Raw genomic sequence first — 102,306 nt, forward strand, 5'->3', positions numbered from 1 at the left:
AGCACTGAGGAGCTTCTGGTGTCAGCTTCTAACCCAATAGTTCCCAAATCATCACCTAGTACTCCCCTGCAATGTTAAACAATGACCTAGTTTTCAGCAAGCTGCAGATGTTCAAAAGAAAAAAGGGTACTACTTTTTCTTCCTAAAGAGGTCAGCACCAAAGCACTGATAGTTATTGTCTCCCTGCTGGGTGAGATGCTTCTCTCCAGTGAGTCTGTTCAGGGACATTAATGGTGCAGGAGGATGCCCCGTGCTTGTCTCTTGATGGTCACACTGTAGACAAGGAGGAGAACTTCCGCCTGAAGCCATCTCTCACTTGTCAGCACAACTCTGGTATGCATGGAGGGAACAGGAGAAGAGCTGCAGAAGTTCAGATCAGAGTTTCATTACGGCTATTTAGAAGGCAGAGTGTCTTACAGTGTTTCCATACTATAACCTTTGCTTTAAAGATAAAACATACATGTAGCTCTATGTAGGTTCTCAGAAGGTATTTAAAATCCCTGGATATGTAAAAATGCCAGGGACAGGGCTTTGTGTGTCAGCACATGTTTGGAACCTGCTTCCTTCCCATGCTCACAGTGCTCAAGGGTGCCTTGTACTGGAAACAAACAGGGTATTGCTGGCTGCTTTCAAAGACCCAGCTTTTCAAAGCCTGGTAGTAATTCTGGGAGAAGAAGAATCAGACTTGGTTTAGTTTAGGATAGAGTTTATAGTATGGGTTCTGGTTGCTGGAGAAAGGGGACTGAAAATGTCAGTGCTGACCTTGTATGTTATAGTGTGTTTTATTGTTTTTCCATTCTGCCTGACTGTGATGAGTCTGCATCTTTATCTAGAGTGAGAGACTGCTGCTGTGCATACAAGAAATCTCCATTCATTGATGTTTAAACAATGGTCTTTCAGTGTGCTGTGTATTCTAATTTGCATGAGACTTTGAGCAGGTAAGTTTTTCTTTTCATGTAGCTAAATGAGCTTTTTCATTGCTGTATCTACCTTGACATTTCAATACAGATGCAAAGCAGTGATTATCAATAGTTTATTATAGATAAGTGACATGTGTGCCTGAAGAACAGTAGCAAAATAGCTAAGCAGTATCTGCAGCCATGAAAAATCACCATTTATTACTGTTCTCTGTGAATTTTTGGGATAAACCAGATTGGAACCATCCCCTGAAGACAATAAAACACCAGCACAAAAGCACTCTTTCCCTACTCTGCTCTCTTCTTTCCTGGAGAGCGTGAAAACCTTTGAGCTGCCTCTATCTCTCAGCTGTTACTGCTGGTAGAAGGAGGTGAGCAAGCTGAATGACAATTATTCCTACTATGCAGTTGACAGCTCAAAGCTTCTACACAACAGCTGAGCTCAGCCAGAATCCACACTCTAAATACTGATTACTCATCTCCTGCCAAGAGACAGGTTTCCTTAGAGCCTTATAGCTACCTTGGGAGTTTTCCAGCACCAGTGCTTTGCTGCCAGAGGCCAGATGTGTTGGCATAAACACAGGCTGTGCCAGAGTGTGAGCCTTCTACCAGTAAGGGGGGTGTGCTCCAAAGACGGTGTGGGCCTGAACTGAGACTACCTATGGGCAATGTGTTGGGGTGCATGGACCTGACATGCTTGTAATATGAAAGTTCAAAACGAGACCGAGTTTTAGGCTACACGAACTCCAGGTTGGTGTAATTTGCCGTCTTGTGACCTCTAGCCTTTGTCCTATGTCATGCTGAATATCAGAGCTCAAAAGCTCTTAATGTCTCCTAAGGTCAGTGAAGGCATCTTTTTGTCTTCTATTTAAAATGCTAATTTTGTAGATCACATACATTCATTATTGGATAATGAGAAGGTATTTGCCCGAGACATTTATATGGATAATTCTGCAGCCTCTGCTGGGCTTGGTCTGGGATGACATTGACTGAGTGTACTGAGTGGAAGTCTCTTGTGGAAAACAACTTCTGAAATGGTCTGTTATTGTGATTTCTAAGTTTGTAAGGTGGGCCGTTTGGGTATCTTTTACAAATGCTCCCCCAGTGTCACCTGACTTCACTGTCACTGCCTTCAGAGTGACAGAGAGGATCTATGTTTGAAAGAAAGTATCTTGCATTTCTAACTTGAACGTGACATGATCCCCCATGATGGCTTTGATGGGATTTTCCTTTCCATCATTTAATATTCCATCAGGAAAGTCCTTCAAACCAATGTTACATTCAGCAGGCATTTTGAGAGAGGCTGGCAACCATGTGTTCAGTTAGAATTACTGTAGAAAATGAAATTATCAAGAAATTATTAAATTCTTGGTCATGAGTCTCCTAACTACTGTGATGCAGCCCATGGACAACCTCAGAGAAAGCAGACATCTGGATTTCTTGTGGTTCCATTTGTCATGACCTTGGCTGGGACTTACAGACCATATATCATACATCATTTGGTCAGCAAAAATGTACTTACAACCTCTGTGAGGTTCTGCATGTCCCCCAGGGTACAGGCAATGCATGTGACAGACGTTCCCATCGCTTTCTGCAAGCTTTGCAAATTGCTGTTAAGGGAAAACACTGCCACTGAACTACCACCAGAATTTGGCTTGTGGAGCTTACTGGGTCTGACAGGATTTACCCAAGATATCGTGGGGTGTGTACTGGGGCGGGGGTGCTTCATTTTCTGCTATCAGGGAATTTGTTTTCAGCTGGGAAAGATTTAATGATTGTGGTGATTTGCTTGTAGGGATAGGATGGAGCCAGAAGAAATCTAGTGCAAAAGGTATTTTTCTTTGGGATGACTGTTGTGGGTTTTAATGCTTTCTTGTATCTGGATGTGTTGGGAATGTCTTGAGTGAGTTCATCGAATAACTGATTATGAGCTCCATCATTTCCAGATACTTACAAAGGACTTATTAGCACAGGAAATGGCCTTTTCACTTGCAGCCTACTTCCTGTTTATCCTCAGAGGATGTAAAGGCCTCTTTCTCCCAAATTTCAGCAGGAGCTTATCTGAAGCCAAAGTCATCTCCTGAGATTGAGGGCATCTGCCAAGGGTGTGGGTCTGCAGCACAAATGCACTGACTCAGCACAGCCTCTGGGGTCTGGAGGAGTGACAGGTCTCACCCAAGAGATACTGGTCCTGTGCAGCACAGGTGAGGAGCCCCACGTTGGCCAGCTGCTGGAGGTGGCCTTGGAGCCCAGCTTCTGCTTCCACCCTCTCTTCCTCCCCCAGACTGAAAACTTTGTCCCTGCTGCTCCCTGGGGTTTCCAGTGATTCAGGCTGTAGAAGGGTCCAGCCCTCTGACTTCAAGGTCTGAACAGCCTCTGCAGATGGTTGCAAGGCTTGGAGTGGTGAATCTATGCTATGGAGGTATTCCTCCACCCTTCTCTCCCCAGCGGCTGAGTTGACTTTGGCTCACTAGCATTGGTATTTAAAAGACTTTCAGATGTGTGTGGTCCCTGTAAAAATACATCTCCAAAGGAAACAAATGTTATGTGGTGAAAGTCTGCCAAGTCCCTGTTGCTTATTAGCTCATAGTATTATGTAGGAGACTTAACTCTATAGTCTGATATAGGATAATTCTTCGATGAACTGTCAGCCCTTTTGAACATTCAGGTTTAAAATTTGTTGCTCTATAGGATCAAGACTGAGCCATTGGCTTTATGGCCTTTCAGTTTTGAGTGCCTTGACACATTTGGCAGAGCCCTGAAATAGTGATTTGTCATTTCAGAGGGTTTTGGCGTGTAAGTTCACATCAGGCAAAGCTTTGAAAGCAGTCATCAGGGATGACATTTTCAAATCAGTCCAGAAGAACAGAGGTTAAAATAAGAAATGTAATTAAACATGTGCATCTAAATAGACTGACATGAAAATGTTGATCCAAGACTTCCTTCAAAAGCAGTGATCACTTGATTTAAATTTTTCCAGAATTCTCATCTGTGGTGCAGCCAGACCTTGGCTACTTATCACCCTAACTTACATCCTGATCAGAGTACATGCTGTGCTACCAGATGCAATTTTTTATAGAAGTCAGGATGATGTAGCAAAGTAATTGGGCATTGACATAGTTGGTACTTAAGACTGTAAATCCTAATGATGCTAGAAACTGGATTTTCTAGGTGCATGTGAAGAAGTTAGCACAAAGCAGTCACAAAATCCCTTTTACCTGCGGCCTCTTCTTTTTGAAAGTATCACAGTTGCTCAGCAATGTCAACAAACATGTCTTTATACAGATTTAGTTACACAGGCAGAAGTCTAAATGTTAGCTTCCTGGAGGAAAGATGATTCACCTGATTTAAAGCAGATAATTTAATCTGAAGAGCTAAATTTATCTTCCCTTTTTAGCTAGATGAAATTATTGATGGGAAGAATTCTCTTTCCAATTCTCAGTCACTCATGCTGCCTAAAATGTTTTAGATTATGGTGAGTCTCTTCTGATGTAAATAGGTTTTGACTAGCATTAACTCCTTAAGGCTAGTGAAGAAGCTCTTGAGCCTGACCAACAGAAATGAAGTCAGGAGCAGGCCCTTGCATTCATCAAGAAAGAGTTGTTTATTTCTATGTCTTATTGCACAGCCCAGCCAATGTCTGTAGTATGAGGTGATCCTGTTCTCATCTGAAGACAAGCAAATATGGTGCGATGCCACTGAGAACATACAAAATCAGTCTGGCTCCAGGGCTCTTCACCTCCGACGATGCTCTGGTTACTGAGATCCTTCTTGTCTTGTGGCAGGATTAAAGGAGAACAACTGTACCAAAGGTGATTTGGGCACCTTTTAGGAATAACTTGAGATTTTACCCAGGATTAACATTACCATCATTGGCTATAGAAACCTTATCCTTCTGTCAGGAACAAATACCAGGTCTCTTGCTGGAGTAATTCTGCTTTTAAAAGGAAGTACCCATGCTCCAAAAAGCTTCTGGCAGTGTCCTGAGCAGACATGTCCATCTAGACATGCTTCATCTTCTCACAAGTGGGTATGGTATCATATGTGGAAAGAAGTCAAGAGCCGTCTGTTAATGCTGTTTGAGACCCTTTGCTGCCCTCAGAACTCTCCATACAAGTCAAACTTGGGTGATGAATAAGTTGTTGTACAATTCCACTGACTGCGTGGGTTTACATCATCCTGCCAGGTTACCCTGAAGTAGTATCCAGATCCTTAGACATTGTCCCAAACAGTCTGCCTCTTCTCTGTCAAAGCTCTGTGCACCACTGAAGACTGAATTTGGTTTTCTTTTCTCTATTCTTGCTGTTACTGTACTTAGCACATGCATAATGATTTGTATCTTTGGCACATTTTCAAAGTATGAATAAATTTATATTTACAGCAGTATTGTCGTATAAGGAAAAACTGTTAATCCTGGACAGATTAAGCACATGGTGATGAATGGCCAGGTGTTATCTAATTTGGGATGGGATCTAATGGGAAGGTGAAGGCTTCAAGTCCCACCTACCTCTTGCATGTGCATCCAGAGACCTACTGAAATATGCCCTGAAGAGCACAGACCCTGCTCTTTCCTGTGGTCCTCTCAAATGCTAATTCCTGAGGTAGGAGAGCAGATCTGTGGTCTCCTCTGTAGTGATCCCACCAAGCACATAAGGGAGCAGCCAGTGGCTTTAGTGGAGGATGCACAGGAGCCTTTGAATAAAAGGATGGTTTCAGGGAATAAGAAGCTTTTTACAAATGTCATGTGTGAAAGTTGCTGGCAAACAACGATGAGCTCTCAGTAGGTTTGTGTCAGTGTTGCCTGGACTATCATGTACAGGGCAGACAAATCTGGAATAAATATGACTTTTTCTGTGTAAATGTGATACTGCTGTGATGTGCCAAAATAACAAAATCTGATGTTTTCATTTAAAACAGACACAGTGTTGTTAGGAAACATTTTCTTCTGCAGATGGGAAGACCCTCCCATTTCCAAATCCCGTTCTTTTCTAAAATAAAGATGGTACCAGCACCAGAGGGGTTAGGAGTGAGGTTAGTGGTGCTGCTCTTCTAACTGCAGGACAGAAATCTCCATCCAGACAGCAGGTGAAAGATTTTGCTGTCAAAGTGGAAGAGCCCAATACAATTTTCTAACAGCTGAGTCCTCCTGCAGTGGAATCAGAAAAACTTCTCTTAGTTTGGGATATGAGCCAGGCTGAATCTGTTGGGTTAAGCTTGTGTTGAATGACTCCATCCTCAACCCCTTGGGGATTTGAATGAACTGGGATTCAGAGCTCTGGCTTTGGCTTGTGTCCAATGTTAAGGGAGTAAAATTATTCAGGGGCACCGCATGCAGAACCACCAAGTGAATTCTCCCTTTCTGCTTGCCAGTGTAAACCATGAATACTGTATAAAACCAATACAGGAGCAGAACTGTGCCCAGTTCCACTGGTCAACTTTTTTCTTAGTTGCTTTCCTAACGTACAGGAGTCTTTTGCCAGCACTGTAGCACACTGTAGGATTGTAGCCATGACCTCCCTGTACTGGTAATCCTATAATATTGGTGCATCAGTCCGATTATGCTCTTTTTTTTAGCAGGGCCAGATGCTTTCTTGGTAAAGCTAGAGCCAAGGGGAAATTTGCATCCTTCAGAACATCACCCCAAAACTTGCCCCTTTAAACTTTTTGTTTACCCATCCGTTAACATGTCCAGAGCTGGAATGAACGCACCCTTTTTTTCTCAAATACAGAGAAGACTACAAGCAGACGACTGATGGTGAGAGTAAAAACCACTGAGGCAAAGTTACCGTGAAGGGATGGAACAAGGCACTAGGACCTAGGAGGCGTCTCATCCACCCTGGCAGGAATTTCTTGCTTGGAGCTCAGACAACAAAGGCAGAGTGAGCCTGGTTTTCTTTCTCTCAGCATCTCCACCCTGCGCGCTGAAAACCGGTGAGTAGAGCTTTTTTGAGTGACTTGCATGCAGAAAAGTAACAGATGTCAGATAGAAAGGAGAAATCTTTCTCTTAGTACCTTACAGCATCTGCAGTTCATTTTAAAATCAAAACCCCCTGCATCCTCTGATTCATTCCCGAAGTTGCTTGGATGTTTCATTGTTCACTGCATGACACCAGGCTGAATCTACCCCGGCATCGTGGGGAAAATGTTCCCAACTTGGGGTTTCTGTGCAGATCGTCTGCATTGCCATCTTCTGCTTTATTGCAGGCTGGGGACAATGATTTTTCTTGCACAGGTCACATTGACATTGTAAAATACAGGGAAGGAGCTTCGTCCTGGCAAACGTAAGGGGTGGGGGAGAGATAGCAACAGCTTTTTCTAGATTTACACCTGGCTGCCAAGTGCTGGTGTAAATCCCCTTTTCTGCCCTGGGTTAACATGCAAGCAACATACGTGAGTTGCATGTTCCTGGTTGTGCTGGGGGACTGGAAGGGTCTTTCTGTTGCAGGGTTGGGGGTTCCTCCTCCTTTTGTGTTGGGGTTTGGTGCAGGAGGAAGGTTGTTCTTGAACGTAAAGTCGAGACCATGCAGAAATTCCTGCTTGCTGGGTGTCAGCTCAAGTCTCAGCTTTTCTGTGCTAGTTGCTTGCGCTGGGAGCCCCCCGTGCTCAGAACAATGAAAGGTGAGCTAGCAGGGGCGGCGTGTCCCTTGGGCAGGGGCACTTCCAGCAATTAAATCACTTAAGGCTGGAAGGGGGGTGGAAATATCCCCTTTATTTTCTCCTCCTCATTAAACGGGAGCAGAAATGCAATTCAGAGGAGACTTGGGCTGAAAAGAGCTTATCGAAGCCTCAATTCAATGACAGATTTTTCTTTCCAGTCATTTCTTCTTAGAGATGTAGGCTGGTCCTGAGAATTGATTGATGGGCTAGGAGGGGGCTGCGGATAGGGGGAAGGGTGGGCTGGATCTCATTGCTAACCCTTATTGAACAGGCTGTCACAAAGAAACTGCTTATTCCCCTGTGACCATTCTTTCATAAATGCCAGTTTATTCTAATGTTAAACATTCAGATGCTCTGGTTCCTTCCGTGATTCGACAGATTGAAGGGCTGACTTACTGGGATCTCCTTGTTTTCTGTTGCCAAAGGAAACCTCACAGGGCTCAGAGGTTTAATTCATTGCCAACTGGTGTTTGGACGAGTTTTTGGGGGCTGAATTGTGATTGCCGTGTATCCCTTTGGCCCCAAGTCCCAATTTACTGCACTTTGAAAACTCCCAGGTGCAGGAGCAGACAGCTCTCTAGAAACGTGTTCCCTGCCCCCAGTAGTTGGATCCCTTTCAAAATGCGAGGACCCCTCCTACCCTCAGTCCCCAGAATCCATACAAATCTGGGTCAGGGGAGGGGGTGCTTCCCAAATGCATCTGTCCTGCTCCAGACACAGCTCTTGCATTAGTGTCGTTTTTCTCTCTGGATTGTGGCTCTGCTTGGCTCTAACCTGTCCCTTTGCACTCCTTCTCTCCCCATCTCCTTCCTGCTCAGCTTCAGATCTTTAGGGTTCACCAAACTATGGAACTTGATTTTGGACACTTTGACGAAAGAGACAAGGCGTCCAGAAACATGCGAGGCTCACGTATGAACGGGTTGCCCAGCCCCACTCACAGCGCTCACTGTAGCTTCTACAGAACCAGGACCTTACAGGCACTGAGTAACGAGAAGAAAGCCAAGAAGGTGCGTTTCTATCGCAACGGGGACCGCTACTTCAAGGGGATTGTATATGCCGTGTCCTCTGACCGCTTCCGAAGTTTTGATGCTCTCCTGGCTGACCTGACCCGGTCCCTGTCCGACAACATTAATCTGCCTCAGGGAGTCCGTTACATTTACACCATCGATGGGTCGCGGAAGATCGGGAGCATGGATGAGCTGGAGGAAGGTAATTAGCATCGCTGTCTGGTGCAGTGAGGAGGCGGGGTGGGAAGGGGGCTGCACCACTTGGGTCTGCCGTTAAGGTCACATTTCCTGGGGCGCACAGGGATGTTTCTGCCCCTCTGTGCTGAACCTGCCCGCTCGCCTTCCCCTCCGCAGAGGTGCGGGAGAGGGTGGTGGTGCAAGGGCTGACACGTCCCCCGGCACAATCACTCCGGTGCAGATGTGGAGCCGGAGGGGTGTGTCTTACTCTTAGCTAGATGTGGCTGTGTCCATCGCTCAGGGGGCTGTCTGAGGGCATCCCCACGTCCGTCCCAGCTGGGGGTCGGGGTGTCACAGATGGGTGCAGCGGGTGGCTGAGGGGTGATGTGGGTTTCCCGCTGGGGTCGATGGGTGTGAATGGACAAGTGAGGGGTGCTGAGGGATTCATGCAGTGCGTGTGTAATGGGGCTGAGGGGGATTTATGCACTCTGTGTATTGGGGGTGTTTTAAGGGGTTCATGCACAATGTGTGCGTATAGGGGTGTGGTCAGGGCTGTGCAGGGACTTGAATGTGTGTGGAGTGGGGTGTTGGAGGGGCATGCAGCGTGTGTGTGCTGGATGTGTGGAAGGTGGGGTGTTAGGGTTTTTTACGGTGTTTGGGGAGTGTGTGGAGGGGTGCGTTGGGAGTTCATGCAGTGTGTTTAGAGGGGGGAGTTCATGAACAAGGTGTATGTATGGAGAAGGGGGGGTTGCACTTGGTGGAATTTGGGGGGTTTATATATATATGTGTGTGTGTGGAAGAAGGTGTAGGGAGGGCTCATTGCAGAGGAGGTGTTGGGATTCCTCAAGGGGGTTTATGCACAGGGTGTGCTTTGGGGTTTGTGCTCAGGGAGTGTGTTGAGGTGTGTTGGGCTGTGTGTGTGCAAGGGGGAGTGCTGGGGGGGTCTTGCATAGCGATATGTGTGGAGAGGGCATTGGGAGTTCATGTGCTGCGTCTGAATATGGTTCATGCATGGTTTGTATGGAAGGGAGGCATATTGAGATGTTCAGATGGGGTGTGTGTGTAAGGGGGTGTATTCTGCAGGGACTGTGTGGGGTGGGGTGGGTTGCTGTGGTAGGTCTGGGGGGGAATGTGGGAAAGCATCCCCTGCGTGGCAGGTCTGAGTGTGCAGGGGATGCTCAGGGCAGGTCTGAGTGTATCCCTGTATCCAGAGAGGGTGTCGGTGTGCCTGTTCCTCTGAGTGTCACTTGAACTGTGGGATGAAGGATGAGTCAAAAATCAATCCTTCTGTCCGGAGGGGGTGGCCTGGGGGCTGGCTTGCTCCTCTGGAGCTCAGCTGCCAGCCTTGTCTGTGCCTGGGGAGCTCCCTCTGCAGCTGTGGGCTGCTGCTGTGGGTGCTGCCTTTCTTGGGGAGTGTCAGGAGGACCCCCAGGATGAAATTGCTACATGGCCAGTCCTGCCTCCTTGCCTAAGGCATGGCCGTGGGCAAGCTCTGCTGGCAGTGCAGCCGAAGTGGGGTGCACAGAGGACACCCACAGCCACCCTGCTTTTCTCTGTCTGGAGCAATTCAGATATTCCATTCTTTGTTTGGACCTGGAATATTCTGATTACTGTGTCGCAAGGGGTGGAGTTGCTCTTCCCTGTTCCTCGATGTTTTCCTCCAAGCAGATGACCTGGCTGATTTGGTAACTACAGAAAATCCACAAGGCTTCTGCCTTTAATAAAAGACAATGGATGTGAGTGTGTGAGCCACTGAACTGAAGGGGCAGCCTCAGCAGTGAGTCATTGTGTGACCTTGACTAAAGCATCTCTCCCTAGAATTCCTTATCTGTCAAGTGGGATATTCATTTACCCAAAATACTTTATGGGACAAGCACACAGAATAAATATTGGTTTCCATAGAGGAGTTTTACTGGAAAGAAATTGCTGCCTTTCAGAGAGATGATGCAGTCCTAGTGGAGTTATTCTCAGCCCAGTTACAGCTGTCAAATGGAGGTGTGGCCTCCCTTAATTTTAGAGATTCTGCCATGTTTCAGTCTGATCTCTTAATATGGCCACAGCCTTTCTCTAATGGCAACTCTCAGTCCTGCTTGTCCTAGGTTTTATGTAAATTTTCAGGAGTAACTCCGCAGGAGAAAATGTACTTCTTTATTCTCCTTTTATCTCCTCCTGCTTTTTGTCGGTGAAGTTAAGAAACCTTTAGTTGTTCTGGGTTTTGCTGCAGGTAAGAAGGTACCTAGTTCCTGAAAATATTTTTTACTGGTTCAGGTACAGGCAGGAGATGCTGGCATTTGGGTTCTGCCTTTGTTCTGCCAAAATGGTATCTGGAAACAGCACTGGAGAAGTGGCACTAAAACAAAAATAGGATTATCTGTGTGGCTGTGTCTTCAGCAGAGCATCAGCTAGGAAAATACAATCTGAGCAGAGTGAAAACAAAGGAATCCAGTGTTTGAAAATTCAAAAGTAGACCTGCATGTTGTTATTGACAGTTTAATGGTAACAATATTCCCATATTTCTAGGGATGACATACGCATCTGTTGTAGAAAAGCAATCTGGGAAAGACATTACTTTTCATTTATAATATCACGGCTGTAACCAACCTTGTGGTAAACTATGCTGTTAGCTTGGGTGTTTAAGTGTGTACTAGGTACATGCCTGGAAAAACAGAACTTCAGCATAATTGCGCTAGGACATACAAGAACAGTACATACACAAACAGTATATGTTTGCTGTATAAATTAGCTTTCTGGCTGGAGACTGAGGGTAACTAAACCAGTTCTAGTTGCTATAATGTGACCAATTTATTACTGTAATTTCCAATAAACAAGTAGAACCTAGGAAAACAAGTCATCAGAGAGGCTCATCTCAGTAGTTAGATGCAAAAGCTGGTGAATTACTGATAATATTTCACATCCCATTCTAAGTACTCGATTACTTCTGCATGATTTGAAAATGTGCTTATATGGTGTAGTCTGAATGTACTTCTGGAGGGTAGAGAATGATATTGCATGATACCAATATCCTTGAGACAGACATTTCAGGTGAACAAAAACCACTTGGTGTGCTGCTAATTAAATCGGACTTGAAAATAACCCTTTTGGTCTCCAGACCCAGACTTTGTAGTCTTTTCTTCCCTGGCATTCAGGGTTGTTCTCATAAGGTTCTGGATGGATGTTTTACTTCCCAGTCTGTCCAAGATGGAACAAGTGAAGTCTCTCTTACTCTTTGATCACATCCCTCCAAGCTGCCAGTCAGGATGTGCCCCTTGGTCCTTTCCTGTATTGAACCCTAAATCCTGACATTTTGGAAGCCCACCAGGACTCTGTCACATAGGTGCTTTTTGCTGCCTGCTGGGTTCTTCCTCACCTGTCACTGTCTGCTTTTCCATACTGCCTCCTGTACGAGAGAGCTGTCTATGTCCATGTCTCCCAATGACCTTTTCTCAAAATCCACCTGTCTGATCATTTTTTTCTCCCCCCATTCACTCATAATGGCCATCTTCCATCACTGTAGTCATTGTCTTAATCTTGACTCCCTATTTTCAGCATTCAGTTTTAATGTATTTATAAATAATGCACATGCTGCCATTGATTAGAACTGTATGCTGTTACTGCACTGTTACAGCTGATCCTAACCACAGGTAAATTGCTGACAGCATCTCCCACTTGCATACTTCTTGGCTGAGTCAGGAATGGATATTGGGCCCAAGTCCTATTATCTATCATGGCTGTTTTATTCAATAAGTGAATCTTTTGGAAAAGAGCACCAGGTGATCTTTATTCCCTTTCATATTATAATTGGTTCTAGTGACCAAGGCTTTATGAAGTCAATATATGAAGCTGCCTTTACAGATTATTGGTGAGCCACTGTTGTAACAGTTAATTTGGTGCCTTGTGCTGTGAGAAAACTTGACTGTGAAAGTCACTAAAAAAAAAAATCATGTGCCATCTTTTCCAGCCTTGCTCAAGCTGATAGTAGAGCAGCTTACATTGTCATCCAAGTTTCTACTAAAATCTAGTTGCCTTTGACATCTGGACAGGGTAGCTTGTTCTCTGGTTCATTTTGAGCCTCTGTGTTCTCATAGACCCATTGTGATGAGATGGCAAATTCTCCCTGCCTCATCTCTGATTGCTCTTTTTCTTTGAATGGAGGGCTGGATAAGGGTAGAAGCTGATGTTACTCATTGACTTCAGCAGCAAAGATGGTTTAAGAAATGCCGTTCTTGGCCACGTGTTCCAAAATCAGGTTGCAACTTGCTGTCCCCACTGTCCCACAAATGAGCTCTTTGTGGGACAGAAGATTTTTGTAGCCCACTCCATAATTTTGCTGCTTTCCCATGTAGCCCCGCTAGCAGTTTCTTGGCATAATGAAAGGGTTGGTGAGGTGCAACTTGAGAGTGAGGGAAAGGCACAAGGCAAACTCCTGGCTGCTGAAGCCACTGCAGCTCCAGTTTAACCTCAGTACTGGTGGAGACTGGTTTGTTTCCTTTGGAGGTAGGGACTGACACTTCTCCAGAAGCCCAGTTCCCCACTTGTAAAGATTAGATATTTGTCGCAATGTATTTAGAGGTGCTAACCAAATGGGGCGTCCTACTGTGCAAGGCATTATTTAAACGTGTAAGAAGAGAGAGCTCCTGCCCAGGGAGATTATTGTCTGAACGTGTCAAGGTAGAAGAAGGTGTTATTACTGATAATGTACTGAGATGCAGAAAAGCGGTCTGACTTGTTTGTCCAAAGTCCATAGGTGAGACAAAGATGGAAGTCAGAGCTCTGAGCTTTCTTGTTCAAGTGCTTTCATTGCCTTCCCCTTTTTCAGGGTCTGGTCAGTGGTTTGGAGGTACTTATATATTTCGTGGGTTTTTATTATAAGTGGACTTTGGATCTGCTTCTAGTCAGTGGCTGATTTCATGTGAATTAAGTGTCCTTTGCTGTGTATGGTCAGGGTCAGAAATACACATGGAAATAAACCCATCAAATACAAATATACCATGAATTAGACATGGTCAGTAAAGTCAGAAATGCAGACATATATTAAAACTAGAACTTAAGAGACTCAACATTTAGTTGAAACTGTAGAGCTTCTCCCTTCTGAGCTCCTGGTATGGTTAGGCTGGTAGGCAGGGCACAGCCCCCCTTGTGTTGTTTTTGGAGGGCCCATCCAAGGGTGGACTTATGTCCTTGTCCTATGCTGGGCTACTTGTCTGAAATTTGTTCTTGCCTCAGATTAAACACTAGAAAAAACTGAATAGGATTTTGTTTTGCTCGGTGGGGTTTCATTGCAAACATTCTTGGGTTGTGTGAGATATTCCAGAAAGTGTTTCCAAGCTTTTTGTATCCTGTCATGCCCTGGGGAATATTTTCCAAAATCTTGTCCAGGAGTGTTTAATCATAGGAGGGGCTCCACCCTTGAGCTGTACAGAGCCTGGTGTGTGCTGGGACTGAGGGGTTTATAGGAAGTATATTGAAACCTCCGCCCAATGTGTGTGTGTTCCAGTTTGCCTGGAAAATTGAAATTCATGTAGTCCAATACTGAAGTCTTGGTAACCTGTGGCATTGTTTTCTATGGCTATTGTCCTGACAGCTTGGCTAATTACATCCTATATAACAAAACTTATCCTTGTGGTTCTGTTTTATTTGCTTGCTCATTCTGGCTGTCACACTAGGACTGGTGTCATCCCATAAATTCTTTATGGACATCGTGTGGTTTTGAAGGCGATTTGGTAATCACACATTTCTTTCAGTTTTTCAGCAGAACAAGAGGTGCTTCTTTCTCATGGGAGAGCTCCCTGTGGAAAAGTCAGAGGAAGGAAGCTCTTCCAGAGTTCATTTTGCCATGGGGGAGTAGGTCTTGAGGCAGAGGAAGACCCTTTTTAATGCATAAAGTAGCAGGAAGTTCATGGATTTGAAACTAAAGGCCTACTTTAACACCATACATAATGAACTCTGCAAGGTATTAAGTCTCCTTAATTCCCATTGAAGTCATAGTAAATCCCATGAAACATGAAAGCTGGGCACAGTAGCATAATCTCAACTTTGCGACAGCAGAGCTAACAACCAAAATAATTGACTGCAGCCCCCAGAGACTGGTTTTGGAATAACTGTTAGCAGTTACACTTTCAAAATGGCCTCAATCCAGCTTTCCCAATTTTTCTTGCAAGACTTCTGCCCACAGTTCATTATACTTGAAAACTTGCTGGTGCATGCTGAGAAAGGATAACTTTTTCTGAAAGCGCAGCCTGTCATTTTTAGCATTGTCACAAGGAGCTGCTGTAAGAGGGTTGAAGGATTAGTGCTCATCTTGAGCTTAGATTTTCTCTAAGAATCCTTCTCTAAGGCAAACCTTATCTTTGCTGAGATCATCCCTTCTCTAGGAGCTGAGTAATCGCCTTGTGCTTCTATCACAGTCGTAGCACAGTAATGTGGGATGCACTTGTAGCCAGAGTAATTCAGTGTGATATAAGCCGTGGCTTCAAATGGCAAATATGCTGATCGTGACTTAAGGTCAAAGATCTACAGTCAGTCCATCTATTGCTAAGGGCAGGATAGAAGGAATAAATAAATGCCTTGGCTGGTTTGGTGGCACGATAGAAATTGTGACACCTCTGGAGCACACTGGCATGATGACAAGTGCACATCATCCTGCAGGGCTTTGGCTTCACAGTGCAGAAAGGACATCTTGCACTGACCTGGCACTGCACTAAAAAAATGTTGTCCTTAGCACCATTGGTGTCATGCCCATAGTGTGGTGTTCAGCAGCAGATTGGATCTTGTCGGGATGATGCTTCTCAGTCTTACAAAAGCTTCCCACCCCCAACGCATGAGAGTTTCTCTTTGGGCCTCTCATTTGGGGTTTTGTTTGGAAGTAATGACATACCTTCTCATGGCTTATAGTTGGATTTCTGCACATGTACACAGCTGCTTGCTGTCTAAAGACGTGTTCCTAAAAATATTTGTGCACAGATTTTTATGCTTAGGGCTGGGGAGCAATATACTTCTTGGAGTTGTTTCTTTTGCTTTTGACAAAAATCTCACATCCACTTCCTCCCTTTTCTTTCTGTTATGCTGCGCACATCTTCCGCAACCATGCTGTGTCTATCAGTTATATTTCTTTGACTGGCACAGTTGTACAGCTTGACTTCTCATTATAGGCTTAGCATAGATAGATGTAGCGGAGAAACCAAGAAACCACTCCTCTTTAGAGGTAGTGGTAGCACTATTCCCCATAAGATTTCTCTCTTTTGTGATCTTCTGGCCATAGTACGCATGTTCCAAGCTGCAAAGTTCACAGGTCTTTAGCCCATGCTTGTCCAATCCTGCTACCACCTCATGGTAAGGTTTGGGTAAAACTCAGCTGTGGGAAGTGAAATAGCACGTATCCCTGGCTGGCAAATGGTAAAAGGCACGTGCCTCACTGAGGAACTTGAATGATGATTTTGCTGCTATTTGAGGGCCATAAACTGAGTTTGAGAAGACATCAGCTGAAGTGATTTTTAAATTAAGTTAAAGCTTCAGGTTATATCTTTAGGTCAGGGAAGAAGGAAAGAAAAGCTCCTCTTCCCTGGAGCTGTACTGCTACAACTGCAGAAATGATGCTGAGAAGAGCTGCTATTCTGAGCTGCCATTCTAAAGTGTCACTCCAAGCAAATTTCTGTCCAGTTTTAGAATTCAATAAAATATTTGCTAGGGTGTGGGTTAAATGAAACAAAGTGAGGAAGGGCAGATTACATTTTCCACTTGTGACGGTGAGCATAATTTGAAAGGCCAGTGTATATATACGCACAACTCTCTAATACCACATTTGTGGAAACAAAGACTGGGAGAAGAGTATTGCCTTCATGCCACTATTGCCTTCAGTGTATGCTGTTGTAAATACACTAGACAGCTGTGGTGCAGTGAAGAATTTCAAATGATTCAGCTGGAACCAAGAGTAGTAGTACTCTACCAAACAGACCAATAATCTCTTCTGCTTACTTTAAGACATGGAATTTATTAATGGAAAATACATTCCAACACCTTACATGTTTATAGAACACAGCAGAAACACATACTTTCTTTCATTGTGGCATCTTATATTCCATAGTATTATGTAAACCCAGATGAAAGTCAAGCCTTGCAACACTTCAGTGGCAGATGTTGCTACTGTTGCTTTTCAGGTAGGGAAGCAGAGGTGCAGGTGAGGTCAGGAGCTTCCACAGGGAGGCATGGGGCAGTGGTGAGAATAGTATTCAAATCACTTATTCATAGTATTGCACTTAACCATAGAAATCCCTTTTCTCAAAGGATAATGCTACAGTTCTGTTGAGCACGCTTGTAAAGTCTCTGCCGCCCAGGGATTATGGGCTTGGGAGGGCTCAGGTTCTTTAGGAGGGCTAATTCCCTGCGAGCATTTCAAACTCCCCTTGCTGCACTTCACACTCGGTTGTGAAACTGGAGAGAAGCGTGGGCCCCCTCTGCACCAGGTGTTGCTTGGCTGAAGCAGATGAATAAACCACAACTTATCACTTATTAATCAGAAAGATTTAAAGTATTCAGTGCTTCTGGAAAACAATCATACCTCCAGTGGGAATTCTTTATCATGTATGGTACTCTGTGGGGTATCTTTATGGTCTATTGAGTCAGACTCAAGAAATGTAAGGAATTAAGGAGCTTCACCTATGGATACTACATAGTCAGTTTATTGAGGGGTTTTATTGTTTGTTCAAGCCAACAGAACCTCATGGTGGGACTATTGCATTAGTTTGGGCTACACTAGTTGACAAAAAGCCCAACTGACAGTGTTCATCATGAACCTTGTTAGCTCTCTTCTTCCTTCTGTATTTCTGTTCCATCTACAGAATATCTACTTCCTGTTGAGAAATTACTTTGGTAATTTTATGCAACTGGGGAGATGGAGAAAAGCTGCAGTTGGTGGTATAAGCACCACGAGTACACATCACTTTTTGGCAAACTGGGTATAAAGTCGGAGTTAAAAAAATAGTTAGCATCCTGCATCTTTTCTATGGCTGCTTGTGACATCAAACACTTAGCAGTAATAAGCACATAAATACTACACAGACCATTGTTTTAAGCCTATTAAAGCCTTCTGTTTATTATGTACCCGTCAGTGGTCTCAGCATAATTTCTATGAAGGGATCGTCTCAGTGCCTCCATCAAAAATGCAGTTTACTCAGTAGAATGTTCTGCGGAAATCAGTGGGCTGTTTGGAAATCCATATTTACATCTTTAACAATTGGATGTCAAATCCTGCCCTAGAGATCCTGTAATGGAAAGCCAGACTCAGATGTCAGGTAGGCTTTTCAAAGATGTCCAGGCCCTGGAGTTTGCAGTAGGGAACAGATAAGGAAATGCAGCCAGTCTGTTTATATGAAGAAGGATTTTTTCTTATTCAAAAAGTTAAATCTATATTTTGATTTCAAACCTATTGTAATATTTGAAGAACTTCATTCTGTAAGATCAGCCCAATAAAACACTGAAAGAAACTCCATAAGATCCTACAGGTACCCATGTTATGCCTTCAGTTCCTATTAAAATTTAATCTAATGGTGAGACAAAAGCTTCTTCCTCTAGCAATGACTGACTTTTTTTCAGTGCATCCTCAAGTGCTCAGCAGCCTGAGTCATTTCAGACTAGACAGCTACATTCCCTTAGGGATACTGTTTTACAGTCTCATTCTAGTAATAACTCTTCTAGCATCCATTAGATTTGCAGGCCCAAAAGAAGATCCTACAAATCCTTTAAAGTGCTCTTAAAACCTTAGATAGGTAGGATCCTGTAAATTACAGACAAAGCTTGAAACTAGTTTTGGATGGGGTAGGGAAGGGCTTTTTTGTGAATTACTAACAAGACTGTAACCCTTCTCCACCATGTCTAAATTTGGATTTAATGTATTTTTGGTTGGTACCAGTCATATAAAAGCAAGCAGTGGTATTTGGTGTAGTGTTTTATCTCAGCTGCCACTAGGTCTGTCCTCTAATAAACCACTGACACTATTACAAAGCATATTTGTTATGCCTGCTAGATTTATCAAAGCTACTTTTGGTAGAGACTGTTCAGTACCAGATTTTCATTATTTTTCAGGCATGACACAGAAGGTACTTTGTGGATGAATGTTGATATCCTCTTGGCAGGGGATGACAGACTGAAGTAGTAGCTAGGTCCATAAAGATGGAGAGGAGCCTGGCAAATTTACAAAATAATTTAGGTGATTAAATGAATTTGATGTTTAGGAGCTTTTAGACAGCTTAGTTGCATCTTCAGGTACCTAAATACCTTTATAACTCTCAACTTTTTTAACCCCTGGTTCATGTGACTGAGTGGTAGTATGTTTTTGCCGATACAAGCTATGGCTGACTTGCTTACTTTGGGGAAATACTAGTCATATTTTAAAAAAGCATAAATATAAAATTAGACAAAATGTTTTAATAACAAGCTGTCATGGAAGTGATAATGAAAACAATTATTAATGATTTACGTGATTAATGGGGGGAGATGTATTGTGTCTGTTTTTCAGCAGTCTTATGGTAATAACTGTAGAATTAAACTGGTGTTCATTTCTTTCAAAAGGGGAGAGCTACGTCTGCTCATCTGATAACTTCTTCAAGAAGGTGGAATACACCAAGAATGTCAATCCCAACTGGTCTGTCAATGTGAAAACATCTGCCAACCAGAAAGCACCTCAGTCTCTGGCCAGCAGCAACAGCGCTCAGGCAAAGGAGAACAAAGATTTTGTGCGTCCCAAGCTGGTAACTATCATCCGCAGTGGGGTGAAGCCCCGGAAGGCAGTCCGTGTGCTCTTGAACAAGAAGACTGCTCATTCGTTTGAGCAAGTTCTCACCGATATCACTGAAGCTATAAAACTGGAGACGGGAGTGGTCAAAAAGCTGTATACCTTGGATGGGAAACAGGTAGGAGATTTTGCAGATGTTATGTCTTTTTCTTTCTCTTATCGTGAGGCTTTGCTGACTCAGAACAATTTTTGAAGCCTAAAATTAACCTGAGATGATCGCTGCCATCTGTTCTCTTAGAAGTCAGACTTCTCATGCCAGTGGTTAAGTTACTAAATTTTCACTGATATTAATATCAAGTAAAGAATGTAGCCAACCGTCTGAGTGAAACAGATGCTCCATCCTGCACGCCAGCGTGCAGTGCGTGTCTTCCGGACTAGCTAAATAAGTAGCATGGGGAGTTCGGCTCACAGCCACCAGTTGATTTGGCTCTGAAGTAATTGCAAGAACTCTTGAGCTTTGGATTCACTAAGTGAAAATGTGTTGCTTGACTTTCCTTGCCCTCAGATGAAGGCTTGCTAAGATAAAGTAATTGATCCAAGCATGCTCTTCTGGCTAGCTCAGTAATTAGCAGGAAAAGCATGGAACCTTGTTGCATTTTCTTGTCTAAATGCATGAAGAGATAACATGCAGAAAAGGATTTGGGTCAAAAATATTTAGTGGGTCATCATAATGTGCTTCATGTCTACATTTTCCTGGAACTGAAGGAAACATCTGTCTCTTGTTAGCAGCTACACATAGCAGCTGTATCTATGAAAACCCTTAAAGGAATGTGGAGGATAACTTTGGGGACTGGGAAGAGCTAGATTCTTCAAGGACAATTCTGAGCTTGATTTAACAGTTCTGTGTCTTCTGTAACTGAGGGATGATCTTATTTTTGTCACTATTTTTCTTGCTTCAGATTCTGGAGTGAGGCAACACAGCTCTTGTGTGGGGGCTGGATGCTGGCTGTTCTAGGGATTGATGCTATTGCTTTAAATTAACTCTCTTCCCTATCTTTTGAGAAAATTATTAAAATACTGGCTCTTGAAATACTATGCCAACCCTGGGCAATGAGCCCAACTAACATGCAGGCTTTACATATGAAAATGTTCATCCTTCTAACCCCAAATATAGGCTTATAAAGTGTCCTGCACAGTCCAGGTGCAGTGTCTGGGAGCTGAAAGTAGCATGTCACTCTAACCTGTCTGATGGTCTTGCTTTGTCCCAACCTCTGTATTCTGCACATTAGTGGCTGCTTCTAGCTTCAGATATACAAAAATCTCATCTGCCTGTCAAAGCTTTTCTTTGCACTTGTCTCAGCCCAGCACTTTTTCTTCATAAGATGTGTAATTTATACACAAGTGGGTGACTTTCCAGATAGACTGTCCATAGTTAGAGCAGTATGCTGTAAATAAGCAGTGATACAGGGAGTGATGTACTGGAAACCTTGGAAGTGGCTGGGGGAAGAGGAAGGAGAGAGTCAAATGATCTGTCCTCACTGAGGAAATCATACATAGGCACAGGACCACAGAATCACAGCAGCTTTGCAAAGGGTTTAATAGCTGGATCTGGCCTGAAAGCAGTTGCCTACTCTTGCTGACAGAGAGTCCTGCTGCTCTCACAGTTGTGAATGAAGTGCCAGCATTTTGGAGGTGAGATGTTGTTTTGGATGGTGTGCAGAAATAGGGATGCCCCGTGAGCTTCCATCAAACTGTTCTCTTCTCCACCTTTTAGCTGGTAACAGGAGTAAGTGGTGTTTCCCCCTCCACCTCTGACTGGAGAGCAAGACCAAATCAGCCCATAAACTGAACTGAGCTTGTGGCCTGGTGACTAGACCAGCCTGTGAAATTGTGTTAATTCCTAAATGGGGATTTGGGAAATGCTGCTTGCTCTCAAATTACAGATTGCCTAGAGTAGTGCTGCTGTGGGGTAGACTGCAACCTGTTGTTGGAGTGGCTGCCTTGCATGGGGCTGCAGCCAAGCAAGGGGCACAAAGGTCTGTGTAATTTAGCAATTCCTACTGCAAACTGTTGTCCATGGCAGACACCACATAATACATGACTCTTCTTGAATCAAAAAATAAAAAGCAACCTTGTTTTCTTCACGTCAGGCTCTGATAGCTGTACAGTGCCTGGTGCCTTAATTCAGCACTGTTTTGGGCAACCTGACAACTTCACCATCATTTTTTGTTGCAGAAATGCGATTTCAGTAAAGTCTGAGTAAAGATATCACATTTAACTTGTTTTGCTGGCTTTATAATTCACCATTTTATGAAACGTGATATTTCATTGTGTGTTAGAGACACTACGGGGAGCTTCACTGCATGCAAATGTACATGCAGTATTGCAATTACTAAAATGAGTGTGATTTTGTAATTTGACAATAATGGAATGTTTGATATTTGTTTGTGGCACTAGTTACTGTTGAAGCTTCCTGAAGAGCAAACCTGGTTCACCAAGGCTTTGTTTTTATTGGAAGGTTTCCTTCAATGTTTATTTTTTTAATCTACGTTTATTGGAAATTTTCCACCTATGTGTGTTCTTAGTGTTGAAGCTAGAGCTAGAAGCTTCTGCTATGGGTGCAGTGTTTGCTGTTAAGGTTTCTGTGACATACTGCTCCATAAAATTAGACCTTCTGACATGATATTAGAGCTTTTTGCATGTCTGATTCTGACATTAGAAAGAGATTCTTGAATGCCTAATTTTGACAAAGAGTACTTTATTTTCAGGAGAAAATATTCATGCAAAAACGCAAGCTGCTCAAAACTGAAATACTGACAAGAATCCTGACAGTCTGTCTCTTTGAGTGTCATCAGAGGCACGTTACTCCCTCTGTTGTGAAATGATAAAATTTACAAAGGGAATGTACAAAGGAAAATCATCCTTCCTCAGTCCATGAGCTGTAACTTAATGAGGGGAGATGATTATTTTATTTATAGGCATTTCCATGGTGTTCATCAGTAGAGTAATCAAGATGCTTCAGAAGTACAGACAGTAGTGGCAATGATAGAGTGGTGTGTAAATAATTACATTTCTATGCACTACAGAGCTGCTGCATTTGGAGTGAGAAAGCAGTTAATTGAGAGCTGGATGGGATGTGTTTGAATAAATGTGACACTCAAAACAACAGTGAGGCTATTTTTTTTTTTAGGGTAATTTTGTTTCTTTTTATGTCTTGCCTTGTCTGTAGAAATATGGCCCATTTGAAACTTGCTAAATGAGCATCTTGTGTTTAAGTAGTTTCTTTTTCTTGGTCTTGTACATAGTTCTAATGCCTTGTGCCTTGTCTGTCTGTACTCAAGATCCTTCCCTCCTTGGAGTGTATCATCACCTCTTGATGGACACCCCAGAACTCAAAAGGGGTTTCAAATTGTTGACCAAAAATAAGTCATGACAGAGAATCACAATAGGGATTTAACTTTTGAACTTTCATGACCATATAGGAAATGGTATAGGTCAAAGAATTCAGTGCATTAAACAAACACTAGATTGGATCAAATTCAACGCTTGGTTTTATGATTACAACTGCTGTTGTGTTGAGATGTGTAATATATGTAATTAACATATACATATCCAGGATTCAATTTGCTCTGATCTGTGGATCATGTTGGAAAACAGTTGTTTTGGTAGATTCTTTCTCTTTTTTTAAAGTCTTAGTTATATCCAGTGTCCCAAATAAGTCTGGATTCCTGGGAGCACTGGCTACTTTATAAACACATGATGACAATTTCTGCCTCATGTCGTTAATAAACCAAATTAGAAAACAGAATTTGAGACTGTGGATGAAGTTGCATTCAGATATTTTGAATGCAATAGTCTCAGCTAGACTTTGCAAATGTTGTATAGATTTACTGTCCTATTTGTGCTTGAGCTTCTTTCTCATCATGGTGTACAATAAGTAGGTGTTTTTCTGGAAAAGCTGAGTCTGTTTCATCGCTGACAGCCCAATGCCCATCTTCTGCTTTCTGCACCTTGCTTTGCGAGTAGTGTCTGTCTGCATTCATTCCTGCTTTTAAGAAGTGACCTGTAAAAGCTAATGTCTTCTGTATGTACTGAACTTCTCTTTTCCTGCTCTGTCTTGTATTCCAAAGTCTGTGAGTTGTTCAGCAAATACATGAAAAGAGGTAGTAACAAAAATTATTCCCTTTTTTTTTTGTGATTGGCTGAGTGGATGATACTCTGAAGTGACCAGAAATTCATCAGGCATGTTCAGTTGTACTTCAGCATTAAGATATTTTCTGTGGTATGGAATTCCTTCTGCTTTTTCTCCAGCTGACGTATTGCCATGTCTTCATTAACTAAATATCCTATTCTGTGACCCATCAATTAGCATCACCAAATAAGCAGAATAAGGTGCTGTTCAGAAGGGAGAGAGCTTGTACACTTCAGTTTCACATAGATATAGATATTCTGGTTAACAAGCAGGGAACTGTATGCGTTTTTAGCCATGATAACATGCAATGATCTCTTCTGAACTTTGAAGTCTTCAAGCACAGGGAGAAGTCACACATGTGCTATTCATTGGCTTTTATGTAGCCTAGACAAAGTGCTTCTGTTCCATCTGAGTGTTAGCTGTCTCATCAGATGAAATTACATACATTTTCATATGTCAGGGCATTTGTGACTATGCTTCCAAAAGAATTTCTAGTCTTAATAAAATGGTCCCCTCTAGCAGTCTTTGCTTTGATAAGGATTTCATGTGGCAGGTGATGAGTGAAGTTCATCTTTCTGTTTGCAAAGCTGATGCAAATGCCTAGGAGGCCAGCCCACCTCTCCTGTCCAGAGAAGAAGTTGCCATTTCATCTTAGATGACTTGCATTGAGGAAGGGCAGCAGCCACAAAGGGAGAAGCAGGATGACTAAGCTCACAACAGGTTAAAGGTTGGGTCTTTGGGACCAAAACCATCAAAGTAGCTGATAAAGCAGCTCCTAGCACTGCACTGCTAGTAAAAAGCTACCTTAGATGCATCCATACAAGTTGCACTGGAGAAACCAACCAAACTTTGGAGCTGTTGCACTGATTTTAAGCTGGTATTTGGAAACAAACTAGTAAAAAATTCATTGCTCAAGTGTCAGTGCTAGCCGTGGACCAAACTCCACCAGGATAGTGTAGCTCTGTTGATTATATTAATGAAGTTGTATCAATGTGACATAGAACAAGGTTTGTACCAAAATATACAAATGCCTTTAATGGCTGTAATCTGTATTTGATGCTCAAGAAGGTGAATACCTCCACAACGTACCTAGTAACATCTGCATTGCTGAAAGATCAGAGAGAAAATATTCCCTCTAGAGCCCTGGAGATAGTTAACTTACACCCTGAGGCATGAGGTTCAAGGTTACAAAGCAAGCAAATTGGTTTGCGTTATTACACATGTTGAGGGGTAGGATGTCAGAAACTCCTCATCCTTCTGAAACTAGGTAATTGATTGCCCTTTTGGATACTGAAAAACTGCACTGAAGTAACCCCAGAATAAAGCAGTTTCTTGCACTTGTGTAAAGCTGGGATCTAGCCCCAAAGCAAATGGGAGGGAAGAGCAGGACATGGGTGCAAGTGTGTTTTAGCATCCTGCAAACTACAGCAGGCAGTGCTAACAGGGGAGAGGCAAGTCCCATCTTCCCTCCCTGCTGCATAAACCTGGAACAATAAAACTGTATCTGTTTTGCATCTTTTTCTCAGTCCTTTCTTCTCAGTGCTTCCTGTTAACTGCTGAGATTTGGCAGGCCTTGCATAAATCTCCCATTTTGATACCAAGAGGACAGGTCTGGATCGCAAGCGCTAGCAGAGGAATTGTGCAGGCAGGGTCTTTGCCCATAGCTGCCTCCCCCGATAGATCGCTTGGGGTGAGGATTAACTCCCAGCTTCACTCCTCATTGCTTTTGCAGACTACTCTGATTTAGGGTGTTTGCATGAGATTATTCCTCTCTAGCAACCATGTGTCATGCAAGGAAGGTTAGTAATAATGTATGGGCTGAAGAACTTCTGAACCCAAGTCACTTACACTGCCAGACAACACAGCCTAGTTCTCTACCTTTAGGGAGCTCTTAGTCTAAGCTGGAAATTCAGCATTGCCTGATTCATGCAATGACTAGACACTAACACAGACAAAACCAATTAGTCTGCAGGTATCCCTTAAGGATTTTATCATTCGCTAGAATGAATAAGCCAAGCTTCCATGAATGTGTGTCTAAGTACTTATGATGAAATATTCAGAAGACTTTCTGAGATGTTATTCATAAAACTTATGCTTATTAATTTCTGTTTACTTAGGTCTGTGGGCCACAAAACCTGGGTGAAAAGGGGCCTATCTGGAACACTGTAAATCCTAATTCCTGCACTTACTAGAGCAGAAGCAGTCTGATCTCAGCAGCTAAAGTCTTGATCGAGTCTGTCCTCCTATGAGCATTGAGACTGACCTGGCTGCCATCAGTGAGGTCTCTAATCAGCTCCCCAAGGCATGTGCAGAGGAAGGGGAGACAGCAGAGGAGACCATCATCTTGCAAACTTTGGTGGATTTTTGCCATTGCTTTGCCTCAGCCTCAGGTTCTGGAGGAGCTGTCATGCTCCTGCCTGCCATCCAGCAGGGCTTTGGTGCTGTGTATTCATCGGCATTTTGTTGTTATGCAAATTCTGACTAAAGCTGTGGTGTATCTATTGTCCTCTCAAGGCAGTGAGGCTCCAAGACCAGAAGTAGGCTCCAGAGTTGCACTGCTGCTTGCTGAAAATTGTTGATTTTCTAGAAACACAAGCCTTGCTAGTAAACATGTACTGACCAAGATCCATGTGAACACCTGCTACTCGTGTCACAGATGGCAGGCTGTCAAAATTATTGAAAGATGCAGTCAGATCTGACCTGGTGGCCTAGAGGTACATGGCCCCTATTACTGAATCCTGGTGCTATTCACACCCCAAAAGAGATGTATGCTAAAAATTCAATCCTCACTAGCATCTTTATTTTGGCAGTTCTTTCTGTCATACAGAGTGACACGTTCCCTTTTCATTCTGAATCCCAGGAGAGAAGATGATTATTCACTGTAGTGCCAGAGGGTTTATCTAGGAATAAATGGGCTGAAAATGAGCAAGGGAAATCAGGCTGAGTATCAGGAGCTGAGACAGGCAAAGAAAGCCTTGTAGTTTTTTCCATCGTTGGTTTGTGTTGTCACATGAAACTAAGTTTCTGTTTCCTTTTTGGTGTTGGAGTAGAAATCCCACCTGTGTGAATGGGAGTCCCTCCTGCTTTGAGAGGGAGCAGGTTACGCTGAATGTATTCTGAGCAAGTGTCTACCTCAATGCATGGACTCTAGTAAACGTCTTACTTCTTTTGATCACATAGGATAATCAAATACATGTCTTTTCCCTGTTTGAAATGGGGAAATGTCTTGCTTATTCTGGTGCACCGGGGTCCTTAGTCTTAGGCTGTAAGTGGCATCACGTATAGTATGTTTGCTCACATCTCCCTACCTGTGGTAGCTCACAGAGTGTGTGAATACTCCCCTGAGCTCACCCGGTGTGAGACACCTTGAGAATCTGATGGCGGTTGGTGCCATATTCCACATCTTGTTGCAAGTTCCACCTCTTCTTGTCTGCCTGAAACCACTTCTTCCCTTGCCTTCTCAGCTCTTACTGGCCTTTGATCAAAAGGCTGTTTTCGCTCAGTAGCAGGTAAGTTATGACACAGCTCGTGCATACACTTCTCTTCAGGCGGAGCTTGCACTAGATGTGGGTAAAGGCATACGGCCTAATAACAGAGGCTGGTAAGAAATAGTGCGATAGAACCATCATCCAGCACAACAGTATTTCTTTCTTTCTTGTTCCTGAAACCACACACGGAACTGAACCAGTGATTATTATTTTTTGTACGTAGTATGTGCATCTTGATGGAGCTTAAGTGTTGAGGAAATGAATCCATGTTGCAACGGGCCCAGACTGAGCGTGAGAGGTTGTCAAAAGCCTCCTTATCATGTCTTTTGAACGTGATGCCAGTGCCATTCAAAGGTCTCTGTATGGGACAGTAAGGGAACAAGGGATAGCTTTGCTCATGTGCAGAGGATGACAGCTTCCATCCACCCTCAGGTCTGCCAGGGATGACAAAAGATATTGGCACAGAACTGTGTGTAATAAAAGTATGCCTAAAGGAGTTGAGGAGAAAAAAAGTTGGATCCAGTCCATCCAGATTTTCAGAATTGGCTAAGGTAGGCCTGCATATGTGGGGAAGCGCAAAGACAAGCCATGAAAGCTGAGGGCTATTCCAACTTGTGTTCAGGGCTTCTCAGGCTGTGGCAAATTGATTAGCATACAGAGCTGGAATTGCAGGCCTGCTCCTGGAGATTTGCTTAGCTCTGAATTCAAACTGAATAGGGAAAAATAAGCAAGGCTAATAACCAGAGCATTCCCTGCTCCAAGCCATGACACACCCTCTCCCCCATGAACACACAGCCACTCCTTTCTGAATTAATAGACATAGTTCTAGTTTCCTGGTTAACAGCAAGCAGGGTGTGTATAAGTATATGCATGTGTATCTATCTTATAAATACATTTTATTAAGTATTGCAGAACACAGCTCTGCATCTCAACTTGCTGTCTAAGCAGTCTAAACTCTCCTTTTAGTTAAAGGATCCCAGGGACTATTGTGCTCTGACAGTCATATCCTCAAGTGGTGTAATTGTTTTTTCTTCCCTTACTCTGATAAACCAAAGGCATTTTACTGGAGTCTTTAACTGCACTTTAAAAATGTTTGCTTACTTTTAAATTATTCTTTGAGATAAATGCAAATCTCATTGTCATTAACAGTTTTTAAATTATCCACATAATCTAAACTAAATAGGAAATTTGGATGTGTTGGCTCATGATGCTTTTCTCTCATTTCTTATCTTGAAAAATACTTTAGATCATGGATTTTTCAACTAGAGTGGGTGTAAGATATAGCCTGCTTTTTACTAATTATTTTTTCTTTTTTTCCGCAAATGGGGGACTTGGTTATGAACAGAATGGACAAAAACCAGACATGGGGAAGATGAGATACTATGCACCATTCATTAGAAGGATTTTTCCAGGGGATTTTGCTTTGGTCAGAATTGGCGTGAGAGGTCAGTCCTCCAGGTCTGAGCTCTGTTATCTGGAGGACAATGAACACAAGGAGCTTTACTGGCTCCACAGGAATAATTATGCAGCCAGCGAGCCTGGAGGGCAGCAGGGGAGAGCAGGACTCCAGGCTCCTTCCTTGAACTCCCCTGCCCTCACCATCTGCTCTGTGCCGCTTATCTGGTACTCGGTCCCCTGCGGCTGCCAAGGCCCCACAGCTCTGGTTCTGCTACTGCCTCGCTGTGGACATCGCTCCCTGGTTGTGATGGACCAGTTCAAGCCACCGCATGAAACGCCTAGCCATGCTAACTGTGCTACTGGGAGAACAGCTTATGGCTACAGATGTCTGTCTTTTATTCGGGTTCTCTGAACAGGAAAGAATAATTGGTTTAGGAAAGCATCTTGTGGTGCGTGCATGCTTCTGTGAAAGAAGCATTTCTTCAAGCTATTGCTGTACCCCTGTGCTTTTGACATATTCTCTTGTGCCCTTCCTCACTCCCTCATGCCCATAATGTTGCCGAAAGAGGAACAGAGAGGCTGGGTATGGTGACTAAAGGGTGTACCTCTTCTCTGTATGTCTGGTGGTGAAAAATACACTAGGAAACTCAGCTTCTGTACTAGATAAATCAACTGAAATGAAAGTTAAAATGGTGAAATACACACCATGGCATAACAAGGTATGAACAAACATAACTTCCACAATAAAAACTTTCACATTGATGTTCTATTATTCTATACTAATCAAATAAAATCATGGATAGGACAGAGCCAGTGGACATTTGGACTTCAAAATATCATGAGGAAAGGCTCCTTCAAGAACTTATTAAGGAACCTGAAGTAGTGATTAGATGGGCAAATACTATCACAGATGGGAAACAGGTTTAGAAGAAGAAAGCAGGGTAGAAATAACTTTTTATCAGAGTAAAAATTAAGTATCAAGATACAAGTGGTGTTTACTGTTGTCTTGAGTGTTCTGGAGGTGGAAGTACTTGGTGAAGACAATGAAAGAATTATTGTGATAAAGAAAGTTGGGAGACAAGTGAGAGACTGAGATGAACAGGCAGTGTAATGGATGATCATAAGTGCAAAGCAGCACACACTGGTAGAAAGTACTCTTATACTGACCTTGTAAATTAAAAATAACTATTCTGCAAAGAGGATTGGTCTTGAGGCAGGCTAGTAAAAAATATCTTAGCACAGAATCAAAACAACATGGTAAACCATATGGCATGTATTCAAAATTCAGACAGAAAGGAACAGCTTTTTAAAATACTGCTGTATTCCATTTACCCTTCCACTTCACCTCTCCACATTCACAAATGTGTCATTCACAAATGTGTCTCAGAATATGGAAGAAAGAAGTTTCTCCAGTGACTGTGCTGCACTGCAGTGCTCTGCAACTCTCCCATCTTCTTCTGAAGCAGCTAGAAGGGGTGGGGTAACTCATGCACGTGCTTGGTAACTCTTTTGTTAATGCAGTGTGTTTTAACTGGGACTTCGGTGAAACACAAAGTACGTTACAAATGGTCAGAGTGTGTATACTATGGAGTGTTTAGTGCTAAATCACCCAGGCTTACGTGGCTCTCCACAGCTGCTAAATCTTGGTATGGTTTTGTGCCTGCAAGTATGAAACTGGGACTTTGCCTGTGGCTGAGGTATTGATATGACCCGGCATGCAGTAAGTTAACTTCCTTTGGTCCAAGGTGTCTAGTTATGCAAAGACGATGAGAGAAGCTATAGCTGTAGCTCTACAGATGGGGAATACCTTAACTTTCTATAGACAGGTGACACGTCATCCCACTGCATGGTGGAACATTTGAAATGAGTTTGTCAGAAGTGCGTGGAGTGATCCTACTCATTACATTAGGGGCACAAAATAGGGTGCTTGTAAAAGTCTTGTTCTTAATGTATATGTACTCGTCCATTCTTCAGTCAGGTTTGTTGTATAGCCATTAACTCAGGATTTGTAACTTCTGTCAACCACTTCTTTGATATGTCTAACTTTTGCACTGTCTTTATATCTACAAAACTGTATCATTGGAGTGGAGACAAAAATTACATCCTTCACCCTTCTTCCATGCCACTTAGTCTTTACAAGAGCCTGTGAAGTATTTTAACAATGGAAACAAGTAAAAATGCAGTGCAGCCATTTCAACTTTGTCAAGAATTTTAAACCTAGCTGATAAATTATTTGGGGACAAATGCTGAAAAGCATTTGCAGAGAAGCAAAAATCTGTTTGAAACCTTAAACCTGAGCAGCCTTCCATCATGGAGCTCAGCTCTCCAGAAAGGCAGTAAGAGGACTAAACTTCCCTTTCTCAAATGTGCACATATCAGGAACCTTATCAACTGCTGGCAGGCTGCAGGATTACATGTAAATTAAGTGTATCAAAGAGTTGAGTTAGCCAACATTAGGCGCTAAGAATGTTATTCTTGCCTACTTGAAAGCCCTTCATAATGGATTAGAAACAAGAACTTACATCTCTTAATACCAGCTGAAAATGGAGGCATCTTTTTGCTTCTAGTGAATTTTAATACTTTGAGAGTAAATGGTACTGGGGATCTCCTTCATTTTAGGCAACCCTAGTCACAGAAGGTTGCAAAATGATGCGTACGTTTCACAATCAAAATGAAAGCCATAAGACTGGCTGAATTTTGTATAAGAGTCTCAATAGAGTTGTTGGTGAATGTTATTTTTAGCACTGTAAAGCAACAGAGTTCTTTACAATCTTGGCATTTCTTGCAGTTTTAAAATGGAGAACAGCTTTTGAAATGTCTGCTTTTCCTTGAATTTTTATCCATATCATGAGCTTCTTCATAAAGTTTTTGCACTGCTCTTGGCAGCAGGTAGCGATCTAGTGCCAAACAGTGCAGAATTGCTCCATTTTACACTGTTTCTGCAGAATTCTTTTTCTTCCAGAAAATAGATGCTGGAAAAAATGCCATCTGATCCTGACATTCATTGTCTGGGTTGTTTCCAGCTGCACGTGTGAAGTGTTCACTTTAGTGTAAAATGGACAGTAAACAAGGAAAAATAAAGTTGGTCTGAAAGTGAATACACTGAGCACTAATTTACAGGTCTCGTAATATTTAATACTGCTGAAAACCAACTTGTTTTTTTCTAATAAGCATAGCCCACCAAAGACTTACTTTCTCTCAAAAACAGAAGGAGGCAGTTGCTACTGGAAATATCTTATGTCACAGATAAAAGGCAGTGTGCTTCAGGTATTCAAGCAGCAAGAGTGGTCTCAGGGCTCCTGGCACGAATCCCAGATTCAGCTGCAGTGTGTGACCTAGGTTAAGGCAATTAATTTGGTATTTTCAGACAGGTGTGCCTTGACACATTTAAACTCATAGGGAGGTTGAAAGGAGTTTGTCAATTTGTCTTTAATGTTTAAGTTGGAAAAGTTCTCACGCATCTTTGTCTTAGCTGTTTTTTGGTAAAACGGAAGATGACTCACTTGTAAGACTTACTTGTACTGCTGAGAGCTGGAGGGATGGTGTAGGTCAGGGATGATATCAGTCAGGGTTTCTCAACCCTTTTTTTTCAAAGGACTGCCTAGATTCTGTAGGAAGAATGCCTATTACCCATTTCTAACAGTTTTCTAACAGCTAACATTGCTATACCAATCAGTAAAACATAGAGCACAGTTTGAATGTTCATTTATCTCTCCATTTTTTTCCCCTACCATTTTATTCATTTCCTGCTTGTGTGCATGGGGATTTGCCTGTTTGCTTTGCTTTCCTTGCCATATTGTTTCAATTATCAATCTTTTTTCACCTCCACTTGACTTGTATGTGGGCTTGACTGGGACAATATAGTCATTCTGGCAGCTGCATTGTGGGCCACCTTCTGCTGCTTTTTGGACCACCAGCTAAGACTGATGAAGAATACTAAGTCTCAATAGCATCATAACAGACTCAATCCCTCATCTTTTCATTGCATCCAGATATTGCATACAGGATACCTGGGTTTAGTACTCCAAGGGTCTGGCTTCTAAAACAAAATAAGTGTCCGAGTTCTGCCCCCTCAGCGGGTGAAATCCATTGAGAGTGATCTCTTCTTGTATCTGGTGCCATATTTAGGCAGGAGACAAAGCGGAGATTGATTCAGTCCCAACCTTCACATGTGCTTCCTTTCCATAAGTCATGCTTTCACTTCTTTTTTGTAGTCTGGCAGCTGCAAGGGCTGGTTGCTTGGTGACGCTCTCAGCAGCACAAAGAGCTCTCAGCTGGGAGGCCAGGTCTGTCGGCCACAAACAGCTGGGATAATTTTATTTGTCTTTCTCTTGTTCCTGTTAATTGCAGGGAGCTGAATCAAAGTTGACATAATAGAAAAGGGAGCACCGGCAGATACTATTTATGGCTTCTTTAACATCTACCTTTTTCTCCCTGAGTCAGGGAAGTGACAGCATGCGCTAGAAGTGGCCTGTTATTTCAGAAATGCAGGAATAAAATTAAAAGGTATGGTTTCCCCTTCTGGTTCAGGCAGGCTCTTACCACGTCCTATATAAAAGCAACATGTGAGACTGCGTTTTGGATTTATGAATCATTGTTCCTTTGTCCTACGTGTGACTGCCTGCCTGTTCATTCTTTGTAATCATATGCTGTGCAGGTCACGTCTATGAAATACCTATTAATGACCTTTCTTCTACCTCAGAAGGATACACCACTCCTCAGATTTTGTGCAAGATAAAAACAACTAATAACTTCCAGAGGTGAAAGTGTTGTGATTTAATGATCTGGACACAGGCCTTGGTTTTATGAACTCCTGGTTTCTCATTTCTGCTTCTATGTAGGCTATGTCATCCTAAGTTATTTGGTGTTTCAGCTCATTTCTACTTAGCAGCAGACTGGCTGGACCTAGGCGCAAGAAGGTACAGAGGAAAAGGTGACAGGGACATCAGTGCTGCTCAGCTTGTGCTTCTGGAGTAGCAGGACTTCTCTAGCTAGTGCCAGCAATCAGCCATGTGTTGGGTCTCACTGGGTGCTGCCAAGCGCTGAGCATGCCGACTCAGATGCATCAAAGCATTTAAGCACATGAATAGCTTCCTGCAAGTTAGCTTGTGTGGAGATGCTTTGCAGAGGTTGAGGAGCAGTGTTAAGTGCTAACAGAGGAAAGGTGAAGAAGCTGGCCATGCCTGAAACTGGTCTCTTCTTATTAATGCTATTATATTTAACAGTGACCAGTGACTACATTCCTAAATTACTGAAGCTATAAGCTCTGTTTTTGCAGGACTTTTTTCTTATTTCAGGTATAAATCATAATATATTGATTCTAGTCAGTTGTTAATTTTATGCTTTTGGGTAGTTTAATTATGCAAGGTGCTATGCAGTAATCTAACAAGTAAACTCTAACACTGAATTTTAACAGTTCACTGATGAAATGCACAGTAATGTGGATAAACTGATATATGAATATACTAAAGGATCTGCTGTTAAACTCAGAACCAGAAAGTGTTATTGGTTTGTGCATTTTATTCCCTGATCAAAAGCCCTGAAGTACCAAGAAATAAAACTACCTTTTGAGAGTTTGGGCCACTCTGTTCCTAGGGCTAAAGTCAAGGAAGATTGAGGAATGTGAACTGAAGTGGAAATGTACCTGCTTAACACAGTGTTAAATCTAGCATGCAGAGTTGCTGAGGGAACAGACTAAGTTGGTGTGATCTTCTGATCTGATTGTGAAAATGAGGACTCTGAATTTTAGTGCCTCACATTCAAGAGCTGTAATAGCAGGTGTTACGAGAGACACCCTGGGGTTTTGGACCTTTTTTTTTTTATGCCCACATGCCTGCACAGGGCCTTATTACATGGACCTTTTCAGTGAAGAGACAGCAACGCAGGTGGGCACTTTTTAAAAAAATCTTTGTTAAAAATCATGTGCTTGAGCTATAGTCTCTTTTTTGGTCTGCAAACATTTTGTCACTCTAATCCAGGTACTTATGGCATAGTTTTCATCCCTGAGCTGGTGCTTCCCAGATATTTTTGTGTGCATGGTATATACATAGATTTTGTTCATTCCAAATCTAACAGTTTTTCTCATCAATTGCTTTCCAATTTACTACTTCAGATGTAAATGTATTGAGACAATAATCAGAGCAATCCCGTACCTTGTGCTTTAGGGTTTAGAGTGATCACTGAAGGGATCAGGAAGGAATTGGCCTCTCCAAGCAGCATCATGCAAAAAGATGTAAGTGCATTTGTGAAGGAGGAGCATCCCTCTCTTCTGAAACATCAGCTATTAGCCCCTCACAGAGGCTGTGCATCAGCCTGCGTACACCGACCGATGAACTGATCCTCTATGTCAAATCCTTATGTAAATGCAACAGCCTAATCCCCTTGCCTTAATAGGAATTTCACACCTTAATCCTCGCTATGTTCAGTGGCAAAGACATTCCTACTAGGCAGTTTGACAGATGCATCCTATTTTCAGAAAAATCACTGTATGTAAGTTTGTGGTAATAGGGAAACTGTAGTGTCTGATTTGCATGGAAGAGTGAAGCATGTCACTAATAAAAGTGAGGGGATTACGTTCCTAAATTGTCAGTGGATTTCAGAGGATTTGCCACACCAGATGAGACCATTAGCCTACCAAGTCCTTCATTTTGCCCCTGGCCCTGGCCAGCTCTTTTTGCTTTAGCTGGAAATGCTCCCTAGGCAATACAGTTGAGTCTATAGGAGCGAGAGGAAAAGGATTCCCTCCTGACCCCTGCAGCGATCTAGGCTATGCCTTGCAGCTTAGCACTGCTCATTGTGTGCTGGGCTTCCACTGCTTGAGTTGGAAGAAGTATCAATCAGTGTGTGTGGTGTCATTCTGAATAAACCTGTAATTTACATTATCATGTAACCTCAAAGAAGTATTAAAAATGCTGAAGTGTAGCACGTGGGGTGGGCCTGGGCAGTGCCTTGAACTCATCCTTTTCTATATAGATATATATTAATCTCTGAGTCATGGATACTTATTTCTTACCCAGCTGCAGAGCCTCAGCCAAAGCTCACTGAAGTCTATAGAAGACTTCCATAGGCCATGACCTCAGTCTGATGGTCCAATGTATTCGGGGCCTTCCATGACAAAGGGGAAGACCAAGACTGTTTCTGAATTTGCCGCCTCTGAAAAGAAGGATGCACCAGAGTGTTTCACATCTCAGCTGAGAAGTAATTACATCACCCACAGAGGCTTCTTTTCTCAGACTCAGAAGGACCATGTTTGTATCTCTTGTGCTCCTGGTTGTGAAGATAATTGCGAGTGCAAGTCATGCAACTGGATGTGCTGTTATTAAGCATCATTCCCCCAGTCTGTTTGCTAGATGCCTCTTCATGCACGCACAGGCAGGGTGGATCTTAATCAGCTGCGGATTAACCACTAACACAGAACACAATGCGTGCACAGCTTTACAAGCAACAGTGGTTAGCTGGCCATTTGGAAGAAATCTGTGTACATGTGTCCCGTTATTTCCACTGCCAAAGCTTTTCCAAACCAGCCTTTTGTTTTAGTTTATTTCTCACTGCAGAAGCTTGTTATTCCATGCCCTGCTCTCTTGTTGCAGCTCCAGTCCTTCTTGGCTGCTCTTTGTTTGCCCTGTTGTTATTAGACGCTTCAGTTTGGACTTGCTTCTCACCGGTGCACCAATGAAGCTCTTCAACAGTCAGGCCTTTATATCTATTCTGTGCAGAGTCCATTCTACTAGTGCAACCCTTTGAGAATTTGCATCCAAAATGCCAGTGCACTGAGTCAAATCTGCTACTACACAAGAGAGTCTGCACAAACTAAGCCTTGATTTTTACTTTTTTTTCCCCCAGGCCAGCTGGCTGTGGAAAGTTTCGTTCTTTGTAACTCTAAATACTTGTGTTGTTTTTAATCAGATTTGACTATAGCTCACTTAAGCATTTGTGGCTTTTCCTTAGGAATGATATCACTGTCCCAGCTAGCTCCTGTGGAGCAAGGACTGGAAAAATCTACTTTATGACAAACTATAATTTAAGAGTCAGCAATGTCTGATGTAGCAAAAAATGCAGTTTTCGGGGGAAACTGTTACCCGGTTATTTAAATGCTTCTGTCATTTAGAATAAACCCATCTGTAACAGCAAAGGTCACAGCATCCCCAAGAGCTACTTGGTTTTTTTTTTTTACTCATCTCTGGTATGGAGTTAGTGACCTGTGTGCATTTGGCCCCACAGAAGGGCTGTCCCCTCATGCAGATGTCCCCGTCCTGGCTGGGTTCAGTTTGTGACATCGAGGAACCCCTGATAAACCTAGAGGAAGCTGCGGCTATAGTCAATTCTCTGTGTGGATCCCCTGCAAATGCAGCCTTTTCTGGGTTTTTCTAATGGTTTTGGTAATTGCATGTCATTTTTGCAGTCTGACTAAAGCAATTCTGATATTTCCTGGTTTTGATGTCCTGTGTCAGCAGTTTCTTGTACTAAAGGTGCCTAAGCACACTGTGTTTATCTCCACACTCACCATTTTATATCTTTACCACGTAGCTAAGCCAAGAGTTTGAAACAATTTATTATAAAAGTTATAAGGAAGGAAAAAGTATCTCATTGCAGTTCAGGCAGAAATGACAAAACCCAGAGGTTTCTTCCAGCCTCACTGGATCATGTCTTGAATAGAGCTTCAGTGCCTGTGTCCAACCTGCCTGGTTCAGCTGGTACATGGAGGGAGAGGGAGCGGAGCAACATTCACTCTTTTCCTGCCTTTCCAGCTCTGATGCCCCACTGAGCACTTCACCAATGTTGCTCCGTGTTGCTCTGTGCTGTCTCAGCGCTTTCTACTTGTTCTGACATAAAAATAGCGTATCTTGTTGACTGTAGAGAAGTAGGTGGCTGTTGTCTCTTCCCTATGTCGTTGTACCAGATTTTAAATGGTATCTGCAAGAGAGAAAATACCCTATAGGGCCTGCAAGCTTAGGGAGAGACTAAGCTCTGTGACACTCTGCAAACTGAGACCTTGGCCCCAGACTGGGAACATCCCTATTGCCGCAGTTGTAACAGCTACTCTGTTCACCCGTGTCACATCTTAATTCAGCCACGGGCCAGGCTTTCTTAATAAACTCACATAACGAATAGTTGGAGTCGTCTGCAGCCAGGCTAAAGCTTCCTACCTTGCCTGTCAAATGGCAAGTTATACTGGTAGCAAGTGCTGATTAATATAAAGGAGATTGCAGGTGATGCATGACTGAACGTTTGTTTGTGGGTGTACTGCCATAGATCAAATTGCAGCAGCTGCTCAGTGTTGCCTTGCATTGCTTCTCTGGACAGAAATGCGGCAAATGAACACAATAAACATAAATAGCCTCAAGGTTTTTATTGTTTCCATCAGGCTATGCTGCAGTAGTAAGAGTAAAGGGGGATGGGGGGTGGTGAGCCAGATTCTCAACATATGCCCATTGGCCTTGCTCTCAGTATAAAGCAGTTTGAGGCACCATCCTCACTGGGGGATCGATAGTGGTGTGTGCACTGACAGCAGCTCCCAAGGGTGTTATGCCCGAGGCAGGTGCCATGCCTCTGGGATCACTGGGGCAGCAGATATTCAAATAGCCACTGCTGCACCATTTTGTGGGAGCCAGAGTGCATCTCTTCTCGTGCCTGCCAGATGGTGCAGAGTGGGTCTTCACCTTGCCCACACCATACTCTCATCTGCTTCAGCTGTCTCCTGCCGACCTGCGGGTGCTGGATTCCACTGGTCCTTGCACATCAGTGATGCTGATGTCGGGTCACATTGGCTCTGACTGGTGTCATTTGGGCACCATGCCTCAATATTTGAACTCCTTCCTGAGAAGGCTAGCAATTTCTGTGCTGTTAATAGGGCTAGACTTAATGTGAGACACAGGAGACTGCATCCTCAGCTACCATCAATTACCAGTTAAGTGGATTTGCAATAACTAGGCATGATACTCTAGGTTTTTATCCCCTTTCCTCCTTTTAGCTGGATACTTTGGAGGAAGATGCTGAACTCTCAGTGGAGAGCTGTAAAAGAATTACATGTGGGTAGCACCCATGTAATTCTCCCTGAGCTGGCACAGTGGTAGAGATGCTATTTTTGACAGCACTCAAAACAAACATATTCCCAAAGCACAATGCATGCAGGTCTTGAACTTGCAGAAATCCATTTACAAAGCTGGTATGGGAGTTGCCTGGCTGTCACGTTTTGGGTTATGTTTGCAAGAAACCTGTTAGAAAAATAGATACTTCTTGACAATAGAGTATCCCCAAAGCAAGATTTTGAGATGCTGTAAATGGGAAGGTCTGAGGTGCTATTTGCAGAGTAAGAACTGATATAAGCCTGGAAAGCTCTATTAAAAACAGTGCAGATTTATTGATTTACACTAGCTGATAATCTGTTCCTAAAGCTGCTTTTAAAATCAAAGTAATGTAGTTCTTATTGCTTGCCCTTGTCCTTCCTAACACTTACTTCTGTCCCTTGCTTAAGTGTTGACAGTTTAAAAATGTATTTGGAAAGGGTGTTCAGAGGATTTTGAACATGATACTACTAATAGGAGCATTGTTCTACCAGTCTCAGCAATTACCCAATTTCCTCTTAGGGCAAATCTGCCATTTTATCCATTTAGGCACCAGATTACCACCTTGTGAAACAATCTTTACAATTTTCTCCCCGCCAAATGACACGCAGCATGTGAGGCAGCTCCAAGCAGGAGGTTTGCTGTCTGTCCTCTTCATTGCTGCAGAGGAAAGAAAAAAAATACGCAGAAGAAAAAATCTCTCCTAATTTATCTGACCGGAGCAGGTCAGAATAATTTCTAAGCAACTGCATCCTTGTAGCACACTTCCCTTAGCAGAACGGCAGCTTCGTGCAGTCAGCCCGCCTCGTACTGACCATTCAGCATCTCTGTTGATATGTAAATCCCACATCCTCCTCCTCAGCAGCCTGCCAGAGCCAGCAGCAATGATGTAACCGAGCTCCCAGCAAATCCTTTGTTTAAGCAATTGCCTCAGCTCAGTGGAAAAGCTGAGCAGCTTGGGCTGTGGCAGATGAGCTGCATTTAACGAGAAAGAAAGGAGCTCCAAGAACTTCTCCCGTTCGCCTTAGAAGGGAAATTTTCCTCAGAGGTGCTTTCCTAAATAGCTCGGTTTTATTCTGTTTGTGCATGTCAGAGATGGACTGTTAGCCACCCAAGCTCCTGCTGTTCAAACCTTTCCCTAGCCCAGGACGCGGCCCCTTTGCCTCTGCTACATCGGGGCGGGTAAGAGAAGTAGCTAGAAAGATTCTCCTTTGGCTCAGTAATTTACAGGGTGTTTACAGAAATGTAGTAAACAAGACAGACTGGACCAGCGAGGCAATACTGTGGTGTCCAAACCTCATCAGAGAATCTGGTAAGCAGAACTGGACTTTATCAGTCCAACCGTTTGTCCGTTTGCGCTGGAGAAGACAAAATAGACTTCTGATTCCAGGTTTCCTCCATTCCTGTGGAGGTAATATACAGACTTTTTCTTTTACTTACTGAGAAGACATCTGCTTCAGGTTGTGCTTGGCTTGTCCGCTGCGCAGAGGCCATTAGCAAGCACGTGTCATCAGCGTGGTAGCAAGTGACAAGCCAATTGAACCTGGTCAGAGGGGGGTGAGGGAGAAATCCACTTCATGTGCTGAAAGGAAAATGGTTGACTAGAGAGGATGAGGGTGCTATCTTGAGCTTCCAAATGTGAATATGCGTGTACCAAAAGGCTCAGGGTGCTTACCCCAGAGCTAGCTGTCACCTGTAGCATCAAGCGCTGCAAATTGAGGGCTTGGCCACAATCTGATTATTTGTAAATTTGACACACTTGTAAACTAGCAAGAGGTTTAATCCTATTAGCAGAGGTGCATGTTTATTGCTCAGCTGGCCATAAAGGCCCTGATTTTCTGTCTTGCTTTGCAGTCTGCACTCACTTTATTTTGGTGTAAATGACTGAACAAAGCCTGGGGCTGCAGGCAATGCGGTCTACGAAGACCTCTGGTGTTGTGGGTTCCCCAGAACTACAGCAAATCAGAAGTGAAGTGAATATAGGGCTCTTCTACCTTGCTACGGTAGCATTACTCTGGAGACAGCCTTGGTTCGCACAGGCCATTGCCAAGATGTGTCACCAGTTCATATTAGTATGGTTGGCTGATAGGTGATGAACAACAGCTTCCACACGTGGCTGTGGAGGAAGACAGGTAAGGAAGGATCTATTTTTGCATACCCCAATGGGCAGAGAAGTCAGTCTCTTAAAAGTAAATCATGTATCAGCACAGGTGAATGAAAGGGTGCCTCAGGGATATGTTGCTTCCTTCTTGCAAATTTAAATGCTTATGAGACTTCTTGTTTAATAGGTAGCTACTTAGAAACACAACCAGTGGGGGCAGAGGGGCTTTCGAAAATCGTTGTAGAAGGCCAAATCCTCAAGTGGTCTAAATCCAGTGTGGCCAGTGCATGTGTGCTAAACTAGAGTTTATCTTATTGATTTGCGCAAATGGGGCATCAGTAAGCTTCGAAAGTTTGTTTGCTTGGTTATAAGAAGAATCCAGTTTGATTATTATTTCAGCCTTATCAAATAGGTCACCTGCATTTGCTTGCTACAGTTGATCTCAAGTCTGAAGGGACTTACATAAAGTACCCTGCAGTTGCTCTGCTAGGGGTTTGCTCACTGAGGAATAAGGAAAGTAAGCAGTGCTATTTTGCTTGGCATCTGTGTCTACGAATATGTACTGCTCTAAGAAATATCACAGGATGAATTGTAACAAAGGTACTGGATCTTGGAAGTTACAACATAAAAATCTGTAGGAGGCAAATATCCAGTGCCTTATTCACCTAGTTTAGTGTATTTAGCCAGATTTTCCTCCCTCTTACTCCAGCATTTATATAAAATTGGTGGACTGAAAAGTAAGCTCAAGCAGGATTTGGCCCTTGAACACCAGTAATGTAATTCAGTTATATAAAAGAACCAACATTTACTTCATGGGGAGTTGTTACAGTAACTCCTCTTGCTTTCCATCCCTCTCTTTCTCCCCTAGAATAAGAAAGGATATGGATATTTAAATATGCAAGTTACCAGTGCATGAGGTTTGGATGAACTTTTTTTTTTTGGTATCTGCCCAGAGGAAAAAAAGGGTGTGGGGGGGATGTAAATGATATACTAACTTAATGCAAATCAGTCTTGTTTATTTGCCTGATGTAATGGAATAAAAAGAAAGCAGGGGAAAAGGAGCCAAGTCATTTTCTTGTAGTCTGCAGGAGGGAAGTTTAGGGCATCTGGAAGGCAGCAGTGCAGAGAAAGAGTATTTGTAATTGAACTGGCATATGGCAAAAGAAGTGTTATGGCAAATCTGCGTCAAAATAAGGGTGGTGTCAAATTGGGCTCAAATTCAGTAATCACAGGTGCCAAATGGATGAATTTAAGTTCAAAGTTTAGAATTGTTGTGATTACTGTGGTTATTCTGGGTTCCTTTCTCAGATTTTCCCAGCAGGCAGCATAAAAGATTAAAAATTTTAATGTAAGGACACTGACAGAGAAAGACAGACTCTCTACTGCAGGAATTTAGAGTGGGAAGTTCAGGAAATGTTGGTGAAATGGAGACATACTTGCAATTCAGTCCAATATAGGACACTTTTTAAATTTTCCAGCCCTCAAAAGCTGGGTGGTAATTTGCATCAATGGATTTACACCTCAACAAAATAGGATTACTTTGGCTAAGCATACCTTTTAATTTGGGGGGGAAAGAGCACCTTCCAAAACAAGCAATTAGTCAAGTGTAAGAATACTTCAGGCACCTCATGCTTGGTTAACTTATTCAAGGGCAAGTGAGACCAAAATCCAGGGAAAGCAAGTACATTTGGAGAATAGCGTCAAAGAGATCTTGGTGTTGGATGCGGGAGATAATGCTGCATCCTCAGGATCCTCAGCAGCGTTACCAGTGCAGCTCAGCTACATTGCAAAAGAAGCATGTGTTACTGTCCTCGTTTTACAGATAGGAAATGCTCACGCTGATTCTCAAAGTGGCCAAGTGCCCTTCCCTCATTGATCTGTCTTTGCCTTACACCCTCAGTCTGCTTGGCTTGTTGAGGTCACCCAGCAGGTATGACTGCTAAAAGATGACTTCAGCATTCCTCTACCCACCCCCCCAGCTGAGTGATCCTTTCCCACACCTTTCTTGCTTCCCCTACTAACATAGCCTTGTTCCCCACAGTACTTGGAAGGTTTATTTCTATTTTTCCTTGTCAATTAAACTCCCAACTGCATTGTGCTTAACTGCTACACTATGCGCACTCCATACCTGTTCAAAATTGCCCTTCCTGGAGAAAGCGTGTAGGCAAACTTCATTTATCAAAGTAAGGACTTTGGGGAAAGCGCAATTAATCTTCACTTATCCCTGGAGAACTGCAAGATGGAAACAGGTCTGTAGGTGTGAACAGCTGAAATAACTTGATTCTTTTCACAGCCCCCAAATGAACAAAGAATTCCTTGTGGGAGAGGTGCAAGTGGAGAGCAATACAAGATGAAAGAAGAGGGCAGCAGACATGCTGGTGACCTAAGGCTTGGGGTCATTACTTGCCCCAAGTGTGGCTAGTTAGGAGAGCTTCTTTCCTACATCATTAGTCTGTCACAGGGAACATAACAATTTGAAAGAGCAGGAGAAAGAAGGGAATTGGCTAAAATAGAATCAGTAGTACTTTTTCAGCATCCTTTGCAAACATCAATGCTTAGTATTTATTACAGAAGAGTACTAGAAGATGCTTTTTGAGCTTTTTTGCTGACCAGATAAATGGCCTGACCTGTTCCTGGCAGCACCTGGATGCACAGGGAATATCCTGACCCTCCTGGTCAAGCCTGCTGGCAGCGGGAATGGTTGGATGTCTGCACTCCTCCTGCCCCAGGCTGGTACTCACTGAGGCACTGCCTGCTCACCCACGAGGGCTGGTTAGAGGATACCGCTGCTCCGTGCCTTCATCCTTGCATTTCCACAATAGATCTCTGGAACTTTGCTTGTGTCAGTCCTCCTTGGTGCTGTGTAGATTAGGATGTAGCAGTGGATGGTGAGGAACAAGCTGGGTTACATTACCTTCAGTGAGAGAGTGAAATGCTTTGTTTTAGCTAAATTCAGTCAGTTTAGTATCTGCACTTTGCTGGCAAAGAGCAAACTGGCTGAAGCCCGTCCAGACAAGATTCTGGCCTGTAGTAGGGTCATGGAAAGGATCTCGACCTGTTCTCAGTGTGTGCTTGTCACAGCGCGACAGGTTTTGTTCCTTGCTTTGCCCAAGAGGTTCAGTGTCTGTGATATGCAGTCCCAAGGGACTTCTGGGGCCATCTGCTTCTGGTGAACTGGCTCTCAGGACGCTAATCCAACCCTTTGTAACCTGTGAATTTGGTTGTCTTTGTCTTGTGTTCTGCTTAGGGAACATCAAGAGAGGAAAAAAAAGAGTGCAAAGCTGTCACTTGTTAGTACACCTTTTTTAAAAAAAAAAAATTTGTTCTTTTTTTTCTTTTTCTCCCTCCACCACATTTGGAATGCAAATTCAGGGTAGTGACTTGAATTTGCAGAACTGCAGATAGTTTGGGGCATGAGTTTCTAAGAGGGCTCCTTTTACCTCGAGTGCTGAGGCACCAGCTAGGATCAACCAGGTGCCCTGGATGCTTCCTAGATCTAATACCTCCGCGATCACTTTACATTGAGGGCCCTCACATTTGGAAGCTGCCTTCCCTGGTGGCTCAGTCATGCCTGAATCACTCAACACTGAAGAAATGTCAATAGTGCTCTTCTCTCTGGTGTTTCCCTGGGCATGGTTGGGTGACCACAAAGATGGTAATTTTTCCCCTTACACAGAAGCGGATATATATATATGTGTGTGTGTGCATACGTGTGTGGGTTTTTAATTAGTTTGTGTAAATTTGCCCTGAAGTGTGTTGGGAAGAGGATGCATTTTGTACTGCTAAAAATAAATACATATGAAATTTGCGTATTAGATTTCTCTTAGGGAAACAGACTAAAATTCGTGTGTTAAATTTGAGTGCAAAAAGATAAATGGAATTTGATTAAAAAAACATAACTCTGCAAGTATACTGTTTTTAATGATTTTGGTACATTCATGGAGCTTTTTTCAAATGCTTTAAGTCCTAACATGAGTCATTAAAGCCACTAGTGATTTCTATAGACAGTGAAGCACTTCCTTATAGGAACTAATTTGACAGCATTGCAATTTAAATAGCTGCTTTAACCTCTTGTCCTTGAAGATCTGACGGTGAAACCATTTCATCATTTCCTCTGTGATATTGTAAAATATTATATTGTATGTTGTTTCAAGATGTGAAATTATATTTGTGTGCATGTATGTAAGTGTATAAACATACATACACATGTACAGCTCTGCAGACGTGCACTTTTATGTATTTTCAGATAGATCTTTATAGCATTAGCCTGGACTGTGGAATGAGACAGCTGAATCATCAGACTATGCTATATATTCTTCTTGCAGAGCTCTCAAAAGCTAGGAGACTGCTTTGGCAGGTCAAATAACATGTTGGAAATAATGTACTTCACAAATGTTCATCGTTTCCATTGCCTAATTTTTCAGAGTATGGTGCGCTGCTAGGAATGGCCAGCCCAAGAGCCAGTCTCTTATGTCAGAAATAGCAGGTCAGAAAAAGGTTGATGGTGAGCTTTGGTTTATCTTTTGTGCAAATACATCTGTTTCTTAATATTTTACCAAATAATAACCAGCATTTCTAGAAATAAAACTTATTCCAACCAGGAGGACTGTGGGTGAAAGTAAAAGTTACAAGACCTGGATTATATGGGTAGAGTGGCCATAAATGTTATATCTAGAAAAGATGAACAGTGTAAGTTTGGTGGAATGGCTTGAGTGGAGCTGGGAAGACGTGGTATGGAGTCACTCTTGTTATAATGGAGAACATGTGGGCTGAGAAACCCAAGAAGAGAGAACTAAACTGGAAGCAGTACATAGCAAGAATAGGAGTCTGGAAAGATCAGTCTGTCCTCAGGATGGGAGGGAATCACCCAAGTCACGAACACGCATACAGGGCTATATGCAACCATGGGTTATTAGTCACCATTGCAAAAGCAAAATGCTAGAGGAGTTGGTACAAAAAATGTGCAATAAAGTATGCATTAACATGATGAAATATGTATTGGAATGAATACTAAGTGGGATAAGCATGACTCTCAACTGAAACAAATCTGGCAAGCTGTAACTTTGGCCTATGGAGAAGCCCCATTGCATGTTAGCCCAGTGCAGATGTTGGAGAGCTTCCATGCTGTGTCTTCTTGCACAAAACACTCCTTCTCTATGTTAAGACTATGCTTTAAAGGGGTATTTAGCACCTTTTGATTTCCCCTTCAAAAGGAGGACAGGCAAGGAGCTATCACAGCCTCCCAGAGAAGGACAAAGTGCTGATGCAGGCTGCAAGCCACAGGGATGTCCAGCCTGGAAGTGAAGTATGTTGCATGTGTGCACACAGTGATAGTCTTTTCCATGACAGTCTCTTATAGAAAGAAGGGAGGAGAGATGAAATACTTTCTGTGACTCATTCCCATTCTGACACATTGAGAGAACACTGTAGAAAGAATGAGGCAGACCCCAAAAGGAGAAGCCCTGGGCCCAGTTCTACCCTGACTTATGTCATCTTCAATTTTACCAAAGGCGTTAGAGTTGCACAGGGCATAACAGAGGCAATAACTTAGGATCCCGCAAGACACTGTAATTCATGATATTAAGACTTGCAAAGGTCTCTAGCACAGTGACCATAGTGATTCAGAGGGGACAGAGCTCTGAATACATCTCCACCAAACACGGTTTCTTTGGGAATGAAACTCCAAGGCTTCTGTGGTCATGTTTCTTAGTAGCTGTTTATGGTTTTGGCCATAATCCTATTGTAACTATTAATCATATTACTATCATATTCCTGCAAAGCATCAGGGAAGGTTTTCCAGACAGATTAATCACTAATGAATTTGTAATCTGGCTTTGATCACTCATTCCTTTTGAATGCTGGTAGGTGGAGTTTACATGCCAAGATTTTCTGAATAATGAAGATGTTGCCTCTAAGGATCCTTTGGAATTAATTTTTCAAATTTTGATCTAATATGTAAGCTGGGCTCCCATAGTTGTTTTTCTCCTGATTTAACGTTGAGAAGAAGGGACTTTGGTAAATTGTACAGATATGCAGGCCTCCACATGCTCCTACTGAAATAAAAAGCAACGTTCTCTCTGCTTTTGGAGAAAGTTGGAGCAGACAGGTAGAAGTACTTGCAGTCACGAAGGCAGATGGAATGTTATCAGAGGAGTTTGAGCAAATGGCTCTTGAAAGTGATTGACAAAGCTTCAATCTCTAATCCTTCCACACTGTGGTTTATAGCACTGAAACCTTTTGCAATGTCAGCAGCACCTGACATCAAATATCCATCAAATACTTATGGTCAGCTTTGACACAGCAAAATATAAATCTCATTTCTGGTGAGGCATAAATGTCAGAATACTGTCTGCACAACAGCCAAAGGCTGTATAAATTGTAATTAAAAGCATTTAATTTAAGTTAATCTTCATTAGGAATGTAATTATGTCCGCACACAAATTGCTTCAATGTAATTGTCACAGTTGTAAATAACTAGTTATATCAACCAGCTTTTCTTCAGGATAAACTGGCTAAGAGATTATCAACTGTTTTAGAGCAAAAGCAGAGGGTGCCTATTGGCGTATCTGTAATGCATGCATCCGTAGAATTAGACTGAACTCACTGCCCTTGCCCCTGCAGGTGCTGCAAAGTAGTACCAGCTCACACATCCCCCATGGCTCCAAATAAGCCATCATGCAGAGATGAGAGGATACTGTCTTAGAAGTTCAGTAATTTATTAGAACTTGGTTGTAGAGAAGCAGAGCAAAAGGTCGTCCCCCCAAAAAACGGATCAGGCTTGATTTTTAAAGGGGTATTTTAGTCTGCAATGGCACTGGCTTCAGCCTTGTCCCTGTCTTGTAGGCATAAGAGTATATGGGAAAAGTCTACCTTCCATAAAGTTGTCATTTTCTAATCAGACTATCAATGAAATTTATATATGGACTTTGCTGTCCTGATGCCCACAAGAGAACTACACGTTGCAGAAGCCTGGAGCTATAGGCTATCAGCAATCTTCCTCTGGTAGAGACAGGCCAGTCTTCCACTGGTCAAGTGGCATCTACCAATAGATTACTCTAATTCTTTCCTTCAGGTCTCTTGATTGCTATGGGGATTTAGGGCCTGATCCAATGCATCTTGAAGTCAATAGAGAATTTTCCCATTGAGCTCTGTGTGATCAGAATCACATCTGCTACAGAGGAGTGAAGAATGTAATACATGTTGGATTCGGCTCAGAGCAACCTGACCTGAATCCAAAGAGGTTGAGAGTAGCTACTGCAAGACTTAGCTTAGAAAAGGAATGATTTAGTCTCCTTCACTGCCTCAGGAAACAATGCCATCAATGCACGTAAGAAATTAAATAGCACTTGGGACATGAGTAAAAATAGTCTTATAAGTGGACATGAATGCTTGAAATGGATGTCCTAACAACATAGTTTAAAAGTAGAAGGAGCTTTTAACTGTTGTCAATGCTCTTCCCAAATAATCTGCACTGTTACTGCTAATTGGCATAAATCTTGCTCATAATACCCATAGCAGAGATTTGCACTGAATCCATTGCTAATCCTATAAACTGGTGAGTTTGATAAAGTGAGTTGCTCTGGGCATTGCTAATTTTATTTTCATGCTTCCACTTGCTATCATTCATTAACCCCCAAATGGCAAGCTGGTCTGTATACACAAACAAGAAAGCAATAGTCATCTTATTAGCGGCTATGACCGTGAGTGGGAAATGACAATAAAATGAATACATACACAATTTAAATAGGTTGACTTTTCTTGTGTGTTGGTATGATGCTACCTGCTAAAAAAAAGGGTCAGGTTCTCATCAGCACATGCAAAATTAAATCTAGTACAAGGAAATTCTATATTAAATGGCATTATTTTTCACATGGCTTACTGCTATATTCCAGGCACCACAGTATGTAGTACTACTGCTCTTTGTACCTCATTGTCTTATTCGTTTAAAAGTACATATGTCACATTGTTTAAATTCTGCACCACATACAATTATTAGAGCAGCTATCAAGCATTGATAGCATATATAGGGCTCAAATCTCCCCATGTGTAGTTCTAACCAGGGTAAGTTCAAAGACCAGATTCTGGTGTTACAGTGGATGAGACACCACTCATCAGTATTAGAGGAGATGCAAAGGACTGAATAAGAACCTCTAGGGTCTCTTCAGACATGTCCGTTTAAGGCAGAATTGGTGTACCACTGGAGCACAGTGGAAAGACTTACAATATTGATGCTTTATTTTTAATTCAATATAGGTGAGCTGGGCACCTTAAAGAGGATTAGAAAAACAAAGGCTCAGGCTCTAAGTTAAGACTTCCCAGATTTCCATTACATCCTGAAGAGAAGAAAAATCTGTTTGGGAAAAGACTGGAAACTTTATCTGCCAACCACTGGCCTAAATTTTACATCTAGTAGCCAGAATAACATAAAAATCCACTATTTCTTATGAGTCAATGGCTTATTGTGTTATAATGCTTAGTTATATGACACCTGCTAGTCTTTAAGTAATTGTATACTGGTACAGTCTGGGTTTGCTTCCAGTGAAGGAAGTCTGCATGCAAAATTCCATCTCACTAAACGAGAAGTAACCAGAAGAGTTTGGTTTGCGTACGACTACCAGGAAGCTCTGCGTTGGAGAGCTGCCCGCTGCTCTCCCAGTAACGCGTGCCTCCTGAGCAGCACGGTCCTGTGCTCGGCAAGAGCCCCGTACCGAAGATGTTGTTTGTTCCACAGCAGTGATTTCCATGGTCAGAACTCAACCGAATAAAAACTTGCGACTTAATGCAATACACTAGAGGGACAGTGACTGGATCTACAGAACCAGATCAGATAACTAGGGAAAATGGACAGCATGCTTCTCAGTAAAGCTTTCTGCATATAAGTCAGCTTGGATAAGAGAATTTAATACTTGCCTAGATATTACAAAAAAGTGAAAAGCAGTTGCAGAGAAAAATATACTATTGATTATCTAAGGCTAATTTTCTTCTAGGCAGCCAGAGTTAGTTTTTTCTTCATCCAAGAAAGTTGCCTTGGAACAAAAGCAATACAATAGTGTGGATTATGTACTGTCTTGAGGGAAGAAACAAAATATTTAGCTGGGACTACAAAGGAAAATGTGTCAAGTTTTTAAAATTACTTCAGCATATTTGAGTTTGAGACAGCACAGCAAAAGCAAAATGCTTGTTAACTCATTCTAGTGTGCAAGTATCATGGTAGATTTGATGTTCCAAGAGTTGACTGCACCAGCATGCTAATTGTCAGGATATGTTTTTTTAATTTTTTTCAGAGGATGTTCATGTATTGCCTTATTTGGTTACAGATGCTTTACTGCCTCTTGGTACAGAGGAAAAAATAAGGGAAAGAAAATGGCAATTGGTTTAGTACAGTGACATTTTAGTGAACTCTAGCACCACATTCCCTGTGGAAATATGTATTCTGGACTGAACAGTATTTCTTCAAAGACACCGATGAAAATATAGCACTGGTCTTGTTACAATTACCTCTCTCCACTTAATCCTGCTATCCTGTGCTTCAGAGATGCTGTGTTTCTGTAGTTCTTATTGAACCCAACTGGAATTGCAGACATTCAGTGTTTCTTTAAAAAGCTCAGCCCGCACTGTCTGCACTAGAAGTTTATTAGAGAGCTGGAGCAAATTGAAAGCATACCACTCTGGGTATAGAGAAGATCTCCACAGGAGAGGCTGATATTGCTCTATTACCTGTCAAAAATGATCTGAGATGAAAGGGGAAGAGAGCAAAGGGAAGCTATAAAACATTCGATGGGAAAAAAATAAAATACAAAGTTTTAGAAGTGCTGTCAGTATGATCAGGGAGTAAAGTCAGATTGATGCTTTGTATAATTCTTTTGACTTCAGTAGATTTGTATCAAGAGGCTTGTATGCCAATACAGATTTGGCCCTTTTGTTTACATTTCTTTTCATAACTGTATGCAGTGTCTACGTATGAGTTTATGTATGAGCAGCATTTCCACAAACAGACAGCAAGCCTTGTTTCTTTCTTGGCATCCACAACAAAAAATTAAAAAACCAACACAACAACAAAACAAATAAAACAGCTCCATCTTTTAACTGGTATTAAGGTATCAGCTTTGCTGAACCTAACAAAGGGTTATTTAACATCCTTTTGCTTTAACTGTAGTTGCAGAGTTGCTGACCTCCACAGTCACAATGAGGACTTGGAATGGGTGCTTTGAGCCAGGGTTGTTGGGTGCATAAGTGAGATCAGAAGCTGCTTCAAAATCTTCAAGGAACTTTCTTTTCTGCAGAGGTGAGGACCAGCAGGAAGGGTTGGGGGAGGAAAGAATCTACAATATCTACCCCTGGAAAGGTGACGAGTCCTGCAAGGTGCTGTCTGATTGTTGTCTCGCACCAGAGTGCGGTTGAGAATGAATAGCTCAGTCCAGGTCCTGTTAGTGGCAGCAGCAGCAGAGAGAAGCCCTGCATGGGCAGATGCCAGGCTCGTGTTCTTCACACCAGCAGAAAGGATCCATTTATCATGGAAATGACATGGTCAGTCTGGAGGGGTGAGGACTGGGGAAGAGACGGACAGTGAAGGGTAGGTGAAGAGCTGACGAATTTATGCAGCAATGGAGAAAGGAGGAAAAAATCCAGCTGTGTTATTTCTGTGGTTCAAATAAGAAAAGCAGTACCCAATTATCCCGGAGACAGTGCACAAAGGGAATGTAAATGTGTGCAACCATCTGCAGCTGGCTGATCTGTGAGCTCATATAGTCACCTCTGCACACGTAGAAGTGGAATTTGCTGTTTCTTAGAGATTGGGAAAGAAACAGATACAGTTCTGCTTGAAAGTCTCTGGCCATCTCCTGTTTCTCTTATCATATATCTCTTGGGGGAATCTCATACCAATTAGTTTCTAATTGATTCATTAGTCTACAACTCATTTTATGAGAAATGCCATCCAAACATAATGGTTCTTGTATGTTTCACAGAAGCAGAAATGAATTGCATCATAATTTTAAAAATTCCTTTCTGTTCCCTCTTCTTCCATCACATAATATTTCAAAAAGAAAGGTAAAAAATTAAAAAGGAATGTTTTTCTTAATCGGGTACTCTTCTGACACTGCCTAATGGCAAAGATTCACCCTGATGTGCTATACATTTATTATAATGATGTAATTTGAATGATATTCCCAAAATTAGTGTGGACCCTTTAATACCTCTCCCAGGTGCTATTTAGTTGGGGCAAGAAGGCTTTAACCTTTTGGCTTTTGGAATCCCTCTAGTAAATCAACTGCATCTTGGGATCATCTCCAAATGAAATTTGCTTGCTACACAGCAGCAAGGAGACGTGATAGGATTATAAAGCAGGACTATTTTTCACTGCAGAAATGCTTGAACTCACTCCAGACAATTATGCAGCCTGCCATTTTACACATCATCTATTTCAGTATTCCTGCATCAATTATTCTATTAACATTACTGCATACTAAGCTAGAACTTGTCATTGGTCCTGTAGACATGGAAGGGATGGGATATATTTCAAATTAAAAAGAAAAAAAAGGCATTTCCATGTGAGAGGCTTTGGGACATTCATTTCAGCAGCCTTGCTGCATGTTCTCTACAAAGTATTTTTATCTCACAGCCTGCTTAACATTGTTAATTTCTACCCTAATATGGTTTAGTTCAAGACATAATGCTGAATTTTCCATTACACTGTTAGCTGTCAGTTGAATTGAAAAGACCTGTTAATTAGAAAAAAATTAATAGCTTTATTCAAAGATTAACAGAAATTAGGGTGAAAACAAAATTGTTCCGATAGGGAGGGCATATGCATTTGCTGTAAATTCAGGAAATCTCCCAAAACACAAAGAATATGTTCAGAATTATAATTAAGGAAGAAATTTTAACTCCCTGAAAGAACAGCTTGATGGCAATTGTTACTTTCCTTTAGATTTAATGTAGCATCTGCTACAATTTAATTCTTAAAGAACACCATTTTTAATTCCCATTAATCTCCAGAATTAACAGTGTAATAAAGATCCTTGCAAGCATTGAAATTTAACTAGTCAAAATGCCTTTAGGAGCCTTTACAGAGTATTTTAGCAATTGAGCAACAGCTTTGATGCCATGAGTGGGGCGAAATGCAAAGCCAGCATTAATTAGATACAGAACTGGTTGCATCTTCTCATCTTCTTCAAGAATTAGGCTGACTTGGATCCATAGGCTGCAAATGAAGTTACATTGTTGGAGGACAGGACAGTTCGTTCATTGTCACATTTGGAGATGCATATTGGGAAGGATGACTTGAAGGTTGAATACTTCATACTTGTGTCTTTCTTCCATTAAAGTTGATAGCATGAAGTAAAAGTGTTAGCTTTTCAACATCTCTTTTGATGAAAAAGTGTTTTGAATTTTGCAGATGTTGAACAAAACAGAGGGGGACCTGTACAAAATATGAGCTCAGTGACACATCTAAGAATTAATTAATAGAAGAACTATCTTTAGATACGATAAAAATAGCAGAGATGTTTGAAAGGCTGTGTACTTGGAGACCTAGACCCTGAATAAAACCAGTGCAGGCTGAGATACAAATATGTGCATAAGCTGAATTGACAGAATAGTCTTGTCTGGTCAGAAAAGGTTTTTAATTACAACTGAGTTACAGTGCATCTTCCCCAGGAAAAATTGTGATAAGGCGTTGCCATAGTCCTAATTAACATATGCTGTCTACCACAAATGCCAAGGAAGACAAGGTTATCCGTAGTGAATTGTGTTAGGGGAGACACAGCCAGTTCAAAACGCGCTGCCTTCAAAGTCAGTGCTGATGCCTGACTTAAACTGAAGTGTCCTCAAGCTCTCCTGATGCACTAATAATAATGGCAAGTCTGACACACTGATTTTTGCCTAGCACTTATTTTGGAAGGAAGTTAGTGATGTCAGTGGGACTCACGACAAGGTCGAATAACTACATTTCTTAAAGAGAGACTGCCTCAGTGAGTAAAACACATCCACTTGTTACATGGAAACCAAATCTGTTCATATTTAATATAATTTCCTGTGTCACTCTGGGTGATTATTGAAGACAGAATCTCCTCTCTTATGTCTCTTTACACCACATCACAAAGAGGCTGTAAGAACAAATCCTGCTATTTCATACAACTGTGTAATCCTCTTCATTGTGCCAGAACTTTATTCTGCCCAAAAGCACTGTGCAGGCACGCTGCCCTCTGCTTCCAGGGCTACATGCTGGGCAATAGTTAGGCAGAACGGGTGGGTTGTGAGATAGTGGACTTACCCCTGGAAAGTGGAAGTGCATGAATAGATCAGTTTTGTCCCTCAGTGAGGATTCATCTTTGGCCACTGCTCTACTGGGCTGAAGTCCATAATTGTACCCAGGTGGGTGAAAGTACGAAGGGAGCTGTTTGGTAGCTGGCCAACGTACTGTCCTTTGAAATGTTTGAGCTGATAATTAAGTTCTTGATGCACCTGACCAAGAAGTAATTAACTGGAGGAAGTATTTTTACATAATGCTGACTGATAAGAGAAAAGAAGGAGCAGGAGCCAGGAATGCTTGTAAGACATTGAAGATGGAAAGACTCTCCCAGGGCACCCTGCTAGTGGGTAAGGAAAGCAGACATGTCGTCTTAGTCTTTTGAGCAGATAACACACACTGCACATGGGGATGAGAGCAGTTCTCACAGTTTTACTTCCTCCCTTCCCCACCATCTTCCCCAACTGAAAGTCAACAGGCAGAGGGTGCCTGTGGGGACACTGGTTCTGACCTCCTCACGCACCAGGTTGGTGCTGTGGCATGGGATACAGAGATAAGGGCCTTGGGGGAAGCAGGGACCAGCTGTGAGACAAAGTCAGGGTATGGCTATTAGTCTCCTCTAGCCCCTTAGAGCTTCCTTACAAGCAGTAAATGCTTGGTGTAGCTTTTCATCCTTCTGGGCCTGTTGGTCAGCTAATGGTAATATTCTTTCTGTGCTCCCTGAAGATGGAGGGGGCTGCTTGCAGGCACGCACCAAACCGTTCAGTCCTGGTACAGGCTGTTTTGGTTGTTTGTGTTTTAACCAGGGCGAGGATCTATTTACCAATGCCTCTCCATCACCATCAGTACCATTGTTACAGTTAAAGAAAAACTCGCACAAAGCTAACAAGAGCCTTTCTCTTTTATGGAGATATGCACAATAGGATCAGCTACAGCTATAGGTTTTAGGAGCTTGTTGCTGGAAATCCTATTAACTGGAAATTCCAGCCCGTTGTTTCTTCAACCTGACCTTGAGTAGGTTGATAGGGTCCCTGTGCCCCTACTTTCAAGACTCCCATTTCAAGTAGTGTTGCTTGACCTTGCCCCTATAGTCATGCTACTTCCAAAGTCTCTGGTGCTCTTTTTAGTCCAGAACTACTGTTTCATCTCAAGACTGACGAGGGGGAACGATTAGGAAGAATGGTTTGACGGTTCTCTGAATTCTTAAAGTGCTACCTGTTTTGAGGCAATTTGTGCTGGAAATCTTTCCTTTCATAGTCTTAATCTGTCACCTAGAATTTCTGGTTTTATGGTTTTCTGACTGGAGAAAGGGTAATCTTTTATATATTGGTGCTGATGGCTGTGCTCCTTATGCCCCCAAACTGCACAGCACATTTATCCTCAGCATAATACCCTCATGAATGCAAGAGCAAGCCTTTCTTCTAGGTAAAAAGAATCAACAGCCTGAATATCTGTTTCATAGTCCCCTCCCTATGTATAGGGAATGGGGATAACAAACTAACCTTTCTTCCAGAGGCTAATTGGATTTCACACAGTTTGGAAGCACCACTAATTCACCAGACATAGTAAATTCAGCTTTAACATTCCTACTGGGTAGCTTGGCTATTGACCTTGCTTTTTATTCTATTCCATTTCAAACTTACCCATTTCTAATACTTAAATAAACAGGCACCTTGTGCTGCAGCCTTTTTGAGAGCAGCGTTTCTTCACGCGCCAAGTCTTACAAGCTGCTGTGCACATACATGCATGAATATTTCTTATTCCACTTAAATAAGCATCACAAATGTTTATCATAGAAATAATGCATATTGGTCAGAATTTGGTGTCCCTACTCTGGTTTAATTGCATTATAACAAAATGGTCCAAGTGGACATAAAGCACTCATAATCAACCTACTGTAGTTATACAGCCTTATTAAGAGGATCTCCATTTTTCATCAATAAAAAGGTGTAAAAATTCCCTCTTACATCAAAGAAAAACACTTGATCATGCTGACTTGCCCAGAATTTTCTCTTCTGAAGGTGAGAAAGGAAGAAAAAATCTCTACAGAAGAGTAGAATTTGTTTCAATCAAACTGTCTAGGCTTAAGTGTAAGCCATGGCTTACAAGAAAAAGTCGAGATCTCTGAATAATGTTTTAAAGAATGGAAATCTCACTGCGTGTTTCTACTGAGAGGTCAAATTATGGGCCCTGAAATCTAGATGGTAGAGATGATTTTTCCTACCCTTCATGATGGCTCACTGCAAACACAGTAGTGAGGGGACAGCATGATGCTGGTCTTGCCAGGTTTCCATGTGTACGTTTGGTGGCATAGGAGAACAAGAGAGGGAAGAGCAGGTGACAGAGTCCCCTTCCCTTACTGATGGGTAACTCAGAGAGGGGGTCCCCAGAGTGTAATTCCACATACTTCTATGGCATGGGCTGGGAATGCAGGAGTGTTCCTGATCCATTTTTGAATGTCAACATCCACGCTTTTTCTGCTCATCTTTCTAGTGCTTATCCATCTTAAGCAGTATTTTTTCATAAAAGCAGATAAGTAATTCTCTTTCTGTGAATGCAAATGTGGAATCTATTGAGTGGGTGTGTGCATACTTTAAAGAAATAAATGAATGCAAACATCTCTTCTTTTTAAATGGAGGAAACCAGAATCTAATAAAATGTAAATCAATTCAGTGTCTGCTTTGGGCTTGCAGTCTTCAGACTGTTAAAAAAAAAAAAGTGTTAAGTGTTGTGCATTCCAATATCAACATTTTTATTTTCCATCATATCCCCTTAACCCCTTAAGTCTTCTGAAATCTTTTTCTTTCTGGACATGCAGTGAAGTGCTTGTCAGAGAAGAGAAAGCAGTTCATTTAAAGTCTACTCTGCATGTTCATTAGTTCCCGATATTCACTCTGGCACATGAACTTACTGAATTGTCCTGTGGACAAGTCTGTATGTGTTTGGTTTCTGTAGTTTCTTTATTGATTGCAAACACCCAACTGATGAATTGTAAAGCACAGTTTCCTTTGTGATTTAGGACTTTGGCTTCTCAGACCACTGCCAATTTGACTTGGGGTACAGGTGTTGGAGTATAAATAAGTCCATTGGATTTCTGCTTTGAGTTAAAACAGAGTTTAAACAGATTTTAGTTACATCCTCAGCTCAGTTAACTCTCAGTGCCTGTCTAGCTGCGAGTCTGACTGCCTTAGCTCCATCTAGCATTTAGTGCTGAAAGAGAAAGGACACGAGCAGGCATCCAAACCACATTGTCTTTAGCTAACACATGGTTCGATTTTATAGCATTTATCAAGGCAACTTAGAAAATAAGAGTATGTCTTAATTCAGTTCTGCTCTTGACAGGCTTTATGTGTGTATGGCATGCAAATTGTCTTCTATGGTATTTTCGGCCTTAAAGGAAGCTGTTTCTGAAGACAGTTTTTTCTCTGTTCTGAACTCTGGAAGCCTGCAAGCTGAAGAAGTATGATAATTTGAAGAAAGCAAATGGACATCTCTTTTCTTTGAGCATAACCATCAGATCTGCAGAAACTTACGGAACAGTTTGAAGCTACCTATGTTCTGGTATTGCTTTCTGTTCTGCTGTCTAAATTCTTAAAGAGGAGGGATATTACAGAGAACAGTGAACAAAGTCATTATGACTAAGGGAGAGAGGCACAGAGGAAGAAGCCTTGCGCTGGCCCTCCCTTATCCTAAGACTTGTGCAGAGTCAAGCAGTTGGTTAAAGATGACAGTCCCCAAGATGGAAGATGTTCAGCCCCCAGGTTGAACCTGTGGTGGTGTTATTCCAAATCTCCTTTGCCAGACCTCTGCTGGCCATTTAGGCAGAGGTCTTTCCTCATCCCATGACATAAGGAAGAGATGGAAAGTCTGGAAGCAGGACTGAACATAAATCACTGTTCTGAATAATCACTAGCTACAGTGTCTGATCATTTATCATTCAGCCTCACCTGGCTCCATCAGCTAAAAATAGGAACCTCTGATAAAGACATTTCTCAGAAAGGTGAAGAAGACGGTTCAGTTAACCCTCCTGGTGATGTATTCCTCTTCAGAGACGTGCTCCATCACCTTGGCAAACAAAATAGTGATGGCCAATCCAGCTACCGGAGGCCTCCTGCTAAAGTGACAGCTACAGGAGCTGCAGAGCTTGATCCAGCAGTGAAAGCAACCAAAACGTGGCTGGAGCCTCTGTTACTGCTGTGACGATGTTCATACTTGTAGTTGTAGAGAATGACAGTGAGGGCAGCCCATTAGCCATGCAGACACAGCAAACTCTGTCATTCTGCAGATTATGAAAGGGAACAAAAGGAGCTGCTTAATCATAACACCCTTTTAAAGCACAGAAGGTTCTGCACTGGTAGGTGATTCAGACTAAGGCTTAAGTCTTCAGGCTTTTGATTTCTAATTATTTTTAATTATTTTATTTATTAATGAATTACAATTTTTAAATACTGCTGCTGCCTCCTGGAGGATGGTAGAAATATCTGGTTATTCACAGCTGTCTAGGTATATATCCTGCATATTTACTGCTCCTTTTCCAGGTGAACTCAGAATATCTGTAGCATCACAGATATTTCAGCAAACTGAGCTCACATCCAGAGAGATGCTTGAGGCAAGCTCCATTTTGTTAAAATCCTGAAAAATGCTTAGTTCTACAACTACTGTATTAAAATGAACAAGAAGGCTCAGCATCTCTCAGAAGGCCGTATCTTTCCTTTCTGCAATTAAAATTGCTGCAGCAGACACTAATGGACTGTCACTGCAGAAGTCCCCTCTTGGAAATCCTACCTATATTGTCCTCTCAGGGCAGGTTTTTCTAATATAAACAGCAAAGGATTTCATTTAACGAGAAAAGAAACCACGCTTAATGAAAACCTAAGGAATTGCAAACAGTTTTGCACTCCCAAAATCTCTGTTAATCTCTACCAACTTCTTCCATAATATAAAGTTTCCAAAAAATCAAACTTTGACACAAAGAAAAATGTTACCATCAAATCTATTAGAAATAATTACTTTGTAAGAAATAAATTTGTGCCTCATTGACTGGAGTGTGAAGATTTAACTTCCTTCATTGGAATTGCTTAAGCTACAGGAATTGGAGAGAAAACATTTCATGCAGTATGATCCTCTTTAAGTTAATATTGTCTTTTTAATCCTGAATTTCAAATTAAATATTATCCTCCTTTAAACAAAGGCATGCACGTATATCTTGGAAATCAATGCTATTTATCCTGTCTACTGTAATTACATACACAAGTTTAATTTTTCTTATAAATAAAAAAGCTTGTAGGCTTAAAAATGGAAAAAGACAAAATCTTACTAATTTGATGGTTTCCAGTGTCATTGCTAAGGGAGCATGGTAACAGTCACCAGCAAAATCACCATTTTCGGGTAGCAGCATAGGTCCTTGCACTAGCAGGCTACTATCAGGTTCTGTGCATTAATAAATTTATAGCTAAGAGCAAAATGCAGCATTTAAAAACAATGATTTTCAGGTTATTAGCTGGAGTAAATTTTTGTTGATGTGAACTTTCTTTCAGGGTTTTCATGGTGTTCCAGACTAATTATTGGATATAATTAGAGTAGTAGATTAGGGCAAGACAAAGCAGAACATATAATTTCAAAACAGTCCAGACTGCTTGGGGGGAGACTTGTACTTTTTGTTTTTTTAACTGAGAAAATGTGAGAAAAAAGACTTTTGAAGACTGGAGATAAGAAGACTTAAAAGGTTATTCAGGAGTCACTAAAAACCCCTAAAACAATTAATGCAGTGTAGAGGTTTGGCCTTGCTTGTCAAGAACAACCCTCAAATGTTCCATACTGGCTAATAAGGTCTCAAACCAGTTCTCCCAGCGGAGCAGCCCATGGTCCTGCTTCCTGGCTTGCGTCCTCTTTAGCTTCATGTCCTTCAGGGATGAGCATATCTAGGGCTTTTTCCTGGTGTTTTTCTTCTTCTATGCACCACTTAGGCAAGCTGGCTCTGGTGCTGTAAGATCCAGCACTGAAGTCACATGTTTTCACAAAGAAAGTTTACTCGAGCGACTTTATGTAGACAGCAATACGTATGGGGCATGTTTTAGGGACATACAGTAATGACCAGGGATTTGAGTTTAATAAACAAAAGGTAAATAGAAAATACCACACACATGGTGAACATAAGCAACATAGCTAAAACTGCATAATATGTGACACCTGTTATTTTCTGAATTTTGCAATGTTTTGCACTATTTCATGAGAGTGGGGTTGTTTTTTGGCTGTCTTTTCTACCATGTTACGGTGAGTTCTTAATGGTGGAGGTTACAGCAGGAAACAAAAGGGAACAAATAAAGCAAATAGAGAAGTTAGTGTTTCCTGAATATTAGGAGCTCAACAAGTAGATTATCTAATTTCTTTACTAGCCTCCAGTGGTCATCCAGCCAGCTGTTCATAATTATAAAATACACATAATAATGTACTATCTGAAGGGACAAGAGTTCAGCAAAGTGAATTGCAAGTATCTCTGCTTGACATGTAATCAGGTTTCTATCCTTGTGCATGCTGGCAGTTTTCCATTGCGTTTGGACCCTTGATCTGAAGGCTTTCTTCATTGCCTGGACTTTCTTTTTGCTTGTGGTTGTTGTGAGGAGTTCAAGGACAAAATATACACTTCGATTTATGACCTGGAGACAATAAAAGCACCTATGGGTTATTTCTGATTTCATCTAAAAGGTTGGGAAATTTTTGAACCCTTATGTTGTGATCTAGCTTTCACTGCATTTAACTGCACAGTGGTTTCTGTACTGAAGGGTGAGCTAAGCAACCCATGAGTCTTTTCCATGGCATAAGTATAGTACTTAGCATTCAAATGGGAACTTGTGTATTGAGCCAAACCCAATTATTTGCAAATGAATCAGTGCCACTCATCCTCGGGGAGGACTGTAATACCAAGTGCTGGTTTGAAATGTCATCTTTTCTGTGGGAGAATTCTCTGCAGGTAACATGTTAACTATTTTCAAGCTAATTTTAGGCAAACAGAAATTGGAATTCACAGAAGTCCGCAAGGAAAATTCTACCTTTGATCAAAGCCATAGCAGATTTCAGCTTGCTCCATTTTGAAAGTCATGCCGATGTGAAAAGCAAGCTTTTCACTATGTTTGGCATCATAACCAGAGCTGGCACTCTTAGGCAGTGCTTTAATTATACATTATACTAACCAGTGTGAAATACTGAGCCTTATTAAGATAGCCAAAAGCCTTCTTTCTAGTTGATTTATTAGAGCTTGAAATTAACTTTTCACAGTCCAGCTCAGAGATCAGTAGATATGGAAATTCAGCTCTGTCTACAGTAAGTTTCCCCATAGTTATCTCCAGTGGGCTCTCCAGTCCCTTGCAATGCCTCTACCCTCTGTAAAGACCCCAGTGCCCAGACATGCCAAAACACTGGGCATCAGCTGTCAGCCTCATACCTCCGTTATAAATGTCAGTGCCAAACTTGCGGTTGCTTGGAATGGTCTCCTGAAAAAATGGAACTTTAAAAAAAACGTGTTCACCCTGGGCTCACCTGGGCGCTCAGATGTGTGGCTGGTGGGTTGCAGCAGGCCGGCTGATGCTGGAGATGTTCCACTCTGGTGTGTTTGCAGATGAGCATTTTTGCTCCTCTTGATACAGTACTTAGTATATGGCTGGGATGTCAGGAGCTCAGGCTGAAGTTCTAGACAAAATCAATTGGATAGAGGTACTTTGTTGTCCCTCTCACCCTTGGAAGCGGGTGCTGTGCTGAACACTTGCCTCTTGAATAGCTACACAGAGGCTTTGAAGTTGGGCCTTCCAACATTTTCTTAGTAGTTTTTCTCCTTTTCAAAATAACAGTGTTACTTCCCATTTTAAATGAGTTTTGAAAGCATTTTCCAAAGATGGGAGAGCATCATCTTTCTTTGCCTCAGAAGAGCACCTATCAGCTTGCCAGGAGCCTAAATAAAAGGCAATTTTCTACAAGATACTGATGACACGTCTGGGTGTTTATGGATCTCTCCAAAGAGCAATGTGCACATTTTCTGCTAGTTGTTACGCTGAGATGATTCAGATTAACCTTAGGTACATGGAGATAACACAGTAGCATTATCATGAGTTACTGTGTGATTACCAGTGATTCCAGGGAGTTACCACTAGCATAGTTACCTTGCTGTTGCTGTGTAATTGCATCAATCATTTCACTAGTAACTGTGTAAATTACTGCAACCGTAACTGTGTAAAGATCCAAATGGCTAATTACTCACGAAAAGTAGATGCTGAACAGTCACCAGCAATACTGTCCTGGCTGGTACTAAAGATGTACAGCAGTGCTCTCAGCTTTGCTGGCCAACCCCCTGCACAAGTGGTAGAGGGGAAGGCAAGTGGTACTAAGGTCTCCTGCCCCTAAGTACCTGCAGGTGCAAAGGTGTTACCCGCTTGAAGTGCTAATGGTGCTAAGTGGAGACACCTTCTGTAGGAATGTGTTGCTTTTCAGCCCTTCTTGATATTCTCACTAAAATGACCAAAGTCGTAAATGTCCTCGGCGGACATCTGGAGTCTGCTGGACTTGGTGTTTTGCTGTCTCCCACACCCATGTGTGTTGGGATCTGGACAGGCAAGGTCTAATAAGATTGCAGCCATGGTCTTTTTTCAGTCAGAGCAAAACCTGTATATCCTTCATTTGTCAATATTGAATGGCAGGTGGCAGAGGACAGGAATGAGAGGCTGCACCTCCTGCAGTATGCTCCGGCTGAAAGTGAGCTGCAGCAGAGCCAGGCCCATTACTTTAGAAAGGCAGTACAGAACAAGAGATCTTAACATGTCCCAGAGTATCTTCATGGGGCTTCAGTTCTCATTATGATGGCATCATTGGACAGGATGTGGTGGCCCATTTCCTTGCAACAGCATGCAAGTATGAAGTAGGTGTCTGTAGCCAAGAGGCCTAGAGAATATCCATTCCATGTACTTGCATGCTCCATAAGAATATTTCCTAACGTGACATAAGAAATCTGAGTCCTATTTCAAACAACCACAAATACAATAACCCAATAACAATGCCTTCAAGTATATTATATTGCAGAAAAGGAGTAGGAGCCAACCATGGGCATCACTATTGTCCCAGGTCACTGAGATATCCTTAGGTAGTTTGTAATGCCCCAAACAGTGGGAAAAAATTAAATAGGACCCTCTAGCTGTATAGAGAGCTGAGTTGTCCCCCAGTCAGTGAGATGATATTCCTCAGCCAGCTGGGAGGACAGTGGCAGATGGTAATTTCATCCTATACTTCATCTCGCAACTAATTACAGAGAAGTAGGACAGAAGACAAAGACACAAGCCTGATGTGCCCTCATGTCCCAACAGTCAGCCCACCCTTTGAGTAAGATTTATCACTAGAATGTGCTTTTCAAAGTCTTCAGAACTTCCTCCATTTTCCTTGTTCCTGTACCTAATCAGGTATTTTGCTTGTTTTTTTGTGATGAATATTGGTTGTTCACCTCTTGATTTTGTTAAAAATATTGTTAAAACAACAAGTCCATCATCTGTAGAGTAGTAGGGAGAGTTACAGATCTCTGCCAGTTGAATATGAGGACTAGCTCCCAGCATGATGGCATTTTAAACTTTTCTCCTGATAGCATGCTTCCAGTGACCTGCCATGCATTTTCAGATTTCCAAACTCTCAGATATCAGGTCTCTGATGAAATCAGTGGATCTGGAGCTCCCACATCTTGTGCTTTACTTCTATTTGATGTTGCAAGGCAAGGCACAGGTCTGGAGCTCCAGGTACTGCGAGATACAATTCCCCCCCATTTAGAAAGGCAAAGAAGAGAAGGAAGGTATTCAGAGCCATTAGCCAGCATGACCATGTCTTCTGTTTATCTCAAACAGCTTTCTACATCCTGCTTTTGTGGTGTCCCCAGACAGGGGTCTTAGGTTTGGGTGACTGAAAGCAATTGTTTTTCCTTTTCTGGCAGAGCTGTCCTAGGGCAGAGCTGCCATGCTGGCGGCTGCCGCACACCTCCTCTCGCCTGCCCTGTGCCTTTCCCACTTGGTAACCGCCTTCCCCGCCACTCGGCCTTCGGTGGGATGGGCAGCTCTGCGGTGAGGAACGGTGCTTTATCCTCCCATGTCTGGGTGGCAGAAGCAGGGAGAAGGAGACACAACATCTGGAGTAAATCTGTGGATTTAAAGGATGCTTGGGTGGGAAGGGCATCCAACGATACCTTGGGCCTCTCCTTCAATGGCGCCGATAAACCTTTTGGCTTTAAAACCTATTATCATCAAGATTGCTCAGGAAGAGTCACATTTCTGCACCTGTGCTGTGCCCAGCAGCTCTTTGCCTTCTTAGTGGTTCTTTGAGGTTTTAGGCTCTGTTGGTACTAAGATACTCATCAGCATGGGCAGTGGTGTCACAGCCTTGCCTACCCATGTGGCATGGGGGGCACCCCTGCTTCTTATTTTAGCAGGAGCTCAGAAATGCCTGTGTCATTCGTTAGGGTGACTAAGGTATTCTGTCAGCTCCTGAATGGGTTGCAAATGCCATACCTCATAGAATTTGCAAGGCAGGTGGGATTTTTTTTCTCTCTTTTTCTTTAATTACACTTTTACGCGTGACTTGCGCAGAGAAGTTGTGTGTTGTGCACCAGGCTTACGGGAAGTAGGACCAAATTAGCATGGGACAGGGGAAACAGTGGAGAGGCAGCTCCCTCCTGTTTAAATTAAAACTAAGCCACATCAGAATGTTGCCAATTAAAAATAAAATGAATGACTTTGCTCTCTCTGTAGGTGACCTGTCTCCACGATTTCTTTGGGGATGATGATGTGTTTATCGCCTGTGGTCCAGAAAAATTCCGCTATGCACAGGATGACTTTTCTCTGGATGAAAGCGGTAACATCAAACACACACTGCTCTCCAGTCTGTGTTTTCATTTCATTTCCATTCAGTTGCTTCTATCAGATAATAACGCTGCATGTTTTTGTTCTGTTTTTTAAGACCTAGTACATAGAATTTAACATCCTTTTGTGATACTTGTACAGTCAGTGGATATTATAATCGAGCAAACACTGACTGAGGTAGCCCAAGTCAGAGTAGATGGACTCCTACACCATTTGACATTTACTGCAAAATCAGTTTTATCCAGTTGCAGTCAGATAGAAACATTTTTCTTGAGAATTAAACAGTGGAAGGACTCTTGTCCTTACATATACATGTGAATATTAAAAAAATGGGAACAAGCACAGCTAAAAGAAAAATCACTCCCTCTACTGCTTTCTTCTGATGATTCAAAAAGCAGGGCAATAATTCCCTTTTTAGGGGGGTGACTGGGACAGCACCATTACTTGTCCCTGTTACAACTGCAAGCACAGATCTGTAATAATGTGAGTCTCTATGATCAATTAAGCCATGAAATCTTTGATTTCACAGAATATACAGAGCTTGCTTGCAGGAGTTACCACCTACCCCACCTGGCAACTGTATACACCAACAGGCTGTCTGCTGCTGCCAGTGAGTGCAGCGAGTGTAAATTAATGGAACTGTGACCATTTAAACTAGAAGAAAATGTGGTGTCCAAACATTCAGGCTCATTTCCCAAAGCTCTGGGTATCCTGTATAAGGAACACGAGCCCCATGCTCTCTTATATGCTTCAAATTGGCTCCACATTGAAGACCAAAGAGGACTTTTGCTGTAAACCAGGAAGTCAAACAGCCTCTAATCTTAAAACACTGAATTTTTATGACTCCTTTGCAAGGCTGATTTTATTTGATGCTGGTACTTCTGACCTGTGTACTCCAGATGAACCCATTTGATGGTCTTGGGTAATTCAAAGGAAGTTTCCAAGTTCAGCTGAAACTTTGCAGGCAGTGAATAAAGCCTGTGTCAGGCTGGGGAAGCGATCTGTAACCTGAGCTTCATATTTTTTTTAACACTCGGCAGTTGAGTCAGCTCCACAGGGAGTTCCACACTGTAAAACAGTTTGGATGCAATCCTAGCAGAACAACTTGATGGGAAGCCCAGCTCTCTGCCTACACTCCTGGTTACTACTGGTTATTCCAGCTTGGATTTCTCTAACAAAAATAAGCCAAGCGTGCTGTTGGGAAGGCACCGAGTAACTGCAGCTCTCAGCGCTATTTTCAGGGGAGTAGGGGTGCCCTGCACCTCTCAAGAAGCAGATGAGGAGCTATTAGCCAGCAGCGTTTTCCCATTATACAGCCATCACCCTTCCTTGCTATAAGTCAGATGCTGCAAGGAGAACTGCAAGTCTTGAGGTCTTGCAGATGAATGTCACTTATTAAAATCTCCTCTGTCATGGGGTGCTTTTTCTTGCCTGTTTGGATGACGTGCACTTGGATTGCTGGTTATTATGTTCACTCTGGCAGGACATCAGGAAACAAAGTGAGAAATAGCATAAGAGAGGATTAAGTCATCTTTTTCCTCCTGACTGCCCACCACAGCTTCCGCCCTATAATCCCTGTGGCTGAGCACCTTCCAGATGAGGTTGCTCTGTCTTGTTCGTACCCACTGGTTTCAGCATCAGCCCACGGAAATGTCATGCCCCCCGTGATGTGTAGAGGGCTGTTTACACTAACTTCAGCACAGCCAGGTTTCCACCTTTCAAAATGTCCAAATGCTCACTGATTGCCTTTGGCGTACCGATGCTTGCCAACGGCTGAGCTGGAAAATGCAAAGCTGAGTTTCTTTTCAAGGAATTACTCCTCTGGGAAGAAAATAAAATTGAAAGCTTTTGAAAAGACGCAAGAAAGTATTTTCACTTTTTAGGTTTATTTGTTTAGGGAGTAATTCAGGTGACTAAACACAGATGTCTGACACCGTTTGAGACCCCCTTGGTTTCTGATACCCACGTGATATATGATTGACAGATATCACCCAGGGACACCAAGAGACCCACTCTGCTCCGGGGAGGCTGTAGTCTAGTGTATCTCACATAGCATTTGGTGCCTATGCTGGGCAAACAAATCATGCTCTAAGATCAAGGTGTTGCACTGTTTTTGTTTAACAGCTATATGTAAGAGCCTTGACTGCAGTGACTGAAGTAGATTTTTCCCCATGTTTTGGCTTGGCTGGTTAACACCAGGAGCAGTTATTTGCACACTCTCCCTAGTGGCTATTTCACAGTGTCTCATCAAACACTATATTCTTTAGTATCGAGGAGGGATAGTCTACCTTCCACACCTCTCCCCCCCCCAGTCATTACTGCTCTTCATGTATAAAAAATTGGGGCTATATCAGTGCTGGAGCACCACAAGCCTTTCTCTGGCATCATCTTTGAGAAGTCAAGTACTTTGAAAAAAAAAACCCACACAACTTTTTCTATCCCTGATTTACAGTTCCCAAAATCCATTTAGCAGGAGAGACAATAAACTCGCTGTAGGTGTAATTATCACCATGTAGTATCCTGGAGCACAGGGCATCCTCTCTTCATCTTCTTGTACTGCACGACCCAACAGCAAACTCTCATGCAGACCATCTGGAAGAAGAAGAGTCTGACTCTTGACTGTCCGAGAATGAGGAAAGCCTGGGGAAAAATTTAAGGCATTTACATTTTCATAGATATACTGATACATAAATAAATAACACATACATTTAGGTCAGGCAACTTGTTTTCAGTTGACCAATTATTTATCAGCTATGTGCTGCCTTAGTTGATTCCCATTACGGAATCCAGTCAAGGAAGTCCTCAGTCCAGCCCATGCATGCTGAGCTGAACTTTTCCATAAAAGATTGTCTGTATGTGGAACATCTAATTCACATCTGTAAAAAAGACCTGTTTTTCACATCTTGGTGAGGCCAATCTGTTGTAGGAGATGAGGTGAGACCAGTTAGTGTTTGACAAAAAGGAAATCCCTTTTTTATTGCCTTCTTCTTAACTGGGTTAAGTTAATAACTTGAGGGGTGGAAAGTGCTTTTTCTGTTAGCTCTCAATGTAAATAAACCCTGGTTTTGAAGATCTGGCATGCCTGAAATCCTGGGACACACAGAGGTTTGTTAGTATTGCAGTTCCCTTCTGCAGGACACTGTAGATGATGTTTACATTTTCCACTCTTCCTGGCCTATTTATTTTTTAAGAAAACATAGTTGGGGTTCTCATCTGCTCATGTCTTTAAGTACATAAATTTACTAGACTTGTTTATACAAACCTTTCTGAAAGGGATGAGTGGCCAGGACAGAGGATGTGTTTTGTAAAACCATTTTGTCTTCTTTGCTTTCTGCTTCTGAAAAGTTGCAGCATGTTGAAACCACAGAAGAGGTTGATTCAGGCTGGGTGAAAGCCTCCTGGGGCAGATGTCCCATCTGCCACTTAAGAGACCTTTACGTCATGCCATGAGCTGTTTGCTGGCTTTCTGCACCTACATGGATTGCACTCATCATTCCTACTACTAGGTCTTCAAGGAAGGGTTACAGCAAATTAACTGGCCTGATTCTTCCCTCAGTCTATGTTGACCATTTACATTGTGCTCACCAGTTGGTGCGAACCAAGGCAAGGGGAAGGGCAGAAAATCTTTGGTAGGACACAGGTACGGAGACGGGCCCTGCTAGGGAGCCAGCCTGATCTTGATGTATGCTGTCTCAGCACCTCCTTTAGATGAGCAAAGCTGTTCTTCTTTTTGCCCTCCCCCTAAAAAGCCTCATTTCTGCTCTGGAGAAAATGTGGAGATACCAGCTTTTCCTTTGCCATTGGTGTTTTCTACAGCTCTTTGGAGACAAAGCACTAAGCTACTCATGGGTGTTTCATACCTGGTGTCCATAGGCAGCAAGAGTAGGTAGGACATAACCACGGTTGCTGTCTGTTTCCTTAGAGTGCCGGGTGATGAAAGGGAGCCCTGCGACGGCCACGGGCAGTAAGTCATCTCCCACCCCTCAGAAGAGCTCAGCAAAGAGTCCAGCCCCCATGCGCCGGAGCAAGTCTCCAGCCGATTCAGGTAACCATCAAGATGGTGAGTGATTGTTTTCTGGTGTCTGAATATTAACTGTGCTCAAGAGAAAAACATATATTGTGTGTCTTTGGATACATTGACCTTGGGTGTTTGCATATGAAATTTTGCCATTTTTTAAAAACAAGGAGCTGCTGCTAGTGTACAGGGGCACTTAATAAATATCGGAGAGGAATTCTCTGGTTGGTTAAGTGCAGTTGTGGCTTTAGGTCATACCACCCACAGTCTCATAGCCTCCTGCCCTAACAAAATTTTAAAAGAAGTTTCCATTTCACAGGCAGGAAATTAAGGCCCACAGTGGTCCCATACGTTCCCTATAGATACAGACTGATTTAGAATAACCTCCTGTGCAAAGCAAATGTTAATTATTGTACATGTTAGAAGTGTTCTCTTCTAATCATTATTTAAAGAAGATGACTGACCTTGCAATTGGAGAACTGGTGATGGGGTTATTGACGTGATACTGAGACATTCATTCAGTAATAGAAGAGAAAGAAAATGGGAATCCCAATTTGCTGCAGCAGCTTGCACCCTTTGAAATGCCTCCCTCCCTCTTCAGTAGCAACTGGATTGGTGGTGTAGCACACCCAGACAGCCGCAGAGCCTATAAATTAAAGGCCAGGCTGAATATCACACTTCTGGTAATTGATAGTTTTAGAGTAATGATGGAGAGGGTGGATCTCTAGGTGTGTCATCTGTCTGCCCGTTTTTTTCCAAAAGAGAACCAGACATGGCCTTTCACTAACATGGCCAAATCACCAAATAAGCACTTCAGGATTCCAGGAAAGCTTCATAACTTAAATTCAAGTGACCTACAGTATTAACACAGGTGATATGAACCAGAAATTGCTTTTCACCTTCACAGTAACACATTGCATATTGCATGTGAACACCACACAACAGTTGACCATAAGTAGATACTGGATTACTGGATATAAAATTTTCCTGACAGTATTCAGAAAGATTTTCCCCAGGAAGCAGTTAATTTTTTTAGGGTCTCCTGATGTTCTTCAGCTACTTAAAGAGACAATGTGAAATTGGTTGGCACATGCCAAGACTGTGATTTTTAAAAAGTTATTTCTCTCTAAGGTGATTCTGCATTCATAGAGTTTTCCTTCAAGATTCCAGGCTTGCCATAATCTAAAAAGCTTTTACAGTCCCAAATGCGTGGTAAGGTTGCATAGGTACTTTGAAGGCATGATGGAAAATATGTTCATTTAAAAAAACCCAAACAACTTGCATTCACTGATCTGGTAGTCAGCTCATGCATCAGTTGTGAAACAGCATTTAAACCCTCTCCATAAGCATCAGGTGCTAAATACCACCAGAACTAGACTTATTGCATGAACATATAGTCTAATGTGAAATGGCAACTATTGTGTTCCTGATCTTAACTGATTGAATGACTCACAGGAACAAAATGGTGAGTCATCTGATGAAGTTTAATGAACACAGTTAGTAAAGCCTTTCAGAAGGAGATTAAAATAACCAGAAATGCTGAACAATAGCCAGCTCCTGGAGTTAAGGCCAGTAATGAAGGACAAATCAGGTTTCTTTAATCCATCTAGACAAGGGTCTTTCGTACTTTCCTGTGATTTCAATACAGAAAAAAATGGCAGCCTGTCCTGCTTAATGAGAATGAAAAAAGACTGAACTCTTTCAGTGCTGGAAAGGTAATCAAAGACCGTTGTTTTCTTGGGACAGAGAGAAAAAAGAATACCATCTCGTGTTCTTGTCCCTTGAATTTGTAATAAAGTAAGAGGTTTACACATTGCTTAAGAGTCAATATTTACATTTAGCTGGATTTTGAAGTTATCACATTAAAAAGGCAAGGAATGCTGAATGAAGCCTGATTAATAAAAGATGATCTGACCCTTTTTTTTTTTCATAATTCTCACCTGTTTCATTTGTGAAATGATTTAAAAGCAGTTTTATTTCAAGGATATTAAATATTTTTGCTATGCATTTGATCTCCTACCCATTTGTACCTTTTGTCTTTGCTGTCTTTCATTCTGCTATGGTTGTCATATCAGAAGTTGGAGTTTCCTAGATTCTATATTGTTAGTTTCTGTTCTTTTCAGTTCTTTTCCATGTAGGTTTCTGTATCATTTTTTCCACCATAGTCTCGAAGGCCCATGTGACATATCTGGGCACTGATGTAAATGCAGATTCTGAAGTAAATCTCCATGCTGCTTGAGTGAAAGAAGTCTGAACCCTCCTCATTACAAGCACACCATAGTTACAGAAAAGGGTGTTATCTTCTTCCATTTCTCATCCTAATTTTTCCATTTCCCTGTTAATGCATATGAGAAAATGGTATATTATTTATCAACAGCAAAAATGAGAATGCAGTGGATTGATATGTGGACAGTGGTCCACATGCATTGTCCAGAGAGGCAGCTAAAGCTTAAAGCAGATGGTGCATGCACAACTGTGTCTCACTCCTTGGCAAGACCTTCGATGCTGCCAGCAGGTAGTGGACAAAAGTAGTAAGTCACTGTTACAGCACAGAGAGAACAGAAAAAACTGCTTCAGCAGAGCTTGCTAGTGCTAATTCTGAGGATGTAATGTTGACAGCATGCAAACATTGCGTCCGTTTTCCCTTCCACTCACTGTAGGAACACTTCTGATCTTTATGTGTCAACATAAATAAAACACTTCTTATTCAAAGCTGTGGAAATGCTTTGTGCCCAAGCAGCTGCTATCCTCCACACAGGCTGGAGTACCTGGGGACTTGTGTCTCCTCCACTGACTCATTCTGTGGCTTTGAGTACATTATTTAAGCTGTTCATGCCTTCTTTCCGAATGGGTCATCCAAGACAATGATAACCCGTCTGTATACAGAGCTCTGTAACCTACCCATGGAATCATGCACAGGAAAGAGCTTTGAGGCTCTTTATTTGGGGCTTTTTGTGTATTCTGAAAGCATTTGGAGAATAATATTGCTAAAATCAAAGCTCTTGTCTCACAGATTGCCAAAGACAAAAGACCTCTCCAGCAGCAGAGTGACTGTAGCATGTGCTCCAGACCTTCCAAGAGAGGCAAGCCACACTCTAGCAAGGCCACCACCTACACTCCAGTGGATCAGGGACTGCTCCAGCAACCTGCACACTCTCTAACACATTCAATCCTGCCGCAGTAAACTGTCAGGTTATGCAGGTGAATGAACACAACTATGTGGCCTGATGCCATGTTAGCCATCATCACAGACTGTGTAGATTCCCATTTGAGCTGATTTATTAGCCTGGAAGCTTTCTATATAGGGATCTGCCTTCTGTGTCAGGTGATCTCCATTCATCTTTGATAACCTTTGCTCCTTCTGGTTTTGGCTATGGATTTAGTGATCTACTTCTCAATGAGAAACATAGATCCAGGTATAACTAGCTTTCTGGAAGAGCCATAGAGAGAGTGTGCTGCAAGCTGGAGTCCAGTTTCCCCTGATGGCACCCAAAGCTTTGTTCCTGACTGTGGTCTGTGGGGCCACCTCTGAGTCAGAACAACAGCAGAATACAGAAGGAAATATATGTAGCAAGTCTGTAAATCTAGCACTGAAAAGGAAGCAGCTTCTAAGCCATTTAATTGCTCCTATCACCAGCTAGATGTGAACTGTAACGTATTCTTTGATTGTGCTGTTACAGCAGTCCTGGTAGTGTGCTGCCTAAGTAAGCGGTCAGCTCCCATTCCAAAATAACAAGGATTAACATGGAGCAACAAAGAACACGTAAACAAACTACTTTGTTAAAAAACATCAGGACAAAAGGCTGTGCACAGAAGTGCAACCGCACAGAGTGCCAGTTCCCAGCTGCAGTGATTTGAGGTCACTGGTTGAATTGCTACCTTCTGCCGGAGGTAATTTGCCTCCTGCCTAGATGTGTCATGGCCTCGCTGTGAAAAGCTCAATTCCCTCTAGGCAGCCAGAGACCTTCAGCTCCAAGGATATTCAAAAAATGAGGTAGCTAATCCACAGAAACATTTTAAACACTGTTTTCTTGGCATAGCACTTTTATCTCTTTATTTACCATACAGTCCTTTAAATGAGTATGAAAAGAATGAATGAAGAATGAAGAAGTGTCTTGCTATAAGCAGATGGTAACAGACCACGGTCCTTATATTCCCAAGGGGAATCCTTTCTTCCTTCTCTCATTAACCCCCAACCCATATATATACCTTCTCAGCAATGCCAGTGTACTTCTGTGTTGATCCAGCTGTTCCTCCAGCCACTGTGCTGATCATTCCATCATGGGGCTGTTTTCACCTCCTGGTTCAGTTTGAATGGAAGGCCCTGGCTGCTTTGCCAGCAGTTCCCACTGGGCTTCCAATATATCCTTTAGTTTCCTATCTCTCTGGTGCTGGAGCTGTGGTGCAATCTTTCATCTATATCCTCCACCGAACTCTCCCAACATGTTGCTTTCAGCAAGGTGCCATTAGCAAAATACAGCAGGATTTTACTTCTCCCTCTACAAGAATGTATCCAAGTGCCTTTCTCTTCTCTGTCTCCCAAATGTTACCTAGTAGACCTGAACTAGTTTCTCACATATCAGATGCGAATTGAGACTGGAAGGGATTGGTGTCTCTATCCTGCCTTAGTTGAGCTTGGGTTGTTGTGTTTTAGTATGGACTGAATATGCAAAGAAAGACAAAGGCAAACTAGGGAAAATCCAGAAGAAATTTCCTAGGGTTCAGAAACTTTGGGAGGAAAGGTTGAATGAAATGGACTGATTCAGCATAGAAAAGAGGAAGATTGAGAAGGGACAATTTAACACTCTTCAAATGCATTCAAAGTATTAAAAAGAGGACAGAACATTGGTTTAACCTTTAATACGGGATATATAGATCAAATATTAGGAACACTTTTCAATTTTAAGCATCTCAGTCACTGAAGCAGGTCTCCTAGGGAGCCTGTGAGTCCCTGTCAGACTTGGTGCTTTTAAAAAATAAGATCTCTATTGGGCATGACCCAAATGCATCTGATCCCAATTTAAAGCACAGAATTGGAGTTACAAAGCTTCTATGGTTATTTCTAGCCCCTGTCTTTCTTTCTATGAAGTCAGCTTTGCTAAATTACATAACTTAGAGCAATAAAATCCAGACTAAACTACACCTGCAGTATACCATCCAATTCCTTCTCCTAACATGACAAAGGGAAACTGGGCGTAAGGAGATAAGACCCTGTGCTGCTGTTATAGTCCATGAGATTTAAATGGGGTAGGGTCAGCATGACGTTTGGCAAAATTTCTTTAACAGATCACTCCAATAAGAAGTAAAACCAAACAAAAGACAGAGCTAAATCTCAGGGGAGAAATACAGGGTAGAAGATAATGATGTCATTTGCCATTACTTCTTTGTTATGAAAATACAAATTTTTCTTACAGAAATGCACATAACAAACAAGGGTTCAGTTGTATAGATACATGTGCTGTGATAGGAGAGTTTATGATTTTTAAAGCCAGCATGATCGCAGTCCTTTGCAGTACAGAGCCACAGGTACCTGCGCTGAAATTTGAAAATGTCTTCCCCCAGCCTTGCCTTGATTTGGTGCAGGAAGCCTATGAACGGGGCTATGAACGGGAATGAGGCACTGCTGCAGGACTTTAATTTCTCAGTCCTCTAATGGAAGGGTTTGGATAGAGGGACAAAAGCATATTCACAAGGCAGCAGCAATTAGCAAAACAGATACAGAACGTCAGTCTGTCCTGACTGCAGATCTGGCTCCCCAGGGTCATTATATATGAATGTGTTAAAAAGGCAGCAGATGTCTTTTGGATTGCACACAAGATAGAGCAGCTTGTTATCCCACTTGTGCTTACTTACGTTCTGCTAGCTGACAATCCACCGTACGCATCCAGTGGAGAGATCACCCTCACAAAACGTGATGAGAAAAGGGTGCCAACACCGCAGAGCTGAGTGCTTGGAAGTTAGGAGGTGCCTGAGCAAAGGATGCCTGTGCAATCTGAATTCTTCCACTCCTGGATTAACGCTACAATGGAGTCTTTATTTTTCCCACAGGCTTCTTGTCCTGGAGGGCAGGATGGCTTGTGCTCACTAAATGAGCTGCTATTTCTACATTTGCTTTATGCTGTCCTTGTTCTGGCTGTTGCCTCACTTTATTTTCTTGGTGACACTTCAAACCCTGACCTGGAGACAAAACTATCCATCTGTTTCATGGTTCTTTCTCTCCCTTTTGTGATGTACAAGCATGTACTCCTCAAACTAGGAACTCATCTGCAGAACCCCGGGAACCCCAATGGAGCAAGGATTATTTTACAAATTGATAGAAAAAGAGGTATCTCCACACATTTTGAGCACTCACTGTGATCCTTGGGCCCTGCTTTTTCCAATTCTGTTCATAGATAGAAATGTGAGTTGAAAACATGGACCTCACTCACCTCATTTACAGGTCTCAGTGCTTATCATTGCTGGAAATTCAGGTCCAGAGTCCCAGTCATCCAAGCAAACCTCAGCAACACTCAAGGAACTATTGCATGAGAGAAGTTTGGCTAAAATATCTGTGGGAGAAACAGGCAGAGAATTCAGTTCACCTGGATCTCTCATAGCCATCTCAGACATGACATGATGTGATGCTATATTCTCCATCCTCCCTCTCACTTGCTGGACAAGCCTGATTTATCTCCCAAGTATAAATTGTCTGGTGCACTGAAGGAGGGAAGGATCCTATGAAAAAAGGCAGTGCATGTGTACATGCAATTAAAGGATGTGTCATATGCACAAAGGGGCTTTAAGGTAAATTGAGGTTGCAAAGCAAATACAATGCCATAATTAAGATGTAATACACAAACAATAACGTGGTGGAAAAAACCTAAATTAATTCAAATGAAAGCTGGTTATAAAGAATGGTTTCCAGTAGTCAAGCTTATGTGAGATCCTTAGCTATCATAAGTCATCAGCAGATTTTAGTGGAGCAGCAGCGTTATACACCACCTGGGATCTGCTCTTTGCCTCTTATTTTCTTGCATTTGAGTTCAAAAGAAATGCATGCAAGTTTGATTATGAACACTATTCTTCATTAGCAGATATATAGAAAATTAAACTGGGCTTCTTAGATGCTGCTCCTGCTGCAAAATTCTTTGTGAGTATTCGTAGTGATATATATCCGTCTCATTGGATTTCTGATTTGGATGTCACATCTGTTTTTTCGTTGGTGCTCATAAAATATTAACATCCCTGCTGTAGCACTTAGAAGTCTCATTGTATTAGGGAATTTCTGTCCTTCCCTGCAGCAATTACATCTATTTGCTGCACACAGACTGTTAGCCGTTCTAGTCTTCCTGTTTGTGGAAGGGAAATTCGGGTCCTTTATAGAGTTGTTAAGTGTCATTCTTCATCTTAGGAAGGATTACTTCCTGCTTCAGGATCCCTGACAATTGGAAATAAAGAAAGAAAGAGGCACTTTAGAAATTAGAGATGGATTCTAGCTAATACAGATTATATTAGTACTATTGTACCCCACATTTTCTTTAATAAAAAACCCAAAGTCACTTGGTGAAAAAAAACATAAAAGAGATCCAAGTTCTTTTTTTTCCGAATTGCCTTCATTATGTGGCATATAGTTAGTGAACTCTACTTTTTTTCCCACCAACCTCAAGGGCAGCTCACTTTGTAGAACTAGAGCAAAGTGAAGAGTGGCATGTCACAGTGCAGGGACCCGTGTGTAACAGTTTCTGGGTTTCCATAACTAGTTTTTTTCCCCCGACCAATAAAGAATGGTCTGAGTGGAATGGGGAGGTGAAGGGTCACTCTGTTCCCCAATTATCTATAGATCGTTATTTCTACCACCTTTTAAGAAATACCTATTTCCTCAGCAAGGTGCATTTGTAACGGGGAAAAAGCTATCCGTGATGAATAGCCCCCTCTTCCCAATAGTGCCTTCTGCATAGAAATGATGGATATGAAGACAGAGGGCCCACATCACCACGAATCTGTTAAGTCTGAGCTGCTTTAACATGCCAGCAGCTCCTCCTTTGTCCTGTAGCTTGGAGCACATGTTTCTTTACACTTACTTGAATTCACATGTATGACCTCTACATTTGGGCCGGTGATACTACAAACCTTAACTGCCCCCCTCTTTCTCACAAGAAGATAACAGAGAAGAGGAATGAAGCTGTCTTAGGCATTGAAGCAAGAGTTATGTCGGTTTCGCTGTTGAAAATACAACACTCATGCACCTTCTTCATCTTAGTGTATGATAATTTATACATTTCTTAGGTCTCCTCCAGACACTCAAGTACTTGTTTAATTTTAAGTAACAGATTTGCATATTCAGCTATTACAATTGAAAGCATAAGTCCCATATGCTGAAATCATCCATCCTCCTGTGCGCGTGCCTTTACAGTTAGAGTAATGGTATAGAGAGATACTGGGCACTTAGAGAGCAGGACAACAAGCCTGCATCATTATACGCTTGTCTTTCTCTCTCTGTGTGAAACATCAACACAATTAAAAATGCTTTCTTTAAGAGGGGTAGGGATTTGTACAGTTATCTGGAGGGCTGGCAACACTATTGCCATTTAAGGAAATGACAATCAAAATACTTGGGGTTTAGTTTTATGGCTTGTGCTGAATACGTTAACATCTGGAGTAGGTTTTGGAAATGTCACTTTCTGTAGACTTGATTGGGCTATGTAGTTTAATGCTCATAAGGCCTCCAGCTTGCTGCTGCTTGGATTGCAAAAAGAGAAGGCCAGAAAAGATAATATACTTGGACAGAGCCAGCATGAGTTTGAATTTCCTTCCCTCAAGTAATGCTGCTTGTGCTGATGGAGCTATGTGTTTACAACCCCTGGTAACAAGAGGGTCTGTATCCCTGGAGTTGATACACAACCTATGAATGACCAAGTTCACTATGCGTAAGTATGTCCTTATGAAATATGTATTGTGGCACCTGGCAATTATCAAAGACGTTAGCTTACTTCAAAGAACATCAGTGGTAGGAAAAAGTTAATTTATCCTTACTCCATTTTGTTTTCCTTCATTTTTCTGCATAATATGCTATTTACTTTGATTCCTTTTTAGTCCAATAAATGCGTAATACCTTGCCCTGACACAGACTCAGGGCCCTTCACTTTAACTGAAAGCCAGGTCTGTAAAGGCCTCAATGAACCCTTCCAAAAGCTGTTTGGTTTAAATGAATCATATATTTTTTTAAATGGAGAATATCTATGTTTTCTTCAAAGCAACAGGAACAAACAAAGCAACCCAAAAAGCCAGATTTTGATCTTTGCAAGAGGATCGTCGCTTGATGTGATTCTCCTGTTCCTCTTCGTGATGGACCGTGTTCACTTCTCTGGTGCAGGCAGTGGAGGAAGAGCAGAGCCACCTCTGGCCTCTCCCCAGAGACATGGACAGGGACATGCCACCCTGGGCTTACACCAGGGCTTCAGGAGGGCTCTTTTGGTCATTTAATCCCAGCCACAGCTACCTACATCCAGGGCATTCCAGGCAGCTGTTTGTCTAATTTGTAATGCAAATATTTGACATCTAACATTTCTTGTGTAGGACCCAGGATATCTGCAGCCACTCAAGCCCTTAAACGCCATGTGGTTTCAATTGTGTTAAACTGTTTGAGAACATAGAAATTATCTTTCTGTTTTTCTGGGGATGTATACTTTGGATCAATTTGGTGAATATTTGTAGTGTAAAATATTGGTCCTTCAATATATTTTGTATTTCACTGTATTTTACAGTCTGTTATCCTGAACAGCTGAACACCTTAAGTTGGATGCATAGCCATGGTGTTCACTTGGGTTTTTTCTCCTGCCTAACATAAATAATCTATAGCTTTTCTGTGTTGAATGTTTGGATACCTTCCATCTCCCCAAAGGAGAAAGATCTTCCTCTTGCTTATCTGACTGCTAGCTTCTGTCTTGTTTTCTGACAGCAAATGGGACCTCAAGCAGTCAGCTGTCTACACCCAAATCAAAGCAGTCCCCGATCTCCACACCTACCAGCCCAGGGAGCCTCCGTAAGCACAAGGTATTACGTTTCTTATACCTTACTACATCTGTTTCTTCCTTAGTCTACTCAGATTTGTATGACATTTAAGTCATGGCCATATTCTCTGGAAGCACAACTCCTTATGTTGAAACAGTGGAGAATTTGGCCCATTACCTAAAAGGGTTGTCACTTCGAGCTCTAGCAAGATGGTGAATAACAAATCATTGGCCTGTTTCTTCCACTGGAGTTATTACTGTGTGCTGGAGATCATCCATATGGATCAGAAGAGATAACTTAACCCTGAGCTTGTATCACTATTTGAAAACATTCACAAGTTATTGATGGATATGATCTTCATATAAATCCTCTCTTGAAAAGCCTTAAGTGTTGGCAAATCTGGTCCATTAAACAGCAGAAGTAATGCAAATGTTACTGAAGCTCTAAGACATCACTTTAGTGATGCTTCCCAAGGATTTTTTTTTTTAATTATTTAAGGCCATCCTCTGTTTTACAGGAAATGTGATTTTTTACATTTGGTGTAATAATTGTGCTCTGGTACGATAGCTGTTTTTCCTGGTAACAAACAGGGTGTCTAACAGGTAGCACGGCATCCTAGTAGAGATCAGTAAACCTGTGCCGGCTCATAGATAATTCATATATTGATTTATTTAAAAGGTATAGTAGCAGTCACAGCTTTTTATGTTCCTGTTATTCAATGCCACTCTGTGCTGAGTCCAGATTGGCATTTCCATGGGTTTTCTCATTTCTGCAATAGCCACAGTGTTGCTTCCAACAGTCTTTACTGGATACGGAAATTGGAACTTGGACATAAATCTAAGTGTGAGAGGAGGTCAGTGGGATTTCTGTTTAGTAATCAGAATGTACCTCTCAGCCCAAGTATGACTTTGAAAGCATTGACTTGAAATTCTGGCAGAGTAATTAAAAAATTCTGTGAGTGTTGAGGTTTTGCAGTCAGCCAGCCACACGTAACCCACTGTGGTATAGATTGCACGGGTTGAACTCATTTTGTTTGAGGACTATGGTTTTTCTCAAAGTGAGGAGTGGTAGCAGCAGCAGCTGGACTACAGTTGTTATGATGGTGGAACAAAGCACAGAGAAGTCAATGGGAATAATGCCCAGAAGTCCAACGGGCTTTGGACTATACCTCTACCATGTAAGATTTTGGATTGCAGACCTTTGGACATGGGGTTGAATGGTACTGGGGGAGCCTGAGGTGGACTTTCAGCTTCTCAAAAATCAGATCTTTAAAATATTGCTGACATATGGAGAAGCTGTAGTTACTCAGCTTTATCTGACTTTCTTTAACAAAGGCACAGCTTGAATCCAAATGAAATCTATGTTTTCCTAAGGACTTCACTCTGATCTCAGCTGCTCAGTCTAAGTCTGAGGAAACGCACCAATTTTAACACAATGGGTCCAGATTTATTATTAATTTATAATTGAGAACAGGATCTGGCCCATAGTCTGAATTCAACAATTGCTTGTGGGTATTTCAGCAAAAGTAATGCTGTAAACTCCATCCTTTTCTTCAGCCATCAAGGACTTAAAATACTTTCCAAACACTATCTCATTTAGGACTTTGGAGATGAGGATTTGCTTCCTGGTAAAGACAAGTAAAACTTACCACCTTTAATGTTTTATGTATGTTTTCAGCTGGCCGATTTATGACCTTTCCAGTGAAGCCCCTAGAACATTTGTAATAGATGGTGACTGCTGAGGGCAAAGCCAATACATCTATGAGTTTCTCCACTAACTTAAGCCAATCAGCAAACACAAATGTAGCATTTCAGGATACCAGAATATTCATGCATCATTGTCTTTCTCCCAGGAGCAATTTCCTGCTTATGATGAAATAACTTTTCTTTTTTTCCCCTAAAGCTCAAATGATAAATGCTTAGGTTGAGTTCACCACAAAGTCCTATTTTACCTCTTCTTATATCAAGACTGTTGTGAATTTCCTCTGTGTATTTAGGCTTTTCTTCATTTTGCTCACAGTTACTACCTGTGTGCGGGTCAGAGTTCAAAAAGGTCCAAGAAAAGCTTTAGCCCTTGAGCCAGTTTGTGTACCTAGTTCCATGCAGAACTTTAAGGAATCGGAATAAGATGGTTTCCCCAGAAAGGCACCCTGGAAGAGCTTTACATTCAGCATTTGATCCAAATAATAAACTTGAGATTATATTCTAAACCCTTCTAATTGATTAGAAATTACTTAAAATAAAGAATAAATCATGGAATGTGATTTTCCTAGAGATTTGTCCTAAGGGTAGCTGTCAAATCAAGGTAAGACTTCATTGTGGACAGGTTCAAAGAGATCTGTTTAAGGAAAGGTCCTCCTTTTTCACGCATGTGCTATAATGGACACATTGATCCGGAAGCGGTAAAAAAATACTTCTCAAACTTATCACTGAACAGTCATCTTTCTTCTGGTACCAAGATTCTCTTGCTCCACTGTGCAAGTAACCTGCCTTGATTTAGCCTTGAACTACCTGGACAACTGGTCAGCCCATTCAGTAACCAGTGCATGGGTTTTCCATGCTGTCCCTGTGAACTGCACAGAGCTACACCATTCAACTGCTGCCTTACACATGACCAAAGATGGAAGCTGATTGTGTGAGTTAACATTTTCTTCTTTCCTCCTACAGGACTTGTATCTGCCTCTGTCTTTGGATGACTCTGATTCCCTGGGAGATTCCATGTAAAGCGACACGAAGCTAAATGTCCATATTGCAAGCTATGTTTAAGATACAGTAGAGTACTTCTGCCAAAATAAGCAGATAGGTGACTGGTGCTTTCAAATCAAAGGACACACAGTTATATGTCATTTTTTTTCTGTGATTTATCCTCCGTGCCACAAATCAACACCTACCAGTCTATAGAGATAGAGGGATACCATTCTTCTGAGTTATAGGGATGCAAAATGGACATTGCGAGAAATTTGGGGCCAATATGCCAATGATCCTGTCCGTTTCCCATTTTCTTCTATTATTTCTTCTGCTGCTGCAACTATGTAATTTTCCTAGTGATCGTAAAGTAGCTCCCCCTGGAAGTGTGCAAATGGATTGCTTGCTGACCAGTTTGCAAGCTCAAGTAGAGCAAATGATACTCTCCACCTGTCCAAACTGCCAATGTTTGCCAGCTCACCTGCTCCTCATTTGCAGCCCTGATTTTAGCACCTGCATACTAACTAGTATTGTTTTTATTGTTGGAGGGCAGGAAGGGAAATGACTTACTAGTTTGATGCTTAACATGCCAGCAGAAGCTTGGATGAGATTAGGAATCGTTGCTTAAGATGCTAAGTAAGGTTAGTACAATAGTGATTCAAATATTGGGATTTTTTTTTTTTTTTAAATGATTAAGTAAAAAAATGTAAGTCAGCTGAGTTATCTGGAGTGGAACACCTTTCACATACGATCCAAAGATACTGCTAGCTGGTAACAAATTTTTATACCTACCCTATGGTATCTCTCTATCTCTGTTTGTAACAGTAATGCCTTGTGAACAGCCAACACTGAAAACACTGTGAAAATTTGTTTTCAGGTTTGACACCCTATAGGTCACTTTTTATAGCAAAAAATCAATACACTTTTTATAAAGGAAAACCTTGTATCTGTGTTTTGGGAGTGAGGATTCAAGCTCCTTCTTTTTTATAAAAGCTGGTAATTTTCTTTTGTTTAAAAAACACATTCAGAAAAATTTACAAAAAAAACCAACCAACAACTGCAGAACAGTACTAACAACAACTCAGTTTAGAAAACTTGTCATCACTGCCAAAACAGACACTCGTAGGGGAAAAAAAAAGGTCAATTCAAAATATTGAATGTTTTGATAGTTTTTGTAATGTTTAAGACTACGTATTTGGTTTTTTACACTTCAGTATTCCTAACTATGGCCAGATTCTCTACTTATATAACAAATGGAATTTTGTGGTGTTCAAAAACCAGTATTTTAAGAAACTCTTCTATCTGACGAAAACAAACTTACTGTATTTAGAGAAATCTTTTGCTTTTATTAATCAGTAATGACTCCTACAGAATGCAAAGTTCATCTATTCACGCAGGGCTGGTGGTTTTTACTACGCCGAAGCTTTGTCATGGGCTAGCTGGCATTGCCTCCCTTTCTCAAGGAATAAGCTTTCGATGAAACTGATTATTACAGAACTTTACCTAAATGAAATCTGTGCAATCAAATCTTTCTTTGTTGCTCTATTTGCCTTTGTTTCAACATTCATACCTATTCCCTATTGCCTTGCAACCCCTTGTGATTAGAATGAACTATAATGTTGTGATGTTTGATGCTACATAAATGCTGGGTTGTTCCCAAAGCCGCTCCACATTTTGTTTGCTTGCATTGCTGGTATAAAACAATCTGTGCAGGTTGCATCTTTAGAGGTTCAAGTGATGATACATATAATGCAACTTAAAAAAAAGATTAATCTGAGAGAGGCCAGGATTGGGAATTATCAAGGGGTCAGAGTTGTCATGCACCAAATTTGCACCCAGTAGTCTTAGTGCATGATCATTTACACCCAGAGTTTTGCACAAGAAATCACTCGTTCCCACAAATAACTTCATTTAATTGAATAACTCTCTGACTACGCGACTGCTAAATGATCGTTTCACCTATTGTATATAGAATCCTGGTTTTAGTTCAAAGGCTAAGGGCTCATGTTGAAGGTTTGTGGGGAAAGGATGGTAGCGTGGACAAAGTGTAGGTATAGTAGTCAGGACACCTTCATTCAGCCCTTGGCATTGCTAAATTTAGTGTCTGAATGGGAGCAGGTCTCTTAGTAACCCTGTGCCTCAATCTGTCTATCTGTCCCTACGGGGACAATACTGTTCTACCTCACTGGGGGTTGTGAGGCCAAATGTTGCTTAACATTTGTAAAGTGCTTTCAGATCCTCTAACAGAAGGTGCTGAAGTATTCTCGGTGCAGATTTGGTTATGGGTGCTAATTTTTGGCTGTTTAATCCTGTGGGTGCTACTGTAGATACTGGTCATGAAAAAATAAGACTTTTTAAGCGTAAGGATGTCAAAGGCCATGGTTATGCTAACAACACTATTCATCAGAGCTTTTGTCTTGGTAAAAGCTTTAGTCGGATAGATAATTTGACATGCTTTTACCCTCTCCTCTGTTCTGTTGGTGGAAATCTCAGAGTCCCTCCCCAGGTCTCTGCTTTTCCAGGGACCCTGACTAGTAGTCAGGACCTTGCCTGTCAGAGATGAGGGACTTGGACTCCAGTCAAAGGTGTTGTCACTTCAGTGACGCAGGCCATTCCTGTCATAGTCAGGGTTACCGTGTCCTGCCACCTTTCCTCTGAGTCTCTGCTAAACCCAGAGACCAGCCATGAAATCACATCTAGGTTCTCTTGCTATTCAGTACGGGACACTCGCCCCAGATCCACCAGGAAAACCTAAATCTTTGATAGCCATAAGCAGACTGAACTGCTAGAGCTGATGGTGGTAGGAAAGGAGTCCGAGTTGTACTTTCATCCAGTATCCATGAGTTCACTTTGTATAAGATAAAGCAGGATCCCAAGGGGTGAATGACCCTTTGGATGGATGGTTGTTGAGGTAGCTGTTGAGAAGCGGTTCCTTTCCTTCTGGCCACAAGTCATGTTTGGTTATTTGAAGATGCTCTTCCTGGTGGAGAGTGCTAGGGAATCACTGAGGTCTTCTTCCTGAGCTGCACCTAGTGACACATCTAAAATCTGATCCTGCAAGTGCTCCCTTGGGAGTGGAGTTTTGTCTGCATGAGGATCATCCCGGGGTGGGGCTGAGCCCAACAATTCCTTCAGGGAATTAGGGGCACCTTGAAAAGGCCTAAAAGAAGGAAAAAAAAAAAAAATTGTTCAGTGGGAAAAATAGCCATTCAAACCAGTAGCAGCCACAAAGAAAACAGGGTATGAGGTCAAACTCCCAAGTTTTAAAAAGCAATTTTCTAGGTAGAAATGCCTGGGCAGTAGGAGAAGTCAGCGAGTATTTCAGCTGTAACATATAGTTAAGTCTGTATTAATGCCAATATTGCATGAGTTCTTGTACAGAAATGCATGTGGAATGTTACCTCCATTCAAAACTAGTTATCTTTGGCTTTGTAGGATCCCTAACATAGATTTTAATACAAAGAGAAACAATGCACAAGCATCGTACCGTAGTCATTTAAATATAAGGACAGCCCTGATTCAGGAAAGAACTTAAAGTCATGCTTAATTTTTAGCACATGCTTTACTCCTGTTGATTTTTCACGAGAGATAAGCTTGGGTTTGGTCAGAAAGCTTTCTTGAACTGGAATGAATTAGTAATTACTTTCAATATACTATAATTCCAGACCCTATGAGATCCTGGAGCAGATGATAGTAATTTCACTATATACTCCAGAGTTTACCTTTTATATTTTTTTCTACTTTTACAAGCACATAAAACTCCACAGGATATGAGGATTTGCCATATTAATTCTGCTATAAAAACCCTGTCTAATTTGCCTCATGAGGCTGCCTTTAGTGTTTTCGGAGACTAATTGAATCACTAAGACTACATTGTTTTAAAACAATAAAGTATTTAAAAGCAAGTTGGAGAGACTCTTAAAGTAGTAGGGCTTTGTTTCTTTGAAATCTGTCTTTATTCAGTATCCAGTATATTTTAGCAAATTTGCATATGCTGTAAAAATACCTGTTTCAGACACACAATCATTAGGAAGGAATTAGAGCAATCCTCCACGTATAGACGGATGTATTTAGTATTCGTACATTCCAGTGATGGTCTTGACTGTAGAAGATCAGGGCAATGCAGCAAAATCTTCAGTCTTAGGATTTCTGTCACTTGTAAAGCATTTATAATCCTGAAGTTTCTGGGTTAAAGCCTCATCTGGTATAAGATTTGGAGCTAGGTCAGTTCCACCAGCTAAATAGCCAACCAAGACTCTACAGCTTGAAGTAATTTTGAAAGAGTTTGGTAATGGGATTTTACCTTGGTCCACTCTGCAGTGGGAGATGGAAATAGCTTTTGCCTACCATTGTCTGTGTTTCCTGTTTCTGCGCATTATTTACAATCTTGGGAGCTAGAAACACTAATTGTGTTATCTTCATAGACAACAGAAAAATAATTCTGCTTAGAAAAAAACCTGCCACATCTCTTTCACATTTAGCTAACACACACATATGCATGCAAAAAATCACACATGCAGTCTAGCTGTTATTCCTCTCTCATTTGCTTGAACAGTATTTTTGAAGGGAAAAAAGGGAGGTAGGACCAAAAATTGTGGCAAACAGCAAAACAATGTTACACCCAGGCATTTTTAATAGGAAATAATGGCATAAAGTGTTAGTTTGTCCTTATCCATACGGATACTGATGACATTTTCTAGGATGCCTTGCGTTTGTTTTTTCATGCCTTTGAGGTCAGTGCTGGTCTTTTTGCTGCTTCACAGAACACCTTGTGAAATTGCTCTGTAATGTCATGCTGAACCCCTACAGATGCTGTTCCAGCGACAGCCATCCCTGGAAGTTGCATCCTCTCTGCAGGGGCACGGTATGGACTTTACAGTATGAGACTCCTTTATTGCAGTGAGAGCACGTGAGTGTATTTTGTCATTGACTTCAGTGGTACACCACATCCTTTCAAGGCAATTGGAGAGTTGTCTTTTACTATAGTAGAGGCAGAATCATTTTTAGAGAAAGGAAGAGAAAATAGCCAAGTAAAGTAGGTATAAAATTAGTCCAGAAAGTGTCTCCTCAAGCTAAGACAATCCACAACCAGAGAAAAGCTATATAGAGGTGCGTTTACCACACACGAGGTGCTGATCATGACCAAGACGGAACAAAACAGCTTCTTTTTTCTAGTGGTGATTTAGGCTCAAAGTTCTTTTTCTGCTTGATGATGGAAGCAGGCTGGAACAGTATTTGGGACTGGTGAGGTTCTTTGTAGAAGCAAATGGATGGCACAAGATGAAGATCTTCTGTCTATCTAGATAAAGAGTGAGGTCAGTCCATGCAACAGGGTTAGTGCTTTGCACAAGACACCTAGAAGAGATCCAGCTGAAACACCACCTTGGTGTAACAAGACCAAGAAGGTTAAGACTTTAAGTGCCTTCCAACACGCTTTGGGCTTCAGAAGTGGGACTACACATGTGCCCAACAAGGCCTACGTAAAAATGGTCTTGACAAAAGGGGACAGGACAGACTTTGATTCTTGAGATATTTAGCCCATCTTGCATTTATTCAGCCAGAATCACAGATTTCTTCTGGCTGATGCCTCTGTCCTATCTGTATGAATCTGAGCAGGCCTCTCCATGGTATCTCAGGAAATGTTAAAGCCGAGTCTTGTGTCTCACAGTGCACCCACTCCTCACTGACTGTGGAGTGAACTGGGCTGGGTTCTGCTGCATTGGTTATCAATTCTGTCATTCAGATATTCTTCACCCTCCTTCTTTGCTCCTGGCTTGAGATCTGGCATCTCTCATTGCGGGTGCCTCCAGGTGAAAGGCTGGGGCTAGCAATATGTATAGACCCCTCTTTTTGTTTTGTTTTCTTTCCTCTGGAACAGATCTAGTAATTTGATATTTGTCTGAAGGTCTGGGGCCAAGCTGACAAAAAACATGTTTTAATAGGGAGAGGGGAGATGCTCAGAGATTGTAAGTGGGTAGATGGAAACGCTTTTTTTTCAGCAATACCATTGTATAGCTGCTCTGACAGAATCCCAGTTGCAGAGTAGGGTATGGGTACTACATCTGCAGGTGAAAATGCAGAGCTTTGGGGTCACAGACCACTATCCATCCCTCAGGACACTCTGTTTAGAGATGATTAAAAACACTGACACCAATTTTCAGGCAATAAATGAGCTTCTGAGCAAATGAGAATCAAACCTAGTGGATTCAGCAGTGGGATTTCAGAGCCATTGGGATTTCAGAGCTATTGATCTTTGGCATAATTGTGGACAGATCAGTTCTCCTTGTGCCATGGTGTCCCAATGCATAAAGGGCTGATCACAATACCTACCTCCATCTGTTAGGTGCATTGAGATAGGCTGATACAGAGCTATGGAAGAGCTTGCTCTTAAGATTTATTAATTACTTTGCAAAGTCTGAAAACCTTATAAAAGCAAACTATGGTCCACTGTCTTTGACAAGTCTTTTCAGGAACTCTGGCCCTCTCAAAACTATGCTGTAAAAATGTTTCATTATTTTACTTATGGTGAAAGACAGACACATCATTTTTAGTTCCCCCAAAACCCATGGAGGAGCCAGCAACAGCCCTGAGAGCGAGACCATATCCACATCCAGCAACCCAATTCTCTCATCTGGAGTTGCTACCTCTGGCCTGGACACAGACCCCTGCTGCCTCTCTTTTTGTTACATGTACATGTACATATCGGGGGCAATTCATGTTACCATTCAAAATGTGGGCCTTGTATTTGTAAACGATGAATAAGTCTAATGATTTCAGTGGCCTTCTACCAAGAAAACAGTGGGCCTGTTGTTGAAAGCTTTCTTGTTTAGAAAGTGTTCATGGCCAGATGGCTTCATGCGAAAGAGTTGCCTTTCAGTTTCATCGCTTAATGCACTTAGTTGAACTAACCTATTCTGGCTCTTGCTCTATATCTCAATGAACTGTAAGTCAGGACTCTTGAGCCGGTTTAGAGCTTCCCTAGGTCTGACAGTTTATCACTCAAACAACTGAAGGAGGAGGATGTCCAAAGGGAATTAACAAATCTTTGCAGTAATTAAGAGTCTGTCAGCTGAAAAAAGAAAGTTGGCATCATTAGAGAAAGATGCCATGGTGGCCAGTGTCATGGGAAACAAAGGAAAAAGACTTGTTTCTAAGAGCAATGGTAGGGGGCATTTGTTAGGAGATATTTACTGAGTCATGAAATGAGTTTGAACTTCACAGAAAATCAAATGGAAGGGAGAGCATGAGGCAGAGCACTGGAAATGTCAGTGCCATTGAAGTGTGGGAATAATAAAAGACAAAAGCCAAGAAATTCCAGGGACAAACAAAAGGGGAGGCTGGGGCTAGCTGAGGATCTACAGCTTGGTTCTGGACAGAAAAGCAGCAGGGCTTCCTGGCTGCATGTTGAGAGAGTTATTGCCCCTGCAGGTATCTAAGCCAGGATGCAGGCTATCTGCCACAACAGTGTGTCCCCCACTCCCGATGGCAGAAATAAGGTCACACTTGTCCGCAGGCAGGAGAACTTGGTTTGAAGTTCCTCCCCTGCTCCTGTTTTACTCTCCTGCCAGCACGTGTCATCCCTAAAAGGGAAGATCTGTAAAAGATCCAGCCCTTTGCTGAATGACAGCACCGACCTGTGGTTTGGTTTTATTTTTAGTCCTCCCTATGAGATCAATCAGAAATAGAAATTCATCAGCGTGCTCTGGCATGGAGAAGGACAGCCCTGGCACACTGGGGAATTGCAAGACATGTGCAAGAGAATAATGAGGGCATCTCTGAACCCTCCATCCCTTCCCATGGAGCTCAGCAAACTCTGGAAAAAGTAGCAACCCACCAGCATCAGGGTGAAAAGCCAAGACAGGCTCCTGGAGGAGATTACCTTGATTTGCCGTGCAGGCTGAGGGGCTGATGATGATCTTGTCCATGAAATGCCTAGCCACGTATGCGAGAGCTGCTGCATTCAATAAATCAATGGGAAGTCCATGCTGAACAAGGGGATCTGTGTTTAACACTGGTTTTCTCATGAGATCTTTTTCATCTTTTTTCTAAATTCAGTTCAGTTACAGTGCTTGTGAATTTAATCCTAAAAGGCAAAACAACTGACTTATCTAAACACTTTTTTTTTGCTGTTTAGTCTCAGATTTATTTTTTTTTTTTGCATAAAGATTGCACCTCTTTGTTTCTGTAGATTCTCAGATGCTCAATATAACACAAGTGAAACCCAATACACCTAATTCTCCGCTGCTTTAAACAGGCAGAAGCTCCTCTGTAATTAAGGGAGCTGAATCCATTTGGTCCAAGGTTGGTCTCCTATTTCAAAGATTGATTACTGTCAATAATTCTTGTGTGATTGATTACTTAAGTGCAGATTCAGTTTCCTGGGTGACAGCTGCAGACTTTGCAGAGAAAACCTCATTGACCCCAGCTATAAGGTGATCTCTTGTATGAACCTCTAATAGCAAGTTATATATGGGAGATATTTTGTATAGTTTTATTATAGTTAATGATAAAGCTGAAATAGTTTTCTTTGTTGAAATATCTTCAAACTTTTAGAATTTAAAATGAAACAAGGAACCATAGCAAATCAGGGTCTCCTCTGTATTTTCTGGTTCTAAAGAGTGTTGGCTTTATCTCACTTCAGTCTACCAATAGACATGCCCTGAGCACAGCAGGTTTATGGAACTAGAAGTAGCATTTCTATTTCTTCCAGTATTTTTCTACCCTAGTCCCAGCTAGTCCCAAGCAGAATAGAGGTTTATGGTTGGCTTGGTTTTTTCAAGAAAAATATTACCAAATGTCTCTGAACATAAAAAGGAAGGTTCAGTTCATTTCAGGTGACTTGTCTAAACTCAAGGCTGCTTTTGGTTTTTATCCGAGCTGGTTCTTCCATCTCTATTTGCAACGGTTATATATAGGAAATTGAGATTAATTTGAGTCACATTTGAACAGCGGGGTTGTTGCAGAGCAAAGTGATTTACCTGGCATGTGCAGTCAGAATGAAACACGTTGGTGGCACTTGGTCAGGGCGGACCTGAACCAAACCCTGGTTCTGAACCGCCGAGTTTCTGAGAAACCCATGTGCAGAGTCAAACTTAGGAAATGTCTGTAATGGACCAAATGGACCCCGAGGTGGGGTCCAGGCCCAGTTCTTGAAGAATTTTACCTTCAGAGAATCCCTGTGAAACATTTAGTGGGGGTTTTTTGTTGTTGTTTGGTTTTGGGGGTTGTGTTTTCTAGTTTGTTTTGTTTTGGTTTTGTTTTTAAATTCCAGCACGGTTGCTTTTCTCCGTCTGCTTCCAACCGTCACACAGCAGATATGGATGGTTTTTTAATTCGCTTCCCTTTGCAGGTGGCAGTTGAAATGTAGTGATATTCTGTCTCCCTCTCATGCTGACCGCACAGTCACTGAGGGGTTGCAGAACTCACAGCTTTTTTTCTTTTGGTTTGGGTTTTTTTTTTTCCCCCCTCTTTACAACAGAAGAGCTTTTTCCAGATTTAGAGTGATGTCTAATGATGCGTCTCCTTAAAAAGAAGAATGTCTAGGGAATTAATTGCACTGCTAATTGGTGTTTATAGATAAGGTGAAGCAGAAGTATTGAATGTAAGAACAAGAAAGCCTGTGAGTTATAATTACATGCTGAATTTTGACATGTAAAATTGTTGTTAGTTTGCTTCTTATTTAAATGATGTGTGATCCAGGCAGCTTTATCACCGTGGCAGTACTAGTACAGCTGCGATTATCAACTTAGAAGACACCCAGGGTCTTTTAGAAAGAGGAAACCTGTCTAGCCAAATCTCCTTCTATTCTCTGAAATGACGACACATTCCCCTCCATGATACTCTGTATTTTATGACACTGTCTAGTCTAGAAGTACAGGAAAGGAGTATCAGCTTGCTGACTTTGCTGTTACTAGCCTTTGCCTATTTTCTTAATCACAAATATAATCACAAGCTAGGGTTAGCGGCTCTCATTGCACAAGCCTGAGTTCTTCACGCTACTCTTTGAAGAGCAGGAACTGCCTTCGCTCACGGCCCTGCGCTCTGCGGCTCTCTCTGAGCTGCAAATCTGCCGACCAGTTGTGTTGAGGGAGGGAGATATGCAGCTGACTGGAACCTGATCATGGATTACTGTCTTAGGTCATTCATTGAGTTTGTATGATTTCATCATTAATAACAAAGCTGCAATATAATATAACTGAGAGGCCACGATGTATTTTCTATTGTCATTCAGTGGGTGGGGGTTGGAGGGGCGGCCAGGTTTAAAGTTTAGCTGGTATACTTTAAACTCTGTGTACATAACCTTGGAGGACACGTGGGTGGTAAGGGTTCAGTTGTTATTGTGTTGGGATTGGTAAATTTCAGTTTGTTTTTGTTTAAATAATAAGGTATTTAATTAATGACATTGTACAAAGAGCTATTAATTTAAATGGTGCTTTCGTTCTCCTAAAACAGATCTATCTAACTTTCTTTTTGGCAAGCCTGCAGCAATGTTAAACATGTTGACTTTTGTACCTTGGGGGAGTGCATGGAAGGGGAGGGGAAATGCTTTTCTCTTCAGACAAATAATGTTGCCCATAGTGAACTTTCTGCTTGGAGACATACCTTGAGTTCCCTTTACACTGAATTTTTATGTGAAGTTCTCTTAAAGGGACAGAACAAGCAGAGGTTATTCCAAAAGATCTCAACTGTATCATCTTGTAATATATTGCAGCTTTATGCCAATGATTCCTTGCTTACCTGTACACAGTCCATGCATGTTTTGAACTAATTTTGCATTCTCCATTTGTGGTGAGTTATTTAGCATTTTAACCACCTTTTGTGCCATTCAACTTGTACAGAAAACATTTTTATTGACGTTTTAAAGGGAGGGGGAAGAAAAGAAAAAACCCCTTCTGCTCCCTAGTTGTAGGTAGAACTCAGTTACTTAGCAAACAGATGTAGATGAGTGGTTGTAGTGTTAGAAATGTTAGCTTGCTCGTGAACAAGCTTTTGAGAGTAAATGCATGGTCCTGTACCTCTTTTCTTAATTAGCTCTTCCTTTCCTCCTGGAAAGATTCTCTCTCTCTCCCTCTCTCTTATTCTGTCTTTGTCTCTCTCGTGGTTGTAAAGTACAGATTTGGGCATAAATAAAACGATATACAATGAGGTTTGAAAAGCAGTTCTCAACAGGTTCTCTCGGGGAACTTATTTCTCACAGCGCCTTGCCTTGGCACTTTGATTAGACTCTAACTTTCAAGGTAAAACAGATGGAAATCAGTCACCTGTTGCCTCTGCTTGAACTGGGGAACAAGTTAAATCTTTGGAAGTTTGCGTCACTGGTGAACAATGAGATCTTGCTGATGCATTGCAGCTGAGGCATGTGGCACGTGGTGTATTGGCCGTGGCTTCCACACCTCGTTGTTCTACATGGGACTAGTCCCGCGGCCCCTGATTTGCGGAGTTTGCACACACTTTTTGATTTTCCTGGATACACAGCGGAAGGGGGTGGGGGATGGTATATAGGAATCATGTTGTTAGGGGTTCTGTAGACGACTCCTTCTCCACACTCCCAAGCTCTGAGTTGAGTACGCAGGGCTTATTGTTTAATAGCTGTGGCTCTGTTGGCAATGGAAGACAGAAAACAGTCAAAGTCTTGGAAAAGAGGGGGTCACTCACAAAGACAGATTTTGTAAGAAATGGACTTAAAAACCCCTCACAAAGCCCTGCCACAAAACCACAAAATGTACCTAGATCCACACATCTATCCCCCATGCCTCTTCTCCCATAACAGAATTTCCTTTTGTTAGAAGATTTGACTTTCTAGAAAAAAATTCCATTTTTGTGAGGTGTTGTGAACTGTTTTTACTACTTGTAATAACCATCCCAGGTCTGAGTATTCTTGTAATGCAATGCCATGCAGCAGAGAACCTGTCCACTTTATAGCTTTGCTCTCAATATTTGTTACTCATTGTTTTCTCATCTAAATGTACATTTGCAAGATGTGTGTAATGTCATTTTCAAAAAATAAAATTTGGTTTCAATATTTAGGCCGATAAAAACCTTTCTGATGCTTTTACTTGGCAAGTATGTGTTGACTATGACTTGTGAATTATAGCGGTACTCATTCATTTTGATTCATCAACTTTCCCAAATCAGTCCCACTTGTACAAATGCAGAAAAAAGACGGGGGAAGAAATTTGATGGCCCTGATTTAATTAAGACCCACATCTGCCTGACTGAAACAGCCCAACCTGTATAAGACCCATCCTTTTGACGAAAGGGATGAGCTCAGCGTGGGTCCCACTGTAGGAGATACGGTGCAGCTAAGGGCAGCTCTTTCCCTACGTGCAGCACTTCAGTCAAAACTGTGGCTTCAAAATAGCAAGATCTGGCCCCCATCTGAACTCTGTCTTGGCATCCAGGGCCCGGGCAAGGCCTGTACGGTCTCACATTAGCTTTGGGAAGTTTGGAGAGATTTGAGAGATACACTGTGTTTGTCCTGCCTTCCCACACAGGCCTGAAAAAGGTCCAAGTTCTTTTACAGCTACCCTGTCAGAACCACAGTGAAGACAATAACATTCTTCCTTGTAAGCCCTGAAAAATGTTAATAAGGCTTAGACCTCCTCATTTAATTATATAGTACAAGCCACTTCGCTGTTTGTTTCTGCTTCACATCTGCAGAATTAGACGTGAGTGTGGTGAGTCAGCTCTGGCCATCCCTGCTGTGGGGATGCTGTAGACCAGACTGCTGTGAAAGAGCTCAGATTCTTCCCAATGTTTTGTGCTCAGATGGAGCCCTTTATCCTTTTTTCCCCGTGGTCACTGCACATCAGCCCAGAGAGGGCTGTGCTCTTTGCCCTCTAGATCCAGAGATGATATGCCAACTGGCAAACAGCATCGGGGCTACCAACACATCGCCCCACTTGGTCAATTACTGGCACCCACTTGTGATTACCATGCCATGCTTGGACAGGCCAGAAGCAGCACATACAGTACAGTTCTGTTTGCAGTGAAAGACCACACTAAAAAAACTGCAGTTCCCAGAATAAAACCAATAGAAGAAAAACACCGTAAGAGCAGCCTTTATCTGAATGTGCATGAACTGAAACTGAAGTAAATGTTAGCAGAAAAGCAGAACAAGTACTTTAGAAAATACCCTGCTTGTGTCTTTATGCGCCCCAAGAGCAAACAAAGCACACTGGTGTCTTTTCTAGGGGCTACGTATTAGATGAGATCAATAAAAACCACAAGAGATAGTGCTCCTGCCCATGCAAAATGTTCTGAAAATGGCAGATTTAAAACCCTCAACCCAGTGCGTGCATCTATCACAGCTATTCCAGGGACTACAGAGTTAAGAGGAAACCTAGATGGTGATAGTGTGGCACCAACAACCAGCACTGCAAACCAGTGGAAATGATACCGCTGTCTTAGTCTGTATCCCACTGACACATATGGAATTACTCCAGATTTACAGTTAGGTACAAGAGAACAAAATGAAGCTTCCAAAGTCCAGACTTGCTGCTACAACAGCCCAAATCTATACAGAAATGTACATCAGGTATCCCTGAATATGTTGTTTCATCAGAGCAGCAAACCGGTGTTTGTTTCCAAAAGGTCTGGGTTCAAGTGTGTTGGCTCTATGCGGTATCAGTTGTTTGGACTGAAATAAATGCTTTGGCCTGGTTAGAAAACCTTTGGCTGGTCTCTTGACCTAATCGCCATTACTTGATGCTGAGCCATTGCTCGCTGTACAATCTGGTTCCAATCAAAGAAAACATACTTTTTGCCTGTCAGGCTTGTCAGCTGCAAGTCATCCAAGTTTTCTGTGGTTGCTGGCTTTGAATTGCAGCCCAAAATATGGCAGCCAGATCCGTGTGTAAGAGGACATTTACTGGGCTCTGTCAGCTTAACTCTGTGAAATGCTGAACACGGTTCTAGCATCAGCTCTATGGCTCAGGGTTTATGTAGTGATGTTTAATCTTATCTTTTCTGTAAACAAAACACCTTTAAAAGTCAACAAATCTAGATCCTTTACATGGCTTCTCATACAGTCTGAGCTCTGTCCCTTGTCCTCCACTGCAGCCATCTGCTCCCCCCCACTCCAGCCTCTCTCAAATACACCTAAACTTCAAAGGTATAGTTTTTCATGCAAGTATCACCTTTACCACAATGCAGGCCCTGCATGCCTGCAAACAGATATGCCTGTCCAGATGTCCACCGGAGAAAGAGGCAGAGTTACAGCTGTTTGGTTTTTTTAAAAAATAAAGCACCAAATCAAAAAGGTTTAATTTTACAGCCCCCAAAGTAAATGAGAACTCCAGTGACTCAAAATTGTAGGCACTCGGCCCTGTATTTGCAATCTTGTTAATATGAGTAATACTCACCTGGGCTCTGTATGGTGTATCAAACAACCGGACTTCTTGTGTTAAGTCTCTATGAGTTCATCAACTGTTTGCGTGTGTGTAAGGGAGCAGGAGTAACGTTTTGTGGAGCGTGACTTCAACTACCATATACACACCTTTGCCACTGAAAATAACAATAATCATTCATTGTTAATCTGTATTTTTTATTCACAAGTAGGTCTACCAACTTTAAAAATTCCCATCAATGTTTTACATAAATCTGTTCACCCTGAGGTCCCAGAAACATACCAGTTCACAATGACTGTGACTCTGCTTCTCCCTAATCTGCATGTATTAAATGATGCAAACATTTTGGCTCAGTTTATATTGCTTTTCTGGGGTTATACTATAGGGTAGTAAGGCACTGAGTGCCCCAAACTCCACTGATGTGTCTGGGGGTGAAAAGCAGGAAAGATCTTGCAAAATATGTTTATCTGTGAATGGTATAAGCAGCGATCAGGAACACAGCTACAGTGAGGTGCTCAGCCTGAAACCAGCAGGATCATCGGAGCCTGCAAAGCCTCAGAGAAGCACATCTCACCAAAGGAGACGGTGCTGACCTAGCGGTGACATCCCCTCCCCGCTCCTGTCCAAACTCCAGTGCCTAGGCCTCCAGCCACAGCTGGGTTTTACCTGAATAATTTGTCATTGTGAAGAAGCATGCTCTCCCAAGGACAGAGAAGCACCTTCTCTCTCCTACTTTGCTCAGGACAGAGTTCACCAGCCAGGCCACCAGTGTGGTGCAAGGTGGTGATAAATGTGAGCGCCAGTGAAAGATGCTAAATCAGTCAAATCTACTGCTTGCTTGCGCTGCAAACCCATTTATTTTAAGCATAGGTCTTCCCACAGTTGGTGCACCCAAACGAGTGTTGGCAGTCAAACAGCTGTTTGGAAAAGATTTGAGTTGTTTCTTCTGACAACTGCACTCCAGCCACGATGCGTGTGTCATCTTCTAATTTAAGTGTTCAGAGCGTGCTTTTAGCACCCACATACAGTCATGGGAAGTGCCATTAAGCTGGTTAAACCTCTACTCTTCTAGTCACCGTGAGAAAGTGACAGCCAGGAGGGCAACCGGAGCTGAGGAGAAAAAGGTTATTTCCGAAGGTCCCTGGCAACACGTCAGTTCAGTGACACAGGCTGCCACTCACAGCACTGAGTTTTCACAGCGGGTTTACTGCTTTTAATGGTGTGTGGAGACTGAGGAGGATTTTAGACCACTGGAAATGATGTTCAGCATCTGTGTTCAGCATCTCTGTTCAGATCTTGGTTTTCTTGAGCCCAGGGCAACAAATCATGAGTTTGACCACTTTCTCAGGTGCACCCTTTCACCGTATGTCATAAAATCTTGCAATTTAAAAAGCTTCTCTCAGAGGTTGTCACCACAGGCTGGCTGCTTGCTGCTCTCTAGACAACACATCAGTCAGTGTTCGTCTACCTTCTAAAGCCGAGAAGTCCAAATGGATACAAGCGTTCATAACCATGGGGAGATCCTCTGGAGAGCTGCGAAAACATATTAGTGGTCTAAACACCCCAGCGGCACCACTTTAATTATATCAGTGCTTTATCAGTCCCATTAGGCTGACCTGCATCTTTAGTTGCCTTAAAAGCTTATGAAAATCTGGACATAGGAGACATGACCAAGAGCCTGAGTACGTCATACAGCGTGACACGGTGCAGAGATCTGAGCCGTGCATTGCCGCGGCACTAGCTTGGGTCCTGAAGGCAGCACAGCTCCCTTGCAGAGCTGGTTGCTGCAGCTCTGCACTGATGTGACCTCGGTGCCTGTAGGACAGAGGGCAGGATCACTGTTAAGACTGCCGAGGCTCTTGGAAGAGAGCACTAGATCAACCAGAAAGACCTTCTTCCCACAAGCAATATGATCTCCTTGGGTTTTCAATTGCTGGTGGAACAGGGGAACTCAATTGCTCTTTTTGGGAACAGAAGGGGGACAAAGATGTTACTTTCTGACATGTATGGCTGCAGCTTTGCTGAAAAGTAAGGCAGCAAAGCCAGCCTAAGCTTGTATTAGCACAGTACAGCAGCCTGACTGTAATAACCAGAAAAATCCCCACTGAAGATGCATACACAGCCAAATCTGTAATCAGCCTGTAAATTATGATTCTTGCTATACTGCCTAAAAAGGTGACCAGCATCTACAGCAGGATGCAGAAATAAAACCTTGATTTTAAATTAACAGATTACCAGCCTGGCATTTGGTGAACAATGCACTTGTGCACCCAGGAAAGAAAATCTTTGGAAGATGCTGTTCTGTCACAAATTGTTCATGCTTTAATGAAGAAGTCCTCATCAGGGAAGAAGATAACTATGAGATATGTGAGGGGAGGAACACACTTGATCTATAATGAAATCAGCTCTCAAATGAGGTCGCCCACCCATGTGCTACTATGCATATGCAGCAGGAAGATGAGCCAAATGCAGTGAGACGAGGTCAAGCTTTTGTAACTCTGCAAATGAATAGATTGTCCTTTGGGTGGCAAGGGGAACTGCAAAGGGAGGCAGTGCACTTACGTGCTGGAGAACTTGATAATAAGGGCAAATGTGTCCTCCCATGCCCTCCTCATAGCTCCTTTTAAAGGACAGTTTCCTTGTGCTAGCAACTCATCACAAAGTACTGCGGAACAGGCTCCCAGGCACACATGGGTGAGTACAGCATCCCCCTCATGGCTTATTCCATTAAAGCAGAAACTAAAAAACACCTTTCTGTCCCCTTGACACAGATTTACATACAGGAAAACAAGCCTGCCCTTAATATCCTTAAACCTTTAAATCTAAATGACTCGAGATACTGTGCTGCTGGTCAGAAAAATAGATCAGCTGTGACTTTTAAAAATGTCAGGCAATAGCACTAGAAAAAGAGTAATTAGACCAGTAGGCTACAACTCAGGAGAGCTGGTTTCAACTCCTGATGTGGCCACAGGTTTCTGTGTGACCTGGGGAGTCACCTAAAGCCACGGCCAAAACACAGGGCAGGTGCCCAAAGGGGACTTAGAATTTCTTTGGATTTCAGGTGCCAGCAGGAAGGATAATAACTCCTCCAGACTCTGTGTGAAGTTTTGCATGTGAAACTAGAGTAGCTGCTAAGTTACCAGCACCTGAAATCACCAGCACTATCAGTGGCAGAGCTGGGATCTGAAACTGCAAGAAGACAGCCCTTCATTAAATAAAAAACCAGTCATTACGTGGTCAAGTGTTCAAGGTAAAAAGTCACAGACTCCAAAGCAGACGTGAATTGCAATCAGCTTTGCTAGGGCAAGTGTCATTAACTGGGAAAACTAAAGCGTGCTGCCCTGGACCTTTTGCCGGAGAGCGCGGCGCTGCACCGCACGCTCAGGAGAGGCTCAGATGATGTTCCTGCAGCAGCAGCATCCCACAGACCATGAGTGACAGAGCAAGCGTGACCGAATCCCCTTCCAACTCCTCCTAATGTTAAACGAGTCTTTGATTTAAGCCTGTTTCAGAGGGGCAGCGCTCATAGAGATCCCAGCTGCTCAGATGAAGGGAAAACAGTTCAGCCTGAGAGCTTTTCTCATGACCCTGAGACAGGAACGGCTTTATCAAATCCCGCCGAGAAACAACAGCGCTACAGGCAATGTTTTAAATATTTAATGTTGACACAACACTCAGAATACAAATGGCAATTCAAAGAGAAGGGAACTCCTGTCTTCTGTAAGCTCCTCGGGGAGTTTTCTCTTCATGTGTGTTTTTCAGCATGATCGACGCCTGCCTACACAAACGGTAAACGGCAGCATATCATGTTTCCTGCGTGCCTCTCAAAACACGTCTCACTGCCTTTCTGCTGGGCCCTCGCTGCCAGCGTGAGCTCCACACCCCACAGAGAACATCTGCCACGTCACTCGTGGGGAGAAACCTGCCTCATCCACGGGACCCCAGGAAGGCAAATCGACCTCCCCAAGCTCACAGTCGTGCGTGGAAGAGGACGCAGCCTCTTCCTCCACTCCCCGTGCCGTTCTCCTCTCTGAACGCTGCCAGGGCGCGGCCCAGGCCCGGGCTGAGGCGAACCCAAGGGCCACACGACGGGGGCTCTCCTGGCCCTTCTTCACAAGGCGGCCGACCGCCACTACCCCCAGCACCCAAGGCACCACCGCGCACAAGATGGCGGCGGGCGGCGCCCGGGGCGGGACGGGGCCGCCTCGCTTGGCGCCAGCGGCCGCTCGCGCACCGTTGGCCGAGGCCGCCACCTAGCGGTCCGCGCCGGCACCGCCCGGCCGAGGGCCCCGATCCGGGCGGCGGGCGGCCGTCCCGTCACGGCCCGGGGTTCGCCTCCAGGCCGGGGGACGCGATCGCCCTCTCCGGGCCGCGGAGCTCCTCCCGAGCCCCGGCTGCTGGGCCGCCCGAGGCAGAACGCCCGCCGTGGCAGGCAGGGGCTGGGTTCGGGCCGAAGGAGCGGCTGTCGGAGCGAGTCCTCTGGCAACTCCGGCGCCGAGTGCTCTCGGGCGGCGGGAAGGTGATGAAGCGATGAGCAGTGTCCTCGATTTACTCACAACTGCTCAAGGTTTCCAGCTGGGAAGGTGTGGGATGCTCTACCCAGCCACCGGCCCCCACGGAGCTGAAGGGAAGCCCCCTCAGCTCGCCGCTCCGTGATGATCCTCCTTCCAGTCAGGGCGCTCAGCCCGCACCGTGTACCCTCGCCTCCGCGGAGGAGACGGTTCCCACAAGACCTTTCCCGCTCGGAGAGCTGGTGTCGGCACGTACAACAGGCTGGGCCTCTCTTTAGGGTCTTGCAGGGGTTTGCAGGATGCGGCTGTGGTGCTCTGTCACTGGGCGGAAAGCTGGTTCTCTCACCGTGCCCACCGACTGTTTTGTTGCTGGGGCTTGAGGGAGAGCCGAGCTCTGAAGGGCTGGTTGGCAAGCCAGGTTTCCGTCTGTTCAGGGAAGTCCTGGGGCCGTTCCCTCAGGCTGTGTCTGCTCTGGAGCCATGTACCTCTGCTCCTCTTCAGTCTCCCCCCATGACCAGCCTGCCTGAAAAATACCTCCAAACGCCCACTTCAAATCTTGCTCCTCCAGGGAACCTGCAAGGTGGCAATACTGCCTTCTTTTTCCCTACGTCCGTTAAAATCACTGTTGTCTCTGAGTATCAGGCCTTTTATTTCTCAAGGTTTAGACATTTTTCTTATGATTGTGGTTAAGGTAGTTGGGGGTTAAATCCTGCCCTGTACACTCAGTGGGCAAAAAGCTTCTCTGATAGCTGTAGCCAGGGGCAAAGCACAGCCCCTTCTGTGCCCTCCTTTTTAGGGTTTGTCTTCCTTTTACTCAGAGCTGTGCAGAAGGTTCGCTGCCAGCGAACCATCAGTCTGGGACAGATCCCTTACTCCAACCCCTCCCATCATTTATGCTATGGAAGAAAGTATGAAGGAACCTATTATCAAAATCCCAAGACGCAAGGAATGAGTGATCCAGATTCAAAACGCTGTTGATGAGCAGGATCAGACCTCAGCTGGATACACAACTCTGGAAGTTTTTCATGAATCTTGGTTAGTTTTCAGATTCTGCCTCTTGGGCTCTTCTCTGTAGAAAACTGCTTAAATTATAAAGAGTAGAGTAAACATATAGGATTTAAGTAGAATCTCTGCTGGAAACCACCTAATGTTTTATTAACAAATTGCCCCATGAAATTAAGTGAATAATAGATGAATGTAGCTCTGGTGGGATACGAGAACCTGACAGTGGAGTGTTTGCAAGGTTGTGGGCAGGTTGCAGGCTTCTGTGATAACTAGTCGTGAGTGGGGCAAATACTCCTAGACACCTTACAGTAATAGCTCTTTTGACACACGTGAGAACGGCTATGGGAGGAAAGCTGTCTGGAACTGAACTGTAAAACCAAAAAGTCCTTCGGCATGAAGAAGACCCTGCTATTGCATCCTTCTTTGTGAAGACGGTGTTTCCAGAAGAGTAGCTCTGCTGGATCAGAGTTGGGTGGGAAGAGAGGAACAATGCTTAGTTCTAGACAGCAGGTTGCTGCAGATACTGAATGAATAAAATGGGGTGGCTTTGGATCATAGCCTGTTCAAATTCTGCTGCTACCACCAGCTTTGGGCATTGTTCAGGCTTGTGTTTGCCTTGTTCAGATCTCAGAGATATAGCAGCCCCAGCAGAGCTGAACCAGATGCAAATGGGAAATGTGCCACATTTACTGCTGGGGATGAAGGGCCAAGTTGCTCCCAAAGGAACACCTTCTTGTCTGATCACCACAGTTCATTTATTCTAGTAGCCGCAATTAATGCTGATACCCACTAGCATCCTTATTTGGGACACCTCTTAACCACTTTAAAAACTGTTCAGAAGTGCTGCCCATAGCTGCTCTGTGTATCCTGCTATCAAATCTTCTGCTGACAGCCCCA

At 42.5% G+C, this 102,306-nt stretch overlaps 1 protein-coding gene across 4 annotated transcripts; it reads left to right on the forward strand.

Moving 5' to 3' along the window:
* The first annotated feature begins 6,790 nt into the window (after positions 1–6,790).
* DCX (doublecortin) lies at positions 6,791–93,573 on the forward strand. Of its 4 annotated transcripts, none has more exons than XM_075053834.1 (7): positions 6,791–6,848; positions 8,393–8,783; positions 19,322–19,662; positions 64,746–64,848; positions 68,779–68,916; positions 78,809–78,906; positions 81,528–93,573. In XM_075053834.1, exons 2-7 carry the CDS (start codon positions 8,420–8,422, stop codon positions 81,582–81,584), a joined length of 1,101 nt encoding a protein of 366 aa, XP_074909935.1. In that variant the 5' UTR covers positions 6,791–6,848; positions 8,393–8,419; the 3' UTR covers positions 81,585–93,573. The 4 variants fall into 4 exon arrangements, with proteins under 4 accessions (XP_074909935.1, XP_074909936.1, XP_074909937.1 ...); XM_075053835.1 differs by having other exon boundaries at positions 78,809–78,903; XM_075053836.1 differs by having other exon boundaries at positions 68,779–68,901.
* The last annotated feature ends 8,733 nt before the right edge of the window (positions 93,574–102,306 follow it).

Source organism: Buteo buteo, chromosome 22 (assembly GCF_964188355.1).
Source record: "Buteo buteo chromosome 22, bButBut1.hap1.1, whole genome shotgun sequence".
Taxonomy (NCBI): domain Eukaryota; kingdom Metazoa; phylum Chordata; class Aves; order Accipitriformes; family Accipitridae; genus Buteo; species Buteo buteo.

What these genes read in the sequence shown, in the direction of transcription:
- DCX (XM_075053834.1), top strand. Translation starts at nt 8,420, where the DNA reads ATGGAACTTGATTTTGGACACTTTGACGAAAGAGACAAGGCGTCCAGA. An exon ending in CATGGATGAGCTGGAGGAAG is followed by an intron (nt 8,784 to 19,321) that starts GTAATTAGCATC and finishes TTCTTTCAAAAG; the next exon opens with GGGAGAGCTACGTCTGCTCA. An exon ending in ATACCTTGGATGGGAAACAG is followed by an intron (nt 19,663 to 64,745) that starts GTAGGAGATTTT and finishes CTCTCTCTGTAG; the next exon opens with GTGACCTGTCTCCACGATTT.